Source organism: Chelonia mydas, chromosome 8, assembly GCF_015237465.2.
Source record: "Chelonia mydas isolate rCheMyd1 chromosome 8, rCheMyd1.pri.v2, whole genome shotgun sequence".
Classification (NCBI taxonomy): Eukaryota; Metazoa; Chordata; order Testudines; family Cheloniidae; genus Chelonia; species Chelonia mydas.
In genome coordinates, this window is record NC_057854.1 from 14,426,172 (window position 1) to 14,570,350 (window position 144,179).

At 42.5% G+C, this 144,179-nt stretch overlaps 2 protein-coding genes across 12 annotated transcripts in view; both read right to left on the reverse strand.

The window, feature by feature from the left end:
• The window catches only part of MEIKIN (meiotic kinetochore factor), a 23,406-nt gene extending 19,133 nt beyond the window's left edge, over nucleotides 1-4,273 (reverse strand). For 4 of the 7 annotated variants that reach the window (XM_043521289.1, XM_043521287.1, XM_037907890.2 and 1 more), the window contains exons 1-4: nucleotides 4,126-4,273; nucleotides 3,734-3,918; nucleotides 931-1,018; nucleotides 558-636 (exon numbers count right to left, since the gene is read on the reverse strand). In XM_043521289.1, coding sequence (XP_043377224.1) covers nucleotides 558-636; nucleotides 931-1,018; nucleotides 3,734-3,890 — 324 coding nt within the window. In that variant the 5' untranslated portion in view covers nucleotides 3,891-3,918; nucleotides 4,126-4,273. The remainder of the gene's footprint in view (nucleotides 1-557; nucleotides 637-930; nucleotides 1,019-3,733; nucleotides 3,919-4,125) is intronic. The other 3 variants (XM_043521290.1, XM_043521288.1, XM_043521286.1) reach the window with 1 other exon arrangement.
• Nucleotides 4,274-8,870: 4,597 nt separating this feature from the next.
• ACSL6 (acyl-CoA synthetase long chain family member 6) lies at nucleotides 8,871-121,073 on the reverse strand. 5 transcript variants are annotated; one of them, XM_027825818.3, is made up of 22 exons: nucleotides 121,023-121,073; nucleotides 64,706-64,926; nucleotides 58,658-58,772; nucleotides 55,312-55,376; nucleotides 54,416-54,517; nucleotides 54,180-54,279; nucleotides 52,337-52,515; nucleotides 51,922-51,954; nucleotides 46,944-46,995; nucleotides 39,955-40,028; nucleotides 35,641-35,718; nucleotides 32,567-32,701; nucleotides 31,255-31,389; nucleotides 29,033-29,128; nucleotides 28,323-28,395; nucleotides 26,450-26,538; nucleotides 24,293-24,409; nucleotides 22,612-22,755; nucleotides 21,403-21,504; nucleotides 20,352-20,423; nucleotides 13,463-16,845; nucleotides 8,871-10,758 (listed from the first exon to the last, which is right to left on the reverse strand). In XM_027825818.3, the coding sequence occupies exons 1-21, from the start codon at nucleotides 121,069-121,071 to the stop codon at nucleotides 16,705-16,707; spliced, it is 2,172 nt and encodes a 723-aa protein (XP_027681619.3). In that variant the 5' UTR covers nucleotides 121,072-121,073; the 3' UTR covers nucleotides 8,871-10,758; nucleotides 13,463-16,704. The 5 variants fall into 5 exon arrangements, with proteins under 5 accessions (XP_027681619.3, XP_043408942.1, XP_027681606.2 ...); XM_043553007.1 differs by lacking the exon at nucleotides 35,641-35,718 and adding an exon at nucleotides 35,506-35,583 and having other exon boundaries at nucleotides 121,023-121,071; XM_027825805.3 differs by lacking the exons at nucleotides 35,641-35,718; nucleotides 121,023-121,073 and adding exons at nucleotides 35,506-35,583; nucleotides 96,626-97,086.
• Between the last annotated feature and the right edge of the window lie 23,106 nt (nucleotides 121,074-144,179).

Genomic DNA, 144,179 nt, shown 5'->3' on the forward strand with positions numbered 1-144,179 from the left:
ATACAAATTTTACAGTAACATTTGAGGATAATCATTTTACAGTCAGAAGTGATGGGACTTAGTTTATAGGATGTGTTTGAGCTAAAAAGGATTTTGTAGAAAAAGTGGGTTTTTTGCTGTAATGACATTATCTAGTTATCATGTAGTACTTCTGATTTGTTAACGCCTTTATGAAGTGCTTTGAGATAAGTATTATTCCAGTTTTGCAGATGGAAAAACTGAGGCAGAATCCTGACATGACTTGACCAAGATCAGATAGCAGCTAGTAATAGTATTTCTTCATGTTTCCCAGTTATATACCAGTTTTTGTTCTGGCAACCCACAGTGCAAAAAAAAAAGCTATAAAGCCAAGTTCAGCCCTAAACAAATGCATGTGACTGCCAATGACTTTGCTGTGAGTAATGCTTTTGTAGAGAAGGGAGAATTAAGCCTACAGCAGACAGGGACTCCATCCCTCCCACCGCTCTCCCCGCCCCAAATCTTACCTTCCACCAAATAGTACCAACCAATAAAAATTAAGATTTAGTAAAGGGTAGTGGAGTAGAAAATGTTCATACCCTCAACAGCATAGTGCTTTTTTCCCTGATGTCTTCATTTTCTTCCATACCTGTAATTTTCTCATCATTTAATTGATCACTATGTTTGGAAAAAGAACACAGAAAACGAAGTTTGCACTTGCATTACACATGCTAAAATTTAGCTCATTCTACAATTTTTAAATTTAAAAGTTAAATTGGAACTCATTCTATGCAAGTCCTTTAAAAAACAGCCTTTTAGATGGTGGTCAAATAGTTCAATAGATAACTGCTATCAGAATTTGGTAGGCATCTCTCCAACATTTATCAGACAGTTATGAATTTAGCACAAGCAGCTCTGAAGTTAAGTATTGTAACTGATAGTGGTATTTTTTGAATGTGTGTTACCGCAGACCTCTGATCAGATGAATTGTTTGTTTTGGTCACTTCAGAGTTTTCTTTGATTTTTGGTAAGGCTTTCCGATTGGGATTTCCGTTCACACCTACAGAAAAGTGAATATTTAAATTTAGAACTAAGACTACCATTAGCAAAACTATAAAATTAATCTATAATGGGCAGGGTCATAGAAGACAAATGACAAGTTAAAAATCTTAGAGACAGTCATCGATCTTTAATATGTTTGCAGTATTGGGGTAAAACTCTGAACGAGGATCCTACCTTGCTATTTCTTCCCAGGTGCTTTTTTGCTCACATACTAATATAATGAGACAAATCACACCATCTGACTTAAAGAAATACAGCAGGCTGTTCAGAGTATGACAAGTCTCACTGGGTGTGACCCTTTCACAGGAAAACAATCAAAATTTTTGGAAGGGACATTTTCTGTGGGGTTTGCAAAAGTTTTGAGTCCAACTAGATTTTAATAACTAACCCATTATAAACTCTGAATTTATAAATCAGAAGTCTTTTAAGTCTTTTTAACAGGGATTGGTTACCAATGATAATGTTACATACATCCCTGATACTGAAAACTTAGAAAAATCAACACCACGCTTCATTGCTTGCATCCCAAACATTGCAGTACAATTTGACATAAGTCAATTTTATCACCAAGTTAGCTTTACATTGTGGATTTTGGGGATATAGGGATTTTTGGGGGGGATGAGACTATTACAAAAAGCTAACAGCCAACATAAATCCTGAAAAATTAGACATTATAATTTTAGCATTAATAAGGTATGTTATTTTCAGACACATGTAAGGACATTCCTTAATGAATTCATCATTTTAAAGAGGGGTCTGAAGCTTCACCTCCATGCACATTTCTTCCAATTCACAAGGGAGAAAACAGAACTGAGACCAACCACTACATAGCACTCTGCAGCAGCCCCTGGCTGGGACTCCCTGGGTTTTGGGATTGGATAGGATTCAGAGCGAAGAATCATCCCCTACTAAGCCCTTTCCCTCTGGATTTGTGTAGATGTTTACAGTTTATAAGCATATTAACTCTCTATGGGTCCTCTCCATGATTGCTATCAGCACCTATTCCATTGTACAAGGTGGCTCAGCCAACGGAAACAGCTCCTGCAAATAAGAGTGGGAAACAGCAGAACAGGGTCAAGGCAGAAACCAATCACAGGGTTTTAAAAGCTGCCTTTTAAAGAGAGTGTCTCCTTCTCAAATGAGTGAAACTTGATAATTCTTTTGTGGGAAATGAAACAGCTGATCTTGATAAATCATGATCTGTCCCCATATAAGCAACTCACACAAAGACCTCCAGTTTAAGTTCTATCTGTAGTCAGTGTCTGTGTACACAGATTTTTAAAGTCCCTAGACCCTTCCTGCCAAGTATCAAAAGAGCCTCTCTTTTCTGAGGATTAGTATGAACTGTTTTTGAAGTGCCTCTCCTTGGTGATTAAGGGTTTTGTCATGTGTTTCAAGAAGGGTCACATCTTGGGTGGCATAGGGAAACAAATTATGTCCCTCCATGGGAAATATCTATGAATAGTAAACAACTATTTAAATCAGTCTAGAAGAGCTATTGATTAAAGGAGAGAGCAAATCAAGACCGCTGGGTTCTATTCCCAGGTCCACCTCCACCTTGTGACCAAGTCACTGCATCCCCAGTTTCCCCATCTGCAAAGTTTTATTAACTATGCTTTCCTACCTGTCAGATAACCCTCCCACAAACACACACTTGAAATGCACTGCCTCTTGCTGCTTGGAATACTCAAAACTCACAAAGACACCCTTTCTTCTCTACAGCCTACTGACCCTTGATGTTACATACATCAGAAGCACATGACCAGCAAGCTGTTTTTCCTTTTTAAATCCCAAGTAAAATCAACTTGCTTACATCAAACAGCAATTTAACAACATTTGGACTGTCTTAGGGACGATAAGGATGAGCCATTTTTATTCAACGTATAACTGACTTTTTGTTTGTTTTTTTTTTAAGCATAGTACTTCAGTGTGCATCTATATTTTGACAGGACTTGAGCCTACATTTTCCCTTTTCTTATTAGGTTAGAGTCATAATATGAAGGTTACATGACAAACAAGATGCAGCGGTGGCCAAGGAATGTACACAGCTGATATGTAGGCCACTCCTTGCACCTCTCAAACTATCCGAGCCTAAAACTGTTGGACCCAATATGGAAGCAAGACCCAGAATGGAGTGGTGAGAAATATGCCTTGAAATCCCACCTGTCAAGCAGGAGGGAAAATCGGTTATTGGCATTTAATGTTATCGAATGGAATGCACCCTGAAGAACAAGAAATCCATTATAGGATATAAAGGGGGACGTCAGGGTTCCAAGACTTGAAAAGTATTCACTGTCTTGGTTTAGCCATCCTTTATTCTGGAAATAAATTGTTTATATTTAAACAAAAACTCTAAAACGTACATAAAGTCAAATTGGATCTAGAGAGAGGCACATCGCCCTAATTAATGTGGGAAGGGTGAAAGGTAGCAGGTAATACCTCCTCCACAAGTCACACTGTAACACCACCACAAAGGGGCCTCACTGTGGCTCTAGTTAGGATACATACAGCCCCTCCCCCCCACTCTGCACTACCGGGATCTGGCATGTAAACATCTCTTAATAAGCTTATCCCTCAGCATCTTGATAAGCCCACCCAACCTCAAGCTATATTTTTGCCTATCACACATTGTAGTGGCAGTTAAACTTCTAATGTGCCCATGAATGTTAAAGGAAACTCAGAGGAGGTGACAAGACTGAGTAACAGTTACTACTTTGGGCATGGGACTGGAAGAGGCGGCAGCAGGGCTGGAGGGTGCTGGCTTTTCTGCTGCCTTGGGGACCTGATAGCGCCACCCCAGGTAGGGGGGAGGAGCAGTACGCATTCTTCGGTCTCTGTCGGGCATAGGTACGCAGTTTGAACCACTCCATCTTCTTTTCTTTCTCCTCCCAGCAGTGCCTGCAAGCGAGTATGGGGCAGGAGGGAAGAGAATCAGAACAGTCAGGAGGAGCTTTATGTCATCTCCAAAACCTGCCCCAGGGGCAGGGGAACCCCCCTCCTCCTCCCCAAGCCATCCCCCTTACCCACCCCAGGGGCACTCCCCTTCCCTCCCCCCAGGCCATCCCCCTAGCCCACTTCAGGGACAGGGGCATCCCCCTGACTCACCACAGGAGAGACAGCCCCCTCCCCTCAGGCCATAGTCTACTCAGGCTTCCCTTCCCCAGGGGCAGGAGACGGGGTACCGCACACCTCCCACCCAGCAACCACCCTCCCCCCGAGAGCGCTCCCACACGCAGGACAAAACGCCCTCCGGCGGCAGCTGAAGAAAGCGGAGCTGGGAAGCTCCTTTATAAGCAACGGTCGCTGCCCAATAGGCCAACGCGGCCCCCTCAGTCCCGCCCACACTGCGCCCCGCCCCCTCCCCCAGCTACCAATCCGCCTCCCGGCAAGTCCCACAGCCCGCCGGCGGGCCGTGCTCCGCCCACTGGCCGCCTCGCGCAGCCCCCGCTGCCGAGCCGAGCGCTCCAGCAATCTCCTTCTAGGCCCCGCCCCCTCCAACGACCCGTCTGTCTGAGATCCATCCCCCCCTAACACCCCACCTCTCCTAGATCCACCGTCCACCCCTAACAAACCCTTAAATCCAGTCCTCCACCAACACACCTGTCCTAGATCCAGCCCCCGAACTCCCTAACAACCACCTCCCCTAGACCCCCCCACACCTAATGCCCTAAACCCCCTTCTGTCCTAGATCCAGCCCCCTAAAAACCCACCTCTTCTGAGAGCCCCCCCCACCTAATGCCTAAACCCCCTCCTGTCCTAGATCCGGCCCCCTAACAACCCACCTCTTCTGAGAGCCCCCCCCCACCTAATGCCCTAAACCCCCTCCTGTCCTAGATCCAGCCCCCTAAAAACCCACCTCTTCTGAGAGCCCCCCCCACCTAATGCCTAAACCCCCTCCTGTCCTAGATCCGGCCCCCTAACAACCCACCTCTTCTGAGAGCCCCCCCCCACCTAATGCCTAAACCCCCTCCTGTCCTAGATCCAGCTCCCTAACAACCCACCTCTTCTGAGAGCCCCCCCCCCACCTAATGCCTAAACCCCCTCCTGTCCTAGATCCGGCCCCCTAACAACCCACCTCTTCTGAGAGCCCCCCCCCCACCTAATGCCCTAAACCCCCTCCTGTCCTAGATCCGGCCCCCTAACAACCCACCTCTTCTGAGAGCCCCCCCCCACCTAATGCCTAAACCCCCTCCTGTCCTAGATCCAGCTCCCTAACAACCCACCTCTTCTGAGAGCCCCCCCCCCACCTAATGCCCTAAACCCCCTCCTGTCCTAGATCCAGCCCCCTAAAAACCCACCTCTTCTGAGAGCCCCCCCCCCACCTAATGCCTAAACCCCCTCCTGTCCTAGATCCGGCCCCCTAAAAACCCACCTCTTCTGAGAGCCCCCCCCACCTAATGCCCTAAACCCCCTCCTGTCCTAGATCCGGCCCCCTAACAACCCACCTCTTCTGAGAGCCCCCCCCCACCTAATGCCCTAAACCCTCTCCTGTCCTAGATCCGGCCCCCTAACAACCCACCTCTTCTGAGAGCCCCCCCCCACCTAATGCCTTAACAACCCACCTCCCCTAGATCCAGCCCTCACCCGACCCATTAAGAACTCCCTTAAATCCTACTCCCACCCAGCCCCCTAAAAACCTTCTCCCAAATCCAGCCTTCTAACAACTCCCCTTGCCTAGACCCAGCCCGCCCCTCACTCTTTACAACAGCCCCACTTCCACCGTCAGCCCCCCTGCCTCCTATTGATTTTCAGTAGTGGTGAGTAATTCTGGTACTGCATTAATTAAGTACCTATTGTAGTGTGATTGGGCAAGGAAAACCACTATCGCCAAATAATGGATCGTAATATTTAGCTGGAGGTACTCTGCAATACTTTGGAAACGTGGTATTGTTTTTGTTGTTTTGGTTTTGGGCAGAAGGTGGCACTGTTAACCGTGTGTGAGCTGTAGCTCACGAAAGCTTATGCTCAAATAAATTGGTTAGTCTCTAAGATGCCACAAGTCCTCCTTTTCTTTTTGCGGATACAGACTAACAGGCTGCTACTCTGAAACCTGTGTGTTCAGTGTCTTTTGAGCACTTTAGTGCAGTTGCATATTTGGCAGTTGAGCTGTGCCAATAAATTGAATGTATTTACTATGATATTTTCAGAATCAGCCAATCCCTTCTCGGGATACAGACTGTAATCCCAAACCATAGATTGGATTCATATTTGCAATGAAAGGCTATTCCCTGTCCCAATCAGTTCCGACTTCCCCCTGCCAACCTGCCCCCATTCCCTCCTTTGCCCAGAGATAGGCTGGGGGGGGGGGGGAGAAGCTATGCTGTGTGACCTAAAGGTCTGTTATGCCCCCAAAAGATCATAATTGTTTTTTCTTGTCTTCAAGAATATAAACAATTCTACTCTGAAATGTTGCTTTCTTATCACTCAGGATGCACTCTTTTGTGGTCATCGTTGCCTCAAATTCTCATTTGTTGAGTATAATTGGACAGTAGTAATAAAAATGGAATTAAATGTGTGCAGCAGCAGTGGCTTGAGAGAGGGCCTGCCAGCCCCAATTCCCCACTCTGCCCCTTCCTAAATGGCCCAACCCAGAAGAGGTGGCCTTTGTATCCAATTCATCATGTGAAGCAACAATTCATTCATGTTAGACATCCATTCAGGTTAGAGTTTTGCACTGCTTGTGAATGACAACAGAATCCCATAGGACTTTTTACTGCCATTGTATTTTGATGTTCAATATATTTACTTTTTAATGTAGTGATAGATGCATAGGTGTGTTTAATAGCTCTAACAATAGGGGTGGTGTTATGTTTCTGTTTTCTGCATACTGCCTCACTAAATGTAAGGGGTTTGATTGTTAGGGGCTCACTTGTTACTTGAGTTTTAACGAATGAAGTTATAATAATACCTAGGTCTTAGAAAGCTGTTTTCATCAGCAGATCTCAAAGCACTTTACAGAGGAGATCGGTATAATTATCCCTATTTTACAGATTAGGAAACTGAGGCACAGAAAGATGAAGTGACTTGCCCAAGGTCACCTAACAGGCCAGTAGCAGAGACAAGAATAGAAGCCAGTCCAGTGCTTTATCTGCTGGGCCATACTTCCCGATAGAAGTGTGAAACTGGTGTATACTGTACTGGTTTGTTGTAAACCTGGTGCAATGGGGTAGATAAAGAGTACCCTAGTTGTCTTCTGAAATCTAGTGCCATGTTGTGCCTATGTTAAAAAGTCTTGCCAGATGTTGTGCTTGTATTTTAAAAAGGGCAAACAGTATGACACAGATAAATATAGGCTGATTATCCTGACTTCAATCCTGGGCAAAATCTTGGAAAGATTAATAGGGGATGTAATCAGTAAAGAATGAAAGGATGGTAGCATAAGTAATGCCAAACTTCTTGGCTATGTTCCTTAATTAAAATAAATGTAATGTAGACTGAAAGTACATGTTGGCTTTCTGTGAGTGTAAAACGCAACACTGAGGAATCTGTAGTTGATTCAGATGTGTAATTTAAGATGAGAGAGAACATATGGATTGGATGACATATTCTGGCAAATTCCTTGTTTTTTCATGGAGACCTGTATGTTCTTGATTTGTTCATCGAAAACAAGGGATTATTGTTCTGACTCAGGAAAAATTGAACTAGCTTGTTTTTTTCTCTACAACAGGATCATTGACATCCGGCAGGGCTGGACCTAGGCTTCACTGGACCGGCTTCATCTGTTTGGGGCCCTATGTGAAGTACATATGATAGGGTGTCACCTCAAATCTGCTTGTGAGTCCTCACCTCCCCACAACCCCACATACACTTGTTTAAGAGGCTCCAAGGCCTCTTCTCCTGAGATAGACCTAGGCAGGGAAAGTTTCTATCTTAAGTTGTTCCTTCTGCTCCTTTCATCATTTTTCTTGCTCTCCTCTGAACTTCCTCCAGTCTGTCGGTATCTGTCAGGCAATTTGGAGAAATTAACACCCTTATGTAGATCAGTTGCACCAGAGCTGCTGAGGTGGTGACTAACTATACAGAGTATTGCTTTTAATTAGGCCACTGAAGAGTGTATTTACTGTAAGAGACCATAGCTGCACATCCTGCACTATGTGACTGAATGCACCGAATTATTTTAAAGGTGAATTGAAAGGCTCTTTGTTTGCCATGGTGTGAATGTGGCCCTTGGTTTCTGCATCTCTTTTGGATCACTAATAACAAAGTAGAGTTTGAGGTGTATGTGATGTCAGCCGCTGTAGCACAGCAAGCACAAAATTCTTGGGTCACATAGATGAAAGACACTAATTTTCAAATACTGTAATTTGCTTAAAAACATATTTAATTTAAATTAACACGTCCCTTTAATGTTTGGGCTTCTAGTTTTTTGTATCAGATGTCAGTTCACCCTTACTGCCATACCCTGCCCAGTGCTCAAGGGCCAGCAATGCATGCAAGTGCAAGCCAGGACCACAGCGTGCTCTTGCCCAGAGGAGCAAGAAAGCGTGTACATCCCCTTAGCCTGCACTGAGGAATCCTGCCTTGTCCAGCAGGGAGGGATCCTTTTGAAGAGAACAATCTGGACAGCATCTCAGTTCCACTTCACTGTTCTTGGTTCATAAATTCATATGCATATAGGCTTAGTCGTATAATTTCGCTGCTTGGAATTCTTATGAGCCAGTTGAGTGCTACTTGAATCCAAGTTTTTAATGGTACAGTACTTTTCTGATCAAAATGTGTTAGTCTAACAGAGCACTCTGATTATATTTAGCTAGATAAATTTCATTTTACTAACTTTTGTAACAATTTTTTTGAATTCTTTGAAGCTGTGATATTGAGACTGTACATGCACACAAAAATTGGAATGAGACTGAATAATTTGAAACTTTATTGTTTTAAGCACAAGTTCTGAAAAAATACTATGCATTCCCAGTAGTTAATTCTATTAAACAAGCTTACACATTTGGTTATTTTTTTGTTTGTTTTAAAACAACAGTGAGCTGAAACCATTACAGAAAGGCTGCTGTATGGCCATCTTCAGAGAAATTTGAAACAACCAGTTCATTAAAGATTGCTAACATTGATCTCAGGTTCCAATATTCCTTTGCTCACTGGTTTTTTTCCGTATGTTTAGTGTAGGCACACATTCTGAATGACTGTTTTCTGATCATGTGGACAGAGTGTTGGAATAAGATTTTATAAAAGATTTTATTGTAAATCAATGCACAAGAATATTTTATGAGCAATTTTGAGAAATGTGACAGTTTAGTTCTTTACAAAAGTTTACATAGATGCTTTTTATATTTTTGATATACATGCTAATATACCCAAACTGAAAAATCTTTTGCTACAGTTAAGATGCCTTTTTACACATATTTATAAGTAATAGATTTTAATCCCTTCATTTCAGTTGAAAATCGAATAAGCAACAGTTAGGAAAATGTCTGATTTATTTGTGTGTTTGTTGCAGTTACGTTTTTTTAAATGCATAACAAAATGGTATATTAAAGTGCAGGGTTTAAAGAGGCTCTGATGTCTCATGGAAAACATTCTATTTAGGAACAGTTCCACTTAGGTACAATTTTCTGGTGTTCTCCCCTCTCTGTTGAATGTTAAAGGCTTTGGCTTAAAGATAGGAATGAAATCCTGGCTTCACTGAAGTTAGTGTTAAAACTCCCATTGATTTCAGTGGGGCCAGAATTTCATCTGGGAGCTTATTCCTTAAAAATTAATCTCCTCTTGTTAATTCTTTATTTTAAAATACAATGATCTGTGTGACATCATAATTATAGCAACTAATTGTGATTCACAGACACTCGCTTGGCCTAAATTACTGCGGGTGTAATACATAATTTCATTGGAGTCAGTGGAGTTGTGCCCGTTTACGCCAGTAATAATTTTTTAATTAAGGAACATGGGCCTGATAGTGCTTTAGTACCTTCTCCAAAATGAATGCTGAGTGCCCTCAATTTCCAAACAGGAGCAAAGACAGCTTAACAGCTGACAATAGATACTCTACCTCTTGCAGAAATGGAACCCTAGGAAAAGAGGCACAGGAGAACTCCAAAAAGCAACAAAGATCCTGTTTTCATATATCCATTCCCTTATAACAACAGAACAAGAGAAATGCAGAATTTAGATAGAATTGCCCCTCAAAATGTTTTTTAAAGTTTTCTGTGAGACATCAACACATCTTTAAGTGGTCTGTTGTCATGCAAAAATAGTGTATTCTTTCTGAATTTACATTCATCTTATCATAGTTTATTTACATATAGATCACAAGTTTGTGCTTTTCACACATGGAAAAGAAATTAACTCAATTTGTTTCATTCTAGAAGAATTATTAAAGAAAAATTACTTTGTTATATGCAGCAAAATCATACCCAAGGCAGTAATGACACTGGACCTTACTGTTGCTGAGATAGTAGCAATTGCATAATGTACTGTAAAAGCATACTTTAGCAGCAAAGGAATTACCACTTCTTCTCTATAATGTACACTGTAGAATCAAGTATTTCATCCTGAACATTTATTTGCCCTTCAATACCGCATTACTTAATTACACATATTGCCCGTCCTGTAAGGTTAGGACTCAGTGCTGTGTGAGTTCTATCGTGTGTCTTCTTTGTTTCTTTGCATCCGATGAAGTGAGCTGTAGCTCACGAAAGCTTATGCTCAAATAAATGTTAGTCTCTAAGGTGCCACAAGTCCTCCTTTTCTTTTTGCGGATACAGACTAACACGGCTGCTACTCTGAAACCTTTGTTTCTTTGATGGTTTCTGGGGCAGGAGAGGTATGTTGGCTGTGCAATATACTGAGTGAAGAACATCAGATAGATATATATAACTATGCATTATTCTGTCAAGGGGATTGGGCTTGAAGGTATGTTTGAATCAGGTTTTCTCATATGAGCACAGGAGGCAACCTTTTTCAGTTGACATAGTATCAGGCCCAAGGAAACTCTTTTTTGACGATATAAAGGGGAAGAGCACATCGTATTATGAAGGAAAATGAATTGTAGAACTACCTCAACATACTAGTCTGCTCAAGGTAATGCCACCTTTGGGGGACCAGACGGACGGCACGCCACAGGGGCCCTATTCTGATCTCACCCTGATTTCACACCAGTGTAACTCCATTGACTTCAGTGGAGTTACTACTTTTTCTTCTCTCTGGTTTGTATCAGAATCAGCCCCTATACCAGGGGTCGGCAACCTATGGCACGCATGCCAAAGACAGCATGCGAGCCCATTTTTAATGGCACGCTGCTGCCTGCCGGGATTAAAAATCCGGCCCTGCCCTGCCCGCTCTTCTCCGCTCCCTGCCCCCTCCCGCGGGGGCAGAGGGCAAGGCGCAGAAGCTTGGTCCTGCCGGCTCCCCTGCCTCTTCCCGCAGTGTGCTGGGTCCCTGCCCTTCCTCCTCCTCCTCCTCCTCTCTGTCCCTACCAGCCAATCAGGTGATGGCCCTTGCGAGGGAGGAGCGGAGTCAGCCTGCTCGCTGCTCCTGGCGGAGGCAGAGAAGAAGCGGGGGCAGGGCCTTGGGGAAGCGGGCATATCCCCTCCAGCCCCCTGCCGTGAGCACCCCACGACCCCAGCCCACACCCCCAGCCCTCTGCCCTGACCCCCCCTCACACACACCCAGCCCTCTGCCCTGAGCCCTGCAGCCCCGCACACCCCAAGGCCCTGCCCTGAGACCTGTACCCCCTCACACACACCCAGCCCTCTGCTTGACTCCTTCACCCCCCCCCACAACCCCAGCCCTGACTCTGGCACCCCCACACATACCCAGGCCCCCCACACCTCATGCCCTGACACCTGCACCCCCCCTCACATGCCCCCAGCCCTCTGCCCTGACTCTTGCACCCCCCCACATACCCAGCCCCCCCACACCTCATGCACCCCCCACATCCCCACCCCTACCCTGAGCACCAAATGGGAGCTCTTGCACCTCCCCCCACACACATATTCCCACCTGCACCCCTCCCACCAAATGGGAGCTGCCCAGATAAGCACTCCACACCCAAACCTCCTGCCCCAACCCTGAGCCCCCTCCCTCATTCTAGCTCCTGGCCAGACCCTACACCCCAACCCCCAGCCTGCTCCTTCATCCCCAGCCCCGTGCTCAGTGCGCTCCCACCCTCAGCTCAGTGCAGAGAGAGAGGAAGAGAATGGCCAGAACTAGGGAGAAGGTAAGTAGGGCCGGGACCTCAGACCAGCAGCGGGTTGAGCGGGTCCGGCAGCCAGGACCCCGGCTGGCAGGAGCCGGCGGACGGAACCCCTGAGCGGCAGCGGGCTGAGCCGCTCAGCCCACTGCCGGTTTAGGGTTCTGGCTGCCGGCCCCTTGCCAGCCAGGGTCCTGGCCGCAGGCCCTGCTCAACCCACTGCCGGCCTAGGTGAATGGAACCCCAGACCAGCAGTGGGCTGAGCGGGCCGGCGGCGTAAGATCAACATTTTAATTTAATTTTTAAATGAAGCTTCTTAAACATTTTGAAAACCTTGTTTATTTTACAATACAACAATAGTTTAGTTATATAATATAGAGAGAGAGACCTTCTAAAAAACATTAAAATGTATTACTGGCATGTGAAACCTTAAATTAAAGTGAATAAATGAAGACTCAGCACACCACTTCTGAAAGGTTGCCGACCCCTGCCCTATACCTTCAAGTGATAAGATTAAAATACTTATTTTTAAGCCACCCAGAGTAGAAATGCTTTAGGAGAAGACCAGTACATACTATCATTTCTTTGATAGCACTTGAGTTTTGAAGGGGAATTCTCAAATAAGACAAAGATACATAACACACAGTGTAAATTATTACCCTGAGATACTATAAAGAGGTCGTAGGGGAACTCAAACCTAATGAACACTGGGATTTTCCTTGCAGTGGCTACAATAAATATTTTCACTTAAGGAAAAAACAAAGCATGCAAAAGGAAGACAGGTGTGCCAGATGTCTGAAGGAAAGCATATTAGTGCTTATGTTAAAGAACATATTTAGGCACATATTCATTTGAGGTTTTTATCCCTTCTAACGTTTCCGAGGTTAATGAGGCTAAGAATGATCTGCAGAGGAAGTTCTAATTACACAAGATAAAATGACTGGAGGGTGGGGGTGGCTTTATTTCATGTACCAAGGGTTTCCCCCAAGATTTAAAAATTTACACACTTTCAGGATATGGCTGTAGAAAAATGTTCATTTGAGCCAATTCTTTCCAAATTTTACATCACCTTGGTGTGGTCATGTACATATTTTCTTCCTACTCCCACCCCCTCTAGTATTAAAGTTAACAAGCATGTAAGCCATAAGTAAATTCAAATAAGGATCCTCAATATTTATACAAAATTAGAGATTAGTTGTCTGGACAGGTCAGGTGGACTGAATCACTTTAGAGGAAAAGGCAAGTAAATTAAATTCATGCTGTAGAGAAAGGTCAGAGGAAAATAGCTTCTTTTTTACACACCTGTTTATTTAAGGAACTAGTTACTGGTTCCTAAAGTAGATCATATTTGCTTAAAGGAGAAAAAAGGTATCGCACCTGATGCTTTGCACTGTGGATAGTCATTTATATCAGTGTAACATGAGTGTAAAACACTACCAGATTATAATGGTTGTGTTTTACACCAATTTTGTACTGATGGAAAGGACTATACAAGATGCAGGGCAATGAAGAATCAGGCCCATAGAATGCACATTTGATAAATCAGATAAACAAGTGCTGTACAAGTGAGATTATGTAACAGACGCAGTCGCCTGTGTAGTTTTAGCTGTTTGCTCTGAAATCTCTTTAATAGAACAGGCTCTGCATAAAACTAGCTCATTAGTTCAATTATTTCATTTCTTTTAAAGCATGCAATGGAATTTCAGAAGGAAGGTATATGACAGTTTAGATTAATAATTTAATTTAGGCTTTTTAGTATGAAAAGTAATGATGGACTTGTCTCAGACAGAAAAATAAGTTTGTATTTACTGCCCTAGCAAACCAGGTCATCTAGCAGCCCCATGCGAGTGTGTGGATTGGCGTAACTAATAGCAGTTATTAAAAAAAATAATTTAGGACCCTGTTCAGCTGGAAGAAGCCACCAAGGCTGTTGGCTCATGGAGTGTCCTCAGGTTCCTTGAATGGTGTAGGCCTGCAGCTTTTAACACCATGCAGTTTGAGCATGTAGTTCCAGAGTCTGCTCCTATTCCACTGGGGAGATATTGCCTTTCTAGCGGCTTCCCCTTTGCCACAGTGAAGGCTAAGGCTTTATCCAGACCAACGGCTTTATATGGTAATTTAGATCATGGAATTGTATTAGAGCTGTGCAAATGTCCAAAATATAGGGAAGGTCCTTCTTTGATAGATCTTGATTCAGTCAGTGACAAATTTTAAAGTGGTTGTAGCACAAAGATCAATCTTTCCCTAGCTCAATTTCCAAGACTCATCAGAAAGAAAAAGAAAGAAACCTGTGCCCCCTCCCACTAGGGTTACCACTTTTGAAATGCAAAAAAACCCAGTACCTTCCCCCCACTACCACCCACCAAGCCTGCTGCAACCCCAACCATAAGGTAACTCTGCAACCCTCCTCCCCTTCAAACAGCCACCTGTAATATCTAGAGAGAAAACTGGGGTGACCATACGTCCCGTTTTGGCCGGGACAGTCCCTTTTTTAAGCCCTGTCCTGACCGTCCTGACTTTTTTTTTTTTTTTTGCTCAAAAGTGGGCATTTGTCCCGTTTGTTCTTGCCAACTTGATCAGTTGGCAAGAGCAATCAGGACAAATGCCCACTTTTGCAGAAAAGCGGGTTGCGATGTGGAGGACCATGCGGGGGAGGCGAGTAGAGATGCCAGCCCCATGCAAGGGGGAGGGGGAAGGGAAGCATTCCAGCATGCAGGGATACAGGAGGGTTCCAGCAACCGGGCAACAACCTTGTGGAGGGGGCAGGGTTCAGGTGACCAGCAACAGCCTTGCATGGGGAGGGAAGGGGGGAGTGGCAGGGTTCCAGTGACCGGCATTGGCCTCGTTCCAGGAGGGGCGGCACCTCGAGTAAGCGGCTGGGGGTGTCCCATTTTCCCCTTGGGAAATATGGTCACCCTAAAGATAACACATGATACTATCACTCTCTTATGACTCAATCCCTCTCTCACACACATGCATGCTGCACTTGCCTGTTGGTGGGCAGACAGCTACTGTATTTTCAAACACCAATTTTGAGCGGTTATCGCTTAAACTGCAGAAGTGGGAACACCGCAGCATCTTTAACTGGACACCGACTTTTGACATTAGATATCCAAGTGTATTATGATAATAATGCAAATCCTTAGGCCCACATTAAAAAAAACAAGCTGGCAGACTAAAGTATTTTTCTGGTAAATCCATAAAAAAACTGGCCAGGCCGGTCAAATACCAGCCAGGTGGTAACCTTACCTCCCACCATGCCATCTCACCATGGTGGTGGGAAGGAAAACCGTCAAGGAAGCTTCCCCCTCAGCAACATGGGCACTCAGGAGTAACACTCCAGCAACACAAGGGAGGCCCTTTACCATTGCGCTACAGCAATGGGGATATGATGCCATCATTTCTAGCAAGTAAATTTGTTTTACTGAACACTGTTCACAATTATAGTTCATACATTGGGCCAGAGCTCCATTCCTCTGCCGGCAGCTGTGCCAGGGAGTTAATCTGGCCGGACTGCACAGCACTAGCACCATGTGAAGCAATAAATTAAGAATCAGGAGTGTATAGGATGGTGAGGGCTCATTTACACTAGTTCTCCTCCTCTTGTGAAGCTTTTTATTTTGTAGCTCCCACAGAAAGCTGACCCTTGTGAATAGATCAGTCTGCCACAGAGCCACCAATGCTTCCACATTCTTCCCAGCTTGCGCGTTTGTGAGCCCATGGGCATACTGTGCTGAGTCAGCATCTCAAGGAAGATCTATCTGCCACGCTATAAACTGAGTTCAGATGCATTGAAAAAAAGAAATACAGGGAATTGTATAACTTCCTAAAATATTTTTGCAATTACGAAGTGGTATTAATCTGGCTTTTTGCATTACGCCTAATATGCTGATGGGCATATTACATACAAATGAAATCAGGAAATTTATTCCTTGTTCTCTGTTAGTCAGGTCTTTGATGATTACATAAAGTCAATGGAATTTATGTCTTGCAGAGTATAAAAGCTGTCACTTAAAAAAAACACAAAACAAAACGACCAAAGATCTAACTTGAAGTTCTAGGTTAGGGAAAACAGATTTAGTTATGATTTTAATTATCAGCCTTTGAATGTTTGAGGTAGACCACATTATTGAATTATCCAGGATTTTAGTCATAATCTATAATGTTATATACAATCATATCAACAGATATATCACATACCTTTTTCCTGATGTGTAATCAATACTGTTTGGGGGCATTAATAATAATATAACCTTCCATGATATACTTTAAGTTGTGCTGGAATTTATGTATCTTTATATGGATATGTAGCGTAGTTTTCAGTAGTCTCCTATAGCGTACAGACTGTAAAAAGATAAGGTACTACAGCTGATGAAAAAGGAAATTTACTGTTATATCAGTGATGAGGTCTTGGAACAACAAAAGGTTCAGACATAAGGTCAGATGCTTATTCATTTCAACTGTGTCATTCTGGCTCTGTACTTTTGAGTATGTACTTTAATATTGCTACAAAGTACATTATTCAGAAGAATTTTCCTGCCGCTTCACATGGAGACACTTGAATAAAGCTCTTCTATTTGTTTTTTGAAGTAATCTCTTAGCTCTCGTCTCCTAGCCTTTAGCGTTGGTGTCAGCAAGCCATTTTGTACTGAGAATAGATCAGAGTGGATGTAAATGGCTTTGACCTGAAATAGAAAATAAATATATTTATGGCAAGACTAAACTAACATCATCCACTATTAATAATTAGTACTAATCAAAACTCCTGAAATCATAACGATTCTGCTTAGGTTATCAGCAAAAATGACTTTGCTGGGTCCATCTTCAATCCTACTAGTTGTCTGTCCATATCACAAAGCATCCACACACTCTTCTTGTTTAACAGAATTCTCAGGACGGATATAATATTTGTGTTGCAGGTTGGAATTAAGAAGCACTAACAGAGTGGCATGATGAAGTGTGAACACCACCTGTCCATTCTATGGCTGTATCTCACCACTTCTCAATCAGTCCTTCATGCTTTTATTAGCATCATCTTTTCCCTGCACCATAAACCTTTGTCCACATGCTCCCCGCAAAATATTGCCCCCGTCCCTAAAATAAATATGCATTCAGTCTGCTGTGCTCTTGTTCCACTGCGTGGTATGCAAAGGAGCGTATCCCCAAAAAACTCAGAGTGGCTCAAGCAGAGGGGAAATGTGGCTATATGTGATGTTGCCCCATCTACAATATTTCCACATAGCTGAAGAGTCACAGAAGACAGGAGGGTGTCACAGAGTCAGGAGAAGGAGAAATCATACTAAGGGGCATGATCTTTCTGAAGCATGGATTTAAATCTGCCCAAAGACACTAAACAGCACTGACTCAGCCTTGCAAAGCTGTCATGAAGCTTTACTAGCCAGCATAAAAGTCTTCTGATCCAAAGTTAACATGATAATGATCATGCAAAAAAAGAATGGTGTTTTAGTGACCAGTTACAGTGATAAAAATCACTCATCCCAGGTAAAGAGAATTTTACAAGGCTGCCCTTACTAATCCACGGCGTCTGAGCACAGCAGGAAGCTTGGTGGCACAAATGGGGATGGGTTGTGTTTCCGCTATATTTATGGTGGTGCTGGTGGTGGGAGACAGTAGAAAACTATTTTGTCTGGCTGGCCACAATCCACATGGTTCAGACAGGACTCCTTAGCCATCTTCTGCTTTTTTTGTCCGTCACCAATCCTCTTCACATTTGGACAGACTAGGAGTTGTAGGAAATGTGGTTTAAGAATGACCGTTTTATTCCATTAAATTCTGTGGCTCTCTTTTCCCTGTGTGCATTTTATTTCAGGGGCAAAATGTAGGGACCACAAATAATTTCTTTATATACTGTGGCCAAGTGACTTTTAAAAGGGACTAATGATTTTGAGTTCTGTAATTTTTGGGTGCTTAACTTGAGACGCACTAAGGGGGCATGATTTTGGAACACCCATCCTCTAAATTGTCTCCGAGTTGAGCACTCAAAAACTGCAGCACCTTTTGAAAGTCGTGACTTATATGTAGTTATATACAAAATGTTTACATAAAAGAACAACATAGTGGTACAGCAATTATTTTTAAAGTTCTTAAAATGGTAAACTTTGTGCATTAATGTTATAGCTAGTTAAAAGATTATGAAAGAGTCTGATTAAAATTACATGACCCCTCAAACTAACACTGTCCTGCCTAAATTCAAGAAAAGAGTTAGAGGAAAATTGGCCTGGGTGGCAAAGGGTTCTGCAGTATAGCATAAGATATAGTCCCACACCAAAGGGAAGAGTTTCTGGTAAATTCACATACCACTTGTGACTATCTTCTTTTAATAAAAAAAAAAAATCCCTATGACAGACATCCAGAATATATTGGCCTGGATCTACTAAAAATGTCCAAAGGATTTTTATATATCAGAAATTCAGGTCTTTTCTGCTCAGAAGTGCTTTTCTGCTCAGAAGGCTTACTGGAGAACTAGTGAAATGGTGACATTACAAGAACCAAGGTAGTGAAAGTGGAGCAATTGTGAGGGGAATGGATTTTTAATTAGACTTGTTTAAAAACTCTTGGATTTGCTTGTTTTAGTTAATGTCTATTTAAGCGGTCATTAGACCAGAGAGTGAGAATGACCCTATAGTCTAGTGGTTAGGGCACTCACCTGGGAGGTGTGAGACCGAAGGTCATGTCTAAGTATTTATACTCAGTGGAATAGCTTAAATAGGAGAGTCTGAGAAAGACCTGCCCTAGAACATCCCACTGCCCAATGACTGGAGTAATCTCCGAGACCCAAATTTAAATCCCTTCTCCACACTAGGCAGAGGGGTCAAACAGTGAGTAGTTTTGGGTTGATTGAAACTATATTTTTTGGCAAATAAACTACTCGTCTGAAAAATTTCACACAACTCCATCTATGGGAAAGGTGGACCTGGGCAGTGGGACATCTCTGTATGGTCCATACTGGTGAGATAATCCGGCCCAATGTTAGGTCATAACAATCACATACTGCTCTACACATGAGGCTCTACACAATAGACCCTTGTTTTCGAACTGCAATACATTCAGGTACTGTATTTCCATTTCATATGGTTTCTTTCTATATTTTTTAGCATTGCAGCAGAGTTTACCTCATAACCTCACAGTTTATTTAATGCATGTCAGTAGAACTGGTGTGTTAAGGGTATTCATAGTGTGAAGATTAGGGCAGGAACAACCCAGGTAATTACTAGACAGCCAATTTCATTTATTATGATCCATGCTCCATCTGGAATTTCTTTTATCAGTTATGGAACTGTCAGAAAAATGGAGACAAAGAGATTTAAGGTTTCAGGAGCTTCTGCAAACTCTTTAACACAGTAGATTTTCACTGGACTTCTCAAGCAAAAACACAAATAAATGAAGCTTACTAGTGATATTTAAATAATGTCTTAGATATTCACTTTTATATTAATATTTTAATAACAGATATGCAATAAAACATTAACTTTTAAAGAAACATTTGATGTTAGCCTTTTTATGTGTTTTGATCTATATTATTGCTACCATGAAATACTGCATCAGTTTCAGAATTTTCCTGCTTGAACGTTTGTAATTCTGTTGCAGAAAATATTTAGGCAAGCGTTAGAAAAGGATTAGTGCATGCACTGAAAATAAACAGAGCAGCTGTATTTTCTAGGTCAGTTACATGAATGGTACTGTAAACCTGATCCTACTTTGCAACATTGCTGTCAATGGGAGTAGGATCAGGCTCCTAAAAATACTGTTCTTGACCTCTGGTGATTATACCAGGGATTATATAGGGCCTGCTCTTGTATTCCCTATGCACCCATAACTCCCACTGAATCTACTCTGGCTCCTGCTGTGTGCAGAAAACAGGATCAGGGACTATAGTCCTTATTTAATCAAAAATGATAAAAATAATTTGTCAGTGGCATAGTGGTGCTTTCACAAAATTCCTGCATAGAACCATCAAAATAATAATGAGGCTTTTATTACTGTGGACCTTTGTGGCAATATTCATGCATTCTTAGGGGCTAAAGAGTTTAAGAAAGACACAAATGCAAGCTATAATTACTTACGGACACAACATAATCTGACATTTAGGCTTTATATGATGCATACTAACAACTGCCTATTCATCATAAAGGGTCGAGTTTTCTGACCATAGGGAATAATGTTATCATACCTGCTCAAAAGAATGAAGTCCACCCTCCTTCCCTAGCCGCACCATATCTTCCATTATTGCTTGTGTCAGCTCCTGGGTTAGAACACATAGTTTTCCATTACCCTTCAAGAGACATCTTTACATCCAATGATATTATTCAGCAGGAAAATAAAGTTTACTGATCAAAGCACAAATACACTGTTGATTCTGGCAGTTCATACATCAATTAGCAAATGTTGCTTTAAAAGAAATTCCTTTATAAATAGAAAACGTATGAATGCTTTATAAATAAGTAATGTGATAATATTTTTATACAGCAGAAAATGTAAGGCTAACGTTTTCAAACTTTGGTTGAGGATAGACATTTAAAGCGTTAATCCTTCAAACTCTTAAGTGCCCGAATAGTCCCATTGACTTCAGTGGTATTCATGTGCTTTTAAAGTTAAGTGTGTGTGTAAATGGATTGTGGCTTAAATCATCTATGTTTCATGACTCTAGTTGGTGCTCAGTACTTCTTAAAAACCATTCTGCTTATTAAGGTGCCTAAATAGGAATAAGTGCCTCACTTTAGCCACCAACATAGAATATTTTCACTTAAAAACTTTGCATCTTGCCATTATTTATAACAACTACTTTGAATTTTTTAGCTGAGTTAAACATTAATAGGAAAGAAGTTACCTTTCATACGAGTCTAAAAAGAGATTGCATAAAAAAGAACCGTATGATATGTATTCACAGAAACATTCAGAAGAATGGTCATAATGACACAGACAAATGATCCATCTAGTTCAGTATTCTGTCTATGACAGCAGGTGATGCTCAGTGCTTGAGGGGAAAAGAAGTGGAATATGCAGGTGTAAGATCACTGAAGACCTTGTCTTCTTACATATTTGGAAAGTGCCATTAGTAGTGCTACTAAATAAGAACGATGTTAAGGAGCTTAAGGGCTTGGTTTGCCTATTCTCTTTTATGTGAGCATACCTTTATTTCAGTGCTATCATTTCCTAGTGCTGCATCTTACAGATCACTGTTACTTAAACACACACACACATATGTATTTTTAAGGACACACCATGTTTTTACAGAGCTCTGCATATGTTCCCTCAAACCCTCTTTTCTTTGCCCAGCCTGGCATGACTTCAGAATCAGGTACAACAATTCCCACCAAGAAGGCCTGTATCAGAAAAAAAAAATGTATCAGCTGAGGAAAGAACCATATTTAAAATATAATATTCCAGGACATAAATAATCTTAGTTTGCCGGATTTAATCATTTCAATGCAGCAATGTATTTGGCTAAAATTTCATGATGAAGTATTTATGATGAACATTTCTTCTCCTCAGACAAAAGAGCCCTAAAGTGACAGTTAATATATTTGCCAGAAAAAATATAATACATTGGCTCAGATTCTGCAATTTGAGTTCTACTCTGCACTGAAGCTAACAAAGTTACTTTGCTTTTACGCTGGTATAAGTGAGAGCAGAACTTGGTCCATTTTGTTTATTACTATTCCATTCATGGATCTCTGACCATCCGGGGAAATCATATTGATGTCAAAGAGAAATATGTATTTGGCTCAAGGGCATGATCGGTGAGTAAAGGTTAGTTGTTACAGTGTCTGAAACTGTACCTGTTGGTATGTAAAAACACCAACCGTTGCATATGTAAACTGGATGCTTACACACGCAGCTATCTCCACTGTGTGCACAAAAGCAGGTTTTTCACACACAAAGCTTTAGTGAGTAGAATTTTGTGGGCAGAATTTCAGAAGCCACTTTTGAAAACATGCCCCTAACTATTCTGTTTTAATACAGAGAATAGTTCTGCCCACCTGCGTGAGCACTTGGCAGACAGATCTCTCACATGCAGGTACTACGCAGGACTTAAGTGATGAAGGGTCCTGCACTTGTGAATTAAAGTGCAGCTCTAGCATGTGCTCCGCTGTCCTCTATTTCTAAAAGTTGATGCCAGTAGTCTCAGCACCCCAGCAGCCTAACCTTTGTCAAGTTATTTGTAGGCCTCATGGCACAGGAGAGTTTTAAGGAGGGATTTGAAGGAGGAAAATGAGGTAGCTTTAGAGGCTAGATTGTCGCCCATTCCCCAAGCTGTGTATAGTCACTCGAGTGGTTGGGGGCCTAACTAGCTTTGAGCCCATTCCAGAGTTGGGGAGGAGGATGGTGAGGGATAGAAAGGTAACCTTTACTGACCCCTTGGTGCCAGGCGCAGAACCTGTCAAGCAGAGGGTCTGGCTCTAAAATTATTTTGAAGTGTTACATTTTACCTGTAAGCTGTCTCCATGCACATATATCTGGGCAATAGGCTCACTGCGGATGTAGATATTCTCAATCTTTTCAGGTGCAATATATTCTCCCTGAGCAAGTTTAAATATATGCTTTTTCCGATCAATAATTTTCAGTGTCCCACTCTGTTGGGAAAGAGAGATGATGGTTACCAAAATGGTTATTTGAATATACAGGCCCAGTAAACAATGTATTTTTTGCACTTGACTTTACATTTCATTAAAAAGCTAACAATAAAACTGGGAGGAGGTGCACAATCCCCTGTCTACCAACAAGAGTGGACTATCCAGGCAGAGCAAAGATCAGAGCAAGAGTGTCTGAACCCAGAAAACTGGCCCTACTATGGATTTATTGGTGGTGAACTGCCCAGCAGAAAAGGTTGAATTTAATCAGTCTTCCAGCCCTCACTTGGAAAAGAGATTTTCAGGATCAGGAGGACATTTTTGATAAATATAGTCTCTCAAACACAGGTTGTATTTTCAGCCCATCAGCCATGATGGAGTCTCTTTAAGGATGCGTCCAAACTTCCATTATAAACTCAATCGTCATCACACAGGGAAGGAAAGTGCTATTCTGGTAGTCAGAACTGTTTAAAAATACCAAAAAATACTTCATGACCACATTTGTCATTTTGTCCCAGGCCATCATGCTACCCAGAAATTTTGCTTTTTGTGACATTTCTGCCAAATGCCCATTTATACATTGAAACCAGCAAGTTTTTGATATACATTGTCTTTCTTCTGAAAGACAGAAGAAAATAAGAAATTTCATTGGGGCGGGGAAAAGAAAGTCTTTTCTCCCCTCACTTTTCAGTCTGAAAAAGTGCTCTGTGTGCCTGCATTTGTATGTGTAAAACAGGGTCCAGAATAATGGTGTTTAAAGAACTCAAAAGATAATGAAAATGCTTTGGTATTCAGAAGTTTCCCAGTTTTGTTTTGAGTTTGTCCTCCCACCTCTTGTTCTGGGTAGGATATTTTTTTCACCTGATAATTTTTAAAAATTATTCTTTAGTGCAGATGTTGCTGTTTAGACAGAGTCTTTATCAAATACTATTAGAATTTAAATATGAAAAAAAAATTGCAGAAAGCAGTAACTTTATTTTCAAAAGTGCTGAGAACCTGCCGTTCTCATGGACTTGAATGGTATTTGAGAGCATTCAGTACTTCTAAAAAAAAAAAAAAAAATCAAGCTGTTTGGTCTTTAAACAAGCGAGTTGATTTCTGAATGCCACTGTAGAGGTGGCTCGATTTCAGAAGCAGTTGAACTGACCTCTGTCAAGCAGAGGGTAGATTGTCATCTGTACCAAAGTGTCGTCTCTTCCAAAGATTAATTAAAGATGGAGTGATTGGCTTTGGATATTAAAATAGCCTCTGGGGAGAGGCAAATCTGCTTGATACCTTACATGAACTAATGAGATATCACAGAAACTTTTCTTTATGCTTTGCTTAAAACCTGGAATGCTGAGGCCTGAAGCTGACCTGTAACTGGGACCCAGGTGCATGGACTTGACTCTGAGGACGCACCAACTCCTGGTGATTGACATAGGGTTATTCCACAAAAAACAGTCAAACAAAGATTTGCTTGAAAATACAAGAGTACTACCTTAGAATTTACATAGGAATTACAATTTACACAAGAACTGAGAATCTGATCAGTACATACAGGTAACCATTTCCCAATGTCTCCAGTATGAAGCCAGCCTTCTTTATCCAGCACTTCAGCTGTCCTCTCGTCATCTTTTAGATAACCTTTGAAAACATTGGGTCCTTTCACACATATCTGCAAAAAAGACATGGTTGCTGACAAAGTCTCGAGCTTTTGTTATGGAATTGTGTGGATTCTTTCCCATATGAGTGCTCCAACAAAATTTCAAATTATGCTACCACCCACCCTATTTTTTTAACTAATGTAGGTGTAAAGCAGGAAAACAAACTGTGCAGAATTGCAGTCTATTTGTGTATGAAATTTTCTGGACTTTTCTTGTTTGTTTTTCTCAGCCCCAAAATTGTCTTTTGACAATATTTCATGAGAACAGAAAAACTGACTGCTAATGCATGTGATATCACAACCTTCCTCATATTTTTTACAAAGACAACAATTTTGCTCAAAAATGTGATCATTTTTACTAAAAATGAACTAGCTTTAGTGCTGATATTTTGCACTGAAAATTGGTCCATATTTTGCATTTACAGTGAAATAGGAAAACACTTAGATTTTGAACATTTTGAATGTTGTTGTGAACATTTTGCTCATCTCTAGTTAAAACCTAAATGCATTAGCAAGAATAAAGTGTCAAAGATTTCAGGGTAAGCTGTGAACATAATTAGGGAGTATAGAGTACTCTGTGGTGAATCATATCACTGCATGCTGTACATCCAGATGCTGGATGAAATCTTGGCCCCACTGAAGTCAATGGGAGTGTTACCATTCACTTCAGTGGGGATGGGATTTCACCCACCAAGTTTGTGAGCTAAACTGTACATATGGGGCATTGGGAACAGAACTCAGGACTTGTCCTAAAATATGAACTCTTTACCTCTGGAGCCTAAGGAGTCCTCATTACCTGAAGAGTCTTCATGAGCATTAAAAGTATTAACGGGTATATTCTTTGTGAGACTCCAGCTGCTAATTTAGGCCTCAGTCCTGCATTGGGATCCACTAGGACAACTGCATATGACTGCAAAGAGTCCTGCTACAAATCAGTGGGACTCTGCAAGGGTGCAAGGATCCATGCTACCAGATCCCCATTCTATGGTATTAAGCACTCGCCAGTAAATTGCAGTGTGCTGGGATTTTGTTGCTGAAGGAAAACTAGAAATGCAGAACTCTGGGATAATACGAAATTACACTATTTCTCTTTAACGTAGCCTGCGTGATATTATAGGTTATGAAATGGGCTGACAACCATTGACATTAAAGGGAAAATTTAAATATAATCTTCAGCTTTGATTTTATTCTGTGAATCAATGGCCTTTCATTGAATTTGAAAATATAAATGGAAAAAAGAAAAATAGTTATGTTAAAAAGTAAATAAATTAGTTCCAGTGCAGTATAAAAATAACTAAGCTTGATCCCACAAAGTCCTGCGTGCCTATTGCAAGCTGCTGAAAGCCGTCAGTGGGACAGGATAGCAGTCAGTATCTACCTGGACCAGAACCTAGGCCTTGATTCAACAAGCCATCCCTATTCAGCAAACTACATAAGCATATGCTTAACTTTAATGGGACTTAAACACATACTTAAAGTGAAGCTTGAGGTTAAATGCTTTGCAGAATTGGGACCTTAAACATGTAGAGCCAAGTCTTACAATCCTAATGCTGTTCTTACTCAGAGGAAAGTCCTATCGACTTCATTGTTTATTTCAATAAAAGTTTTCACTGTACTAGGGATGCATGAGGACTGGATGAGTTGATCCTTATAACCCTAGGCCCTAATCTTGTGAAGGGCTCCACTTAGGTGAACCCTTATGCCTCTATGGGATCCCATTGGAGTCAATGGGATTCTGTGTGAGTGTAAGGGTCTGCCTGTGTGAAACCCTCAGCCCCTTCAAAAGTAATTAGCTGTAGCACTTGCTGGAGGTTCTGTAATACCCTTGTATTTGTAATTAACATTATGATGCTCTACTGCTGCCTGACCTGTTCATCTGTTCTGCTTTTTTCCTTTCATTTCTCAACTGGAGTATAGAACACATCTATGACAAGGGGCACTTAAAAAGGATTCTCAGATACAAGTAGTAACAAATGGCTCACAGATTTTTTATGACAGCCTGCCTCAAAGAATTAACTACCGAGGAGCTGTATATAATGTTTGAGATGATACCTCTCCTTCTCCTTTCAAAGCAAAATAATTCATCTCTTCCACATCCATCAGTTTGATTAAATTGCAGGGCAGAGGAGCTCCTACGTGACCTGCAAATTAAAGTTATTTGTCATTTTTTTCTATAAATGGCACTCATTAGATTATTATTAGCACATCACCCATTTCTAGCTGAACTTCCTGAAGTTCAGTGTTCTTGAAGCATATGTGTCTGTGTGCAGAATCCTTTAACCTGTCTGGATAGGATTCCTATTTTTCAGTGTAAGAATACAGGACCCTTTTGCCTTACCATCTTCCTCTGACCAACAGGAAATTAAATCAACCCCTCTTTTAAAGACTTAACTCAGAGTAACTTGTTAATAACAGAGCCCAAAGTTCTGTTTTGTGCATCATCTAGAAAAGTCAAAGGCTTTGAGTTACAATGGCTTTAAATTCAACCTTTTTCCAATTTCTCCAAAGTAAACTATAACTGCTTAAGCTACTCTAAATTATGCTAGCTGTCAATGACCAAAATGGAATGGTAGACAAAGATCACAGGAGCACAAAGGTGTTCTGGCCCACCCCAAGGAATGGTCACTCTGAAGGGCAAGGTACACTGGTTCTCTGCCACCCAGGGTTTTGTCCACAATAGGGGACTCCTTCACAGATCTGCCCAGGTTTAAGTCTGCTTAGGACCAGCAGATTTAACAAAGTGAGGATCCAGTCCTTAATATATATTTGTGAATGTGTGTTCAGTAATTATGTGCTGGGTAGGGCACCAAAATGAAGACAGTGTGAGACAAACATAGTGAAAGTATAACTGGAAAAATTTATTATGTCAGTACATCTCATAACAGGTAATTGGCCTTTTCTGCTGTGTAGAAAAACAAGCTGATATACAGCAATCTGTACTGGAAATCATATTCTGTGCTCTACTCCAATCACAGAAAATTAGTGTTAAAAAAGGAGGTTTTTAGATTATTAATGGGACTAATAAACTATGTCCAGTTGTTGTGCAGGTATTCATTTGAATGAATTTGATTATACCTGTTCCAAAGCCATTCTATAAATATTAATAATTAATACTGCAGTACTCTTATTATTTAAGATTTGCTGAACACTGACAACATGCTGGGTGCTGATTGAAGTTTTCATCTGATTATATTAACCATCATAAGATCCCAAAGGTTTGAAAGTGTAATAGCCTAGAATCCTTAAACCAGACTAACCGTAAACCTCTAAGCATCCTCTTTTCCCCCCATTATCTGGCATTGGATCTGTGCTCAAAGCCTGATTTTGGTCACAAGTGAATATGAATTTGTTAGCCTAATCTTTGTTCCAGTGTTACATCTGACAAACACAATTCAATAGCACTAGTAGTCTCTGCCCAAGGCAGGCCCGAAGTGGAAAGGACAGGGGATTTTTGCAGATCAAGACCAAGGCATAGTTCTAGATCTCTCTAGGAAAACTTGCATAGCATCTGATCAAATTCTACCTTTCTTTGGCTAGTGCTATTAATAACTCACTTTCATAAATAATGAATTCACCCAAATTACTCAGCACAATGATAAAGTGTTGAATAGTATCCTATAGGTATTACAGCCCCCTAAAAGTGTTCCAAATACACTAACACAGGGGTTCTCAAACTGGGGGTCAGGACCCCTCAGAGGGTTGCAAGGTTATTACATGGGAGGTCACAAGTTGTCAGCCCCCACCCCAAACCCCGCTTTGCCTCCAGCATTTATAATGGTGTTAAATATATAAAAAAGTGTTTTTAATTTATAAGGGGGGGGTCACACTCAGAGGCTTGCTATGTGTAAGGGGTCATCTGTACAAAAGTCTGAGAACCCCTGCACTAACAGTTCTGTCCTTTCTTTGGAGAGACTATCATTTTTACCTGAAGTCCAGTCACCTGGAGTGGTAAAGGTACATCCTGCTGTGCACTCTGTTTGACCGTAACCTTCATAAATCTGACAAAGAGATATATAGCTTTGAGTCTGTTGACAGATTAATACTTACATATGATTTGAACATTGTTCAGTTTCCTTCTTGTTGCACAATGCTGTGAATTTGAACCACAATGCAGTATGTTGATTAGAGAGACAAGCTGGGTGAGGTAATATTTAGATATTACCTCCTCTCCCACCTGTCACTCTAATATCCTGGGAGCGACGTGGCTACAACTACACTATATACAGTGTACTGACTGACAAGGAAAGTTGCTCTGGTCTTCATTGTTAGGAATTATTCTGAATGAACATCACTGTAAGAATCTGAAAATAGTGGGAAGAGAGGACAGTTGTACTGATAGCAGTTGCTTGAACAAAGTAGTATGTACCTCTGTGAGAGAAACCAGATTCTTTGCACTAATATGAAATACATTTTTGAAGACGGTCTTTTTGGAAACTTTTTTCTGGCAAGCTTCAGGCATCTGAGAAGGGTAGGGCTTGTTTGCCACTTCCTTCTAAAGGCCACTAGCTTTGCCAACCACCTGAGCAGAATTCTAGTAGCATGCAAGCTATGTGTCCCTACGTTTCCCTTGATTTCTTAACAGCTAGAAGAGCTAGTATAACAGCGCGTCTGAATAACTGTATAGGTGAAGTGTACCTGACATCCAAGTGCTGCCCGAAGGAACCCCAGAACAGTTGGAGAAGCAGGGGCAGCTCCCGTTATAATCATCCTAACACACCCACCAAGGCTTGCCTGTTAGATAATAAGAGAAAATAAAACTCTTAGCATCCCATATGAGCATACACCTTCAGTCAAATATTGAAAGAAAAAGCACTAGCTGCATATAACTGAAGTACCCCAAAAGAAACAACCCTTCTGACACAGAAAATTATAATCACCACCATAGTGCCTAGGAGCCACATCATGGACCAGGAACCCATTGTACTAAACATTGTACAAACAGAACAAAAAGTCCATGTGCTTTGGCTCGTTGCTGTTCATATAAAGAATGGGGATTCCATAGTTTTCTTCAAGATTATTACAAACAGTCTTAGATTCCAGTCCTGCAATTGACTCTGCAAGGGCAGACCTTTCTGCCCAAATAGAGCCCCTTCGAAGTCAACACTGCCTAGCACAGATGCAAGGGTGTGCCTGCATAGAATCATAGAAATGTAGGGCTGGAAGGGACCTCAAGAAGTCATCTAGTCCATCCTTCTGTGCTGAGGCAGGCATGAATCCATCTGGCTCTATATGACTTCATGGTTAGGACCAAAAAAAAAAAACAAAACCCCACCCTAATGTACTGCCTCCATTCTTTTCTTACTCATTTTCATCCCATTGTTTTGGTAATTCCTCCCTGAACAACCCCAGACAATTCTGCCTGCTTTTTAATGTTGATGTCCTTCAAGTATGTGTAGTGTAGATGATATCACATCAACCCCTTTGTCACTTTTCAGCTATGCTGTAAGTCAAAAAAAGGAAGACAAAGAATTTCTTGTAATTTTTAGACTTTGAGGTTAGAAGGTCACAGTCACAGATCCCGAATCAATGCAGAGCCTGATTTGCCTTACATCTGTGAAGGACAAATGCCTCATCTGCATCATTTGAACTCTTATCTTTGCAGACTGTGGGTGAGCAGTTCACAAATGAAAGGAGCGATCAGTTTCGCTGGCTAAACATAAAGTGACATGTCACGGGATAAGTCATCCAATTAAGAAAATTAATTGGATCCGAGCTTGTTGGAGTAATACAGCATAGCAGTGATTTAGCTGACCTAGGAATGCTTTACTGTGGGACCCTGTGGCAAATAGCAGGACTGTTCAGATTGCACCCAACAGGCCCTCAGATATTCTGTTTTCCTTTCCCTCTTGTTCAATTGCATGTTAAATGCACAGGCTTTCCTTTGTGGCCTTGTATCCTTTTTCTTAGGGGAAAAAATGGTTTGGGATATGTACTGACTAAGGCCCTAATCCAAAAGCTACTGAAATCAATGGGAACCTTTCAGTGGACTTTGGAACAGGCCTAAATGTCTTCAGCAAAAATACTCCCCCCCACCTTTTCTCTTTTTATCTTCCCCTCCACCTTTCTTTAATTTCAGCTTGGCTGGTGAGGAGCCAGAGGAGTATTGCCACAAATACATATAGTACTTGCTGCTGGAGTTCAGTGGAAAAAAAACACAATTCTATCTCATTAATAGACCGAATTCACAGGAGCAAGACCCTGTAAACCTGAGAGAGGCTGGATGATTAAGGAGGCAGGAAGCCCCAAAGAAAATAAGTTTGTTAACCTCATTTTTGTGCCATTCCTTCTTTCATGCCCAGTATTTTATTCATTGTTTTATAGCGGCCCACCTAGGACATTTAGATATATGAAGTATGTATTGAATTTCAATATAAAGCTAAACTTCTGGGTGAAATTCTCTGCTGCCTTAATTTCTGTGGAGCAGAGGCCCTTATGCGGATACCTAAAAATACATAAAAATGTGCTCAGATTCCTGAGATTTTACATGAAAAAGCGAAGTGTTCTGCTGCCTCTTCACCATCTTGGATTTCATGTTATGCACCCCTTAAGGCCATAAAACAGCGCTTAAGCAATACTTCAGTGATGCCTACAGTTGTGCTGACCCTCAGCACAGGGATGGATTGCACCCAAGTACCCAAAGTGAATAGCAAAAATAAGCAGATTAAACAAATGCCTCTATTAAAAGAGAAATACAAATGGTGCTCTCTCCTCTCTAGGTCCCTTTTTTTCAATTCCACTGTTTCTAAATCAGCCAAGCTGACTTCACTGATTTTAAACTACTAGCAGAAAACTGCAATTTTTCATTCCATCTATTTTCTTGAGCAACAGCTATACAGTCACTTTTCCCAAGTTCTTACCTGGATTTTATTAAAAAATAGTTTATCCCATAAACTGTCATTTCTAATGATTCCACTTTGGACTTCAGCGTTTTTACGTTCTGCAGCAAATTCCAGAAGCCAACGTTTCAATGGAGTATCTGCTTGGCTAAAGATCTAAGAGAATGCAAGATGGCATGAAAGATTACACAGCTAAGAAAGAAAACAGGGTGTATTAATATCCTTATAATAACAGTCACAGAATCAGATTTACCACTGGGCAAAGCAGACACCACTCTACTGATGTCAATGGAGTTACGGTTATGCCAGCAGTATAATTAAGACTACTACGCTGCAGTTGTAGGTGTACAAATTATGTTTTGTTGCAATCTATTCTGAAATATACTTACTTTTCCCTTAGACAAAAGAGGGGAGAAATCAAGAGAATAGAGGTGTTGACTACATTTATATGATCAGTGTTTCTTTATGATTTCTATTATATGCACCATTAGGTGAAACTATGATAAAGTTCTAGGGTTGAGCAACTTGAATGAGAATATTTGGCACCTAGCACAAATATTGTTATTTGTTGAGGTGATGATGGCCATCTTTATGTTTTATCAGAGAGCAACCAGAACCGGATCTCCGTATCAGTACCCCCTCGTATCCATCTCGATAATGAGGAACCAGAACTGCAGATCCAAAAAGACCTGAACTTGCAGAAAGCTTAAATCAGTAGTTTGTGCCTTTAGATCCATCTCTTACTTTTAGGATAAAAACTCTACACATATTGAACATGGCTACAAAATATGCTATCCTCTTAAATACCTTCCATGGAGTTCTCAGATGACCGTCTCTTAGTATGAAGGATTTTTAGCCACAAAGCCAGCCTTGAGCATGCAATATTTAAGCCCTTTTAAGGCTGCTCATTATATCTCTCCTGTCACGGCCAGCAGTGAGTGAGGACCAAGCTCCAGCACAGGCTCAAAAGTAGAGAAAGCATTAGCACATCCAAGTTTGATTCGTGCTACTCTGGGGCTCAGATCCTGTACCAGTGAAATCACTGGGAATGTCACCATTGACTGTAGTGGGAGCAGGAACAGGACCTACATGCACAGAATTTCACTTTAAAACACAATGGGCCAGGTCCTCAACTGGTATAAGCTGACATAACTCCATTGACTTCAGAAAGGCTATGAAGATTTACACCAGCTAGGATCTGGTCTAATGTATTTGCAGTGAGGCAAAAAATGTACGAGAGTTAGGGGAAAAGGCCAAACCTAAGGGAAGTCTCTAAGTTAACTACTAGACAGTTATTGACTTTATTACTACAAACAGAATAAATGAAACTTACCTTATCATACATTCTATTTAATAATCGAGGTACAACAGGGAAAACGGTTGGACGCAATGCTTTCATATCATCCGATAAGAGACGGATATCTCCTTGAAAGAATCCAATTCGTCCCCCATGGCAATATATGATAGACTGTGATGGGCGGGGGGAGAAACGGAATACTTATTTCCTTGCATTTAATCACTGTGGCAAAGCACCCCATCCCTGTTTTAAAGTCGCATTCCTGAAATTTTATTTACAATTGTGGCTAATGGTTTTTTTAAAAAACAACTAAACCACATAGTAAATTGGGTAGAAACACACTGATTTTGTATGGACCTTGATCATAGATTCTTTACTTAGCATTCCTGTTTAGAAAACAAAATTTAGCACAATTTGTGGGAGAAAAAGGAATCAAAGCTGAAAGGTGCGATTTTCAAAAGCACCTGAATAACCTAGGAACCCAAAGTCCCACTGAACTCAATGGGGCTTGAGCTTTTAAGCCACTTTTGAAATTCCCACCCTAAGTTCCCAATTTCTGCTTTTTTATTTTTACCATATGACTCATTATGCAACTTTTCTGACTCCACAATTAAATCTCTTTACTACGTTGTCATGTAATCAGATTGCACAGTTCTCTTACATGATCACTCCAGGACCACTGCATCAGACTGGGGACAAACTGTCTTTCAGTGGAGCATACTTCACAGACAGCTCTTTGTATGGCTGTGGGGTTCTACTGGATTCTGGCAAGATTGAGGTAAATGTTAGGTTGACCAGCCTGTGATTCCATGTTCTGTTGGACACTATTTTCTTTAGACTCACCTTTGATTCTGGGGACTAGGAAAACATTTAGTCTTTCATGTATAATTCCTCATGAAATCTCTGTGCTAGCCCTTTTGTGGTTAACAGAGGTTCCTTCATGTCTTTTTATGTCTTCTGAGACTATCTTCATGCAGCTGTTAGAATATCCTATAACCCAATATGCATTTCCTTTGAGGAGAGGATGTACCTATTGTTAACCCAATGGCAAATGGGAGATCCAAGTGTGATTCCCAGCACATGGGCATGCATTCCACTGTTGCGGAGGCTGAGAGCACTGTGAAGGTATCTACTCAGCCCTGGGACGCAAGCATTAAGTCAGTTCTGAGTCTTCTGGCCTACAAAAGATTCCTTGTCTGGGTGCAGTGTGGAGCCAAGAGGGCCTCAGGGGGGAAAAAGGGAGTTTCAGGTAGTGAGAAAAGAGGTAAAAATAATAAGAGCTCCCAGTCTGTGTCACATACCATATACAGAATTATTTGCACACTCTTATTTTGGTGAAAAGAAGCATTCCTTTGTAAAAAACCTTAGAGCATATTTAAAATGAAATTACTGGCTAGCAATCAAGGATATTCTGAGTCAAGTGTAGAGAGTTAATTCTTAACTCCCCCTGTACATTTTAGGCTTTGAAAAAAACGCAGTATCTAATATCAGAGCCCTGCAGTATTTAGGTATCAGTGAGTGACCAGTTTTATTTATCTCTGAAATTGCTGGATTTTTGTTGGCATGGAGGGGAAATTTTCAGGACACAAAGGACAGTAAGGAATAGGCACTCAACTCCCATTGGAAGTCATTGGGAGTTGACCACCTAAACTCTCTTATGCGCCTGTGAAAATCCTCCCCCATCTTAAATCTTACATTTCCAAAGCCATGAGGGAATAGCCATATAACTCCTACTGAGTTAATGGGATTTATGCAGCTATGCCACATTTAAGAGCTCTGCATAAGCTTGTCTCTCATCAAGAGAAGTTGGTTCAATCAAAGGTATTACCTCACCCACCTTCTCTCTCTAATATCCTGAGACCAGCACGGCTACAACAACATGGCTAATACTTACTCTCCAGGTACTGACTATAAAACCATAGGAATTTAATCAATAGAAGCTTGTGGGTTTAAGAAATATCACCCTGTCATATCCACATACTGTACTTCACATGTGCAGCAGGTTCCTGGCTAAATAATCAAAGATCCATATGGAAAAAATAATCACTGTATATGCACAGGGAGCACTTAAAAAAAGTAAGTAGTCGAGATATGGAGGTTTAAAGAGTAATCCCAGGAGCCTGCAGGTTTCTTAACATGGCAAACAGTAATTTAAGTCTGGTCTAGCTGTTATTAGAGTTAGGCCCAAAGCAGAACTCCAAATCTAAAATCCCACCCAAAAAAACAAAAAAAACCCAAAAAACTTTGGGAAAGCTTGGGTTCAGATTCTGATCCAAAAAACATGGCGTTAGTCCAAATCTGACCACAGAATCTGAGCCCCCACTACATTTTGGGAAATTTGAGTCAGAACTGAATCCAGATCCAAACGTCACAGTTCTGGCCAATCTCTAGTTCATGGATTTTCAGACCGGCAGCTATCATCTGCCTTATTTGGAAAGAAAGTGAAGTCACTTATATGGGCTGGCATGAGTCAGTACTTCTACTTGTCATTATTTCCAAGAGACGATGGCTTCCACTTATTGTGCATTATACACTGATCTGCCAGGAAGACTGCATGTGTCACCACTGTGGGGTTTTTTCCTGCTTTTCAGTTTCTGCAAATCTGATTTATTGACACCATCAGAAAGGAGTGGAGTTGATAAAGAATACGTGCAATATTATTTTAACCACCATGATTGCTGGTTCTATAATACTTTGAAAAGCTGCCCTCCCAAAATAATAGATATCTTTTGCCTCCAAAACATAATTATTTCTGCACGTGCCATTTTCTAATCTCAGTTACACTCCAGAGACTCTATTAGAGTTGCCCCAGATTTACCTGTGCAAATGAGATCAGAATCTGCACCCATGACACTTTTGGAGTACAATCTGTTTGAGCTCTCCAGTATATTGTGGAGTATTTGCCATGTTTACAATTTTATTTCGTTATTCTTTAGTGTGGAAACAGAGGACTTCCACTGACCCCATGACCTTACCTGTACCATTTCCTCAAATATGTGTGCTAAAGGCAAATAGGAAATGTATATATCCTCACAAGAAGGAGCCCACTGACTCTGGAAGAAAACACAAGGAGCCCCACAAGGCCTAGTTAGTTCAGACAGGTTTCTTACCTGTATAACTCTTTCAAACATGTGAGCCAGAGGCAGGAAGGAGATGAGCACATCGTCCTGTCTCGGAAAGATCACTTTCTGCAGGTGAAGGGCATGGGAGACAGAAAGGAAAGAAACACTGACAGGAAGACAACAAGAGAGTCATAAAATAATAAAAAGAAAAAGGCACCAGAGGAGCAAAAGGGTAAAGATTATCGAGAGAGAGAGAGCAGCATACGAAGCGAAGCGTTAGGCCACATCATCAATGAAGCTAAGTTAGCAGGAGTAGTAAAGAGTGCAAGGATGTACATAGAGAGCAATGGAGAACTCTCCCCACTGCAAGAGTGTATTTATCAAGCTCATACTGCAGACAGTTGCTGACACCGAGGAACATATTTTCCTACATAGGCTTTTAAAGTGAGGTGATCAAATAAAGATTTGCACACTCAAATTGGCATTTGCCTCAAAATGGGTGTCTGGCATTTCAAGTGCCCAGATTCAGAATTTAACTATTACGGCACAGTGCTCAGCTGCACGGAGTACACATTCACACTTCCCCTCAGGCTCAGTGCAGCTGAGGTAGGGAAGAGCTCTGTCAATACTGGGACTGCCAGGGGCCAAAATGGCCCCCAAGGTAAGTTTGAATGGTGTCCCAGGGCTGCTCTGCTGGTTGGGGATTGGTGGAATACATTGTGTTCTATCTCTAACTTTCTTTTGCTTCTGGAATACCTTTTTCTTCATCCATCCGACCCTTACATGCCCCTGAACCAAGGGTTAGCAGGAGGATTGCATAAAGCTGGCCACCCCAGCTTTACACTAGGCCAGCATTCCTCCATCTTGGTGGGATCTTCAAGATGTCCCATTAGGGTAGCGTTAAAGTTGTTTTGTGCCACTCTGCCAGTGTGGAGTGAGCTTAACACAGCTGACAGTCTGGCTCCTAGCCATGATGTCTAGGTTTGAAGATTTGGGCTTATTAAGCAGAAAATTTATATCAAAAGTTTAATCCTGTACAGAGATGGGTTCTTTCCCCCTAATTACAACCCTGATCCTGCAACTGGATTCAAACAGACGGCCCCTTTAGCCCATGTGCATCCCCCCTGAAGTTAGTGGAGCTCTGCAGAGGCACAAGGGCCACTTGTGCAGATCCAAGTGCAGATTCAGGCCGTTAGATTGAAAGATGCCAGATTTTCTGCAGAGGTTAATTATTGATTTTAGTCAGAATAATATGTTGGATTACTGAGCTGCAAAAATTAATTCTTTTTGGTTAGTGTTTCTTCCAATTTTAAGCATCTACGTTATCGGTGCCCCAGAGACAGATGTGGGGGAAGAAAGAGGCTGAATAAATTATAAAAAGAAAAAAAACTGTTTGGTTTGCTAAGATTTCGTATTGTGTCTTATTGGACTGGAATTTAACAAAGGCCCTTAGCCTCACATATTCCATACAACAGAAGGAAAGCTAAAAAACAAAAAAGAAACTTCTCTACATAAAACAGTTCCCCAAGGTGTAGGGATAGCCATATTACAGCGATTACAGAAACTGATGGCTTGATTATCCATTACGCTGCACCTTGTACACAGGGCAAAGGGGGTTTAAAACCTTGCTCAATCACCGTGGTATCATTTCACATCCACTTTGCACTCCCATTACTCTGCTGTATCTGTCAACCCAAGGTGCAAAATAATGGCGTGTAATAGAAGCGCCTTAGTTGCTTTCCCATGGAAAGGAATATTGAGATTGACTCTCTTTGGGGCAGGTTTTCCTGTCACCGCCTGAGGTCAGGTGTAATAAGAATTTAGTGTTTTCAGGGTCTTTTTTTCACCTGTTCTTTTATATGGCAGCCTGAATATTCTCTTGTGTACAGGAAACTAAGGTACTGAGATCTGCTAGTCTACCCGCAAGTGTCTCTTCAAACTGGTCTCCTTATCTAAAAGTATAGCTGCGAAAAACCAGTCTCATCACTGAAGAAAAAAAGTCATATTTTTCCAGTTTTGCTAAAAAGGAAATATTTTGTGCCTTTGATGCAATATTTTTCAAAAAATGAAAATCTTTGTTTTTTCTCCCCAAAACCAACAATGACAGTATTTTATTTTATATTTGGCAAATATGGTCAGGCTTGTTCCAGGGTAAACACTTGGCTGCTGTGGAAGTGCCTTTCCTTGGCATTTGACAAACACTTTTTAGAAAAAAAAAAGAAAAAAAGTCAGTTCATTTTTAAAACGCAGCCAATGGGAGCTGCGGGGGGCAGTGCCTGCACGCGAAGGCAGCACTCACCGCACAGAGCCGTGCCTAACCCTAGGAGCCAAGGAACATGTCACCGCTTCCATGGAGCCCCCGAAACTAAGCATTGCCTGGAACCTGCACCCCCTCCTGCATTCCAACCCCCTGCTCCAGCCTGGAGCTCCCTCCCACACGCTGAACCCCTCGGCTCAACCTCCAGCCCCGAACCCCACCCTGCACCCCAAACTCCTCATCCCTGGCCCTACCCCAGAGCCCGCACCCAATCCCCTGTCCCAGCCTGCACCCCTAAGCTCCCTCCTGCACACACTCTCTCTCCTGGAGCCTGCACACCGCATCCCCTCCCCTGCCCCAGCCCTAAGCCCCCTCCCACACCCAAACTCCCTCCCGGAGCCACACCCCCTCCCACACAACTGCCCCAGTCCTGAGTGCCCTCCCATACCCAAACTCCCTCCAGAAGCCCATACCCCCTCCCGCACCTTGAACTCCTGGTTTCTGGCCCCACCGCAGAACCTGCACCCCCAGCCCAGAGCCAGTACCTCCTCCCACACCCCAACCTCCTACCTCAGCCTGGAGCCCCTTCCCACACTTCAAACTCCTTGGCTCCATCCCCCACAGCCCAGAGCCCCCTCCTGCACCCCAAACCCCTCCTCCCTGGCCACACCCCTGAGCCCGCACCCAATCCCCTGACCCAGTCCGGAGCCCCCTCCCATACTCTGAACCCCCCATTTCTAGCCCCCCCCGGAGCCCTCACCCTCCCCTGCACAGCAAACCCCTGCCCCAGCCTGGTAAAAATGAGCGAGAGAGTGAGGGTGCGGGACAGCGAACGACAGGGCGGGGATGGAGTAAGTGGGGGTGGGGCCTCAGAGAATGGCCAAGGTAGGGGCAGAGCAAGGGTGTTCAGTTTTGTGCAGTTAGAAAGTTAGCAACCCTATTAATTGCAGTCTTAGGTCTTGAACCAATACCCTTTGAAATCAATGGAAAAAATCCTATTTCCTGCAATGGACATTGGATCAGGCTTTTGGGGCTTGATTCTGCAAAATTCAGAATAGCCTCAAACTCCCTTGAACTTGAGGGTGCTCAGTATCTTGCAGGGTCAAGCTCTTAGTTCTTACTACTGTCAACGGTCCCATTGACACTTTATGGTGATCATTAATGATGCCCCAATCCTGCAGATACTTAAACAAGTTCAGTGGGATTACTCTCATCACATGCATGAGTATTTGCAGGATTGGGACTTACACCAGGGAACCTTTACAGATTCAAGCCAGGAAACAGGTGGGTGTGTTATCAGTACCTTGTTTCTTTAACTGTAATAGTTCAGCCAATGGTCCTTTTACAGTGTACCAGTAGATTCTTTCCACCACTTAAGTATTAGCAGTCTATTAACATGATTGATTTGTGCTTCAGCAGTGCTGTTTCCCATACAGGAAGTATGGTCTCCAAATGCATGTTTTAAATGTACTGCACCATATAAAAACTGGCCAGTTTTCTATTTTTTAAAAATTATGTTACACAGTGTCACATATATCATACTCAAAATACAGGATGTAACAAGTTGTGTTTTAATATAAATAAAACGATTTTTGTAATATTTAAAATATGTTGCATAGGTTATCATATACGTTATATACATTGTGTGCAGAACGATGGCTAGCAAACAAATAATGAACATGTGGGATATTAATTTTCTCTAGGGGTTGGTTTATTGTATGGGCATCCCTGGGAAGCTTGTCATCATTTTTTAAGTTCTAAGCACCAGTCACAATTTTACTGGGTTCTTTGGCCTTGACCAGGGGCCCAGTACTGCAAGATCAACTCATTGACTTAATGAGAGTTGAGGGTGCTCCCTAAAAGCAGTCAGCATCTCGCAGGAGCAGGCCCCAAATGCATGTGCTGTAGCTGAGGGGGAAAATCTACTGTCATTCACCATTAAGGGCTTAACCTTGCTCCTATTTCAATGACTTGGGCCCCAAGAGTGAGATTTCACTTATCTCCTTGAACATATTTCCACATCTTCGATAGATCTGAAATAACCCAAAAATTCAAACTGAAAAAGTCAAAGGATGCGGTAACACTCTCTAGATCAAGGTATTCACCTCTGTCACTTTCAGAAAGCCTGACAAATCAGCAATCATATTCCTGTGAGTCAGCATAGCACCTTTGGGGTTCCCTGAAAAGAAAAAAAAAAGAAAAAAGAAACAGCATTAATAAAAGACCCTGTAGTAAATTTTCAAAGGCTTCTAAGACCTGGAGATGTTAAAATTCTTTTCAGTGTCCCTTCCTGAATCCTAAAATAGCAATTTTCACAAATGAGTTTTTTCTATGCAATAAAATATACAAAGAAGCTTGAACTGTTTCAATATAAACACACAGAAGACCAATAGCATGATTTTATTGCCCATTCTCTGGGCCAGATACTGTGAATCAGCCATTGAATCAGAGGATTTAAGAATGATATGCAACTTTTATAAAGTATTACTGTAAAATGAGCATAGCATGTTTTAACTGAAGGTTTTCTTCTCTGTTTGCAGCTGCTCAAGATACCATTTGACACAGAGACCAGTCACCGAGATTTTGGCTAAGAATGAGCTCTTTACTTGAAGGTTTCTTTGGCAGTTCACTGACATTAGCACCACTGTCTTTTCTATTCTGAGTTTTGGCTTCTTCATGGCCACTTGAATAACGTTTCTGATGTTCACACCTCTCAATACACCAAAGTGTGGAGATTACTGGGTAACACACAGCGCCACAGGGCCACTGATAAAACTGCAGCACTTCTTACCCCTAGGCAAATAGAACACAGTCAGCACAGAACATTAAATACTTCTGAGCATGTAAATAATAGAAAACACCTAGCATCGATCCATTCTCAGGACCATGGTCAGGAGGAGTAAAGGGACTCCCAACCTTGAAGTGCTAGTGACTAGGACTTGACATATCTTCCTTTGCCTCAGCACCAACCCTCTTCACCACTCTTAAAAGGGACTAGTCACAGAGTAAGTTGCTACTCAGTGTGAGTACAATTGTCAGAAGTGGGCCCTATTTCCCCTCCATAAATGGTAAGTAGATTAGTTTTAAAATCAGACTGAGCCACTGTATTGTACTTCCTGGGACGGGCTGGGTGGAACTGGCCCTCAAAGAAGCCTTCATTCTTTAACGAAAAGTAGATGGAGCTGTTTGTCATATAACAGGTGCCTGATGAATCAAACCATGCCCTGTTGAATCCCACTGAAGTAAATGGGCCTGCCCAAACTACACGTCCAGGCAGAATTTGCTCCCTGGATAAATGAATCATGCCCCTGGCATTTAGAAGGGGTCTCAGTGGCTTGGAGGTTAATGTATCAGGCTATCTTTTAGGGACTGGGCTTCAATTCCTCTTCAGTTCACAAACTTTGCAGGTACCATGCCACTCCCTCTGTGGATACTTCTTCAGATCACAAAGACCCTGCACAGGTCAGCACTATCAGCAGTTACTGCCCAGGAACAGCAGGGGTGTTGAGCTCAGTTAGAGCCTCATGGGCAAGACTGCACAATGCGTGTTCTCTTCGTTCTCCCTTCATTGCATGAACACCAAATTCACCCAACATTCAGACGAATTAAGTGAACCCTGAACACAAACATTTGCCACCGAACATATTTATTGGAATGAACTGGACATTTATAAAATGTAGAGTATTTTAGAACATGTCTTTAAACAGTGTTCCAAGCACTTTAATCCCATCTTTAAAACCAAAAAATTTTTACCAAAAAATTGGCAAAGTTACTATATTACGGAGAAAGAGTTCTAAAATGTTGTACTATTTTGGTGTAACGTACATGCATGCCATTCTGTTTCATAACCCATAGTCAGGGAGAGAGCTAACCGTTCTGCCACCAGCAAGTTTCAGTGCTACACGCAGACTGTCAGATGCTTGCTTGATAAGGCAGGTTTTCTTATAAAGTACGAATATATTCATGGGTGGGGGAAAAGGGCAGCCTGACAGGCATGGGAATCCAGACAGAAAGAGAATTCTGTGAGCCAAGCTAAAAAGTAGATGTGCATAGGAGACCAAGAAATTGCTCGTCTTACATTGTGTGTCTTGCCAAAAAAAATTCTCTCAAATCAGCCTGTACAATTCAGAGGGTAGCTGTACTTCCACAGAGTTGACTTCAGGAGAAACTTGTGAATGCACCAGTCCACTCATCCATTTCTCGTTCAGACCAGCAAGAGAAACCTGCCCCCATGAATTTTTCTTCAAAACAATTATTAGATACTCTTCCTTAGTTTGATTACCTCGCTGAAATGCATCCTAGATTATATACCCCCAACTATATCAATTAAGTATTTTTCTTTCAGTACCCAGCGAGAAATCTTCAGACATCCTGGGAAATGAGATGGATTCTTAGTTTCTTTCAAAACTTGAATTCACTTATTCGGTCCGTGAAGATTTTCATTGCATATTCAGATAATCCAGAACATCTGCTCGGTTTGCTTAAACCATCATCATCACCATTGCAAATAGGAAATTCGGAAAATATATCCCTTCCTTCCTCCCCCTTTTTCTATGTGAATAACAGCTGGATTCAGTGTCCCAGAGTATTTGTGACACTAAACATATCAGAGAAGAGCACCAGTTTTCATAACCTTAATCACCAGAAGCCTGGGACTATTTGACAGAATGTCCAGGCAAACAGAGTTCACTTTGCTACAAGTCCTTTCCCAGAACCCATCCTGGATGGAACAACAGCATATTAGTGATATAGCTTTTCCCCGCTTTATTTTTAAATCATTCATAGATTCATAGATATTTAGGTCAGAAGGGACCATTATGATCATCTAGTCTGACCTCCTGCACAACGCAGGCCACAGAATTTCACCCACCCACTCCTGTAACAAACCCCTAACCTATGTCTGTGCTATTGAAGTCCTCAAATCATGGTTTAAAGACTTCAAGGAGCAGAGAATCCTCCAGCAAGTGACCCGTGCCCCAGAGGAAGGCGAAAAACCTCCAGGGCCTCTTCCAATCTGCCCTGGAGGAAAATTCCTTCCCGACCCCAAATATGGCGATCAGCTAAACTCTGAGCATATGGGCAAGATTCATCAGCCAGATACTACAGAAAATTCTTTCCTGGGTAACTCAGATCCCACCCCATCTAATATCCCATCACAGGCCATTGGGCCTATTTACCATGAATATTTAATTACCAAAACCATGTTATCCCATCATACCATCTCCTCCATAAACTTACCGAGTTTAATCTTAAAGCCAGATAGATCTTTTGCCCCCACTGCTTCCCTTGGAAGGCTGTTCCAAAACTTCACTCCTCTGATGGTTAGAAACCTTCGTCTAATTTCTAGTCTAAATTTCCTGGTGGCCAGTTTATATCCATTTGTTCTTGTGTCCACATTGGTACTGAGCTTAAATAATTCCTCTCCCTCTCTGGTATTTATCCCTCTGATATATTTATAGGGAGCAATCATATCTCCCCTCAACCTCCTTTTAGTTAGACTAAACAAGCCAAGCTCCTTGAGTCTCCTTTCATAAGACAAGTTTTCCATTCCTCGGATCATCCTAGTAGCCCTTCTCTGTACCTGTTCCAGTTTGAATTCATCCTTCTTAAACATGGGAGACCAGAACTGCACACAGTATTCCAGGTGAGGTCTCACCAGTGCCTTGTATAACGGTACTAAAACCTCCTTATCCCTCCTGGAAATACCTCTCCTCATGCATCCCAAGACTGCATTAGCTTTTTTCACGACCATATCACATTGGCGGCTCATAGTCATCCTATGATCAACCAATACTCATCATTAAAGTATCCTCTACTTGAATTTGCTTCACAGAGATGACAGCACAAAATATCCTCAAGATAGCACAGCACATGGACACAGATGCACGACTGAGGAGTATCAACAATGGTAAGTGATTCCAGGCAGTTAATCAATAACCAGAATATGACAGTCTTCAGGTGTCACTTCAGTGAGGAGCTTGTCTGCCACTTCTCATATGACACTTCTCATCCAGTGTCATTTCTGAGCCTGTAAATGGCGGCTTATTAGGGTGCCCAGATGTCCTGATTTTATAGGGACAGTCCCGATTTCTGGGACTTTTTCTTATATAGGCTCCTATTACCCCCCACCCCCTCTCCCGATTTTTCACACTTGCTGTCTGGTCACCCTACTGCTTATACCAAGTTAGGATCCATGAGTTACTGGTGAATTCTGCTGAACCATGGAAAGCCTTCATCAACATCCAATTGGCTCTGCTGGAGATAGGTTTCCTTGGAAGATTAGTCACTGGTCTGTACTTGAAAAACTGTTTTTTCAGAGCAGTCAGTATACAGAGTTGCATAAAAATGTTTCATGTACATTTCCACTCTTAGCAACAACCATTGCCTCATGCGCAGTTAGGAGTTGTGTTGACAAATCAGGAAAAAAAAAAAAAATGAAGGTGAGTCCAAATATCTCAGAGTCAACCTCTCTCTTCCTTCTGTGAAGGCATTTTGTATGTCTGATCCTATGAATCATATACAAAAATTAAAATCCACTCCTGAGTTTACTAATAAACATCCTCTCTGAGCATGGAGGATCCTACAGTTCTTCCTTCAGTTGCTGTCCCAACTCCTAGAGGATGTCTTTAGTGTCTGGAAAAGGAGTTCTGGACACAGCTCTGTGCACAGAATGTGAGTGCAGAACCTGAGTTGCCCAGGGGCTCGCGGCTGAGAAGTGAAGTGATTTCATCCCCCATGCATTGGCTGAGCAGACTGCGTCCACAACATTCTCAGCCCAGAACACAGCAAAGGCTCTGTGATTGCTGTGTTCTGATTGCCTACCATCGTAGTGTGTCATTTTACCACTAGTCTGTCAGGCTAGCCTCTGGGACTCATATATGTACGGTGGATGCCATTAAACTAAAAGCAAATACCTGACAGTTATAGTGGCTTTGCCGTGGTTTGTCCAATATTTAGAATGTACACCACCGTGAGGCATTTATTCTGTACCATGGTCACTCTTTACTTTATAAAGGACACTCATTATAAAGTTCTTAATGGAACAAAAAAACCTCCCTTCATTCATTGGTTTGCATTCTCTGCAACGCAGAACACTTCAGGTATAACTTCCCACAGTAAAACATATATGATGCAGAGGAAAAAATGCTTTTAATAGACTTGCAGCATTAAATACTGTATTTGGAATTGATAAACACACTTACCTATTCTGCAATACACATTCTCCCCAGTAGATGGCAGGTCACAGCCTAGACTCTTGTGCTGCCTACATTCTGTGCTTATCAAGCAATAGACATTTCTGTTCTTGGAAGGTAGCTCAGAACAAGGCCGTTCAGTTTCAGTTGTTGACTCTTGCTTGGCTATCACAAAGGAAGCCATTTTGAGGACACTAGTGGGTAGTACAGAGTGATAGACAACCCCAAGAACAGACAGTTAAAGAAGTATGGGCTGGATGATGGATAGAAAGCTGGCTAGATCATCAGGCTCAATGGATAGTGATCAATGGCTCCATGTCTAGTTGGCAGCCGGTATCAAGTGGAGTGCCCCGAGGGTCAATCTTGGGGCCAGTTTGTTCAATATCTTCATTAATGATCTGGAGGATGGTGTGGATTGCACCCTCAGCAAGTTTGCAGATGACACTAAACTGGGAGGAGTGGTAGATACGCTGGAGGGTAGGGATAGGATACAGAGGCACCTAGACAAATTAGAAGATTGGGCCAAAAGAAATCTGATGAGGTTCAACAAGGACGAGGGCAGAGTCCTGCACTTAGGACGGAAGAATCCCATGCACTGCTACAGACTAGGGACCGAGTGGCTAGGCAGCAGTTCTGCAGAAAAGGACCTAGCGGTTTCAGTGGACGAGAAGCTGGATATGAGTCAACAGTGTGCCCTTGTTGCCAAGAAGGCTAATGGCATTTTGGGCTGTATAAGTCGGGGCATTGCCAGCCGATTGAGGGACGTGATCGTTCCCCTCTATTCGGCATTGGTGAGGCCTCATCTGGAGTACTGTGTCCAGTTTTGGGCCCCACACAACAAGAAGGATGTGGAAAAATTGGAAAGAGTCCAGCGGAGGGCAACAAAAATGATTAGGGGGCTGGAGCACATGACTTATGAGGAGAGGCTGAGGAAACTGGGATTGTTTAGTCTGCAGAAGAAAAGAACGAGGGGGGATTTGATAGCTGCTTTCAACTACCTGAAAGGGGATTTCAAAGAGGATGGATCTAGGCTGTTCTCAATGGTAGCAGATGACAGAACAAGGAGTAATGGTCTCAAGTTGCAGTGGGGGGAGGTTTAGGTTGGATATTAGGAAAAACGTTTTCGCTAGGAGGGTGGTGAAGCACTGGAATGGGTTACCGAGGGAGGTGGTAGAATCTCCTTCCTTAGAGTTTTTAAGGTCGGGCTTGACAAAGCCCTGGCTGGGATGGTTTAGTTGAGGATTGGTCCTGCTTTGAGCAGGGGGTTGGACTAGATGAGCTCCTGAGGTCCCTTCCAACCCTAATATTCTATGATTCTATGACAGATGTGGACAAAAGAGTGGTATTTTAATCAGTATTTCAGGACTAAAGTGCATTTCTGGAATGTGTTCCTAATCCACAGATAACTGCTGCATGCTGCAATATGAATTCGGATTGGTGCTTGAAGAACTCTTGGAAGAGGATTAGCTCTAGGTTTCTATTTTTGCCTTTCTATTTTGAAGTGTTATGCTTTTATGTCATGGTGGATACTGGGAATAAGTATCAGTTATGCTCTTTTATTTTTACATCTGCAGAGAGAAATTTTTAAAAAAATCCAACAGATACACACAGAGTACATTTTCATACACTTGGAAAATCATATTGCCAAAATATATTATTTAAGGAGTTACAAAAAATAATTTTTCTGCATTTTTATACCAGTGTAGTCTAAGTTTTTTATTTGATTATAACTTTATATATATTTGGATGTAACACACACACACACACTTAATAGACATAAAACAAATACCATTGTTCTATAGATGCCAGAGCGAGATTGTGTTTATACATGGTGAGCTGTATTCAGAGTGAGTTTGGTAGTCTAATGTCATGTATTTCGATTAAAATGTCTGTTCTGTTACCTGTAGTGCCACTAGTAAAACAGACAATTGACAGATCTTCTGGTCGAGGAGGCTAGAAATACACAAAGAAAAAGGAAAATTTTATAGAGTCACAGGTCAGCATCATCATTAGCCTTTGTGCTCACTTCTTTATTGAGCCAATAATATCTCAACCCTGTCCTTTCGATTTTTTCCTGGATTTTTCAAAAACACATAATGTAATTCTTCCTCTGGTACGTTTATCCATTTGGTCTAGTTTCCTTCTTTTCCCCTAGGTTTAAGTGCGTTAAAGGAGTGTGCTTTAGTGTGACGAGTCCATCATGCAAGATTCTTGCCTACTTATAATATGCTATATTCCCTAATGAAAGAAAACCGCAGTCCTCAAGCTTCTGCATGACAGCTGTTTGAACTCCTTGTTAAAAATAATATTTAAGCATTTGGCCCCTTTGGGGATTAGGACATCATTTGCTAACAGATCCTGATTTTCTTCATCTGTATTTGTTATTCATGAGTGTCTCACAGTTGGGATGAATAATATATAGAGGATGAGTTTGAAAACAGCTATTTTCTATTTGTTATTCATGTCATGTGTTGGGTTCTCTAAGTCACATAGCATTTTTTCTGGTCCCTAACTGGATGATAAACTTTTTATTAAGAACAACAACAAATATTGTTCTAATTTCTGGCTGAATGCTCATTCATTCTAAAAATTAGGGACATTTTTGGAAGGTACCAGCATTTGCACAAATAGCCACAAGCACCAAATACATGCAAGTAACAAATAATAAGACTGTAGGAAATTAAACTCAGCATTTTTACCTGTAAAGTATTTGGAAGTCAGGTTTCTGTCTACCATGCATCCAGCCTTAATCTGACAATGTAGTTAATATGTTTAAATGTTTGGGGGCCTTAGTTTTTGGAAGCCCAGTTTGAGACATGTTGGGCCTAACTTTCACTGCTGAGTGCTGCTATCTGCAATTGAAGTCAATAAGATCGGTGAGTGCTCAGCAGCTATGAAGATCAAGCCCTGTGTGTGTCAAGTTGGGCCACCAAAAAGTAACACACCCAGAATTACAGGCCTCTTTTGCATAATTGGCCGTGAGTGCACCCAGCAGTACCACAGTCATTCTTAGTAAAACCATACCTAATTCAACAGCTTTCAAAATGCTCTTGACTGGTGCTGCCGTGGTGCGTTTTTCAGTTACAGAAACCCCAAGAAGTCTCCAAAGGTGGCGGTAGTGGAGGGATCCACTCATACGCATCGGGTAAACTTTGCTAATTACCATTTAAATATTATACTTAATATTAGAATTGAATCTGGCTACACATAGCTGGCTCTGCAGGGATGACGCACGTCATCTTCCACTTGATCAGAAGATAACTCATGACTGTGCTGTGGCCACCCATTGTGATTTGTCTTTTCTGGTTATTGTTTTGTTTCCTAAGGAACATTTACTGTGAGTTGACGTGCTGTGGAGTGTAAAATTAGACATAATGTAACCAAGACCATGAAGGTGACTTGTGTCGGCACACGAATCCTATTCTTCTGTAATTCTGCAACTGCTGTTTTAGGGTCCAGTCTTACAGAGTAGGAAGTTCAATAGGGTAGACCTCTAAAACAAATGTACATGTGTAAGTGTTTGCAGGACCTGTCCCATTTTTACTCTGTGAGAACACCCCTCGCTGTAGTACAAACAAAGCCCTTTGATTCCTAGTATGGCTAATGACAGTATGCTGAGCACTTTAAATGGTAGTGTCAGGGAAATAGGGGGTTTCAGTGCAGTCAGGACATGTTTTCCTTGTGGGGAGATTGTCTTGGAAACAAGGACAGGAGGTGAATAAAAGGGAGTTCTGCTACTAGAGATTACATCAGAGTACTAGCTCTTAGTCTGATTTGTAGGACTGAGTGCTTAGAAATCATACAAGAACAAAATAAAGTAGGAAGAGAAACAGGAAGATAAAAGGATTCGGGGATACAACTAATAAAGGGCTGTGGGTTTTGACCACTAGACTCTGCTGTAAAGGGCCACTCTCATAAAAGAATGAAAGTTATCCTTTATCCTCAAATACATCACAAGTCTCCACTGAAATAGAGAGAGGAAGCAATTCTCAGATAACAGTAACTTGTCTTTTATTATCGCAAGATTTAGAGATGTCCATATGCAAACCACAAAGGCTGAGTTAATGACTTCAGGGCTGAGTTAATGACTTCTGAGTTAATGACCACTAGGAGTTTTGCCTGAGTAAGGATTGAAGGTATGGACCCTTAATGTCCACCACAGTTTTTTTTTTAACTCCACAGAACTAATACCAGCCCCATCTGTAATTCTGTTCTTTGCTTTAGAATGTAGTAAATGAACATGACAGATTGACCAATCCAAGTCCAGCTCTAAAAAGCTGGAAGAATGAAAGGGGCAGTGCTAACAGGAAACCATTGGATTGCATTGTGCACACCTCATAAATAGTCTCTTCTCTAGTGAAAGGTGCTTAGGGCCCAATCCAAACCCAGTGAAGTCAACAGTAGAGCCACTTGAAATTTTTTCCCTCACAAAAGGTTTTTCCAAAGAGAAAATGCTTTTTAAAAATGAACCTAGAATATTCATTTCCAGCCACAAACTTAGCCTGAGGCAGTCACCCAGCCCCAATGCTAAACTTATTCCAAACTAGCCAACTGGGATGCACCCTACCTAATCAAAGCTAACAAGCCAGCCTCAGACCCAAAGGTAGATTTTTCTGGCCAACACATCTGAACCCTATCATAGCCAGAACTGGCCAGCTAAACCAACACCAAATGTCTCAACCTCAGCACCTATAACCATCAAAAGCCAGGATGGCCCAAAGGCACAAACTGTAAAAACAGAATGTCAACCAGTCTCAAGCCTAACTCTGGTCAGAAGCCATTAGCACACACCATCACTAGCCCTGCCTAGGAAAAGCAAGAAGGCCCAACCATAATATTCAACCATACTACTAGCCCCAAACAAGCTTTGATCAAGGTAGCTCACTAAAGATAGCAACATAGCCGTGGTAGCAAGGGCAGGAGCACTGGATAGCAAGCTGAGTACATCACAAGAGACTGTCCTTGGATAGTTAGACTGTGCTGCCTAACTTTAGCCCAGGGCCCCCTGGCAGCCCCAGCCCTAGCCTGGGCCTCCCCGCAGGCCTTTACTATTATCATAGCCTGCCCTCCCATTCCCATCACGCCCAGTCCTACTCAGAGCCCTGTTGCCGCCCTACTCCTAATTGTCGTCTGGGTCCACATGCTGGTTCTGACTAGAACCCTCATCTGTGCCCACATATCCAGCCCAGGCCAGCGTTTGAACCTCATTTGTGTAAAATCAGGCTCCAAAAATCTTGAGATTGGGTTAAAAATCCTGGGATTATAATTTTAAAAAGAGTGTGGTTTTTATTTGCGGCTGGGGTTTAAACCGTTAGGATTCACTCAGGACATGTTTTCAAGCTTTTCTCTCAATCAGGCTAAAATTTACTTCCCCCCCAAAAAGGAAAATGGAGATTCTTATGAAATAACATGACTCCAGGATCTGAGGCTTTATTAAAGTCACCACATATGAGATTTGCAATAAAAAGCCATCTCTCCCCTAACATTAACCCACATTTAATTCCTAATGCTAGCTCACCCCTTTATGTTTACCATAACCCATGACTCCCTACTAGCCCCAACCTTATGTCTGGAGCTATTTGGTGGCCAAAAGTGAGATAGAAGATTGAGGTGGGTCAGTGTCCTGAGGTTCATGGCGTAGGATCACACTGCAGGTGAAGGTTACGAGTTCATGCCAGTTGACAGGCATCAGTTAGGTTAGGATAGAGGGCAGGCTGGAGAGCTTTGTCTAGTGTTATTGTTGGGATAATAAAGGGGTCAGCAACCTTCAGCATGCGGCCCATCAGTAATCCACTGGCAGGCTGCCAGATATTTTGTTTACGTTGACTGTCCACAGGCACGGCCCCCTACAGCTCCCAGTGGCCGCAGTTCGCCATTCCCGGCCAACAAGAGCTGCAGGAAGCTGCAGGCCACAGGGACGTGCTGGCCACCACTTCCTGCAGCTCCCATTGGCTGGGAACGGCGAACTGCAGCCACTGGAAGTTGCGGGGGGCCATGCCTGCGGACGGTCAACGCAAACAAAATGTCTCACGGCCTGCCAGCGGATTACTTTGATGGACCACGTGCTGAAGGTTGCTGACCCCTGGGATAGTAGGTGGGTCCATATTCTGATTAGGGTTTGAGTTAGGATTCAGGCTTGTTAGCAGGCTGGGGCAAGAGTTAAGGATGGGACCAGTTAGCAGATGTGAACAAGGATTAGGATTGGGGACGGATGGAGCTCTCAAACTAGGGTTAGGGATTGGGTTTGTATGTGGACCCAGATGAACCTATAGGAATCTAGTCTGAGATGTTTCCTGTTTTTTTCTGACTGGCAATCGAGATGTCTTAACTGGAGCCATTAATTATTATTATGTTGTTTTTATACTGTCTTATTGTTGACTTGTAGCTCATTTGCCTTTCATAAATGACACTATTAAATTCATGTAGTCTGAAATCTATTCTAAAGTCAGGAATTTTGTTTAGCAGTTTTTTGAAGATGGTTCGTTTAATTTGTCCTACTTATTCTCACGCCTAGCATTCACAAAGCTCTTTAAAGAACACTGTAGAGTCTCATCCTCTATTATTGCTTCCTTGGGTTTATGTCCTGAAGTTCTAATTAAGGATTCAGGGGATATAATTTATGAAGCAAATAACATACATTTCAGCAAATGAGATCCACTACTCAGACCATTAGTAGAAGATAATGGAGCATCTTTAGGATCCTTCATTGTCAGTCACCTCCTACTGAGAAATATACCAGACACTACATTTAATGAACACGCAAACACAGTGCAGGGTTGGTGTGCCCACTCTGGCAAATTATTCTCTCTTTCATTTGTGAAATTTGTTTAAAGTAACTACACGCGATTAAAGGTTGGAGAAAAGAATGATTGGACTCACCACAGGGACACGCCGACTCTCACGGCCACAAGCCTGAAAGAATATTAACAAAATCATTTCCATTCTAACATATGCAGATTAATGTGCTTGTTAATAAACTGCAAATGACCGAGGAAGCTGGAGACAGAAAGAGAGAAAGAAGAGCAGGAAAATCCTGCCCTGACATCTCTACAGGATCCGGTTTAGAACAAAGTTTAGTTGCAGTAAAACCTCTGAGAAAAATATATAAAACAGAAGAATCCAGCATAAAAGAGAAAAAGTAGCTGATCAATGTGCCTACTAATAATAATGTAACTTTATCCATGAGAAGCAGCTTCTTGCTTTAACTGAACATCCATCTCCTGGATTTCATCAAATAATATCTGAGCTGATTATTTTTGAGTCTAACATTAAACAAGAGGGATAGGAACTTCACCTCTATTTCCTGCATGGATTGGACCTGAACACCACATCTTTGCCCTCTTTCCTTTAGGTCCTTCTCAAAAGGGTCCATCAGAATAATAGACTTTAAGCTTGGCATTTCTCTTTTCTCCACGTGATCCAGGAGGATTCTGGCTTTTTCTGGTTTGTCACAGATTACTGTGGAAATATCAGCTAAAAAACAAAAACAAAATAATTTTTTTTTACTTAAATTTAACACTAGCTGCATCTTCACAGTAATTCTGCTAATCAGTCTTTGACAGTCATCTTATATTTATACCGTGAGAGCTTGGAATATAATATATATTTTCTCTTAGGAAACAAGTACATTTTAGTATTTAACCCTAGTCACCATAAATCAACACTGAACAGAGCACACGACTGTATCTGAAATTGAATGAGTGGTAAGGCAAATATTTGTTTGTAGCACAAAGTGCATCAAACCGACAGCTACAATTATTTTAGGATTCAATTAAAAATATTAAAAAACTGAACCCCCCCACCCCCCCAAAAAAAACCCCAACCCTGAATGGTATGAAGTGGTTGTTAGAAACTCAAAGCCAAAATGATAAAAGGAATAGATAGTAGCACTGAGATAATTCTTCTCACTGGAATGATCTTGTCAGTGTCTGGTTGCTGTTATGAGCCTGAGCTATCCTGCAGCCACAGAAATAACAGCCAAGCTCTCCTTGAGCCAAGTTGAAACGCACACTGGGCCAAACCCTGGTCCCACTGAAGTCAATAAAAAAAGCTCTCGCTGTCCTCAATTGGAATTGGCCATCTGTGCAACATGTAAGATGCAGTGGAAAGAAAGGGCATAAAAAGAGAAAGGACATTTAAAAAAAAGAAAGAAATACATCCTCAACTTGTGTCCGTGATTAATTGTAAATTGACAGTTTGCATCCACAGAGGATCTGGCCCATTCTTTAAAAATATACATCAACCGAGTGTCCAGGAGTCTTGAGGAAAGTGATTATAGAACAAGAACCTTCCTTCTGAGAAAGCAGTGCGTATTCAGGATTCTCATTTTCATATGGGTTATAAAGTTAGATGCCACTAAAAATCTGCCCTGCTTTTGCATTATTACGGCTCAGACCAGTCCCTGCAAAACAATTGTACAGCCTTGTGCTCAGTTTTTGGGCACAAGACAAAGTCTTTAGATTTTGCTCTTACGGTCCTGAGCCCTGATCTTGCAAAGTTTGAAGAAGGGGCTTAACTTTAAGCTTGTGAGTTGTCCCACTGGCTCCGATGCTTAAAGTTAAGCATGTGCTTAAGTGCTTTGCAGGATTCGGACACTACAACTTTAAAATTCTATTTGTAGGGAGAGAGAGTCTCATTTTTTGGGGAAGTCTATTACATAATAGAATTTACCCTGCCAGGCAGAAATCCCAGTAAGACAGGTGCAAAGTTAAGGCTCAAGACCCATAATGTTCAAAATAAAATACATGCATAAAGTGAGGTTACTAAATGATACATTAATTGTTAGCACTTGTCACTGGAACAAAATAAGTAGTAATGGGCTAATGTTGTTACAGAGAAAATGTATAAGGGAAAACTTATAAACACTACACTCAGTTCAGCAATAGAACAAGCTGCAAGACGATGAATATACAAATATACAAAATTTATCCATTAGGGATAATTTCAGAATAATAAAGCTGATCCTGCCATGATACATAGAGATATACTATATAACCCAGCTCAGGTTACTTCCAGCCAAAACAATGCACTGAGACAAAGCATCTGCCTTTAGGAAACCAGAAGAGAAATCAGTCATTCTGCATAACAAAAATGATTTTCTGAAAACCTCAATGATATTTATGCATGTCTGTTTTTACCTGTGTTGATAATGTAACGAATGGCTCCATGGCCTAATGTGTCATACAGGGGGACCACCACCATAGAATAGGTATAACAACCCAGCTCAGAAATGATCCACTGGAAGGAGATGTTACAAAGAGAAAAGGGGTAAGGGATGAGGAGTGATTAAAACACTTAATGAGATTAAAATTTAAAGTGAGATCAAAACTCAAGAATATTGTTAATACTGCATGAGGTTACAGCAACATCTCACCTCTGGACGATTTTGTGCAAAGATCCCAATAAACTGACTTGTTGATTGTTTACATCCCTGTTGGAGTAACCCTGATCCTAAAGCTTCTGCTCTTTCAAAGACCTAAAAGTGGGAGAAAAATGGATAAGAGAGAGGAATGTAAGCAGCAGACACAAATGAAACCTAATCTACAGTGGTGGGCTCTAATATTAGTTTGTTGGATAACACATAAAACAGACTCTGGTCTCCTGTAACCATTAAGGAACTCATGATACTTTTGGAATTCACCCTAGATCCCTGGCTAAATTCCAACTTGAGCAATTAAATTCTGCGTACTTAAAACTCCCCCATCACGTGAAATTGTTTTGATGCTCTTTATTTCTGGTCTTAGAGCTAATCAGTAGTTTATTTATTTCAGTGTGCATAATACTTTGAGTGCTATTACACGGCTGCCCCACCCAGAAGTGGCTGCATAACAGTGGTGAGTGAGGCAAAGTAATCACATTTGATCAAATCTGTACACCTTACACACGAGTATGCCCACTGAACTCAGTGGAACTACTTCCATGAGTGAAGCCATCAGGATACAACCCAGGGTTTGTAATTCTCCAAAGCTTTGGCTTGCGAAAGATGCTCTGTAAATCAATACTACTACTAGTCAACACTAAGCTCCCAATCCTGTTAAGTGCTGAGACAGCTCAATGGAAGTGAAGAGTGCTTATAGCAGCTGCCAGAAGATGTGCAGCATCTGGGAGGATCCTGACTCAAATGAAAACAAGCAGGTAGTTGAAAGTGGTAAAATAATACATGATCCCCCCCCTCTCCAGGATAGCACTAGAGGTTTCTTTTAAAAACAGCTACGTTTAAACAGAAAGGATAAGAATTCTTGGTGAAAGAAAGATTCATGATAACCTCACCTCTTTATACGACAACCATTGGTAAGGCTGCTTGGGCTTTCTGAATCCTACGCAGGGGCCATTCTCTAAGCAAAATAAACAGATTACAAAATTATGGGGGTCTTAGAGCCAAGTGCTAATGAATTCTAGGACCCTGAGCACCTTAACAGTAGGAGGTTGCTCTAAAAGTTACACCCATTGTTATTATCAAGGTCAATCCATGTTTCTCTGACGCAGAGTTCACACAGAGTGCTGCCAGATTAAAAAGGAAGACAGCCCTGTATAATGGTGCACTGGGTTATGGACCATTTTGAGCCTTCATTCAAAATTGCAGAGGTGGTGGTGACACTGAACAGGCCCAGTGCCCTGTTAAACCAGCTTTTCCTTAAGACAGTGTGAACATCATTATCTGACAATGGCTTTCATCCTAAATGTCACCTCCCACAGGTCTGACTGCCCTTTCATTGAAGCTCTAGGAAATCAAAATTATTCCTAATAAAAATGCACTTCTCTGCGGGAGGAGTGGAGAACATAAGTGTCTCACCGTGGAAAAGGGGACAGCAATACTTGGAATGTTAAACTGCCTTTCTTCCCATACCTCACCACACATAACCCACCTGTCCACTGAGGTACTTACCTGTGCCTCATCACCGAAGAACAAACTGCATCATACACACCAGTTATTCTGTTGAGGGTTCTGGTGGCATTAAAACACCAACCATTTGAGAACAAAGCTCATGTGTTTTGTGCAAGTCCAAAAAGGATCACAGCAAGGGCCCTATTAAATCGGTGGCCAGGAGCCTAGATACTCAGATTTCAGAGTAACAGCCGTGTTAGTCTGTATTCGCAAAAAGAAAAGGAGTACTTGTGGCACCTTAGAGACTAACCAATTTATTTGAGCATAAGCTTTCGTGAGCTACAGCTCACTTCATCGGATGATCTTCTGCAGTTTCCACAGTATGCATCCGATGAAGTGAGCTGTAGCTCACGAAAGCTTATGCTCAAATAAATTGGTTAGTCTCTAAGGTGCCACAAGTACTCCTTTTCTTTTTGCGATACTCAGATTGTGAGCTTTTTGGGGCAGGTCTTTTTGTTCTGTTTGCACAGTACCTAGCACAAAGGGTCCTGGTCCATAACTAGGGGTCCTAGGGGCTATGGAAATACAAGTAATAATAAATAATGACACACTTCAGGGTACCAGACAGGAAATGCTCAGAAAGCTTCAAATACATGTTAAATATGGAGGGTTTTACTGCATTTAATGTAGAACCGATACAGTATTCCAGGTGTAATTTAATTTTATGCTGAATGTAATTAAATTTACTCTGCCTGTACATTTAATTTTCAATGTACCGCAAAATTTTGTATTGAAAACCCATAACTGCTTTGTAAAAGCTGTCAAGGCTGAGAGGTCTGGCAGCTGGGAAAGACATAGTGGGAGCTTTTGGCATCTGGGAAGGTGTAGGAGGCAATTGAGGACTGTGGGACTCATTTACCGGGTGTTCCTGCTAAATGATCAGTTACCAATGTTGCCATTTAAACTGTCATCATTAGGTTTCAAAGTTAACATCTCACAGAGATGAGGGCAAGATCACACACCTCTCAAAGCTATTGTTTCAGGCTGTCTGCAGACTCAGGTAGGCATCGCTATGCTGGTTTATAGTTGGTTCAAGTTTGGAAGGTTCCCCCCCCCATAACCATGAAAGCTAGAAACCTTTTTTCTTGACATTAGTGCTTAGATTCCAAGGCCCAATTCTGCAACATGAGACAGACTCTGAGGCAAATTCCACTGTGCAGATCACAGGGCTCTGACTAGAACCTGTACTTGCATGCATTCCTTTCACTTAGTCCATACATTACATCCTCTTCGCCTCCCTCTCTTTCGCCCCTGTTCCTGTTCCTCTTCTCCTCAGCTTATCAGTTCAAACATTATTCATGTAGTTACATTTTTAAGATTTTTCACCTTAAACTTCAGGTGCAGTAATAAAGAACAAAAAGGTGTCAAGACCAGTTTATTTATATAAAGATGGGGAAACAGAATTTAAGAAGTCAGGCTGCGTTAGGACTCTGGCATTAGAATTCTGAAATTCACAGCTTCCAGTTCAAGAGCTCTCTGACTCAAAAAACCCATCTTATCAGGACCTGTGTTTGTAAAGTCCTCATTAATAAAAGGTCAAAACCTTTTCAGGTACTTTCCTCCTCCCCACTCCTTTTGTGCTCTTGCAAGGCTCTGATAGGAAAAGCTGATACTTAGAAGGGTGACAAAGGCATCCTTTAAGAGTCATAATCTTGGAGCTACTCAGGATCCTGGCTCCGTGTGCCCTATCCACTGGAGCAGTCGTGCCATTCCAAAATCACAGTTCAAATAAAGGAATGCAGACAAAAAATGCTTAATAATTCTATCCATCTAAACCACCCGTTGGCAGGGTTTGTGTCAACTGTAATTTTTAATAGCACTAACATGATGCTTTCTTGAGGACATTTCAAGCTACAGAATTAGTGTCAACCTAGGCCAGAGAGAGATTTATTGCTTGCTCCCTTTAGTTTAATTACTGCAAGATAAATATATCATTTCTGCTTTCTGTTCCCTGTAGCCACTGTTTTATCCCTAGACAATTAAAACAGCACTTTTTATAGTTAAGTGTGTCAGATGTAGGTCAACTGAGGAAGATCAGTAGTGGAAGGGGTGTAGTTCATTTGCTAAGCTATGCAGATGGAACCTTGCAAAATTTCTGCCATTTACCCAAGCAGGGTCAGATGCAAGCCCTCTGCATGTGGAACTCCACAATCATTGCCAGGGGAGTTGCAGGTGCTCAGCAGCTCTGGAAGCCAAACTACTTATTCAGGTGCTTAAATCTGAATGTAGGCACCCAAGATTAAAAATGATGGCCAGAGGATAACATCTTCTAAAGTGCCAAAGGGATTGAAGTGTTTATGAAAGCCAATGGGATTTAGGGGCCTCGGCCATTTTGCCACTTTTGAGTTTCACCTACACGCCCCACTTCAGTAAAAATACCATGGCTTCCATGCTTGCTGTAGCCTGTGAAGCTCTTCCATGGCTGTATGCTGGTTTCTGCAGTTAAGAAGCTGATTGTGGCCTGAATTTGCTTCACTTCTTCACTCAAAACTCCTACAGGCCCACATTTTTTTGGACCAGTTGTTTCCCTAGCCAGCAAGGCCCAATCTTGGTCAACAGCAGACCTCTTATTGACTTCACTGGGAGTGGGATTAAGCCCCAATCTGTACAGCTGTTTTCTCCAAGGACATCAGACCCAATTCTACGCTCTGACCAGCGCTGAGATAGCAGCATCGAAGCCCAGTGGGGTTTTAGTCAATACCATGATATTTCCATATCCTCATCACTTACCAGATATGTTAAATCCCCTTCTAAATACTTCATACATTGTCCTTACATCATCATAGTAGTTAGATAATAATTCTCGGCTGTCACCTAGCATGGACCGCCGAGCTCCTTCCCAGCCCTATGAAAACCAAAAACAACAACATATAATGATCGGATCAGAACCTTTGGAAAGAGAGAGACTAAAAAAACCAAACAAACCCAGCACAACCATCTTTGGAACCTGGTCCCATAGTGCGGTACTTAGGCCATGACAGCCTGAGTATAAATTGCAGGATCAGGCAAGCTGGCATCATAAACCTAGAGGCAGAGAGAATTTAATCATGAACCTGCCTTAAGCTTATATTATAACCTGCATGATGGATTAGCCTCCAGATTACAAGTGCTCTAATATTTTTTGTGGGAAAACATATTGAATTATATTCCGGTGTTAGCCTTGACATAAATATTTGCTTTTGTCTAAAACTGTATAAAAGTCAGACCGGCGGGTTTGTTATGATTTTCCTTAACCCACCAAAAAAATCCCCACTGTTCTGTTTCTGTAAAAATAAAAAAGCCAAGCCAAGCCATAAAGGGCTTTATAAAATGAAACACAAAACACAGCCTATGTGATTCACTTTGTAAGCACATTTATTCTTCACTCATAAATGCAGTTCTTTAAGTAAAAACCAAGGAAAACAACAACTGAGCCCCAAGCCTACTGACTAGTTAGGCTACTGGGTTTTTGTGTTTGCCCAGAGGTACTAATGCACTTGCACCAGCTTCACTACCGATTTTGCTCTCTAGCCATGCCCCAAGGATTTAGCCCATTCCTTCCCTCCAAGGCTCTAGATCTGATGTGGGGGACCGGCAATTTTTTTTCCAATGTGCGCGCAGGTCCGCGGACCACCACTTTGAGTAGCACTGCTCTAGATGATTGTATAGCTTTCTTACTCTCTCCTAGTACATGGAACAAGAATCTTTACATGCTCACCATTTAGAGCAGCTGTTGGTTTTATTCACAGATTGAAATTAGAGACTAATGTTTCTAGTCTCAAAAATCATTTAAATAGTTCTTACATTCATGGAAATATTTTAGGCTGATATAGAAGGAACAGACTAGACAACAAAGCCCCTCAAATTGCACTGAATCTCCCTTACACCTCCCATCCTTCACAGAGAAATCTCCTGGTTTTTCATGATAGGGAGCAAATTTCCATTTCATGTCTCTCTTTGCTTTAAACAGAGTTTGATTAAAACTGATTTGACATTTTTTAGTTTTATTTTTTTTTCATCCTCTCTTTGGTGGGTTTCAGCCTAGCTTTGCTCTCCTATAAGGATGCTACTTTTAAAAATGAAGAATTGAAGGCTTTCAGGACATAATTTATTTAAAAAAAATAATTCAGTAACATAAATGTTGTGCATTTATATTCCGTCCATCATTCAGAAGGATTTCAGAATGCTTTTTTATGAACTTTACACCAGAATTCACCACGGACATGCAGCTATTTCTATTCAGCAGCGGCTATATTCCGTCCCAGAATACAGAAACATTAATTCTTGTATAATGATCCAAAACATCTTATCCATTTATAAATGGAGAGGCAATGCGGGTAGGCAAAATGTAATTAATTAATCAGTCTAAAATTTGGTCTGCTCCCTGGAGTTATCATACCATACTCTTGCAAAAGTTGCCATGAGGTTTTTTTTAAAAAATGGTCTGATTCAATTGAACATCTTGGCCTTATTGAATTCAATGATAGTTTTGTGATTAGCTTCAGTACGGCTAGGATTTCGCCCTTTACCTAGAAGACTTCATTGGCACAGCATAGCACAGCACAGTGCCTGCTAATGCAATGGGTTGAGCACTGGTTCTAGGCTGACCAGATACCAAGTGTGAAAAATTGAGACGGGGTGGGGGTTAATAGGTGACTATATAAGAAAAAGCCCCAAATATCAGGACTGTCCCTATAAAATCAGGGCATCTGATCACCCTAACTGGCTCAGTACTGACTCAGAAAGAAAAATGACAGCTGCTGAATGAGCAACATCCTTACAGAAGACTGCTTTTACTTTGGGAGTTTCCTATCCAAGTACATTAGTCTTAACTTGCACCATCTGGCTGTAGGTACAGTCATATCTTTAAAACCAGCTAGTCTGTATTTTTGGAAACATTGCACCAGTTCTGCATTAATGTATAGATATAACCAATCCACAGGAGCAACTCACAGATCTCTGGTTTGACACAGTGCTCTAAACATCAGCAGTAAAAATTCAGACTACTAGTCAGACTACTGGGACATACATTTGTTTACAGGGCAATACTGTAAGATGTTTACTTTTTGAATAATTCATAGATTCATATACTTGAAGATCAGAAGGGACCATTATGATGATCTAGTCTCACTCCCACATAGCACAGACCAAACAACCTCACCCAATGATATCTGCATCACGCCCATAGCTCATGTGTGAGCTATAGGCTATCATTAAGATAAGACAGGATCTCTTTCTAAAAGTCTCCAAGTGATGAAGAATCCACCACACTCCTGAGTACATTGGTTTAGTAGTTAATTACTCTCACTGGTAAAATTTTGTGCTATATTTCCAGTCTGAATTATTTTAAGTTCAGCTTCCAGCCATTGGATAGCGTTGAATTCAAGACCAACTCCCACAAGGAGCATTGCTATAGCTAGTGAACACACAAAGTACAAAATAGTAACTCTGACAGAATCAATAAAGCCAGACCAAAGTTTTGAGAGGTTCTAGTTTCCTATTCTACACTAATAACTATTCTAGCGTCAATGAAGCTTGCAGAAGACAAAACATCTTTTTATTCTTGTACTTGATCTTGGACTTCAAAACAGCATTGACGATAGCTGTGCAACAGAAAATAATCCAGTCTTTCTGGACTAGGTATCTTTAAAAAAAAAAAAACGTAATAGAACTAAGTAACTGATTTTAGTGCTGATCAAAACAGCCTAATTATTAAAATTTCCCGCAAAAAACAATTTTGTTTGTTTTTGGGAAATTTCCCTCATCAAATTTCAGTTTTTTCAATTAACAACCAGAAGTCAAATATTTTTTAGTTTACAGTAAAAATGTTCAGTTAGCAAAACCCAACTTTTCTTTATACAAAAACAAAGTCCCCTTCCCCCCTCCATTTTTACTAATTTTTTTCCATGAAAACTTTTCTTTTGGGCAAAAGCTGTTTTTCATTAAAAAAAAAAAAAGTTTTGACCAATTCAAATAAATGAATATAAAGGCCTTGATCCTGCAAACACTTACAGATGTGCTTAGCTTTACTACCATGAGCAGTGCCGCTGAAGTCAGTGGGACTACTCATGATAGTAACATTAAATACATGTGTAGGTGGTTGCAGGACCAGGGTCATAGTTTGGACCTATCTGTCAAATTCAGTCCTGGCATAAGAGCGCATAGCTCCTACTGACTCCAAATGGAGGTGCACCTATTACCCCTAAACTGAATTTGATCCCAAAAGTTCAAAGAAATAGTCCCATTCAAATTCCACCCTCATGCAAGAAAAGGTACCTCAGCATGCTATCACTGGCCACCTCTGCTTTTGTTTGCTTGGTGGTTTTAACTAGTGTAGTAAAAATTAATAGCCCTAGTAGAATCATTACCTTCCTATGACACCACTCAGAGGAGTTTAAAGTCCCAGAAGAATTTGTGCAATGAATGTTAGATAACGACTATGTTACATGAATTCTAAAGCCAGAAGGGACCACCAGAGCATCTAGTCTGACCTCCTGTGTGAAAACTGCTTTCAGAACAACGTTGGGACAACTCCCACAAAATGCATGACACTGCACGATTCTCTTGGAGGTAGTTTATGTTTCCCAAAGACTTTTGAAGAAGGATTGCTATAAATCTGTAGATGGCATAGAGAAAAATATTTCTGGAAGCTCATTTTACAACTAATGAAAAAAAAACAAACCAAAAAGGACACCTGCTTGTAGCCAAGAATTCAGAGCTGGAGAGCCGGAGGGATACTGATAATATTGTAAAAAGTGGAGGTTAATGCAAGTTCATCACAGTAGCTCTGCTCTGCAGCGGGAAAGGTGAAGAAACATAGTGGCACTGAAATTTGCCATTCAAAGATAGAAGTGATCTCTCCTCTATAAGTGCAATATTGCACCCTTTTAAAAAGGGAACATTAAATTTCACCAAGGGGCAAATGCGGACCCCAGACTTGGTGGGCACCGAGGTCAGTAGATGCAGCAGGGTCAGGAGCAAGTTTTGGGGAGCCCAGGCAGATAGTGTTCATCCACCAGTGTACTGTGGACTCTAGCTTCCTGGCCTGGGAGTTGCCTGCATAGCCGTACATGCAGGGACAGGTGGTTAGAGAACAATGTGGGAATAGTGAATTTGCTACTATGTGGATCTATTTCATTCCCTCTTTCGGAGAGGCACTGACAAAGATACAGGGCAGCTTGTGGGTTTGGGCTGCACTGGAATCAGTGGAAGTTTTGCCATTGGCTACAATGAGATCAGGAGCTAGGCCTTAGTATGGCTCATGCTTCTGTTACTCTCGGGAAGTTTACTGGCCTTCCTGATTGACAAATAAATACCATCTCAGGTCCACAAACAGGCCAAGCTCTTGGGAAGATAAGGCGGGTTTCCCATTAAATAATTCACTTCGGAGTATGTTCAGCAAAAGTTTTGGACTCTGGATTTTTTTTTTTTTTGTCCTTCCCTGTTGCCTTTTGGTCTTTCTACTTGTCTTGTGCCGTTGCCTAACGATAGCCTTTGAGAGAGAAAAGATGGTGCTGCATCAGTGATTCAGCTTCCACATGATTCAGATTCCTATTAAAGCCCTCAAGGACTCAGGTGACGCAAATCAGCTCAACACACAGTGTCTTCAATGAGATCGTGCCTCTCATCTGGCAATTACTAGTGTGGATAACCCTGGATTAATCCTTACAGCATCCAGTTTCTCTCTCTTTCAAATCAGTGAGTACATATAAAATAAAAATACAGGGTAGCAGATAGTTTAGATAGGGAATCTCATGGGAATATTATTAGTTTGCCACGTCAATTTCATAACAACTAAAACCTTCTTTTTGCAAAGTACTTTCCAAATGCTAATTATTCGCACAACACCTCAGTAAGTTAGGCAGGTTTTATTCACTACATGGTACAAGGGTTTAAACTGAAGCAGAGAGCCCAAGGTCATACAGTGAGACAGAAACATGGCTGGGGAGAGAACCCCAGAGTCCTTGTTCTACTCATAAGAAAATACTTCCATGGGAAATGTAAACTTTTGCCTATTTTTTTTAAATAAGTAAGGACAGTGAAGTTCTCTTAAAGGGGAACCTGCTAGAAGGACAAACCTGTCATTAACCTTTAGATTCATACTATATGTCTCAATTTTGAATACGAGTTCAACTTGAGATGTTTTTCTTGGACGTTTTTGCGCTTTAACAGGGGGCAGTTTCTTTAGACCTCAAGGCTCCTTAAAAGCATCACGATGAATAAATAGCCTCAGGTTTGAATTAAAGCATAATTTTTTGCGGTATCACTGAACGCACAGCAGCCACCATTACAGAGTTAGCATTGCACATGGTGGTATGCGAGATTATAATTACCATCTTTGGGAACAGTAAATCTTGGTTTTTAGTGGCTTGTATGCAATTTTTCAGTGCTTCATGGTCAAGCCAGGCTAAAACTGGAGGAATTAAGTAGGGATTAAATTCGTGGCTTGAATGTTAGTTTTCCAGGAGTTTAAAAGGAAGGAACAAAGTGGGTCAAATTAATCTGTGGTGTAACAGACTGTGAACTATTGTCCAGGATGGAACAGTATAGCACCCACAACAAATAGCTAGGGCCTGATTCTCAACAGCCTTGCAGCCACGTACCACCTATGCAAAGTGGGCGTAAAACAGTATGCTTCTGATTTAGTAGCACTCTACAACCACTCTGCATGGGTGTGAATTACTGTACAAGGGACCCGCCCGTGGAGACTCAGCCCATGGAATCTAGCCAGCCTAGCCTCTGCATTCATAGGGTTTACTTTTTTTATTCGTTGAAGGGTATAAATAATGCTAGCCTTACCGCAACTTCTTCTGTCTGCATCAAGAGGTCACATGGGGGCTTCAAAGCCTTTGGCCGGCTAGCAAACCAGTATGTGATCATAGCTGCAAAGGCACCAATGCCAACTAAGGTGGTAGCTGGCAAGCTGTGGAAAAACTGGCTGAAGCTGTCAAACTCGGGCAGCCGCAGGGTCCTCAAGATTTCCTGTGCTTGCATCTTTTCAAAGATTGAAAGGGCCAATTCTGCAGGATCCAAAGGAAAAAAATGAGTTAATGCCACAGGATTAACAGACATAGTAGACATAGGCCAAAACATTTGCCATACTTCTCAGGGAACAAAGGCAAGGAAAGGCAGTTCTCTCTTTACCTTTTAGAAACATACTGCTATGCTGACCCAGAAACAGCTGTCCACAAAAAAGAAAAAAGCAAAAAAGGTGCAGCTACAAAAGAATGGCACAGAGCAAAAAGCGTAATTAGCATCACAGCAAGAGGAACCGTGTATATTTAGACTGTTCTGTGTCTGAAACATGTAACGAAAGCCCCCTGGCTCTGCTTGAAACCAGGCCCTTACAAACAAAGGCAGAGAGACTGAGGCATGGAAGGCAGCTGACTGCTAGAAGAGATGCCTTTAACCTGCATGGATTTTTTCCATTTCAAATATTCTTAGCACTGGTGATAATCACATGATAACTTAAAGTGGCAGCGTACCCTCGGCAAAAGGATGCGTCACTTCCGTCAGCGAGAGGATCCTTGACTATTCCACACTTCACAGTCATTACAGAGACGCAGAGTTTTGAAAATGACTAAGAATTTAGCAGCAGCTATTTAAAGCTCCAGCTTTTTCTTTTACTCTGTGAGCCAACATCTTTCAGGAAGCCTGTAATTTTTCTCCCACCTCTAACTCAAGGTACTGACTTCTGTGAGCCCCTGATACTGTGCTGTCGTAGTACCTCTTAAGTAAAATAGAAATAAAATTAGCAATCTCTCCATTTCTTCTTTCCCAGCCTGTAGGAGAAAAAGCCTGATTAGTTTGTGTGTTGGTTTTCGTATGTATCTGAAGAACAAATTGAAAGGAAGCCAAGTCAAAGCGATGAGTTTTGCATTTAGTTTTGATGTGGTGCATTCTAATCTCTTGTAGGAGAGAGTTCCAGAGTCTAGGTCCAGTTCCTGTGAAAGTTCTTCTTCCTGTGCTCTTGAGCTTTCCCCTGATTGGTCAACAGTTTCATTGTTTGGGTGGAAGACAGCTCCTTCATGGGAGGTCCTGGCTGCAGTGGCAGAGGTGATTTCTCAGGTAGCTAGGGCCAATCTAACAGTGAGCTGTGAATATCAAGAGACAGATTGAACTGGACTCTGCATGCTTTGGGGAACAAGTGCAAGGAGCAGAGCACCAAAGTTATGTGTTTATGCATCCCATGCTGCTCAGACAATGGCCTATTGTGCTTTGTACCACCGGGAGCTTTTTCGGCCTCTTTGGATTCATTTTTGATGTGTAATGAGGTGCAATGATCAAGCCTGAAGGTCAGGAATGTGAACGTAAGAACAGTCATACTGGGTCAGACCAAAGGTCCATCAAGCCCAGTATCCTGTCTTCAGACAGAGGCTGGTGCCAGATGCTTCTGAGGGAATGAACAGAACAGGGCAATTTATCGAGTGATCCATCCCCTGTTGTCCAGTCTCAGCTTCTGGTAGTCAGAGGTTTAGGGAAACCCAGAGCATGAAGTTGCATCCCTGACCATCCTGGCTAATAGCCATTGATAGACCTACCCTCCAAGAACTTGTCAAATTCTTTTTTGAACCCAGTTATAGTTTTGGCCTTCACAACATCCCCTGTGAATGAGTTCCAGAGGTTGACGATGCATTGTTTGAAGAAGAACTTCCTTTTGTTCGTTTTAAACCTGCTGCCTATTAATTTCATTGGTGACTCCTGGTTCTTGTGTTATGTGAAGGGATAAATAACACCTCTCTGTTCTCTTTCTCCACACCATTCAGGATTTTATAGACCTCTATCATATCCCCCCCCCACCCCCCCCATCTCTTTTCTAAGCTGAATAGTCCCAGTCTTTTTAACCTCTCCTCCTATAGAAGCTGTTCCATACCCTTAATCATTTTTTGTTGGCCTTCTCACTACTTTTTCCAATTCTAATAATCTTTTCTGAGATGGGGCGGCAAGAACTGCATACAGTATTTAAGGTGTGGGCATACCACGAATTTATATAGTGGCATTATCTATCCCTTTCCTAATTGTTCCTCACATCGTTCACTTTTCTGACTGCCGTTGCACACTGAGCAGATGTTGCCAGAGAACTATCCACGATGACTCCAAGATCTTTCTCAAGTATGGCTCATCATGGCCTGATCTGTGTCCGATAAGATGGGGTACAATCTTCAGGTCACTGGCAGGCAAAAGTGCATGTTCTATGCCCCCTCGGCCATTTGGGCATTAATCAGTCCTCAGGAGCCTAAAAGGATACCTTTCAGAGTAGCAGCCGTGTTAGTCTGTATTCACAAAAAGAAAAGGAGTACTTGTGGCACCTTAGAGACTAACCAATTTATTTGAGCATAAGCTTTCGTGAGCTACAGGATACCATGGCTGCATGCTGAATGAACAATGTGAAGGCAGAAGCCCTTGATAGTGGGGATGCTATAGAGGAGGCAATTTTTTTCAAAATCCTTCCTTATTCCTACCAGCATCGCCTTATATGAGTTCAGGTTTCTCCAGCTGCAGATTTCAGCAAGGCTTTGTGAAGAGTGGGAAATAGTGCCGGCTACATGGTTTTTTGAGCTCAGTTCATTTAAAGTATTATCGCAGGTTGGTGCAAACTTCCCCTGTTACATTTTCCTAGTATTTGTATTTTAATATTGTGCATTAATTTAATCCCTTTGGTCCCAAAGGATTTTATAGACTAATATGCCTAGTGAGCACATTGTCCACCATTAAAATGCAGTGGCTGCTGAAGCAAAACACAGCAGCAGCACCCAGTCCTTCAGAACTGGTGTACCTCATCCCGCTGAAACTGCAGGGGGAATTTTGGTAAGTAGAATGAATTCACTCAAGTTGGAGTTTTGGCCAGGACAAAGGATCGAGCCACGAGAACTTTAATGTCTGCAAGATACTATGATCTAGTGTCTGATTTATCAGTGTCCCATGGCCACTCTACACCCACCATGCTGTCAAAGTGGCTGCAAAACAGCCGCACAACACCTCTCCCCCTGAAATATCTCACCAGCGTAGGCAACCCTGGTGCAGGAGGAGTTCCAGGGTGGACAGAGCCATGGCCAGGGCATTTCTGTAGCTTGGCTATTCCTTGGCAGTTGCAAAGCCCATGATGCTAAGGCAACGGGGGTGCAACCCTCAACTACTCTCTGACAGGGGAAGTGAAAGGGTCAGATGCCTCCCCTTGGTCCCACATCTCTGCACCAGTAGGAGGTGGAATCGGGTTCTTAGAGCTTACATCTCATCTGAAAGACGGCACTTCCAGCAACGCATCTATGGTGCTTAACATCCTTCTGATCCGGCTGCTGACAATTATCCATTCCATTCCCATGTATTTGCATGTGTTGTTGTGACTAGGCCTGTGTGTGTTGCCATCTCTAGTGTATGATACTTTACTTAATTAGTCCATTTAAATCTATCTAATTAGTTATTTTTTGCATATGTAAAAGTGCCACATATGTGCTAAGTCTGAGGTTTACTTGTTTCCTGCTGGGTGGTGGCGGGGGATGGGGAGGGTAGCGAACTGTTGAGTATTTGATCTTTATCAGGCCTTTCTTTAACTTATTGCTGGATCTTTACAGCCAAGCCCTCCCACTGTGTCCCTGACCATATTATATGTCAACTTCGGGCTCCTATGAGCGTACTGTTTGCAAATGGCAACAGATCAGCCTGCTTGTATGTAAATTTCAAATGGCTAACTACCGCCTGGGGCCTGATCCTGCAGCTGTTACACATGTGAGCAGTGCCAGTGAAGTCAGTGGGATTATTCCTGTGAATAGAGGCTGCAGAAGCAAGGAGGAGGCTGTCAGAGTGCTGATTCTATGCTACTGGAGGATCTGCTATGCAAGAGGGATCCTCAGCTGGCCACAAGGCCACCTTTAAGTCCACGGTCTTCTTGAGAGTCACAGAAGAACGGGGTTAAGGAGAAGAACCTTAAGAAAGAGCCGTAGACATGTAAATGGTTAGATCATGATAATATACCAGTAGATGGCACTCAAAAATATGCAGCATTTGTGCACTGCAACTGGCTCCTAGGGCTCAGCTCTTAACAGTGGGAGACACATCAAATACAGATGCTTTATGCTGCGTAATTGATCACAGTGTTATAGGTTTCAGCGGCACAGGGAACGTGCTGCTGTGTGGACTGGCCAGTACAATTCTAGCAAAGAAGACTGGATCTGACTTCCCTCACTTACTCCAGTTAACTGATTTCGATAAAGTTACTCCTCATTTAGGATGATTTAGAACCACTGAGAAGATAATCAGGCCAGAAGGGCATCATTTCATCACTGTGCTAGGATCCCTTGCCTCAAAGGGGTTATAGGGCAGGCCTACGTCCCCCTGAGAAACACGCCCAGTACAGGGAAGCCCAATGGCCACGTGCTATGCTCCCACAGCTATCTCTGCTCTACTTCTGCAGCACTCCCAGCTGCAAGGGGGCACTCAGGGGAGGAGCAGAAGTGGGCCAATGAAAGCAGAGGGTGCGAGACATATGGCTGGGGCAGTCTCACAACTTGGCAGTTCTGAACCCCAGTAGGCTCCACAAGGGTCAGTGAAGCAGGGGCCTCGACTTCGGGAAGCTCTGAGGACTCCCCTAGTCTGCGCCAAAGGCCGCGCCATCTGTGTAGTCCCTGAACAGGAGAGGCCCAAGATACCTCCATTGTGTCCTATGCTGGCACCAGTGCAGGCATCTCCCTGCTGCAGAGTGATTAGGATCCTTCCACTGCAGAGGAAGAAGAACCTCCTCGAGAGCAAATGCTCCCTCACTGGCCCAGTCCTGAACCGGGCTAGCCGACATAACTATGCAATTCTCTGTTACCAGAAGGGCTGAATATTTTCCCTGGAGTACAGATGGGGAGGGGAGACCAGAAAGAACGAGAGGAAAAAATCCTTTTCGGTGTAGATCCTCAGCTACTGAAAGGGACACTGTTGAGGTTGTTAGGCATTAACCTACCTTGGCAATTGCCCCATGTTGTAGGTCTGGCCTCTAAAGACTCTAGCAATGGAGTTTTTTTTAAACGGATATATTTCTTCAGCACTAAAAATCAAAGGAAAGAGAGGGGAAAAAGAAACCCTCAACTTATCTGCTTCCTTCTGTAAAGAGATCAGTGCACATATAGGGAGCCAAAAGAGTTGAAAAGTCATGTGACATGTCACAGTAATAGGAAGGGACACCATGCAGCCCCCAGATCACTCCCTTTCGAATTCAGGAATGGTTTTGTCTTTGGTGATATAAGGAGGAGGCTTGCCCTGGCATATTATCGCTGTCCTCAGTGGATCAGTGCAGTGGGGCTCATTCAGACACAAAACAGAGACAAGTCATTGAATTGGGATCTTTCTGAACACAAATTCTGTCAGAGGTGTCAAGTGGTACGCGGAGTGACAGCCTTGGGTATAGAGACTATGAAGGCAGGTAGGGTAGGTAGTGAATGGGGAAGAGCTGCTGCATGGCTGCTACTGCTGTCTCAAGGCTGGAATAGCCCCCACGACTGCTGCTCCCACTCCATTCCACTCCTCAGGAATGTATTTTGGGGAACCCCAGACGTATTGGCTCTGGCCTCAGCTCCTCAAAATCCCTAGGTACAGGGAACCCACAAGGAGCTGTGCCTTATGTGATACAGGGGGTGTCCTGCTTCCTGTCCTGTACAGTTGAAGCACCCTACCAATTCAGCTCAGGTCAGGAGTCTCAGGACCCTATCTGCCAGCAGCTGGAGGGATAGATCTTCAGTGGGTGTAAGTCAATGCATTTCCATTGCCTTCAATGGCGTGATGTCTACTTATACCAGCTGAGGATCCCGCCCTGTTTGACGAATCTCCTTGCTTTTTTCTTTTATGTACAAAACTGTGATCATCGGTATAAAGGACATATCCCCCATCCCATAATCAATGGCTTGCTTGTCTCCAGAAATCTGGGCCTGATTCCTCTCCCCCAGGGTGACAACCACAAGTAATTCCATAAAAGTTAATGGAGCTGCACTGGTGTGAGAGAGATTTGTTTGTGTGTTGAATATACAAGAAGTCACAGCCTGTGTTTTAAATAACTGCCTCATGTTGACTGAGGTAAGCAAGCTCACAAGGGAACCCCCCTTAGCTTTGAAACTATGAGGGGAAAATACCCCGGGCCCAGGTAAATTAGAATCATAGAATATCAGGGTAGGAAGGGACCTCAGGAGCTCATCTAGTCCAACCCCCGGCTCAAAGCAGGACCAATCCCCAACTAAATCATCCCAGCCAGGCCTTTGTCAAGCCTTAAAAACCTCAAAGGAAGGAGATTCTACCATCTCCCTATGTAATGCATTCCAGTGTTTCACCACCCTCCTAGTGAAATAGTTTTTCCTAATATCCAACCTAAACCTCCCCCACTGCAACTTGAGACCATTATTCCTTGTTCTGTCATCTGCTACCACTGAGAACAGTCTAGAGCCATCCTCTTTGGAACCCCCTTTCAGGTAGCTGAAAGCAGCTATCAAATCCCCCCTCATTCTTCTCTTCCGCAGACTAAACAATCCCAGTTCCCTCAGCCTCTCCTCGTAAGTCATGTGTTCCAGTCCCCTAATCATTTTTGTTGCCCTCCGCTGGACTCTTTCCAATTTTTCCACATCCTTCTTGTAGTGTGGGGCCCAAAACTGGACACAGTACTCCAGATGAGGCCTCACCAGTGTCGAATAGAGGGGAACGATCACGTCCCTCGATCTGCTGGCAATGCCCCTACTTATACAGCCCAAAATGCTGTTAGCCTTCTTGGCAACAAGGGCACACTGTTGACTTATATCCAGCTTCTCGTCCACTGAAACCCCTAGGTCCTTTTCTGCAGAACTGCTGCCTAGCCACTCGGTCCCTAGTATGTAGCAGTGCATGGGATTCTTCCGTCCTAAGTGCAGGACTCTGCTCTCGTCCTTGTTGAACCTCATCAGATTTCTTTTGGCCCAATCCTCTAATTTGTCTAGGTCCCTCTGTATCCTATCCCTACCCTCCAGTGTATCTACCTCTCATCCCAGTTTAGTGTCATCTGCAAACTTGCTGAGGGTGCAATCCACACCATCCTCCAGATCATTAATGAAGATATTGAACAAACCGGCCCCAGGACTGACCCTCGGGACACTCTGCTTGATACTGACTGCCAACTAGACATGGAGCCATTGATCACTACCCGTTGAGCCTGATGATCTAGCCAGCTTTCTATCCACCTAGTTAGTTGGGAGGGAGATGGTTAATGGTGTCCCTTTAAATTGCCAGAGCACAATTTAAGGCTGCACCAGCAGTTGGGCTTTGAGAGACAAATCTTTTACGGTAAAGGAAGCTGAGCATCCTTTTGTCTCATCCCCTCTGTCCCCTGTTCAGTCTCTGTAGCCGCTGGCTGATTATTGGAAAAGATTCTGTTCCCATGGGGAGCCCCCAAGTATTTAACAAACAATGTATGCACTAAAATTAATAGAAAACTATAAGGTGTTTCTTCCTGGGAGTCATTGCACGTGATGTATTTAAGGTCAGGCTAATTGTCTCTCAAGTTTTCTGTCACTTCATGCTGAATATGCTCTAGAAAACATATTTAGCTGCTTTTAGTAAGTAATTTTTAATAGTACGTGTGCTGAAAGCTACACACATAATAAATAGCTAGACCCTGTCCCAAAGAAAGAGCTTGCAGCCTTAGTGTACAGTGAGAGGAAACAAACCAAGCAGGGTGAGGGTAGGGAAGACAGGATGATAAATTATATTCAGTGAAATAAACAGTCTTGTCAGCCCAAAGCCCAGCCATTGTCTAGTGTTTTATAGGCATCAGAGCAGAGCTGACTTGGAGGAGGACAATGGAGTGAGTGTACAGATTTTTAGGGAGAGCGCCTCCCATGGATAAGGGGTTTGTCAATAATCCCTGCATGTGTTTAATAAAAATCTTCCTTCATGAAAAATACTAAAACCAAGTTAGTTTCAGGTCCCAGATTGGGGCCTTTAGGTTCTACTACAATAATTAAACATTCACCCTGTGTTTCCGTTTGGAAATATCTTCCTATCTAGGAATGTATCCCTGGTCTCTAGGCACCTTTACAGAGTTCTGATTATTTAACACAGTGTCTAATTACATTATTCTGGCAATTTAGATCCATGTTACAAAACCGCAGGACGTGCTGGATCAGAGTTAACAAAGTGGCACAATAGCCTGCGGTTACATCCTAAAGTGTTGATTGTCCCTTTATCTCAAGCAGAATTTCTTCAACACCATATTGGCCATGATTTTAAAATCAATGTGTAAATCAGCAGGTTTTCACTAACCGACCACAAACAGAGGGAAGCTAATTGCTAAGCAATTCTTAAGGCGGAGAGAGAGCCTTGCACATCTAGGTTACTTCAATTTTCTGATATTTACAGAAGAGCAGTCAGTCTTAATAAGGTTATTTGGCCAAGTTTGCAAATTGGTGCCAGAGTAACTAAGAAGGGAATCTGACTTGCTTTCTGATTAAACTGTCTGTGGTCCCTGTAATGTGGAAACAACCCTCCCAATAAGTTGGTGAGCAATGCTGGAACCACCTATGCAAGCAAGCACTGGACAACAAACTAGAAAAGGCGTTAAAGGGGTGGGGAAATGGAGCAGAGCTTTGCAACCCACGTGGTGGGGGAGGTCAAGCTTTCTCAGCTGCAGCCGTTGCTTTTAATGTTTGCCAGGCAGAATGTGCTTGTACCTAACATCAGGAACCATTCCTTGAGGGACATCTAAAAGGAGAAAATTAATGATCAGGTTGAACTTCAGCATTCGGATCACCACCGAGAGCAGGGTGTACTGGGGCACTAGACCTTGTTTTGGGTATTTTAGGGTAGATTCCCAACAATAAGGGCAAGTCTTGACTTGAAGTGAAGGGTGAAGCCTCCCCTAGCACAGGCCAGATGCCTGTATATTAAGGGATGGGCAGTAGTCCTGGCGTGCTGTACAGAACAGAGAGAGCTTGACTACCTCTTCAGCCATGTCTCGGGAGAGTGGATTATTATTGCACACATGATTGCTTTGTAGCCTAGGAACACAGTTTAAGGCCAGAAGGGACCATCAGATCATCCAGTTTGACCTACATATCACAGGCCATTAAATTTCGTGAACAGCCCCCTGTTGAGTCCAATGACTTCAGCTGAACAAAAGCCAACTACATCCTTAGGAGATTGAACTGCTGCCCTGGCTCTTTGCTACATGTTAGCATGGTGTAATGTGTGTCAAACATCTAGATTTTGTAAGTTGTTGATTGGTTTTAGAAAACTCAAAGCTGTGTCTTTTTCCTTCCAAGAGAGTATGGTGTTTTCATTTAAAATTGGCAGGGGAAAGGTATTTGGCTGGGGTGGAATTTGACCTGTATGGAGCTATTTATTCTTGCATATAGTACATTCCCATTATATAATAACAATGTTAGGAGGTCCATGAAATTGCAAATACAGTAAGCAGAATGTTGTTAGTAGCGTCCGCTGATGAATGATACATTATAAAATCTACAGTAATAGGCAAAGTTTCCCCATGACTCCTAGGGGAAATTATTTTCAATTGGGCTCATTCTATCTGTTACAGTAAATACTCCACGGAAAATCCAAATATTAAAATCAATTTAATGTATTAGGTACATGTACAATTCTTGATTACTGGTGGTTATTCAAGATGCCATGACCCATAACCCCAGTGTCCTGCTAAATTCCCACTTGGGCAATTACTTTCTGCCAACCTGCAAGTTTCCTCTGTAGTTTCATATAGCTAAAATAAGTGCCAAGGTACTTCAGAAAAAAGGTATTTTACATATATTACATTCAAAAAGTAGGTTTGAGAGGAGGACAGACAGTCCCCCTTCACTTTGTGACTGAAACACCTGCATCATGCTAATGAGCGCTTTTAAACAGCTCCTGTATTCCTTCCTCCTCAGAAAGGACTATATTTCAGGGGCAAGTTTAGTGATTCCTGTGTTTGTGAAGTTTGTAAAGATTTTCAAATCCTTTGTGATGAAAGGAGTTATAACTATGTTATTATTATTAATAACTCAGTCTAAAACACATTGCAAAGCATTGTGGAGGATTCCATATTGATGGAAATAACACAAACAAATGGGAAATTAGACCTGCACACTGTGCGTTCCAATACATTAATCAACTCAGCGATCCGAACAAATCAGTGGCAGGATTGCTGGAATCTTTGCATACACTAACTTGCAGATGCAGTAAGTAAAATTTTAGGGAGAGTGTTGCATAATATTTTCCTGGTTATACTTACATGTTTTCATGGTTTAAAAACCATGATTTGAATGGTTTCAGAGTAGCAGCCGAGATTTTAGGTGTGTAATCTGAAATGACATTTCATTCCCATCCTCACTAATGAGGATAAAGAACTTCTCAGTTTCTCATATTCAGAATCTATAGTTTCTAGAGTAACTCAGTCAGTGACCCCTATTTCTGATTACATATGATTTTAGTATTATTGTGCTGCAGATCTTATCTGGCTTGGCTCTTGCAACAGTTAATCTTGCATCTAAAAGTGGCTTGGCAATGACCCTGTCCTTAACTATGTTTGGGTAAGCGGCCTTGCTTTTGGAACATAGCCCACACTTACAATGTCAAAATAACTCAGACAGCAGCAGCATCTGGACATGTGGGAAAGGCACTGGTTGCTCTGGGCTGACCACAGCGTGAAGAATTTTGTAATGGCCTGACTCTCTCTCTCTCTCACACACACACCCACACAGAGAGAGAGAGAGTGTGTGTGTGAGAGAGAGAGAGATCTATCCTTTGTGGAAGATCTTCCACTTTTGCTCATACAACCAGGACAATCTCGAATCTCTTTTGTGTCCTTGTGAAAGGCACCATGCTCTCTCAACAAGATCAAACTGATGCTGTTCGAATCACTTCTCTGTGATTCCATTTTGTCCCCTTCCATTACCTGCAATTGGTGCACTTTCATGGAACAAATTCCTGTCACATAAACCACTGACAATAAGTTCCCTCTAGGCTGCGCGGCCATGCAGCTGCCTATTAAGCCCCGCGCAGGGGTTCAGGGCTGCAGCGGGGAGAGGCGTCGCTCCCCGCTGGCCCCGGCGCAGACCTGTCCCGCACTTGCCATATGTTGGGGGACAGGAGCCCCTCCCTTGGCCCAGCTCAATTCCGCTGGAACTGCCGCCGAGGAGAGGCGCCTCTCCCCCAGCCCCGAGCTGCTACAGTGAGAGAGGGGGCTAGGGGGGTGGGGGATGGAGTCCTTTCTCCATGCCGCAGCCCTGGGACAGTCTGCACCCCCGCACCCCTCATCCCTGACCCCACCCCAGAGCCTGCCCCACCCCGCACCCCAACCCTCTGCCCCAGCCCTGAGCTTCCTCCCACACTCCGAACCCCTCAGCCCCACCCCCACCGCATGAATTATGTGCGCCAATATGAGGGTTATGTGTCACACGTACCTCCATATTGGTGCACATAACAAAATTCATTCCACACATGGACATAAAAAATTAGAGGGATCACTGCCTATCATAAATGAAAGTTTTCTGGTGTGCCTACTGCAATAAATACCTCACTGGCATTCAGAAGTGCTGGTGAACGCTGTCTACCTTGCCTTCCCTATTCAGGTATGCAACTCTACTGATATGAAAACTTTGATGTTACAATTTATTCTATATTGAAGTTGAAGCTTCAAAGTTTTCACTTGATTTCTAAACTATTCTTATGCGGGAGAGATAAGGCAGGAGAAAGGAAGTAAGAAGAGAAGAGAAGGGAAATGGACCAAAGAAAAGAGAAAAGGCTAGTTAACTATCAGGAGGGAATGAATATAGATCAGATGTCCTGAGGTGGCCAGAACTGAGCATAATGTCTCAAGTCTCTGGAGCATGTGCTGGTTTAGGGTGAAGATGCCTTCTGCAGTAGCGTACATTTACTCTCCAGCTATAGATGTATCGGTGGCTTGAATTACCTGCCAGGCTCTGGTAATAACTAATACTCACTTTGATTATTCTAAAATTCCAAATGTTCCGTACTTGAACTCAGTACATGAAAAGCTGTTGAATAGGCCAGGGAGATCATCTCTTTTATAGTTCTTATAAGGGGCGATAATCCATTCGTGTAACTGAAAATATTCACTCTTTTCACTTGTAGTAAGAACACCTTTGCTTAATCCTCAACCATTCTATGCAGCTAACTGTAGAAAAGATGCCCTATTACCATCTTTAATAGATCAATTATGGCTAAAAAATTCCAATAAGCATATCTTAAAGCAGCACCACATGAAAGCAAAACTATATCAATGAGCCAACAGTATTCTGACAATCACTCAAATATGCTTCACATTTTTTAATCTCTAATTCAGTGGTTCCCAAACTTGTTCCGCCTCTTGTGCAGGGAAAGCCCGTGGTGGGCCGGGCCGGTTCGTTTACCTGCCGCATCTGCGGGTTCAGCCGATCACGGCTCCCAGTGGCTGCGGTTCGCCTGGAGCGGCCAACCGGAGCAGCCTGCGCCGCTTCCAGTAGCTCCCATTGGCCTGGAGCAGCGAACTGCGGCCACTGGGAGCCACAATCGGCCGAACCTGCGGACGCGGCAGGTAAGCGAACCGGCCCGGCCCGCCACGGGCTTTCCCTGCACAAGTGGCGGAAGAAGTTTGGGAACCACTGCTCTAATTTATCGTTCTCCCTTCCAGTGTCACAAATACAGTCTATAAAAAGGTAAATCCCAGAGTTTTCTGGACCTGGATTTGCACTCTGAGGAGGACAATAGCTTAGTACTCAACAGTGCCATCAGTTGGTGGATCACTATAAAGCTTAATTTAAAATAAACTACTACAAGTATGCCCATTTGAGGCGGGTTTTTTAATAGTTTATACTGTGCTGGAAATATAAAATTATACTGCAGCTGGATTGCATTATGCTAGACCACACTGATCTCAAACACCCAGAATCTCCCCTTGGTTGCTGTAGGTAGCTGGCAACCCATACGCTCCTCTAGTTTACACTGTGGTTCTGGACCATCAAATATTGCTCCCCCGACTCCACAGCGGGAGGCTACAAAGATAGTGTAAAGCTATTTCCAGTCTTGTATTGAGCATAGCTTGGCCAGACCAGAGGATCTGCCTTCTAGTTTAAATACATCATTAATCAAAATGTACACCATAACTGCACTATTAGTTTATGTTTAATATCAGGTATGTCACTCAAGTAGACTGACTGATCTTACACTGGTCTAAACTGTAACTCCAGTGAAGTCAATGGAGTTAATGGGTATAACCCCAGTGTGAGAGCAGAATCAGTCCCATGGTATGTCTATGATGCAATTTAAATTTTAATGAATGTCCAATTTGGTTACCTGATGACAATATTCCTATAATTATTTCATATTTTTAATCCCTGTTCTGGAGGCCAGAAGTCCCAATGAGTTCAGGAAACTAAAATTTACATGTCTAGCATCCAAGTAAAACTTATCATCATTATATCCATATCCAAGCACAAAAGAGTATCTGAAATCACACGCCTAGTTTACTGAGGTGCACTAAAGGCTGTTAGTTATAGCTATGAGCTAGCAAAAATAAGCAAGCTCTTATTTGGATTAACGCTGTCAAGTGATAAAAAAAATTGTGATTAATCACACAAGTAAAAAAATTAATCGCGATTAATTGTGCTGTTAAACTATAATAGAATACAATTTTAATATTTTTGATGTTTTCTACACTTTTCAAATATATTTATTTCAATTACAATATGGAATACAAAGTGTACAGTGCTCACTTTTATATTTAATTTTGATTACAAATATTTGCACTGTAAAAAACAAATGAAATAGTATTTTTCAGTTCACCTAATACAAGTACTGTAGTGCAATCTCTTTATCATGAAATTAGAACTTACAAATGTAGAATTATGTAAAAAACAAATCCTGCATTCAAAAATAAAACAACTTAAAAGTCCACTCAGTCCTACTTCTTGTTCAGCCAATTGCTCAAACCAATATGTTTACATTTGCAGGAGATAAAAGGTGCTTGCTTCTTGTTTACAATGTCACCTGAAAGTGAGAACAGGCGTTCACATGGCACTGTTGTAGCTGGTGTTGCAAGATATTTACATGCCAGATGCTCTAAAGATTCATATGTCCTTTCATGCTTCAGTCACCAATCCAGGAGACGTGCGCCCATGCTGATGACAGGTTCTTCTCAATAACAATCCAAACCACTGTGGACCAACGCATGTTCACTTTCATCATCTGAGTCAGATGTCAAAAGCAGAAGAAAAGGAGTACTTGTGGCACCTTAGAGACTAACCAATTTATTTGAGCATAAGCTTTCGTGAGCTACAGCTCACTTCATCAGATGCATTCAGTGGAAAATACAGTGGGGAGATATATATACATAGAGAACATGAAACAATGGGTGTTACCATACCCACTGTAACAAGAGTGATCAGGTAAGGTGAGCTGTTACCAGCAGGAGAGCAGGGGAGAAAAAACCTTTTGTAGTGATAATCAAGGTGGGCCATTTCCAGCAGTTGACAAGAACATCTGAGGAACAGCGGGGGCAGCGGGGAATAAACATGGCAAAATAGTTTTACTTTATGTAATGACACATCCACTCCCAGTCTTTATTCAAGCCTAAGTTAATTGTATCCGGTTTGCAAATTAATTCCAATTCAGCAGTCTCTCGTTGGAGTCTGTTTTTGAAGTTTTTTTGTCGAAGAATTGCCACTTTTAGGTCTGTAATCGAGTGACCAGAGAGACTGAAGTGTTCTCCAACTGGTTTTTGAATGTTATAATTCTTGACGTCTGATTTGTGTCCATTTATTCTTTTACGTAGAGACTGTCCAGTTTGGCCAATGTACATGGACACTAAACTATTTAAACTACTACATGCCACGGGGGGCCACAAGAGTGGTTCCCTTAACCCACCCAGCAATATTGTTAATCTATCCAACTGAACTCTTAGCCCAGCAGAAGAATCTGTCCTATCTCGAGGCCTCTCCTTCTGCCCCTCCACCCCCACGAACATGATACAGTTCTGTGGTGACCTAGAATCCTATTTTCGACATCTGTGACTCAAGGAATATTTCCAACACACCTCTGAACAACATACTAACCCACAGAGACCTTCCTACCAACACTACAAAAAGAAGGATTCTGACTCCTCCTGAAGGTCGAAACAGACTGGACTTCTACATAGAGTGCTTCCATCGACGTGCACAGGCTGAAATTGTGGAAAAGCAGCATCACTTGTCCCTTAACCTCAGCCGTGCAGAACACAATGCCATCCACAGCCTCAGAAACAACTCTGACATCATAATCAAAAAGGCTGACAAAGGAGGTTCTGTCGTCATCATGAATAGGTCGGAATATGAACAAGAGGCTACTCGGCAGCTCTCCAACACCACTTTCTACAAGCCATTACCCTCTGATCCCACTGAGGGTTACCAAAAGAAACTACACCATTTGCTCAAGAATCTCCCTGAAAAAGCAGAAGAACAAATCCACACAGACACACCTCTAGAACCCCAAACAGGGGTATTCTATCTGTTACCCAAGATCCATAAACCGGGAAATCCTGGATGCTCCATCATCTCAAGCATTGGCACCCTGACAGCAGGATTCTCTGGCTATGTAGACTCCCTCCTTAGGCCCTATGCCACCAGCACTCCCAGCTATCTTCGAGACACCACTGACTTCCTAAGGAAACTACAATCCATCGGTGATCTTCCTGAAAACACCATCCTAGCCACTATGGATGTAGAAGCCCTCTACACCAACATTCCACACAAAGATGGACTACAAGCCATCAGGAACAGTATCCCCGATAATGTCACGGCAAACCTGGCGGCTGAACTTTGTGACTTTGTCCTCACCCATAACTATTTCACATTTAGGGACAATGTATACCTTCAAATCAGCGGCACTGCTATGGGTACCCGCATGGCCCCACAGTATGCCAACATTTTTATGGCTGACTTAGAACAACGCTTCCTCAGCTCTTGTCCCCTAATGCCCCTGCTCTACTTGCGCTACATTGATGACATCTTCATCATCTGGACCCATGGAAAAGAAGCTCTTGAGGAATTCCACCATGATTTCGACAATTTCTATCCCACCATCAACCTCAGCCTGGACCAGTCCACACAAGAGATCCACTTCCTGGACACTATGATGCTAATAAGCGATGGTCACATAAACAACACCCTATACCGGAAACCTACTGACCGCTATTCCTACCTACATGCCCCCAGCTTTCATCCAGACCACACCACATGATCCATTGTCTACAGCCAAGCTCTACGATACAACCGCATTTGCTCCAACCCCTCAGACAGAGACAAACACCTACGAGATCTCTATCAAGCATTCTTACAACTACAATACCCACCTGCTGAAGTGAAGAAACAGATTGACAGAGCCAGAAGAGTACCCAGAAGTCACCTACTACAGGACAGGCCCAACAAAGAAAATAATAGAATGCCACTAGCCATCACCTTCAGCCCCCAACTAAAACCTCTTCAACGCATCATCAAGGATCTACAACCTATCCTGAAGGACAACCCATCACTCTCACAGATCTTGGGAGACAGGCCAGTCCTTGCTAACAGACAGCCCCCAACCTGAAGCAAATACTCACCAGCAACCACACAACAAAAACACTAATCCAGGAACCTATCTTTGCAACAAAGCCCGTTGCAAACTATGTCCACATATCCATTCAGGGGACACCATCATAGGGCCTAATCACATCAGCCACACTACCAGAGGCTCATTCACCTGCACATCTACCAATGTGATATATGCCATCATGTGCCAGCAATGCCCCTCTGCCATGTACATTGGTCAAACTGGACAGTCTCTACGTAAAAGAATAAATGGACACAAATCAGACGTCAAGAATTATAACTTTCATAAACCAGTCGGAGAACACTTCAATCTCTTTGGTCACTCGATTACAGACCTAAAAGTGGCAATTCTTTGACAAAAAAACTTCAAAAGCAGACTCCAACGAGAGACTGCTGAATTGGAATTAATTTGCAAACTGGATACAATTAACTTAGGCTTGAATAAAGACTGGGAGTGGATGTGTTATTACATAAAGTAAAACTATTTCGCCATGTTTATTTCAACCCCCCCCCCCCCCGCTCCCCCCACATACACACACACACTGTTCCTCAGATGTGCTTGTCAACTGCTGGAAATGGCCCACCTTGATTATCACTACAAAAGGTTTTTTCCCCCCTTGCTCTCCTGCTGGTAATAGCTCACCTTACCTGATCATTCTTGTTACAGTGTGTATGGTAACACCCATTGTTTCATGTTCTCGGTGTATATAAATCTCCCCACTGTATTTTCCACTGCATGCATCCAATGAAGTGAGCTGTAGCTCACGAAAGCTTATGCTCAGATAAATTGGTTAGTCTCTAAGGTGCCACAAGTACTCCTTTTCTTTTTGCGGATACAGACTAACATTGCTGCTACTCTAAAAGCAGAAGGTTGATTTTCTTTTCTGGTGGTTCGGGTTCTGTAGTTTCTGCATTGGAGTGTTGTTCTTTTAAGACTCCTGAAAGTATGCTCCACGCCTCTCAGATTTTAGAAGGCACTTCAGAGTCTTTAACCTTGACAAGTGCTGTAGCTATCTTTAGAAATCACACATTGGTACCTTCTTTGCATTTTGTCAAATCTGCAGTGAAATTGTTCTTAAATCAAACACGTGCTGGGTCATTATCTGAGACTGCCATAACATAAAATATATGGCAGAATGCGGGTAAAACAGAGCCGGAGACACACAATTCTCCCCCAAGGAGTTCCGTCACAAATTTAATTAACACATTTTTTTAACAAGCCTCATCAGCATAGAAGCATGTCCCCTGGAATGGCGGCCGAAACATGAAGGGACATATGAATGTTTAGCATATCTGGCATGTAAATACCTTGCAATGCCTGTTCTCACTTTCAGGTGACATTGTAAATAAAAAGCGGGCAACATTATCTCCTGTAAATGTAAACACACTTGTTTGTCTTAGTGAAGAAGTAGGACTGAGCTGACTTATGGGCTCTAAAGTTTTACATTGTTTTGTTTTGAGTGCAGTTATGTAACAAACAAAGAAACAAACAAAAAATCTACATTTGTAAGTTGTACTTTCACAATAAAGAGATTGCACTACGGTACCTGTATGAGGGGAATTGAAAAATAGTATTTCTTTTGTTTATCATTTTTACAGTGTAAATATTTGTAATCAAAAATAATATAAAGCGAGCACTATACACGTTGTATTCTGTGTTGTAATTGAAATCAATATTTGAAAATGTAGAGAAACATCCAAAAATATTTAATACATTTCAATTGGTATTCTATTGTTAGTGCAATTAAAACTGCAATTAATCATGATTAATTGTTTTAATTGCAATTAATTTTTTTGAGTTAATCGTGTGTGTTAACTGCGATTAATCAATTAATTTGGATAGAATGACTCTTAGGCTACACTCTTTAAAAATTGCCAACACTTGCCCAGATTCTCTAGCACTACAGTCTCCTCAACCATAATAAGGCGAACTCCCCATGCTATACAGTATTTGCTACAGAAGCAACATACTCCTTCTCCATAAAGGGTGACCTTGACAACAGTACTGTTTTCTCATTCGTAGTTGAATTGACAGAGACGAGGAAACAAAGCTTATTGGACCCAAAACATCTTAGTCTAAAGGGTGAGATGCAGAGATACGTCATTCAATGAAAAATTATTCTACAGTGTAAGCTTTTTGAGCCTTTAAAGCTGCATCTTAACACCGCTTTGCTAAATATTGATTGCTCCAACCTCATAAGCCCACAAAATATTATTTGGGCTGGTAGTTACATTGTTGCATCTCTACTGACCTCAGCAAAATCGCACCAGCGTACCAATGAGCAGAATGTGCGGTGATAATTTCAGCTCGCCCTCCCTGCCCTGCCCTGCCCCGCCCCAAGCCCAAATGGAAGAAAAGTCTTCCTGCATGTATATTTCTTTACACTTAAATTGGTGCAATTAGTCTAATTAATACCTATCGCAATGCTGGAAGATCTTATTTTAGACCTGAGTACTTTAGACTGTATCTTTTTCCTTCAGGACAAATATTTAAAATCAAATATATTGTGTATCATTGAAAGAAAAGGAGTACTTGTGGCACCTTAGAGACTAACAAATTTATTTGAGCATAAGCTTTCATGAGCTATATAGCTCACTTCATCAGATGCATTGGTTTTATTGGTTTCAGAGTAGCAGCCGTGTTAGTCTGTATCCGCAAAGTACTCGTTTTCTTTTTGTATATCATTGAAATTCAAATGATTTCCATTAGACTGTTTAACATTTGACAGTCAACAGGAAGATGTCTAGTTATCTGGTTATTGTTTTTAACACCCTGGCCCCGGTATTTGGGGTTTCCCTATACTAAATGTGAACAACAAGCACAATCCTGTATTTAGCACAAGAATTCCATATCTTCTCCTAGGGATTAACACAGGTTTTTCTGGTCAAAAAAGTTTATGTATTGCAAAAAAAAAAGAAAAGGCTTTTTCTTTACTATCTTACACTAACAGTTTACTAGATTTCTTGCCTCCAATGAGGTTTCTAGGGTTTTTTTTTTTTTTTTTTTTTTTTTTTTTGCGCAAAGCAGCATCTAAGGCATTCAAGTGCAGACTTTCCCTAGTTTGAGTATCTGATAAGGGGGGCTTCCTCTGCCCAAGCACTGAATCAAAGTTTAGTTACTTACTGGGTCCATGTGGGGATTCTAAGATTCTCATGCGAACACACCCTTTGATTCAGGACTGTCCATTCCTTTTCTTCTCTTACAGGAGCAGCAGCTAAGAGTGCAGCACTGCAATGACAGGCAACCTCCTCCAAGATGGGAAAGTCATTCCAAACCAGCTGCCAGGATTCAAAAGCACAGTGCAAGCTCCACCCTCTCTGAGAGACCAACTGGATCAGCTCCTTCATACTTCCAGTTCGCTCTGGATGCAGGAGTCTTGAGACCCCTCTCAAAACCACTGCTCCCTTGTGACACGGCACTGCGCTAATCCCTCATGATCTGATTCAAAGCCCAATGAAATCAATTTAAAGACTTCACTGTGATTTGCAGCAGATCCTGAATCTTTAGGCAGGCGGGCGGAGTGTTATTTACCTAGCCACACACACACCTGCCCCCCATATACGGGACATAACCATGGAAATGTGTGTTATCAACTTTGTTGTAGTTGAATTGTTATTTAAATGACCCTTTAAAGGAAGGCTTGCAAATTACTCAGTATAAATAACAGTAGATATTCTAGTGTGTACGATACTGTGGACAAAATCATTACATGGGTGTCACATGATGAGAAAACAAATGGGAGAAAGTTGCTTTTAGAGTGTGACTAAGATAAATCTCTTGCAATATTTGACTTACTAATATTTCCCAAGGGACCCAGCAGGCTAGTCATTTGGTATTAAAGCCTCACTGCTCTCAGGAACAGCAATTAATAGAGACCACACTGGGGAAATAATCGTGTCAGATACCACTGGGTCATTTTTCCAAATCTTAAAATGGATAATTCTGAAAGCATTTCTATAAAGACAGAGTGTATTTCCACTGCTGCACTACTGTATAAAAATTATGTTAAAAAGTATTCATTATATATTTGAAGACTTATTATCATTGCTTAGAATTGATATTAATTTCTCTGAGACTCATAACACCAGAAAGAGTTACTGTGAAACAATACTGACAGTAAACATTTGTAAATTCTGTCTGTAGCCAGCACAATATAATTATACATGCCTGATGAAAGCACTCAATGGGAAAGCAATTCTAGTAACAACTAGTGTCATTAAATGCTGTTTAGCTACTGTTGATTTACAATAACTCAGATGAAGGAACCTGGACCTTAGGAGACTACAGCCTATGAATTCATAATAATTGCTGTAATTAAAAATTAGAGATAGTCCAAAATAGAATTTTGACTGTGAATCTCTCTAACAAATTTCAGGTGGGGGGAACTAAATGTCAATCAGTTCAGAAGCTGCGGCTGTGGATTTAGTTTGGTTCAGATCCCAACTAGAAGACTTTTGCAATTCAGGTCTGGATGCAGCTCAAGTCTCACCAGGCCAGTCACTCATAAGTTTTTAGCCCTAACTGGCAAAAATTCTGAGAATAGCTGATCGCCTGGCATGCCCATCGCTTTCAGCCAATAACTTGTGAGATTTCAGAGATATCAAAGCTGGAACTGAACCCTAGCTCTGATTTGGCCTCAAATGCAATATCTGAAACCTAGAGTAATCAGAATCTGAAGATGTTTTCTTTGGCTCCCCTCTAATTAAAATTAATATGAAATAAATGGCAGGGGGGCATCAGAGCATTCAAAATGCCACATTTGTATTTGCAGCTAATTGAAAACTGAAGCAAACCTCATCCTCTGTTTCGATTTATGTAAAATCCTAGCAGTTAAGGAAATGACACTATGACACTTTCCAGTAGGCACAGAACCATTTGTAATGCTATTAATACGGAGGAGGAAATCTATGGCAACAGTTCGATGTCGACTGTAATACGCAGTAGCAAAACTCCTCGGAAACTGAAGATACTGAAAAGGATTACTTGCAACAAGACAGAAGGTAACAAAACCAGCAAGTACTGTGAAGGGTAAGAAAAGTAGCATGTCTTAACTGACATTGGAGCAGGTTTCAGAGTAGCAGCCGTGTTAGTCTGTATCCGCAAAAGGAACAGGAGTACTTGTGGCACCTGAGAGACTAACAAATTTATTAGAGCATAAGCTTTCATGGGTTACAGCTCACTTCATCGGATGCATAGAATGGAACATATAGTAAGAAGATTATATATATATATATATATATATACACACACACATATACAAACATACAGAGAAGGTGGAAGTTTCCATACAAACTGTAAGAGGCAAATTAATTAAGATGAGCTAGTAAGATTTCAGAGTAGCAGCCATGTTAGTCTGTCATTTCCCATTAGGATAGGTGCCCTAATCACCAGGCTATAAAGTAATTCTTACACTTGCGCTTTCTTTCTCTGGCCCAATGACTCAAAGTACTTATCCAGAGTTGAACAACTGCAACAGGAGAGACTGGGGGAGCTGTCACATGAGACTATCCCATAGCCCACTGGTCAGAGCACTCTCGTGGGAGGACCCTGTTCAAATCCTTCCTCTGAACCTCGGAGAGGGGCTCCCGACTGTGGATCGCAAGCACCTCCCTGCAGCCTGGAGGTAGGCACCTAACTCTGAGGTGCAAGGCTTAGGACACACCTCTTTTGTTAGCATCTCTCATTGGCTAGGTTAGGTGGCTCCCTACCTAGCCTGCTGGCTTTTGCAGATCCCATTCTTAGGACTATCTTTCCCCATGCATCCCCTAGAAACTTAACTCAATCTTTGTGGATCCAATTGCTGTTCCAGTGATTTTCTAGGAGCCTAAAAGTTAAGTGTCCCTTTGTAGGATCTGGGCCCTAAATCCTTTTACACTTGCATGTGAACATAAATGTCAATGGAATTTAGGCACCTGATTCCTCAAGGCTCCTTTGAAAATCCCAGCATTGCTCTATTTGCTAAGACACCAACAAGCAATGTAGCCACTAAGGGATGGATGCGTTATTTAGTTTCCTGCTTATTGCCAGTTATCAACTGGCATACAATTCTCTATGTAGTATAGGGTGACCAGATGTCCCAATTTTATAGGGACAGTCCCAATTTTGGGTTTTTTTTCTCTCACATAGGCACCTATTTCCCTCCACCTCCTGTCCTGATTTTTAACACTTGCTATCTGGTCAGCCTAATGTAGTCATTTAGTGTATGCAAATCTATTACATTTTGCCCACTGCTGGTGAATAAGGAGAAGCAGAATTAATTTCTGCTGTAGGAAGAGGGTGATTAAAGTGTGGTATGGGAAAAAAAAAGTTCCCTTTTGCATGCATGCTCAGCTAGAGCCCACGTACATATCCATATTGTTATCTGATTCACCTTCACTTTAGGTATCGTATTTAGGCAACTAGTAAATTGTACCTTGACTGATTATTGGCTTGTCCCTCTGGGACACTCTGTACCTCAAAGTAGCACCCTGGAACCCCCACATTCACCACTGTGATAAGATTCGGATATGTTTTGTACAACGTACACCTTGTGAGGTATCATTTTGTAAGTCGAACCAATTTAATTGGTTAGTCTCTAAGGTGCCACAAGTCCTCCTTTTCTTTTTGCGAATACAGACTAACACGGCTGTTACTCTGAAACCTGCTTTCGGAGTGTTACTGAAATATATTGTGAGGTTGGGAATGCCCACTGCCAGCCTTTCAGTTACAACAAAGGAGTAGCCATTGCCAGCCAGATGGTCGTTAATGGCTCATCAGGACACAATCCACTGTCCTAGAGGCTTCTTTGAGAAGGCAGTCCACCCCCATGGCATATGTAACACACATCACAGCAATGATCTTCCTAGCAGCTGGAAAAAAGTAAAAAGTGGGAGAGTGACATCACTTGGGCTGTCCCCCTTCCCCCCTTGTACCCATCTCAACACCTGGAAGAAAAGGGACTTTGAACTGGGGAAGAGTGGTCCCAGGGTGGAAGGGTGTCCAGTCTGTATTGAGGAACTTGTAATCTGCTTGTACCCTGTGTTAGGGTGAGTTACTGCTTGATTCAAATCTTGCTTAGTCTGTTAAAGTTAGAATTTAGATTTTATTTCACAGGTAACCAACTTTGATCTGTATACCTGCTACTTATAATCAGTCTTTCTGTAGTTAATAAATATTTTATATTTTACCTAAAACATTGTGTTTTGGTGGAAGTGCATGGAGAATCTTAGCTCAGATAACAAAGGCTGGTGCATGTCCACTTTTCTTTGAAGTGGCGAACTGACACTGGTCAGGTTTCTGGCCGGTACAAGACGGTACATTTATGGGGTGCAAGGCTGGGGGGAATTGGCTGGAGCCTCTCTATTGATGGTTCTTGAGTGGGTGGGAGATTATTCATGTAACTCAGCTGGGAATGTCCCTACCTGTGGATGGCTGTGTAAGTGCAGTGCCTGTCAGAGGCTTAGAGTTTAACTCTCACAGTGTGAGAGGCAGCCCAGACTGGTGGGACTGGAGGGCTCAGTGGTCCACAGTCCAGGCTGCACCCCAGGGACCCCGTCACACCATGCAATTGCTTCCTGCTTTTCTAGACTCAGCCATACTTTTTAATATTCTTTTGGGAATTATGACAGGTTTCAGAGTAGCAGCCGTGTTAGTGCCACAAGTCCTCCTTTTCTTTTTGCGGATACAGACTAACAAATTTATTTGAGCATAAGCTTTCGTGAGCTCACGTCATCGATGAAGTGAGCTGTAGCTCACGAAAGCTTATGCTCAAATAAATTTGTTAGTCTCTAAGGTGCCACAAGTCCTCCTTTTCTTTTTGGGAATTATGTTCATTACTCAGCTTCAGAGGATAACAATGAGGCCCCATTCCTGCAAAGAATTCAAGCATGCTTAATTTTATGCACTGTGAGTAGTCTCACTGACTGCAATGCGAGCGTTCACAGTACATAAAGTTAAGCGCATGCATAACCCTTTGCAAGATCAGAGTCTAATATAATTCTTATAGGACATAAAGCGCTGCTTGAGTCTGGAGCTGGGATATTTCTAAGAGACAGTAAAGAGGGATAAAAATGAAAATAAAACTCAGAATGGAAGTTGCTTGTTTTGATTACTATACAGTAAGCGAAGATTTAAACAACATAAGAAGCTGCACATGTGATCGAGGGAGCATTTAGAACCACATGGTCTTGCAGAATCACACAGAACGCGGGGGGAATACAGTCATAGTGACCAAGAATGGAGATGGACATAGCAGCTGGAATGGCTTTGAAATATCAAAACGCAGCAAGCAAGGAATATAGAAGGCTCCTATGAATGAGAAGCAGGGCATAAATCCAGGTAAATTTTTTATTTTTAATTATCAGTACTCAAAAGAAAACAACCCACCCCTTTCCCTTTAGGAATTAAACCAGCTGAATCTGTTAAGCTGTCTACAGGCCTAGAGGACGGTTAAAGAACTAGCTTTCAACAAGTACATAAGCCTCTTTAGCATGAATCTCTTTTGTGCCTGCAGAGCTGGATCTCAATTCAGTGAGCCTTGAACTGAATGTCTGGAACTCAGGAAGTAAAACCAGAACTCTGGTGCAGCAGGCAGTGACTGTTCCCTTCCACTGCCACGGTTCTCAGCATCCTGCACTGCATCCTTAGCATTGTTCTCCAGTGGTGATCTAGGAGGACCTAACTTCAGTGCAAAAGGGGTTAAATCCAGTTCAAACCTCTTTGAGCAGGAGATCTGCTAAAGAGGAATAAGGCAAGTAGTGTTCATATTGAGTAAGCCTTCAATATTTTCTCATGACCTTTAGTTACCTTCTGGAGGGAGGAGGAAAACAGATCATGTGATTAGTTCCACCAGGCCACATTTATCCCTAGTATCAATAAATTTGGTCCACTGATGTAAATGGGCCTATTTGAATGAGAGAAGCAAGCAGGATTTGGCCCCAAATGGAGGGAAAACTTTCTTGTAGTTTAGATAAGCTATTACCAGCAGAAGAGTGGGGTGAGGGGAAGAGAAAACCTGGATTTGTGCTGGAAATGGCCCACCTTGATTATCATACACATTGTAAGGAGAGTGATCACTTTAGATAAGCTATTACCAGCAGGAGAGTGGGGTGGGGGGAGAAAACCTTTTGAAGTGATAAACACCCATTTTTTCATGGTCTGTACGTATAAAAACATCCTCACTGCATTTTCCACTTCTATGCATCCGATGAAGTGAGCTGTAGCTCACGAAAGCTTATGCTCAAATAAATTGGTTAGTCTCTAAGGTGCCACAAGTACTCCTTTTCTTTTTGTGAATACAGACTAACACGGCTGCTACTCTGAAACCTGTCTTGTAGTGAAGAGGAATGTAAGAGAAATGAATCAGGAAGATTATATGGATGTATTTTCATCTTGTACAAAATTATTGACAGATACTATTTCTGTACATGGCCGTTCTTCACAGAGAAGATAAGGGTCACAATACTGATCAGTGCTCTTTGGAGATATTTGTATTTCAAGGAAGCATTAATCAATTTAATTTATGCAGCACTCAATTTTCCCAGCCCCAGGAGCCAAAACACTTGTGCCTTGATATTCAGAGTCCCTGACCACCACAAATCCTATTACAGTTAATAGAGGCTAGAGGTGCTCCGCATCTTCGGGAAAAAATTAGGCCATTAGTGCACAGTACAACAGTTGGAAACAATTATAAGCCACACTAAAATTGCCACCCTGTTAACTCAGACGGCTTGTTAACTCGTCACCAGCTGTGCTGTTCACTTCCTAAACATTTTGCTAAGAAGGTGAGACAATGTCAAAGGAAATACAGAGATCCACATCTTTGGTTTATAAGCACCCCATAAGGAATGGGACTGGCCTCCACCCAGCTGCACTGAGAGAAGCATATATAAAACTGAAAGATTTTTGCAATATATAAACAAATAATGGATCTGAATGTCCTAGAAGTCCCAATTATACTGAAAAAGAGCATGAAGACCTCACTATATCCACCTTACAGGGATGTTTTCCAATCATATCTAAAAACCAAATACAATAGATCAATTATTTGCCATGTTAAATGATTAAAAACATTCAATGGCTGTATAGAAATCTTACTGTTTTGACCCTTGTACCATTTCAGGGAGAACCCTAGTACCCCAATTTATATCAGCTAAGGATCTGTATCTTCACTTACCTCAGAGCAATGCCAATCTACACCAGCAGAGGATCTGGCTCATTACGTTTTATATATATTCAATTATTCATTTCAAAAACCATGATGAACGCAATCTCTTTTTCTCCCCCTCTCCCTGAACGCAATCAATAAATGGCCTATAGACGTACACTAATCTAAAAATACCTGTCTCACAACCAAGTACAGCAGATGCACAGAGGAGTTGGTCTTGTCTTAGAAGGAAAACATGATTTTGGATGCTTAATTGAACTCTTGAAGACCTGCCTTTGACCTGGATAAGGAAGGTGAAGTAGGTATATATAACTTTACTTGTGGGAGAAACTCTACTGGTCAGTGCTGTGGTGTGTCACAAATGCATCACGGAGCCCGGTCTCTCTGAAGGAGGGGTCAGTGATCGTCTCATCTAACTGCAGACAAGCCCATTAAACACTTGTTACCGTGGGTATCCGTGTGAATGAGGTTGTACCGCACATCACAGGTTTATTGACGGGGCCTAAAAAGTCTCAACCCTGATTTTTTGCGGTCCTGCACCTTGTTTGCTCCCTTACACCTGTGCAAAGTGGGTGTAAAATTTCCCACTTTGTACAGGTGTAAGGCAGCAGAAAAATCAGGCCCTTAGTCCAGCACAGGGAGAACTCTCTCAGATCTATATTCGGTAGAGTTCATACCCCTGTGTTTTAACCAGATCCGTTACATTGTTATATATGCAACACACACATATATATCTCACCTGCAGATAGGTGATAGGCAGTGACACTGGCAGACCTCTCTAGTATTAATCCCAGTCTAGATTGCAGACAATCCTTCCATACCAAATGTCAGTTTTGTTCACCATACAGAAATTAGGCTAAGTCTCTCAATGCCCTCACCTCCTCTTGACTTCAAAGTTAATAAAATGTGATGACTCGTAAATGCTAGAAACCTCTAACTGATCTCAGATAGCTTTTCTATGCACAAGAATGTCATCATATTTTTAAAGCATATAGTTTTATTTTCTTGCACACACAACCGATAATAAATAGACCATTAGTTACAGCAACAGTTGTTACATTAGAGACTAGCATTCTTGCTGGACTAGAAAATCAGTGAGTAACCAGCTTTTCTGTTCAGTTCATACAGAAGCTTTTCAAAGAAGGGCCTGCATATCTAAGCAGTCATTTATCCAGCCCTGCTGAGATAGTCAGGCTCTGTCAGACTTGACAGCATCCTCTATCATTTCAAATCTCCAAAAAACACATAGAATTTGCTGAGTTCTCAGAAAACAACATTCTTTTCATAAGCACATTTTATCTTCCCCTTCACTTTTTTAAAACTTTCCAATTTATGTACTAAAAAGATGCATTCTCCCTATATATTAAATGGTACAACCTCCAACAGAAAATAAACCCAATATTTAGCTACATTTGCAGCATGTTGTTCTTCCTTACATTGCTCATAAGTAAGGCTATATTATCCTCTTCTTCATTGCTGTCATTCTAAACTTATTGTAGATCTTTGAAATTAAAATAGATAATCAGGTTTAGCATTTAAAGAAATCTCTTCATATGTCTTCAAAGAAGGGTTGTCAAATGGCATAATATTAATTGGTTGCCCAGATGCACACTATTCAAGGCCTAATGACATTCCACACTCCCTGCATCCTTTCATTAAGGGTTTGTCTACACTACCCGCCGGATCAGCAGGCAGCGATTGATCCAGCGGGGGTCGATTTATTGTGTCTAGACGTGATAAATCGACTGCTGAGCACTCTTCTGTCAACTCTGAACGAGGAGCACAACAAGAGTCAACGGGAGAGCATCAGCTGTCGACTTACCGCAGTAAATAGATCTAAGCACACCTCTACCCCAATATAACGCGGTCCTCGGGAGCCAAAAAATCTTACCACGTTATAGGTGAAACCACGTTATATCGAACTTGCTTTTGCCCCCTCCAGAGACCCCCGTCCCCAATCACCCCCAGGACCCCACCCAACCCCCCTGCTCCCTGTCCCCTGACTGCCCCGACCCCTATCCACACCCCCACCCTGACAGGCACTCACTGGCAGCGGCGGGAAGCCGAGCAACGTGGCCGCAGCCCACTCCACTCCGCCAGCTCCCAGCCGCGGCACTCTGCTTCCCGCCGCTGGTGACTGCAGGGAGGTTGGGGAAAGGATGCCCCCCACACTCACCTGTGGCGGGAAGCAGAGCAAGGCGGCCCTAGCCCACTCCACTTTCCTTGCCCCAGCCCCAGCTATGTCGCTGGGGGTGGGGTGTTGGGGAAAGGTCCCGCACTCACCGGCAGTGGGAAGCAGAGCACCGCAGCTGGAAGCTGGTGGAGTGGAGTGGGCTGGGGCCGGGCTGCTCCACTTCCTCCACTGCCGGTGAGTGGGAGGGATCCCTTCCCCCAATCCCCCTCCCCCGAGCAACACGGCTGGGGCCAGGTGAGGGAAGCGGAGCAGGCTGCTCCAGGCCCCCGGCTAATCCCCCGGTGCCACTCTGGGCCTGTGGGTCCCTCAAAAGTGCCCCCCCCAGCTCCTGTCTCCCAGACCCTGCAATGGGGGGGAGGAAGCCCTGCCCCTGACACCCTCCGAGACCCTCTGCCCCTTATCCAACCCCTCGGCTCCGGCCCATCACCCTTAACACGCCGCTCAGAGCACAGCCCCGCCCCCCCAGAGCACTGCTTTACCGCGTTATATCCAAATTCATGTTATATCGGGGTAGAGGTGTATGTCGACTTCAGCTACGCTATTCACATAGCTGAAATTGTGTACCTTAGATCGACCCTGCGTGGTACTGTAGACCATTACTACTCAAAGTGGTGGTCCGCAGACCAGTGCCGGTCCACAAGCCATCAGCTGCCGGTCTGTGTGCCCATTGGAAAAAAAAATTGCCGGTCCCCAACATCAGATAGCTTGAGAAGCACTGGTGTAGACAAGCCCTAAGAATAGGAACCAATCTACCTTTCCATTTCTGCATGATGCTCCTGTAGACCAATAGGAATATTTCAGTTGTGATAATTTTATACTGAACAACTCCTCATCATGGGATAATTACTGATGAAGCCAGGTAAGAACAGAAACTTGAAGCATTCAGAAAAAGGACTATGTAATTCGACAGAAGCGGATCATTGTGAACTGTAGCCAGCCATGGTGGCATGTCTGCTGGCCTCTTCTGCCCTGGAGACAAGGATTTATGTTTTAGTTTTCCTTCTAATGATGTTTGCTATAAGACTGCCAAAGTTCTAAGCCACAAATTTTACTAGTGATCTTTTACCACTTTCACTAGAGATAAAATGACTTTCAAACCCCTGTATGCAAATATAGTGGAACAGATAAGTAATGAACTGCAGCCGACATTTAGCGTGGGGGAGGGGGGTATATTTTTTAAATGTTTGCTTAGCGAAGTGCCAATGTGTTCACTTAATCAAGCCAAGTATCTGTATACAACCAGACTACAGAGTGACAAGCATTAAACAAACAAGAATGTGTGTGTGTGCGCATGTATATACACACCTTAGGTCTGTGTTTAGGGTGCCCGGAAGTCCCGATTCTATAGGGACAGTCCCATTATTTGGGGCTTTGTCTTAGATAGGCACCTATTACCCCCCACATCCTGTCCTGATTTTTCACACTTGCTGTCTGGTCACCCTATCTGTGGTGAACCGACAGCATTTTAATTTGCAAACTAAATCCTGCGGTTTGTTTTGGAAAGGTTAGAAGGGAATCAAACCCCACAAGTCCACTTGGGCATTCAAGTTCAGCATATTTAAATCTCCAAAGCGACAGGAGATATTCATATCAAACACAGCCAATAAGAGTTTGGGATTTCATCTCCAATGTGCCTGTGACCATCTTCCTCTGCTTGTGAGTCTTTGGTCAACACAGACTGGTTGTTAGCACAGCTGGTAAGCCAGTGAACCTTCCTCCCCTTATCTGGCCTCCTGTGCTCCATCATCCCCTTAGCGGTGCCAGTTACTTGAAATATCTGTGGGGCATGAGGGGGATAAGAAGGGAGGATATCCTGGGACTTCTTGGGGGAGGGATAGGTCTAGGAGCGTACACACACACACACACAGTTTCCCATAGGCAAGAAGCGGTTTTTGAAGCTCATGTCTCATAAAATGCTATTTAAATAGTTAGCCCAGTCTCTGGTACTATCAAAAAAACCTCAGGCTTAAGGCCAAGTAAGAACTATGGTTCAAAACAGAACACAAGATGCTCCAGAAATTTAGGTCCAAAACTTGAGATCCTTGCTTAATTTATTTACACCACCATTACCCAGGAAAACTCCAATTGATTTCTATGTGGCTGAATAAAATCAGAGCAGTGAGGACCTCAGGATTTGGCCCATAGAAAATAAAGTTCTATCATCATGGGCTTGGTTCCCTCTCAAAGTGACACAATTAACATTATGAAGTTTGCACTGATCCGATACCCTGGGCAAGCAGAAGCAAACCCTACCTACATCAGGAGGCTTCTATCATCTCAGCCTGACAAACACGGCTCAGAAAAGCTGTTCCAGAAGAATTTGGCAGAGCCTACTTTCGCCGTGGAACCGACAGCTTCTCTATATCTAGTCCCAATGCCACTCATTCAAAAGCCTTGCTGGGCTGCTCTATATATGCAATCTAGAGCTCTAGCAATGGCCTGAACCATTTTATGCAGAAGGATTTTAGAATCACAACTTGCCAATTCTTACATGAAGAGCAAATGCCTTACACTTAATAAAATTCTCATTGTTTTTGCAGCTGAACGTCTCACCCCTTTGCATAGCCATATTCACATTGTCAGCCACCTGTGGAGTTACTGCCTTCGAGAACTGGAGCCCTCATCACAGCAAATACTAGATCCCTTCCCCCCTTTATGGTTCGTAGAAGACAGCTGAAAAAACAGGAAACACTTCACAAGCCACAAACAATTTTCATCCCTATAAAGCTACTGTATAAAGGTTTAAAGAGGGTTCCTCCCTCCCACCCCCAATTAAAAATTAACAGAAATTATTCTTTTTCACAGGGAAAAAAAGGTCTTGACTTACATTATATATAAGCTTCCATTCAATATTCTGCGGTCCCTCTTCTTGCTCAGCTTGTTCCCTGCCTTTCCTCAAGAAGGATATGCCTAGAAGGTTGTAAAATGTATACCCCTACCTTTCCGGAGCCGCTTAGAGAGCCTACTGCTTGTCAGATTTCACAGCTGGTAACTAGCTAAAGCTTTCCTCTTTTTATAAGAGACCTACCACCAATGCAAGAGTCCTTGCTCTGTTCTGCAGTGGGACAGAAATTACAACACTTGTGTACTGAAGTAATCAACAGATTCTGCAACTAAGTCCCACCTCTATGCAAGTCCAACATAAACAGACTTTTGGTGCTGGGGTGAACTGGTTAGGCTCTTAGAACATATATTTTGCCTTTGATCCAATTAGCTCATTGTTGAGAATAAATATGGCAAGATCTTGTTGCAGAAATACTTGTTAGGGAACTGCTGCTAACTCCAGCATGTCCCACCCCCTCCCCATCTGCAAACTGTGGCAAGTAGTTAAGCTTGGCTAATGTCAGCTTAGTCTGCATTAGAGACATCACCACTATTCAGAAAGTAACCCTTGATGTACCAAATATTTTAGTTCATGAAGGCAGGTTGTTTTATTTCAGTATAGTTTTCAGTGACATATAAAACCATGCTTAAGTCTACACAACATGCAACATTGATTGCAGATTCTGACGCAAATGTATGTGAAATAGATTTTGAAAGCTCTGTAACTCCTAGCCATATGAAATGAGGACAAAGGTTTTTGGTTGTAAATCTGTAACAACAACTACAGATTTCAGAGTAACAGCCGTGTTAGTCTGTATTCGTAAAAAGAAAAGGAGTACTTGTGGCACCTTAGAGACTAATAGTCTCTAAGGTGCCACAAGTACTCCTTTTCTTTTAACAACTACAGAGTTTTTAGAAGACAGATGGGAGGGTCCTCTTTTGCTAAGTAATGACCAGAAAATGAAGACAAACTGAAGCTTCTGACACTAAGTAAATCAGTGGAGTTTTTGTATGTTGAAAAAATTGTTGTACTTTGAATAGAATGAACACAAACTAACAACTTATTCCAAAAACATCTTAATAAAATGCTTCAAGAACAAACCTACTTACGCAGACTATTGCCAACACAGTTATGATGTTCAAAGAGCTGCAGATAATCATTGTTGTAGCCAGCGTGGCTTTTTGTCACGGGTACGCTAGTCACCAATAAAATCTCTACAAAAGCTTTTGCAATTCATTAATGTTACTTCTCTGAAGAATTCTACAGTGAGATTCTCTATTTATGGAGGCAGAGTGGTAGACACATAATGGTAAAAAATATATGCAAAAATTTGAGTCAATGGTCACTAGACTCAAATATAGATTCTGTGCAGAGCCTTGGCAACAATGATGTAAGTAGAACATTCTCTTTTCAAGGAACTTTGGGCCAGATCCTTTGCTGGTGATTTAAATGAGGCCATGTCAATTTACATAAGCTAAGGATCTGGCCCCTTATTTCTAACTGGCTATAAAATGGCAGATGCTCTTAAAGTTAGTTTAAAAATATATTTATCAGATGTCCTCAAGGTCAAACCCAACTCTAGGAAAGCATACTCCAACAGTATGAGACAGTTACTCTTTCCTAATTGAGATGTTGGCCTGCACAGCAGAATCTTCTCCTCAAAGGAGAGGTACAAATATACTAAATTTGTTAGTCTCTAAGGTGCCACAAGTCCTCCATTTCTTTTTGTGGATACAGACTAACACGGCTGCTACTCTGAAACCTTGTCATTTTAAAACTTGTGTCTGTTGAAAAAGAAATGTTCTTTCCAATAATACATGGTCGCCATCTTTTTCAGCAGGGCTTTATGGGTGTATATGAGGTACCTCATGAAGAGAGCCCTCTCATTTACTGTCTGGGCAGCTCACCTGCAGCTTGCAGTACTTGGTATTGCCTAAACAGAGCATGAAAGTGCTGTAGCATTTATTATTAGACGTCCCATGCCACTTTGTGGGGAAGTGGTCTGCCCTTCAGAACGGTAGAAGTGCCTAGTGGTCAGCCCACCCCTTCACATGGCATGGCCCTTTAAGCATCTGAGAGGTCTGATTATATACACAAGGACTTGGGAGAGAGGAAGTGATCCCAGCAGTAAACAGAGTCCAGGAGGAAATCCCATTACTATTTCTTAATGGGCCTGAGGCCAGGAGCCCGGCAGACTGGGAGGAGGAAGGTTTTCCTCTCCCCAACCAGCTGAGGATGAGCTGGGAGAAGGGAATCAGCACAAAGGCTGCCTCCTCCCTCTCCTGGCAGCGTAGCTACCAGTAGGAGAAAGTTGTCTACTCTCTGAGCCTAGAGAATAAGTGGGGACAGCTGAGGGAGAAACTGGCTAAGGCCCTACAGCAGAGTAACTCACAACCCAGCTACAGGAGAAGAGCTGGGGATTCCTTCTTTAAAGAGAGGGATAATAAGTGCTTGAATTATCCAGCTCCAGGAAGAGGGCTGGTGCTCCTGCCACAGAGAGAGACAGTGCCTGAAAGGTAGTCCTGAGAGTACTGGGAACAGGACTCTGATTATAGGCTTCAGGGGAAACCCAAAAACCAGAGAAGCTTTTGTTTATTTGGGACTTTTGTTATGGACTATTTTGCATGAGGTTTAATAATAAACCAATCCCAAGTAGGGTATTTTTGAATCAGGAGGGCCTTGAGTGGAGTTATTGGGTTCCAGAGAGGGGAAACTGAGGCAGAGTGAAGCTATACCAGCAAATCCTTCCAGTATAGATGTAGCTTATACCAGCAAAAAGTGCTTTTGCCAGAATAGCTTATACTTTTATCTGAGCAAAATAAGCTATATCAGCAAAATCACTTTAATGCCCATATGGCTGAATCTACACTAGGGCTTTTACCACTCTAAGACTGTTGTGTCCCCAATCCCCCCCAAAAACGCTAACCAACATTGCTACACCAGCAAAAGCTTCTAGTGCAGACCTGACCTTAACAAGCAAGACAGACAAAGAGTGGGAGAAAAGAATTATCACTCTCATTTCACAAACCAAGATACAGAAAGGGCAAGTCATTTGGCCAAGGTCACATTGGAAGTCTCTAGCAAAACCAGGAATGTAACTCTGACCTCTTGAATCCTCACCCTCTGCCTTAATCATAACACCAGTCCTTCTTCACCAAAATATGACACTGCCCAAACACCAAGTGACTAAACAAAACAGATATTCTGTTCCACATACTTGATGGTAGATACACTGCAAGAACTGACTTTTGGTGAAACAGCATTAGAAGAAATGCAACATGGTGCCAGGGAAGAAAATTGGGGTTCCTACTGTTAAGGCAGATGGAGAATGATTGCACTGCAGAGATGACATAACCAGTATGCAATTTGAATAGTTCCCGTGCCACTCCCTGCCAGACAATTTGCGGAGTAGACTAACACTTATTGTAGCTTTAGAGGTAGCCAAGTTCCTTTCTTGGATCAGTGATCTCGAGGGAACCGCACTAGCCCCTCACTCTCTGTTACAGTAGCTGTAGACTTGCCAACACTCTAAATCCAGAAAGAGGTTTACATACAGATGCTGAAAAATATGTAGTCAATGGGAGTTGCAGATGCTAAGGCCCAGGTTTTTAAAGGCATTTAGGCATTGTGGTGCTCAACACTGCAACATCTAAATGATTTAGGAGCCTAAATCTCATTTTCAGAAGGGATATAGGCACTTAGGAGTCTAAATCCCATTGACTGCTCCTAAATACCTTTACAATTCTGGTCCTAACTTCTACTTTAGTACAAATATGATGAATACTTACTGAGGCCTAAGCATGTTAAATGAGCTAGAATTTATCTTAATACAGTCCACAAATACAAAGAATGTAACCTCTACATTTTGTGCTGACTATTCCTCATTAAGGGCCTGATCCAAAGCCCAGAGGTCAATGGAAAGCCTCCAAATATCTTCATTGGGCTTTGGCTCAGGCCATAATTCTCCAGACAGAAAACAGTTATATCAATAAGTGAAAATATTTTTTAAATGTCTCCAACCAAACAAAACTTTTTGACAGAAGTACATAAATATACCAACTGGATGCCTCTTATGTATGTCCTACCTTATTATGCCATAACAAATAGTATGCAGAACACCAAGTTTGCTCTGAAATTTAAATTATTTCACTCAAACCTATAGGGACGAGTATCTTGTCCCAACAATAAAGTGATACTAGACTCCAGGGGACTGATTTTAAGCTTGTCGTAGTCAGCAGAAAGACACCTAGTGACTTCAGTGTGCACTGGATTGGGTCCTTGGCGTCATTTCATTCTTCCCCTATTTTACAATCCCATATTAATCTAAACATCAGGATTAGCACTTGTAGGTTGTCTACAGCCAAACTCTACGATACAACTGCATTTGCTCCAACCCCTCTGACAGAGACAAACACCTACAAGATCTCTATCAAGCATTCTTAAAACTACAGTACTCACCTGCTGAAGTGAAAAAACAGATTGACAGAGCCAGAAGAGTACCCAGAAGTCACCTACTACAGGACAGGCCCAACAAAGAAAATAACAGAACGCCACTAGCCGTCACCTTCAGCCCCCAAGTAAAACCTCTCCAGCGCATCATCAAAGATCTACAACCTATCCTGAAAGACGATCCCTCACTCTCACAGATCTTGGGAGACAGACCAGTCCTCGCTTACAGACAGGCCCCCAACCTGAAGCAAATACTCACCAGCAACCACACACCACACAACAAAAACACTAACCCAGGAACCTATCCTTGCAACAAAGCCCGATGCCAACTCTGTCCACATATCTATTCAAATGACACCATCATAGGACCTAATCACATCAGCCACACCATCAGGGGCTTATTCACCTGCACATCTACCAGTGTGATATATGCCATCATGTGCCAGCAATGCCCCTCTGCCATGTACATTGGCCAAACCAGACAGTCTCTATGCAAAAGAATAAATGGACACAAATATGACATCGGGAATCATAACATTCAAAAACCAGTAGGAGAACACTTCAACCTCTCTGGTCACTCAGTAACAGACTTGAAGGTGGCAATTTTGCAACAGAAAAGCTTCAAAATCAGACTCCAGTGAGAAACTGCTGAACTGGAATGAATTTGCAAACTAGATACCATTAACTTGGGCTTGAATAGAGACTGGGAGTGGCTGGGTCATTACACAAACGGAATCTATTTCCCCATGTTAAGTATCCTTACACCTTCTCGTCAGTTGTCTGAAATGGGCCATCTTGATTATCACTACAAAATTTTTTTTTCTCCTGTTGATAATAGCTCATCTTAATTAATTAGCCTCTTAGAGTTGGTTTGGCAACTTCCACCTTTTCATGTTCTCTGTATATATATATATCTTCTTACTATATGTTCCATTCAATGCATCTGATGAAGTGGGCTGTAGCCCAGGAAAACTTATGCTCAAATAAATGTGTTAGTCTCTAAGGTGCCACAAGTACTCCTGTTCTTTCTGAGGATACAGACTAACACAGCGGCTACTCTGAAACTTAATAAATGGATACTAATGAGAGACCTGCAGATTATCATTCCCCCCACCCCCCACCCCTGATTTCCTTATTCTACAAATACATGAGAGAATGAGACACTAAAACTGCAAGGATGTTCTCTCAGGCCAGTAGATGATGACCACCTAATAGCACCACCTAACTCGTATAGCACCTTTTATCAACAGATCTTCAAAATGCTTTACAAAGGAGGTAAGGTGAATGAGGTAATAGCTTTTATTGGACCAACTTCTTTCACCAGAAGAAGTTGGTCCAATAAAAGATATTACCTCCCCCATTTGTCTCTCTCATGTTTTAATTGATATTTCAAAATAATCAGGAAAACTTTTCTATTCACATTAGGTTTGGTAAATTCTCCCCATGACCTATATGTGAGCAGACACACATGTACACTTTTAGTTTCTACAAAACTTCATTTTGCAGCTTATATGTTTCTTCCATTATTTCTTTGTTCAGAAGAGTCCCTATAACTAGGCTACATCTTTTCCTGTTGCAAAAGGCAGCCTCTAAAATCTACTCTCTAGATGTTTTTTATGGTCTCTAAAGTGTTCTGCTTGCTCAGATTTCTTCCTGGCAAAGTAAGTAAAGTTTTCAAAGTGTTAAAAGTACAGAGCTAAGTGCTCAGACAGTTTATTCTTCAGTCTCAATGGCTGAGAACTTTGCCTTTTCAATCGTGTTTGAGCAAATAAAGTGAATAGAGAATATGCAAATAGCCTTTCCTAAAGGAAACACAAGACTGAATTGTTGCTGGCAGCTCACAGTATCACACCACCCTCACCAGCCTGTCAACTGAAAGGATTTTTTTTTTAAACATCATCATCATGATTCAGATAGCTAGCTGTAAAGTCCAGTCAGAATAAGGCTGTTCTCAATACACAACAAAAAATCCTTTCAGGCAAAATAAAATGATGGCTCAAGCGTTACACTAAAGTGCAGTTGGAAGGTTATTTTTGTTCAGACTGGATGTGGTGGCTTTGATTTTTTTTTTTTTTTTTTTAATACTGCAAGACTATTCCAGGTCATTCCCAATCTGCTGTCTTGTCAGAGCAAACTAGGAAGGCCAATTACAAAACTCCAACCGTTTACTAAAGGGACAAAATGTTCCAAGTAGCTGACAAGCTGCATTGCTGCTGTCTTCTAACAGAAAAGGAAAGCCAGTTCATACTGAAAGCCCTTATGGAAAAGTCAGGGATAAAACCAACAGGTAAAAATTAAATAGGATTCATGGATATTACTCTAAAACTCCCCCAATAATATAATAGAGAATGAGATCATTTGGACAGAATTTGTGAGCCAATCTACAGAATTCAACAGACACAATCCAAACTACAATTCTAAAGGTTGGTCTAAATATTCTATAAAGTGTTGATAATTCCAAGCTGTACAGTTCTAAAGGCTGGTCTAAATATTCTACAAAGTGTTGATAATTATCAGCTGAGTACTGTTGGACTTTTCCATAATTATTGACTAGGGAAGTTCACCTAAAAGTTATCTCCTCGGTGTAGCATGGAATCATGTTTTGTATAGTAACACTTAGCTCCCAATATATTTCAGATGTCTAAAATTTGGGAGAGGTGTGTTAGCGTTTTTGTTTTCTTTACTAATTTAAGATGGGATTTTTAAAAGTGTCAGTGATTTAAGAGCACAAACCCCATCGACTTTCAATGAGATTTTCACTCCAAAGGGCTGGTCTTCACCATTAACTTGCACTGAAATGACTAAATCAGTTATTATTTGATTATTTCAGTGCAAGTCTGTGTGTGGACACTTATTTCAGATTCAGATTAGCTGAAATTGTTAAGCAATTGATTTATTCTACATCAAAATAAGATACTTTTATTCTGAAACAAGTGTCCCCACACAGACTTGCACCAAAAAAACAAAAGGGGTGAATTAAAATTGATTTCGTTGTTTCAGTACCAGTTTGTATGTACATCTGCCCTTAGGTACTTTTGGAAAATCCCACCCAAGGAGGACAAATTGAGGCAATGAATACTCTCATTCAAACTTTGCTGATGCAGTCTGTCAGGAGGAGTTAAGGAAACCAGTCCTAACTTAGAAAGTCTGCCCTCTAGCCGCAAAATAAGTTATTTTAATTCTGAGTTTCTTGCTCAATACATTGTATATAGCATCAGACACAAGTATTGAAAGTAACTGGAAGATATTAAAAATCTAGAACAAGGAGGCAGTCTGGGTACTGGCTTGTCTATTTAATTATTGGATTACAGCTGGATTTTGCTATTTTGGGGGTTAGCCTAATTTATGGGTATTTTCTTCTACTGCATAATTTTGTAGGGGATTTTAAGTAATTGCTGGCAGCATAGAACAAATGGCTTTTTGTTTCAGAAGTCAAAATAAACATGGCTCTACTCTTGCCCACGTGGAGTCATTTGCAAGACTAGGCCTAAATCAACAATTAAACAATGACCAAAATAATAATAAATGAATAGCAATATATTTAGCCAGAACTGGAGGAAGAAATAAAATGTATATTTAGTGTAATTGTAAATTCTCAAAGCAAACCCAAATGGCAACTAGTCCATCATTCAGAAAACAACTCAAGTGTCAAGAATCTCAGAGGGCACCAGTAAAAACCTAAATGAAATAACACAGTAGACTAAAAATATTACTCCAAAGGGGACACTCTTTTACTATTCGCAAAAAGAAAAGGAGTACTTGTGGCACCTTAGAGACTAACCAATTTATTTGAGCATGAGCTTTCGTGAGCTACTGTAGCTCACGAAAGCTCATGCTCAAATAAATTGGTTAGTCTCTAAGGTGCCACAAGTACTCCTTTTCTTTTTGCGAATACAGACTAACACGGCTGTTACTCTGAAATCTTTTACTATTCTAACTCACGCCATTGCCTTGAGACATTTGCAATAGTTTGGTACTGTGGGGTAGAGTGCACTGAGTGGACAGCTGCCATACCCAGTCCTAGTTTGAGAGTAGCAGCCGTGTTAGTCTGTATTGGCAAAAAGAAAAGGAGTACTTGTGGCACCTTAGAGACTAACCAATTTATTTGAGCATAAGCTTTCGTGAGCTACAGCTCATAGTTTGGAAATCTTGCCTTTGGTCAGAAAGTCTTTTCAGCATTTCTAGTGTGTGTGTGAGCTGAGTGGTTATTTCTTGAAGGAAAAGGCCATTAGCATTGCCAGAGACTCCCCAAGGGATTCTTACCAGCCAGCACACAGCAGAGCAGCCCTGAGGCTACTGTAAGTTGCAATGAGGACCTGTGTGGTCCTCACTTGCCTCCGGGATTGGTGTGGGAGGGAAAGGCGGTGTATCACCACCTTGATCTCTCTTCCTTGGTCAGTTGCTAGGGCCCTACCATAGTCACAGTCCATTTTGGTCAATTTCACAATCGTAGGATTTAAAAAATCATAAATTTCATGATTTCCGCTATTTAAATCTGAAATGTCATGGGGTTGTATTTGTAGGGGTCCTGACCCAGAAAGGAGTTGTCTGGGGGGGGGGGGGGCGGGGGGGAATCGAGTTACTGCTGCTGCCGGCGGCGGCACTGCCTTCAGAGCTGGGCAGCTGCAGAGCGGCAGCAGTTGGCCAGGAGCCCAGCTCTGAAGGCAGCAACACAGACGTTAGGGTGGCATGGTATGGTTTTGTCACCCTTACTTCTGTGCTGCTGGTGGGGCACTGCCTTCAGAGCTGGGCACCTGGCCGACAGCCACTGCTCTCCAGCTGCCAGCTCTGAAGACAGTTCAGAAGTAAGGGTGGCCATTGGCACCAACTCCGTGGCTGCTCCGGGACTGAAGTAAAAAAAATGTGGGTGCTTAGCACCCACCAGCAGCCCCCCTTGCAATGCATCTCCCACCCCCCAGGACCTCCTGCCCACTGGTGGGCCCCATCGATCAGCACCTCCCCCTCCCTGCCAGCACTTACCGCCTGCCGCGGATCAGCTGTTTCGCGGCATCAGGAGGCGCGGGGGGGGGAGGGGGAGGGGCGAGGGCGCAGCACACTTGGGGAGAAGGTGGAACTGGGTGGTAAAGAGACAGGGTGGGGGCAAGAAGAGGCAGGGAAGAGGTGGGGCGGGGACAGGGCGGTGCTGGGAAGAAGCAGGGCGGGGTGGGGTATTGGGGGGATGGGGTGGAGTGGGGGCAGAGCCGGGGGGGGAGTACTCCCCAGCAGATTAGAAACTCGGAACCTATGAGGGTGGCGACATCCTTTAAATAATATTGTGATACCTCCTGCAACTCTCTTTTGGATCAGGACCCCCAATTTGAGAAATACTCGTCTCCCCCATGAATTATGCATAGTATAAGGTAAAAACATACAAAAGACCAGATTTCACAGGGGGGAAGACCAGATTTCACGGTCCGTGACATGTTTTTCATGGCTGTGAATTTGGTAGGGCCCTATCAATTGTCAAGCACAGCTTGCCTGGACCCAACGGTCTGTCCCATAAAGTGAAGACAGTCTGATGATTGCTGATGGACTAGCAGCCCTAAAGACTGAACTCCATGATTTATGAAAGCACAGTCCCGTACACAATAGTGTCCAGACAATGTAGCACAAACCCGTTCTGAAAAGATCATTCATATGGATGAGAAGGTTGTTCAGACTCCAGGACCATGTCAGTTCTTGGTCTCTCTGCTCAAACTACCACCAAGAGCACCAAAGGCAGTTGTGATAGTGGTTGTCGTGGGTGCCTCACCACTAGGAACTGGACTAAAATTGTCACCTCATTTCACATTGGCCACTGTATAAAGCTCTCAAATGGGAACCCAAAAGTCAAGGGTTCTGTCTGCAATTGTCAGTCCTCACAGAACTGTTGCTTTTTTTTTCTCTGCTTCTTCCACAAATGACTTGAGTCCATTGTTCCTCATAGGAACTAATCAGTAGACTTAAGAGACCAGGAAAAATCACTGAGTAAAATTTTGTTCCCAGTGAAGTTAATGGGCAAAACTCCCATGGACTTCTGTGGACCAGAATTTCACCCAGTTACTTCATTGTATTACCACATTACTTATGAAATATAATATTTTTGGACATGGACTCTGTGTCACAATTCAGACATGACATTTCTGAAATATTATGTCTATCCCACCAGAACCAGACAGGTGACCAAATGGAAATCCTGAGAACCTCAATTTTCCTTGCAATGCAATCAGTCACATCCAGTCCTAGAACCTTAAAATCACCTCTCCCTGACCGGGGATTTCCCTTGCTGTGTGGTGAATCCCTTTGAATACCAATTCTTGCAGAAATGATACTTCCATCCTGTAGGAGAGGAGGAATTTTTAAGTTGATATGCAAAGGAAAATTGGGCTTATTTCCTCTTTCCTTCTTTTTGATTAAACAACAACAATTAATAACACGAAAGATTTAAAAATATTTTGCTTGTTTTTTTCTACTGTAGACATTTCAGGACTATCTGGCCACATTTTTAAAGGTATTTAGTAGGGCTGTCGATTAATTGCAGTTAACTCATGCGATTAACTCAAAAAAATCAATCAATTAAAAAAATTAATTGCAACAGCAGGTTTAATCGCATTGTTAAACTACAGACTACCAATTGTAATGTATTAAATATTTTGCATGTTTTTCTACATTTTCAAATATATTGATTTCAGTTACAACACAGAATACAAAGTGTGCAGTGCTCACTTTATATTATTTTATTACAAATATTTGCACTGTAAAAATGATAAACAAAATAAATAGTATTTTTCAATTTACCTCAGATAAGTACCATAGTGCAATCTCTTCATTGTTAAAGCACAACTTACAAATTTCAATTTTTTTTGTTACATAACTGCACTCAAAAACAAAACAATGTAAAATGTAGAGCCTACAAGTCCACTCAGTCCTCCTTCTTGTTCAGCCAATTGCTAAGAGAAACAAGTTTGTTTACATTTACAGGAGATAATGCTATCCCCTTCTTATTTATAATGTCACCTGAAAGTGAGAACAGGCGTTCGCATAGCACTTTTGTAGCCAGCATTGCAAGGTATTTATGTGCCAGATGTGTTAAACATTTATATGCCCCTTCATGCTTTGGACACCATTCCAGAGGACATGCTTCCATGCTGATGATGTGCGCTAAAAAAATAATGTGTTAATTCAATTTGTGACTAAACTCCTTGGGGAAGAATTGTATGTCCCCTGTTCTGTGTTTTACTCACATTCTGCCATACATTTCATGTTATAGCCGTCTCGGATGGTGACCCAGCACGTTGTTCATTTTAAGAACATTGTCACTGCAGATTTGACAAAAGGCAAAGAAGGTACCAATGTGAGATTTCTAAAGATAGCACAGCACTCGACCCAAGATTTAAAAATCTGAAGTGCCTTCCAAAATCTGAGAGGGACAGGGTGAGGAGCATGCTTTCAGAAATCTTAAAAGAGCAACACCCCAATGTGGTAATTACAGAATCCGAACCACTAAAAATGAAAATCAACCTTCTGCTGGTGGCATCTGAAAATTAATGAATTCATGAAAATTAACATGCGTCGGTCAGCACTGCTTTGGATTGTTATCAAGCATCATCATCAGCATGGACACATGTCCTCTGGAATGGTGGTTGAAGCATGAAGGGACATATGAATCTTTAGCGCATCTGGCATGTAAATATCTTGCACTGCTGACTACAACAGTGGCATGCAAATGCCTGTTCTAACTTTCAGGTGACATTGTAAACAAAAAGCGGGCAGCATTATCTCCTGCAAAGGAAAACAAACCTGTTTGTCTGAGCGATTGGCTGAACAAGAAGTAGGACTGAGTGGACTTGCTGGATCATATTAAAGAAGTTCTGTATTAAAATCACAAATGAGTTTGATTCCCCATAGTTTAAATTCCAGGGTATTACTAATTAAGAGGGAGCTCTCTTGGTTTTTGGACTCAAAGCGATACTTTGTAACAACAGAAACAGCACCCAGAGACTCCCCACCCTTTTGTTGTATTTATCTCGCTTTGTTAACAATTGTGATTAAAATAAAGATAGAGGATGTATGTGGAGCCCAGTTCTTAGTGATTTCAGCGGGTGGTGGAGAACCTCCCTACTGCTGCTGCCTCCTTTACAGTGTCTTTCACCAGCACACTGTCCCCTCACGGGACCGAAGACTCAACCCCCTAGACCAGTCTATCGGTGCATTCAGCCCTAGTAGTCACTAAGAAGAGACAAGGACTCTTAACTGAATCTAATCAGCTCTATCTTTACACTCTGGAGGGGAAGGGTCAAATAGCACCTTGGAGCCTTAAAACAGAGCCCTCTAATATCCCACCCCCCTGACCTTCACTTAGATTTACTTTACTACCCCTCAGTTAGGTGACCCTTCAGTTAGGACCTAGGAAGTACAGTTTAGTCATGCAGTAAGGGTAACTACATTTCCTTACCCCGGCATCCACGACTTAAGAGAATTTTAGCCCAAAACAACCAAACTTGATCACCTTGCTAAAGCAGATATGCCAATTGATCACTGTAGGCAGATTAGGTGTGTTTATGCAAATACTGTCTGCTTATGCGGTCTTTTTCCGCAGGTCAATAGACGGCTGGAGAGAATTCATTCAGATCAATGGCTTACATACAGAGACGGTTAAATAATCTAGAGCAAGTGAGGCATACAGTGATATTAACCCTTTTTTCTGCTTTCCAAATTTTCCATGAAGAACCATCTAATTAACCCAAAAGCAATCCTTACTCCAAGTTACCCAATAATTTCTATACATATCGGACTATAGATGGTCCATGAGCAACCTAGGTTTATTACATTTTTATTCATTAGGAGTCAATTTTTCTAAAGCGCTTAAGTGCTTTAGGAGGCTAATCCAGAAATAACTAGAACCGATAGCAAGAAGCTCAATCCACACAAATTAAAATTCAAAATTAGACACATTTTTTTTTTAACAGTGATGGTGATTCGGCATTGGAACAAACTACCAAGTATTGGGTTCTCTTTCTCTTGGTATCTTCAGATCTAGACTGGAAGCCTTTCTGGAGGGTATGATTTCATCAAACATATGTTATTGGCAGGGCCGCCCAGGGAGGGGGGCAAGTGGGGCAATTTGCCCCAGACCCCGGGTCCTGCTGGGGCCCCCACAAGCATTTTCAGGGGTCCCCACGGGAGTCTTCGGCAGCACTTCGGCTGCGGGGGGTCCTTCAGTGCCGCCGAACACACCCGGAGTGAAGGACCCGCCACCGCTTCTTCCGCTCTTGGTCTTCGGCGGCAATTCGGTGGCGGGGGTCCTTCCACTCCATGTCTTCGGCGAAGTGCCCCGAAGACCTGGAGTGGAAGGACCCCCACCGCCGAAGACCCCAGGCCCCCTGAATCCTCTGGGAGGCCCTGTTATTGGACTTAATCCAGGGGTGACTGGGTGAAATTTAATTGCCTGTGAGACACAGAAGATCAGACTAGATGACCTATTGTCCCTTGTGGCCTTAAAAACTATGACCCCATTTGACCTCCACACATCACCTGTAACAGGGAAAATATCTAAGAGAATGTTTATGTGTGTTTTAAGTTTCCCAACTAAATGAGGTTTTTCTGATGAATTGTTTGATGTAGCCATTTCTCGTAAAGATGTTGTAAATTGCTTGCTCACACATCAACGTCTGAAATGTGGTTTTACTGTGAATGATGACTATATAAAAAATGGAGCAACTTTACCCAAGACCTCTGCCCCTATCCGGTATCCATTCTACAGTTATCTTTGCTACCTGAAGTAAAACAAGTGCAATTGTCATCAGTAGCAGGTTTATAGTGGTGCCATGGCACCGGGCCCACACTCAAAAGGGGCCCCAGCCAAGCCCACTCCACTTGCGCTGCACTGCTTCTTCCGCTCTTGGTCTTCGGCGGCAATTCGGTGGCGGGGGTCCTTCCACTCCATGTCTTCGGCGAAGTGCCCTGAAGACCTGGAGTGGAAGGACCCCCACCGCCGAAGACCCCAGGCTCCCTGAATCCTCTGAGAGGCCCTGGTTATTGGACTTAATCCAGGGGTGACTGGGTGAAATTTAATTGCCTGTGAGACACAGAAGATCAGACTAGATGACCTATTGTCCCTTGTGGCCTTAAAAACTATGACCCCATTTGACCTCCACACATCACCTGTAACAGAGAAAATATCTAAGAGAATGTTTATGTGTGTTTTAAGTTTCCCAACTAAATGAGGTTTTTCTGATGAATTGTTTGATGTAGCCATTTCTCGTGAAGATGTTGTAAATTGCTTGCTCACACATCAACGTCTGAAATGTGGTTTTACTGTGAATGATAACTATATAAAAAATGGAGCAACTTTACCCAAGACCTCTGCCCCTATCCGGTATCCATTCTACAGTTATCTTTGCTACCTGAAGTAAAACAAGTGCAATTGTCATCAGTAGCGGGTTTATAGTGGTGCCATGGCACCGGGCCCACACTCAAAAGGGGCCCCAGCCAAGCCTGCTCCACTTGCACTGCACCCTGAGTCACTGGCTCCTCTCCATCCCCTCTCCGCCCCCACCACTCACTCCTCTCTACAGGGCTTCTCTCTGCCCCCTGGCTCCACTCACCGGCTCCTGCTCACTCCTCTTGACTAGTGGCCAGCCACCTGCCTGTCAGTGCCAGGGTGCAGAGGAGCTGTGCTGGATGGAACGTATATTCCTGTTATTGTGTTTTTCTGTAACTTAAGGTTTTTGCCTAGAAGGATTCTTTATGTTTTGAATCTGATTACCCTGTAAGGTATTTACCATCCTGATTTTACAGAGGTGATTCTTTTACCTTTTCTTTAATTAAAATTCTTCTTTTAGGAACCTAATTGATTTTTCATTGTTCCTAAGATCCAAGGGTTTGGGTGTGTGTTCACCTGTACAAATTGGTGAAGATTCTTATCAAGCCTTCCCCAGGAAAGTGGGTGTAGGGCTTGGTGAGATATTTTGGGGGAAGACGTCTCCAAGTGGGCTCTTTCCCTGTTCTTTGTTTAAACGCCTGGTGGTGGCAGCATACAGTTCAAGGACAAGGCAAAGTTTGCATTTTGGTAAAGTTTTTAACCTAAGCTGGTAAGAATAAGTTTAGGGGGTCTTTCAGGCAGGTTCCCACGTCTGTACCTAGAGTTCAGAGTGGGGAAGGAACCTTGACATGGTGGCAGAGCGGTGGGATCATTTTGAACCGGAGATCATTTTGAATCAGAGATTATTTTGAACCAGAAGCACAGAAGGATTTTAAAAGGTTTTGTAAAAGGTGATTGCAGCTGTAGATTCTGTCTCTCTGCCTGGGAGACAGAGGAGCAGGCATAACAAAAGGATTTTTCTGTAGGCTGAGAACAGCTATCAGAGAAAAAGGTATCAGGTTACAGCACAGCAAAATTTTACAAGCCAGTTTTTTTTGTTTGTTTTGTTTTCTTTCTAACTCTTGGGTGTAAAGCTAGTTAAAAACAGAGAGCTTAGGATGACAGACTGCACTGTTCAACAGAAGCTGGAATTAGCCAGATTTGAAGCTGAGGAAAAACAAAAGGTACATGAAAGATGGGTAGAACTCAGACAGATGGAAATGGAGGCAAAAGAAAAAGAAATGGCAGCCAAAGAAAAGGAAAGGGAGGCTGCCCAAAGGAGAGGAATGGAAGCAAAAGAAAAAGAAATGGAGGCTGCCCACAGGAGAGAAATGGAGGCAAAGGAAAAAGAGAAGAAGCATGCACTGGAGATGGAGAAGGCAAAGGCTCAGCAGAATATACCAAATAACCCTAACAATCCTTCCCCAACAATCCACAAATGGGAGCAACTATGTCCACAGTATGATGAATCCAGTGATATTGCTGAATATTTTCTCACCTTTGAGAGACTGTGCACACTCCATCAAATTCCTGAAGCTCACAAGATGACCACGTTGGTCGCAAAATTGACTGGAAGAGCTCTGGACATATTCAATAAGATGCCTATTGAGGAGGCTTCTGACTATAATAAATTCAAGAATTTGGTTTTAAAACAATTTCAAGTTACACCTGAAACTTACAGAGTAAAATTTAGAGCCCTTAAGAGAGGACCTGGACTAAGCAATGTGGCTTATGTAAACTAGATGACAGATCTGTTTGATAAATGGCTCAACGGACGGGCTGTAACTAACTTTGGAGGAATGCGGGATTTGATGATACAGGAGCAATTCCTGAATATGTCCAAGGAGGATATAAAACAGTGTGAGAGGGTGGGGGCAGTGCTGGGCAGTGGGGGAATTTTGTATGTTTGGGGATACTAGGCAGTGAGGGGGTCTGCTGGGCCAGTGGGGGGTCTGTGTGGAGTGCTGTGTAGCTGTGGTGGTGGGGCTGTGGGGAAGGGCACTGGGTAGTGGGTAGTAGTGGAGATCTGTGTGTGTTGGGGTGCTAGGGAGTGGATTGTTTTGTGTGGGCTGTTGGGCAGTTGTGGGGGTATGAGGGGCGCACTGGTCAGGGTGGTGGAGTGCAGGGCACTGTGCATTTGTGGTGAGAGGTCTGGAGGGGCGCTGGGCATAGCAGGTCTCAGGGGCACTGGTATAGGATGTCAGGGGGTGTTGGACGGGGAGGCTGTGTGGCATGGCATGGGCCCACCCCTGAGGGAAGGGGCATGCTGGCAGCACAGAGCCGGGTGGGCCAGTGCGTGTCTGGCAATTGCTGGTTTGTAAACATTGCCCTTGCCCTAGGCTGGGTGAAGTGGAGCTGCCCCCGCCGTACCATGCCCTATTGCCTCTGGCCGGCCCCTCGCTCCGGGGACTGACCTCCCCCACGCCATGCTCCAATGCCTCATGGGGGCCCACAAATAAGTTTGGTGTTGGGCCCACAAAAGGTTAATCCGGTCCTGATTGTCATTACTGTTTGTCCTGCAGTGCCAAGAGAGGACTTGTGGCATAAGCCCCGCACCTGATAGGAGAGAATATTGGAGTACAGGCAAATAGCATTAAGGGTTTTGTTTTGTATTTCTCTAAATCATAATCTTAAGTTTTTTTTAAACATTCGCCCCTCCCCCCCAAAGAAGGAGAGAACAGCAAAAAGAACAAAGAGAACAAAAAAGTAAAGGAGTGGGACGGAGTTAATCAAAGGTTTCTAAAAAGTTACACCAAATCTTTTCAAATTTGTTTGAGGTCCCTCTTCTGGGAAATGTTACTTGTTCTCTGAGTACATTTTCAAAACCTGAAGAAGAGCTCTGAGTTAGCTCGAAAACTTGTCTCTCTCTCACCCACAGAAGTTGGTCCCACAAACATATTACCTCACCCACCCTGTCTCACCTGTTCTCTAGGTCAGCCAAGCTGAGCCCAGCTTCTATCTCCTATTCCATCTAAGCAATATGAGTTGTTTGGCTACAAGCTCTGCTCTAGAGGACCAAGCTTTCCGTGAGTTGGAGAGTTTCCCAAATGATGGGATAGATCCCAAAACACAGTTCTGGGAAGTAGTTTTTAAGGAGGTATCCATTATCATTTTAATCCTGCTGCCTACTTCAAGCCAAAAGGATTGTATCTTGGGACAGTCCCAAAACAGGTGAGCCAGTGTGGCTCCATATTTCCAGCAGCGGTCTGTTTTGTAGGATGATAGGGAGCCAAGAGCCTGGAAGTCCAGGAAGTCCTGATTCCCGAGCTCACGGCTCCTCAGTGGCCCAGGCTTACAGACTCCAGCTCCTCAGCATCCCACCACGCAGGCTTGCCTGGAGCCAGGGAAAGCATGGTGTCCCAGAACAAGGCTCCATTCCCTTTCATGGAGAATTTTGAAATTGGGGGCGGGAGGAGGATGGGGCGGGGGCTGTTTATGCTGAATCAGAACACCACCAAGTTGTGAAATATCAGAATCCTCTGCCAGACAGAATTACCATTCTCCACCTGGCTCCAGAAACTGCAGGAAGTTTCATGCAGGGTGGTTGGGATGGGAGAAGTTTGCTAAGAGTAGAGCAAGTTATTAGTTCAGTGTGCGGGCGATGGCTCACGTGAGGCTTGTTCCAAAGTGAAGAGTGCCAGCAAAAAAGGTGGTATCACAGTTATGGGGCAAACTGTACCTCTTTTCCAGTGCTGGTGTCTCTGAAAGCATCCACCTCATGTTCAGGTTTCTTGTTCTTCCTTGTCTTGGGGTGGAATCTCATGCATGAGCAATTCTTCCCCTCTTACAACAGAAGCAGATACACTACCCTGTGTGCAGAAATCACCAATCACCCTGCAGGCTGTTGAGGATCCCAGGGGTAGATTCACAAATAGTTTAGGCACCTAACTGCCACTTCAATAGGCTATATCTTTGATTTAGACACCACTGGTATTCACAAAACCCCTGCTCAGCTGCTACCGAATGCTGTCGGTGCCTAACCTCACTTGGCACCTAAGTTTTTGCAGTGAGAGTTCCCTATGTGCCTAAGTTTTAGCCTCTGGGCTGCCTCACTTGAGCTCTCTGGATGCCTAAGCCACAGTGTGATTCACAAACTGATGGAAGATAGGTGTTTCTTTGCCTAACTCACCAGCAGGGCCTGATCCATTAGGGAAGCTCGGAGTATGCCTATCTCCACACAAAATACCCATACAGGGGAGGGCGATGACCTCCCTTGCAACTTTTAGCCCAAAGGTTAGAGTACTCACCTGGGATGTGGGGGATCCCCAGTTCAAGTGCCTGCTCTGCCTGAGAGGGAGAAAAGATTTGAACAGGGCTAAGGGATATTCTGATCCGGGGCTCCCTCAATCTCGCCTGTTGAAGGTGTTCCTCCATTAACTCTGTGGTTTGGACACTCACCTGTGAAATGGCAGAGATCTGTTCATATCCCCTACCATCCAGCAGAGGGGGGAACTTGAATGGAGGGTCTCCCAAAAGCCAGGTGAGTACCCTAGCAATGGGGCTAAAAGTGATAAGGGAGGTCCTGCCCCCACCCCATTGGATTGTTGCAAGAAATGCCTTAGATGCCTAACTCCAGGAGAGGATTACACAGCTGAGAATTCCAAACAGAGGCAGGCACCACCCTCCAAATTCCAGTCAAACTCCCTCACAGAGGCGCTGGGGCGGGACTTAGGACACTCCCCTCTTCTGGGCAGCTACCACTGGCTATTTTAGGTGGGGAGCTGACTTTTGTGAATCCCATTCTTCAGGCCTATCTCCCCTCAACTTCCCCTAGCTCAGGCTTTGTGAATCCCAGTGATATGCTAGGTGCCTAGAGTTAGGTGTTGTAATGCTGACGATGGCAATGCCCAAGTCCCTTTGTGAATCTAACCCCAGGAGACTGAGGGCCCAAGCTCCACAGCAGCCAACTAGGCAGACTGTTGAGGAACCATCCCCACTTCAAATTACAAGAGTTTTCTCTAAAAAGCAGCATAAGTTAAAAAAAATTGTCGACAGAAGTGATCATTCAAGGTATCATTTCATCACTTAGTCTGAACAACGTCAGGTGGCCACCAAGCTTCAATCCCGAAGGTATATCAGAAAATATTTCTTAATCAGGGGACTATGGTTTAAGGAGTCATTATGGCTCAACCCCACAAGCTACTCTATTCTGGCAAGCAGGGAGATTTCCAGACTGTGCTATGGCGCTTAATTGCAGCATTAACCTTCTGACTCCTTTGCAGATAAGAACTGAAAAATATTTTAGGACATCTTGTGGCTGGCCTTGGGAGAGAGGGACAAGCCACAGGAAGAATTCCCTCTATCTTGTGCCCCTGCACATGGGCTAGCCATAATCCCAGTCCTTGTGCTCAGTGACTCCCAAGGAGCAGAGAATATAACACTACAATGCTAAATTCTTCAAAGGGGGTAGGGACATCGACTTATCCCCATTCTGCAATGGCTCGCAAAGCTGGGCCAGTATGGAGGGCGTACATGTGCTACCATTTTTTAGCGGAAGTTGTGGCCCAATTATGGTGAATGATTGATCATCACCCCCAAGGTATTCTGGCAGGGTAGCCCCTCCCCCACCAACCAAAACACTTGTCCATGCTCTGGCTATTCTCACTGATTTATTTTCTTCCTACTGGTCTCCTCAAATCTCACAGTACCATTCAAAACACAAATGATAAAATTAGCATCTTGACCATGTCAATTCTTTATCCTTGCTTTCAAGGCCCTACATAACCCACCTGGGCCTACAAAACCAATCTTAATTCTTATGGGCCCCTTGCTCCCCTTCTCTCTATCCTTGATGCCAGGCTTGCAATCCCTTTGGTTTCCTTCTCCCACTCTCATCTTTGTGACTTCTTCTAGGCTGTCCACTGGCATGGAATGACCCAGTGCCACCACAAGCCCCTGGACACTAACCCACATTAAACAAAGGCTTTCACTACCCAAATATGACTTATGATTTTGATGTTACGGAAGAGTCAGCATTTCCTCAGAATGTCTGGATTTATGCATCTGTCTTTCTGACAGTGAACTCCTCCGAGTCAGGTACTGCCCTTAATTTTTGTCTTGTACAGCACTGAACACTTTCTTGCTGCCTAACTGTAAATGACATCAGCACAAGGGGCTGAAAAAAGCACAATATAGGCCTTGTCATCTTTCTGCTCCACCACACATACACCCAGTTACTATTATTCACTTAACTGTGATCGTCTTTTTTTTATTAAATGCATTCTGACTTAATTTTTCTTTTCTTAAGGAAAAATACACTAGAACTCAGAGTTCTCTACCTTAAACGAGCCTTTTAAACACAAAAGCAAATCAGAGATGCTGCCCTGCCTATGGGACAGGACTCTCAGGAGTTGATAGTTATGCCTGGGAGAAGCTCGGGAAGATCTTGTTGGCACTGGACAGGCATAGCAGTTTTTGTTAATCTCGTTGGTAGAGAGCCCCCTGTATTAAGATCTTGTCACAGAATCGACCAGCAGGGACACCTGCCCGGGTGTGGGGTCCAAACGGTCAGTTTATAGGGTAGGGTAAGGGCCCAGTACTCTGTGTGGCGAAATAGACAAGGGCTGGTTGGGTAAACATTGGTGACTACAAAAAGGTTTCTGGGCTTCCACCATTCTATGGTGGAATGGATGGATCGCCCCCGAGTGGGAACTAGCATGAAGTTTTAGCATCCAGCAAACGTCAGAATATGGTGAGCTTGAAAGAAACTGAATATAGCTATTACTGTGAACATATAAAATGGACTCCAACGAGGCCGTGAAGGACTACGCACATGAGTAAAGGCTTGCAAGATCAGGCCCTGAACTAGCCATTGCTCAACATATAAGCATTGGATACCAGATCCCCATGTGGTCACAAGCAGCACAGGTGTTTCTTCCTGTTAGTTTGATTTTATGTGCACACCTCTTTCTTTGATGGGCTATTTTAGAAAGGTGTGTGAGACATCATACTTTAAGGGGGGAAGTTATAGCAGTATAGGCTAAAGGGAAGGTAACTGAATGTCCTTAGCTGCTGAGTTATTAACTGAGACCATGTCTGAAACATGGAAACATCTGCAGGAATAACAAGGATAAACAGAGACCACTTAAAGTGGGAGGGGGGCAGAGCGTTTTTCAGAATCATATACCTTGTGTACAACAATCAGCAGAAGCCCTACTATAGCTGAATGTGGGAATAAGATGTTGACAGGATAGCCCTAACCACTGTCCCTGTTATTAAAGTGAAAACCTCTTCAGATGAGCACGTATTTTATTTTGGAGTAATATGGGAAATTGTCAAGTATCTATTTACAATACTTCTCTTACAGTGGGAGTACTATGGCTAGAATAGCCATTAAGACAATGGAAAGCTTGTACTAATTATAGGGAACCATTTGTTATACATTGCTTTTTTTTCTTGGATCACTTTCTCCAGTATTTTAAATAGCTTCAGTTTTGCTTCATTCGTACAATTGTTCTTAGAAGTTTAACATTATGGATTAAAAAGCCTACGTAGCTCAGCAGATTAGTCCTAACCAATTGTGGTGACAATTCTTATCAGATTGGAAGTCTTAAGTGAAATAAATTTGAGCATTTGCTTTGGGCTGCAATGGATGGTAATAGGCAGCATTTTACGTAAATCAGCACAGCTGCTAATCCTGCCTTTTTCTGAAAGTGGTGTCTTAGAGGGTGGATCCACGCTAGAAAAATGAGTATATGAATTACAGAACAGCAAGCAATGGTGCAGCTGCCCCAGTGCTAAGCCACTATGGTCAATGCAGTTCAGACATTTATACCTATTTTCCAACATACGTTTTCAACAAATGAGCTTACTAGTGATTACTATGAATCTCCACTTCTGCTTCTTCTCCGTAGTGGTATCAGCGAAGGGGCAACAAAGCTGCCTCATCCTTTCAAAGGCAATGTATTCATCTGAGGTCAAAATGTTGGATAAAAGTCAACCTCCACATGGTAAAGTAAAATAGGATGGGGATTACAGGGCATAGTGAGTTCAGGCAGCAGCCTTTTGCCTCTACGGACACAGGCTCAAATTGAACGGCTCACAAGTGAAATGCATTTGGACACGAGCCTGCACTGAGCAAAATAAATGCCCAAACCGGTGGAGCCCAACCCCCAGTTTCTGATTAGTACAGGAGATGATGCAGAGAACGGGGTAGAGACGCTTGCATAGCATGTGCTTTCACTGCACAGGCCAAATTCTGTTCTACGCCAGTGAATTCAGGAGTGTAACTCAAGGCAGTCTTTGGGCCTATGAAACAAGTGCAGCCCTAGCATGGCCTTATATATTTACCTGAAGTCACTGTGCCAAATTCTGCCTTCAGATACGCAAATGCAATTTCCACTGGGCCAAATTCAGCACTGGGCCAGTTTTTTCATTGACTTCAATGGGAACAGGTTAAGGGCCCTGGTATAAACAGACACAAGCTCACCAATTTAAATGGAAGTAGCCAGCATATATATGAGAGCAAAATTTAGGCTAGTGATATTAGGCACTCACTTGTTTCAGCATTAAAATATTCCCTTTCCTAAAATGAAACCACAGAAGCAGAGTAAGTATTAGCACTAACCACGACTGCAAGCTATGCTGTTTCTGGTGCCTTTTGCTCGAACATCTAACCCAACACTGCAGAGAGAGGCTACATTTAAAAACCATTCCCTTTTTGCATTTCTTCCTAATGGATGACTGTATTTGTCTAGAGAAAAGTATATTATTAGTCAGAAAAATAAAGCACAAATATTAGAAGTTACCTTTCCTTAGAAACACCTTCTTTCCCTCCCCCTTCCACCCCTCACATTTGGAGTACTCAATATTGAATCTATGCAGCAGATTACAACCATTTAAAACTGAGCCTTTAAGTACCAAAGAGAAGAACACCTATTACACGAATGCAGTAATTCTGATCTGACACTCTTTAAGTCATTGCTTGTTCAAACAAAGCAATATGGCATATATTCTCTCTACTCTCTAGATATATACCTATATAGATATGTACACACCCCCATTACACATACACACATAATAAGGAGAAAAAAGCCCTATCTGAACAAAATTATATCGGATGGACCTAGCTGAATAAGTCAGCGAGATCAGAGGAGAGGAATTATGTAATCTTTTCAATTGAGCACACAGCTATAATTACTTTATCAAGCTGCATTAATATTTCACTGCAGTTTTCAGATTATGTGTATGCAGCATCATATTAAGTATTCATCTATGGATTAAACCATCTCAGCTTTTAACTGCATGTTTCTCTCTGCCTCTTTTCTCTCTAAAGGTATCGGAAATAATCTTACTGTACTGCTGGGGGGGAAGGGTAGAGAGAAGATATGAACGTGCTGAGTAGCTGAAACAGAGTAAAGACAAATGCACAGAGGTTATTTCATAAAGGGCCTAATTTGTAAAGGTCCTGAGCTGTCATTTCTCTCTTGCTGGACCGGAACAGCATCCCCTCTGCTGATATAACATTCATGCAGCCTAATTCTGATTATAATAGAAAGGAGAGGATGAAAAATAATGCAGAACAGGGGGGAGGGAATAGTAATAAATGCCAAGAAAGGGATTGAAAAGGCAACATCAAGGAGGAATGGCGAGAGCTAGAGAAGCACTTACCCATAAACAGCCAGATGGAGCCACCAGACACTAGGAAGAAGGTGAGCATGGCTGCTGGATCTGGCTGCAGCATGGGCAGCCTGAAGAGACTGAGTGTGGGGGGGGGGGGGGGGGGGGGGGGAGGGAGGGGGGAGGACTGCAGCACATTCACTGCAGTGACTGAGGCAGTGGCACCAGCAGGGACTCGACCACTCCGCTTGCTCCAAGGCACAGCATGCTTGTCAATTACTCCCACAGCATAGGAGGATATTTTTAGCAATCCCCCTTCCTCTGGGACCTCTAGCTTCTTCTTAAAGGGGGCAATATATCCCACTTGGGTAGGGCTCACTAATGTGCACATGAGCGATTTCCCCCTCCCCCCCTGGAAACCTAGCAGCCCAGGCAGCAAGGGGGAATGGGAGGGGAAAGAGGGGATGGGAAGGGGAGAAACTTTATTTGGTGGTTTCTGATATCTTAACCCAAAGAAATTGCCCAAATATGGTGCCCTGCAGCAGCAATGCACCAGAATGCTTCCTAAAGGCCCCAGTTGTCAGAGCTGCTGAGCACTTAAACTCCACCTGGAGCCAATGGGAGCTGTAGGCACTCAGCGCCTCTGGAAATGTTCAGGTCTTCATATACGGCGAAGGACTATGCAAGAGAACAGAGAGCCAAGTTGATCTTCATGGTGTGTGGTGCACATTTGGACAAAGCATATTGGGGGTATAAGTTATTCCATCCTTTCCTGAACGTGCTGGTCTCAGAAAATTAATCTCTCAGCTGCTGGGTATGAGAAGGGCTTTGCAGAAAGAGCAGAGGCACAGACCATTCCAGGGCTGGCCAGTGGTGAAGTCACATGTGCTGTTCCTTTGCCAGTCAAAGTGTGGGAGTTGGTAGCAGTGACAATAAAATAAAATGTCTTGGTTAGACTGTGGGTTTCAACATTTGATGGAGATGCATTAGGGCAAACCTGTATAGCAGACAGGCTAAACTGCGATAAGCTGTGATTTGTACCAGTGCAGTTTATCCCTCCTGGAAACCAGGGTAAACTGCACTGGTGCACATCATGTCTTTTACAGCTTTGCCTGTCTACATTAGGGACCAGCACCAGTGCAGCTATGCCAGCTGTAACTGGTGCAGAATTCCCAATGTAGAGAAAGGCCCATGTTTTTCTTTACGGTAGAAGGAATGAGAGTGATGGGAGCTTTCCAGAAAGAGAAACGGATTCTCCTTAGGTAATTCTTGCACTTCTAAAATTGTGATAGTACAGCACTGTTATTGGGTTTTCAGAACTGGGGGATGGGGTGCTCAGATCAAGCTGGTTTGACCCATCAGCACAGTTACTCCACAGTGCTAGCATGCAAACTGCTCCCTGCTCTCCAGACTCAGTGCAGGGAGCAGGTACCCAGGCTGCTGGGGAAGCATCTCAGCCACCAGGAGATCTGGAGTAGAGCTGTGAGGGAACCGGATTTTTCATTTGGGGGGGGGGAGTTTCACAACTTTGAAATGCCTTTCATTCCAAAATGAAAAAATAAATTAGTAATTTCCTGTAAACATTTAAATTCTGTTAAAATCTTTGTTTGGGGTAGATTGAAACATTTCGTTTGATAAGATCAAAACGTTTTGTTCCAATTTTGACTTATACATTTTTTTATATTTTATTCTCTAAAATTAAAAAATGAAACCGACGTTCTGAATGGGAAAATCAAAACTCTTCTTCAATTTCTTTTTCTAACCAAATTTTTGTTGAATGATATATATCCACGAAATGGCACTACCTCTCCCTAGTTATCTCTGTAAAGGCTTTATCACCTTGACCCCGGGTTGGAAAATATTTTCTATGACAGGACATGGCTCAACACAAAGTGACTCAGCACTTCCCTACATTTCAAAGTCAATGCTGTCCCACACTTTCACACCCATCGAGATCTTACCACCTCACCTTCCGTTTCATTACAAAAAGATTAAAATCCTTCACATCTCTGAGTCAGTCAGATCCATCACTCATCTCTGGAACAAATGCAACCTACCTGCTAGTATCAAATATAACTACCTGGAAAGCTACTTCTATTTTCAAATTGTGCTCATCACCAGGATATCTAAACTGCTCCAACCTCCTATCAGTCTAAATGAGTGGACTCTGCACCTTCCCCCTTTAAACTACCCACTGAAATGAGTAACAGACCACATGATTTTCATGTTGTCTCCTGAAAAACTAACTTTCCACCCTGTTGACTGTAAAGAGAAAAAACCTCACCGGCTTGGTGTTCAGCCCCTCCCTCTGCCAGCTGGGTGTGCTGTCTCTATGGGATTCTCCCCTCTCGGTCTCCCAAGGAGCTACTTTGCTAGCCTCTCCCCTGCATGCCACTACAAGACCAGGGGGAATCTAAGCGGGGAACTGCTAAACTGTGCACATGGGGGACAGGCACTGTCTTCAATATGCTACTCCTTCCCTCAAATTCTCCTCCAGTCTGATCAATAACCAAATGCCAATCAGGGCAGACTGTGTCTGCACCAATCTCCTCTTTCACCCAACTTTCTAGCGATCTCCACCTATCACTTTTCTGTGCAGTTGATGTAAACTCTAATCCCTAACTTCTAATACTAGGCGACGTCTCATCAGTTGAGTCCTATAGGTGACTGGCAATATTACACAGCGTATTCCTTTATATTAAATTACCAGCACTGCTGGACCAAACATGAGGCACAAAATATATTAAAATAGCCTTCCATGTTATCGCTTAGTCTCACCAAATAATCTCCTTGATGGGAGCTGGGTGCCTCGCTCCATTAGGCACTTTTGAAAAATCTACCCATCACTAAATTAACCTGAGACCTACATGATATCCCATCTTTTGGAGGCGAATTGCTGAGTTCCCAAACTACAAGTTCCCATCACTGCTTACTCTAGTATGCAGTTAGCAGACTGCATAGCATAACTTAAATCATTCCCAACATTTTGAATCAGAAGTCCAGGGAAGTCATCCGATATGCAACATTTAAAACATGGGTAGATTTTGATAAGCCGTCAAGTCAGGAGAAAAAACAGTCCTTATCCAAGTGAACAATGATTAAAATGGGTTTAATGATTGTGGAAACCTCAGTTTAACAGAGGGCTACTAATTGCTAAGACTCACAGAGAGTTATGATCACGCAGCATTTGTATGCGGGTAGAACCTCAATTTTGCTAGTATGATGCAGATTATGGAGAAATCTCATTTACCTAATATTTTGTTTCAAAGACACATTTAAAAAAAGAGGAACTGCTGCTTTAGGCACAATTTGCTGTTTTATACTTTCTAAACTTGTCTGCGGTAAGTTTATGGGAAACTTGCTGAAATACACCCGAGAAAAGGTTTTCCCATAACATTCTGAGAACTTTATTAAAGTGACATTTGGAGAACTACAGTTGATTAAAATTAATGCATATTCAGTCGGCCGCTATGATGCAGAAAATGTACCTGAGGAGCTATAATTTACCTTCCATTGGGCACCTCAGTTCTCTTCCACTCTCAGATCAGCTGAGCTGTACATTTAAAATTCTTATCTTACACTGGCTGTGATGATTCACAGATTCTAAGGCCAGAAAAGACGACTGTGATAATCTAGTCTGAGACCCTGCATAACATAGGTCAGAGAACGTCCCCAAAATAATGTCTGTTTGAACTAGAGAATATCATGTAGAAAAACATCCAATCTTGATTTAAAAATGTGTAACGATGGAGAATACATCACTACCCTTGGTAAATTTTTCCCGTGGTTAATTAACCTCACTGTTAAAAATGTGTGCCTTACTTTCAGTCTGAATTTGTTTAACTTAAATTTCCAGTCACTGGATCTTGTTATACGTTTGCCTGCTGGACTGAAGAGCCCATTAGCAAATTTTTGTTCCCCATATAGGTATACAAACTGTGATCAAATCATCCCTAAACCATATCTAGTGAAGCTAAACAGATTGAGGTCCTTGAGTACATTGCTATAAGGCATGTTTTCCAATCCTTTAATTATTCTCATAGCTTTTCTCTGAACCCTCTCCAATTTATCAACATCCTTCTTGAATTGTGGACATCAGAACTGGACACAGTATTCCAGGAGTGGTAACACCAATGCTAAATACAGAGCTAATATAATCTCTCTACTCCTACTCAGAATTCCCCTGTTCATACATCCAAGAAGAGCATTAGTCCTTTCAGCCATGGCATCACATTGGGAACTCATGTTTTTAGCTGATTATCCACCATGACCCCCAAATCTTTTTCAGAGTCACTGCTTCCCAAGATAGAATCCCCCATCCTGTAAGTATGGCATACATTCTTTAGTCCTAGATGTATAACTTTACATCTAGGCATATTAAAAGGAACATTGTTTGCTTGTGCCCATCTTACCAAGAGAACCAAATAACTCTGTACCAGTGATCTGTCCTCTTCATTATTTACCACTTCCTCAATCTTTGTGTCATCTGCAAAATTTATCGGTGATGATTTGGTGTTTCCTTCCAGGACATTGTTAAAACATGAAATAGCATAAGGCCAAGAACTGATCCTTTTGGGACCCCACTAGAAACACACGTGCTCTGTGATAAATACTTTGTACTACCATGGCACTTTCTGTCTGATGATTTCAAAGTGCTTCACAAACAATAAAAAAATAAAGCCTTCCAAAATTACAGTAAGGTAGGTAAATAATATTTTCCTCAGATACAGATGGGGAAACCTGAGATTAAGTAACCTGTTCAAGATTCCTCAGGAACCCAATGGCAGAGTTGTGAAAAGGACCTAGATCTCCTGGTCTTTGGTCTTGGGATGCGAACACTAAACCACCCTTCCATTATTCACTGGACAGAAGAGTAGCAATGTTTGCAATTTCTTGCTTGACTTCTTGAGTGTCTCGGGTAGGATGGCAGGGAATTAGTAGAAGTGTCTTTTTTTAAACCAAAAAGAGAGGTCTAATGGGATCATCCCCCTACAGGGGGGAAGATTCCTTCTAATAGCCTACTTCATTCTTCCATTTCTCACCACTGCCCTTGCTCCTTCTTCTGGCCATATCTGAAATTCTATATAGGGGTAGCGTATGTAGGTGAGATTTACTGGATGGGTAAGTATACAGCAGACCAAACCAAGACTGAACTGTACTCACCATTGTGTCCTCCAGTACCAAGGACAGGGGTTCAAGAGAAAACAGTTGCTTCATGTAATATTTCCTCCTTCCCAAATATATTAGTTCATGGTGCAGGGGAATGAAAATGAACTTTCATATATTGTGCTTCAAGAAGGTAGTTCCTCTGTTTGTGGCAGTCAAGCAGCCACAGTCTGGTTCATCATCTCATTTTTCATCTAATATTATAGGATACAGTACAAGATGAGTCAGAGACGATCTTCACTGTTGTAGGTAAGAGAACCCTGGAAGACAGAACCCTTAATTAGTATAGAAATCCCGCAAAGAGATAAGAGAACCCAATAATGCAGAGAACACGATAGCACAGAGAATCCTGAGAGAAAGAACATTCTGTGTAGACTAGAGCTGTGCAAGCTATTCACATCAAACTTCAAATCCATTCAAAAGACAGGATTTAGCCCTCTGTTGCTGCATGAAATGTGTATGGTAAACTTTTCTTCCTCCCCCTGAAAACTTAGGGACGTCCAAATTGGAATTTTATAGCATGGTTTGGAGCAGCTGCTGCTGGTGGGAGAGAGGGCCAGCATTAGATTTTATTTTTTTAATAATTGCCCGGTACTGCTTTTTTGTTTATAAGTAATTTTTTAAAAAATTACTGAGCCAAATCTTTGCCCCTTTAAAGTCACTGGAAGTCTTGCCATTGACTTAGTTGGTACTAGAACGTGGCCCAGGGTGATGAGTGGAATTACTGTAGGTTACTTGGCAAGTATTAAAATAGTCCTTGTATTTGTCTCCTTTGAAGTATGCTGTTTGATAATTCCTTGCTATACATGCACTGAAAGTGCCTAGATTCTTTTATGCTACACCCTACACACTCAGAATGTGCATTCAGCATCCCTGTTGCATCTCTCATCACTTAATTCAGGAACAAAAATTCCAATTCCAGTCTGCGAGTCAGCATAAAAGAGGTCTTATGTGATGGGGTCAGGACTTTACTTTGAAATCTAAATTCCTTTGCCACATTCACAAATCTTCACTGGTGGAGGAGGAGCTAGGGTGGGAGAAGGGAAGTCTCTGGTGAAACTCAAAATCCTATTGCAGGCTAACAAACAGGCCTATATACTAACAGTGCCCACTAGTGAATTTTTGAAGATTTTTAAATATTTTGGAGCTATGAGGTGCCAAAGTCAGCCCTGTTGTAAGCAAGTGTAAAACTTGGCTTTAGCTGATGAAATTGCAACCACTAACACCAGAACGGAATTGGGCAGCTTGCATTTTTGAGATTGTTCCTTCCTACTTTGCTACTTTCTGCAGCTTCCATTGTCTTCCTCTTTTAGGGCTGTTGCAGTCCAGACTGTATATCTGGCAAGTTTCCCTGGAAAAGGAACCCACAGTTTAAGATGGAAAATACAAGTGTGTGATTTTAACCAGATAGTGCACAGCTCAACTCAGACCTGTGGTAGGAATAAAAGCAAAACAAATTAGACCCATCTTCATTTATCAGTAGTGAGCATATGCCTACCAAGTAAGGGTCCAGGTCTGCATGGTAATGAGCAGTTCAGCTCCCAATGATCAGCATGAAGGGTCAGGCCCTAAGAAATCACCCTTTGGCCTGGTCTACAGGTGCCGGGGGGGGGGGGGCGGTGATCTAAGTTACGCAACTTCAGGTATGTGAATAACCTCGCTGAAGTCGACGTACTTAGATCTACTTACCACGGTGTCTTCACTGCGGTAAGTTGACAGCTGATACTCTCCCAACGACTCCACCTGCGCCTCTCTCACTGGTGGAGTACTGAAGTCTACGGGAGAGTGCTTGGCGGTTGATTTATCACGTCTAGACTAGATGGGATAAATTGACCCCTGCTGGATCGATCGCTGCCCGTTGATCTAGTGGATAATGTAGACAAGCCTGAGTAATACAATTTGTAGGATGAAAAACATTACAATGTGCTAGCTAGTCCATGCTAAACCATGCTTTTATTACTGTTATCTTGTCCTCCTCTCCCCACACACTCCTTGTTTATTTCACCCACCTTGGCTGTCTTGTGTTATGAACCCCAAAACAAGTATAGACATCAGCGTGACTACTCCTAAGCTTCAAGTTACACATGTGCTTAACTGCTGGATTGTGGCCATTGAGCTTAAGATTTTGGGGGTAGGGGCTCTCTTACTATATGCCTGTTCAGTGCCTGGCCCAATGAGGCCCTAAGCTGGTTGGGTTTCTGGGTGCTACTGCAATAATGGCATTAGTAATTCCACTTTTAAGGCAAGAGAAATGCCAACAAGCCGGATGGGAATGCTCTAGGAGCACTTTTTGTTTTCATGTCTTTTCCAATCTCCATAGTCAACTCTTTCAACCTTGGCAACACTGGCAGGGTCAAGTGAGGACGGAGCTGAATAATGTCAGGCTTCCCTGCTGCTAGTGCTACTGCTAAACCATCCAGGACTCCAGATGGTTTTGGTTTGAAAGCAAGGCAAGAAAACGTTTGTGAGAGTTTTTACTGTATCTTCCTGAGACCAACTGAATCCTGGTCAAGCTCTCCTCAAATGGTACTACGACATAAGGAAATATGTAGCTGTATTAAAGCTGGGCTAAGCAAATCAAGACCACAGAGCAGAGTAGGACAGAACACCTGTTTAACAGAGTAACCTTTCATGCTTACACACTGCAATCATCGTAAGGCAAACAGGAGACAGTCAGTTTAATCTTTTATGGCTTAGAAAGCATATGTAAATTAAGATTTCAAAAGAGCCCTGTCTATATTTTGGGCCTGATTCTGATCGTGCTTCGTTGGTGTAAATTGGGAGTAACTATTGAAATGAGTGAAATTATACCAGTGTAAATCTTGGGTAAGTGAGAAGAGGATAATTTATACACAGAAAAATTATAACATGCTTTATGCTGCCTTTTAATTAGGCAAAAGTTCTGCTGGATAATATAGTGACACAGATAGACAATGCTACCAGAAGGGTTCTGGATGGGATATTCATAAGTGCCTTAGGAGCACAAGTCCTTATACCTAGCAAACAAGTAAATGGGAAAGTCAAAGACATTTAGGGACTTTTGAAAATTTCACTGTTTGCTAGCATCTCTGATAGTAACACCTCAGTTTTAAGAAGTTACTAACTCATGCATCCTAATTCACTTCAGAACGAGTTTTGGTAGGCATGAGGTATTTTTAATATATGTAGGTACCCAGGATGCCCATGTAAAGCAGGCCATATTTCATATGTGGGTGGCTAAATGTAAGAAACTGATTTACCACTGATAGTAACCTGTTCATGTGGACTTGTCTTTTTGTGAATTAAGATTGCTTGTACGTGGTGGTGATATTTATGTTAATAACACTGAGTAAAAGACACTGTGTCTTAACTAGAACCATCCTAGCATTATAAGTTTAAAGCTGATGCATAAAGTAATCCATTTAGCTTTACATTTTTGTACACCTCACTGATCTATAGGTTTATAGTACAGCCATTCTTGACAACTGCTAAGGTTTAATTGGGCAACACAGCTCTGGAAGCTCTACAAGAAATTAAAATAGTGTGCCTGGTGGGGAAAAACGCTATTCAGCAGGGTAGGTGAATGAAGACCAACAGGGAATTAATTGCCAGGGGAGTTTTCCCTTTCAGAGATATTTATAGCGTTAAGACAGAATATATTCTCAGCAGTTTTTGCTGGTGTGATGCAGACTCACCCAGAAGCACACTCTGGAAGGGCTTGGGAAAAGTGAACATTTTAGGATGGCTGAAGGTCAAAAAAACCACCCAAATCCATCCTCCCTTTTGAATTAGAGGGGAAAGATAGTCTTGTGGTTAAGGTACTACACAGGGATCCAGGAAATATAAATTCAGTTCCTGGCTTTGCCACAGACTTCCTGAGTAACCTTGGACAAATTACTTACTCTCTCTGTACCTCGATTCCCCATCTATAAAATAAGGACAATAATACTTCTGTTCTCCCATCATTTGTCTGTCTAATCTGTTTAGATTGAATGTTGTTTGGAATAAAGGCTGTGTCTTACTACTATCTGTTAATTAACTTTTTATTACTGTTATTTAATATCATTTTATTTTCCCTCTTATTTTGTTTTTCTCTTCTACCCAAGCACATGAATTCACTCTCTGCAGCTCCTGACATGGAATGACACTGAACAGTCATCAACATTCATATTAATCCTTTGCAAAGCTTTGGTATGGTGGAGAAGTTCAGTAGTCAGCTTGTGCCTTCTGGGTCTCGATAAATACATTCCAGTTTCAGTATACCTTGAAAGACTAGCACTGATCATCTTTAGAGTCTCTTTGATACCAGAGAAAGGTCATGATCATCCTTTAAGTACCTGATCCAATGCTCATTGAGATCAGTGGGAATCTTTCCATTTACTTCAACAGGCTCTGGGATCAGGCCCTAAATGAATGAATGCAGGCTAGAAACAGCCAAAAACATGCAGCATGAACACAATACTCTGGACTAATTCTACTACACCAAGGAGGGTTTCTAAGTTTATAATAGTCTCAAAATTTCACCTAACAAGGAACACGTAAACCATCTCTCTGACCAGGCATCCATAAGTCTACCTATCCATTTCTACTTCTCCTTCTTCCTATTTCTTTCCTCTGATTAATCCCTATGTACTTGAGTAACCACCAAACAGAACCCAAAATACGTAGGGACAACTGTGTGGTACACAGTCATCGTGTTTACTGTATTAAAGACATTCATTTTATAGGCTTGTATCCATGAGATTATATTCCCTTTCCAGATGTTTGCGGGAATATCATCTAGTCAGAATTCGTTTTTGGATCCATTTGTGACTATTTTCTTTTTCTAAAATTACATGTTGGGTATTTTTAAACCAAATGATTTGGTTATCGTTTCTTTTATGTGGCATTATTCTTAACCACCTCCTTTTCTGTGACAAGAAAATGAATGGAAGTACTTTTTTTTAGTGTGCTCACATGCACCTTACTTTCTTCTGGCTAGACTGAATTAAAATTCTATTTAAATGTGTGCCTGCCCATAACTGATGTAATGCAATGCACAAATACTGTCCAGGACTTAAAACATTGCTAGCTTTGCTAAAACGCCAGCTCAAAAAAAAAAAAGATATTATATGGAACCCTCTCTTTGGTTAAGCAGAATGCCCTTTTATTTGGATTTAATTTGATAACAAGATAAACACTGATGAGTATAGTTCTCTTAGATAATTAGAGTAAACTCCTGAAACATTTTATTTTATAAACTAGTATATCTTTTGAGGGTATAGTTCCCCCATGATGCATATGTGTTAACTTGCATCCATATTAAAAGAAGTTACTTATGTGTAAGAAAGATAATTATACCCTGTAGTATGTTCCTGGGTATGTCCATTTCACTTCCACTTTGTAAAATCTACAATAGAAGTGAGAACTAAGCGGCCCTGACCAATGACACAACTAATCAAGTCTTGGTCTCCCTTCTTCATCGGAGGGGCATGGATCAGCGTTCATGTTGCACTCCCCGTCAGTGCTCGGCCCAAGCGGACAAAATTCGGTGATGAATCCTGGTCACGTTCCACCTGCGGCACATTGTGCACATGCTAAGAAGCTCAGCAAAGGAGGAGGGGTACGGATAAAGCTGGGCTGGGGGACATGTTGATCTGTTAACTGCGTGGGACTGAATTATGAGTGTAAGAGTTCTTTATAGTGAATTTTAGTAATTTAGTGTAATTGTGGATCGTGTTATTTTAAATATTGGGGAAGGGGGGCAGAGGGAGCAGGCAGCTTTCCTAGTGTATATAGATTTTATAAATAAAAATAAACAATTACTACTCTCCAAGTGTATCTGCATGTCAAGATTCCATTATGTTGCAGCTCTGCCTGTCTATCAGTCAAGTAACGTCGTCAATAGTCATATGAATGCAGCGTAATGATGAGCTGGGAACGATCTATTAAATTTATGTTTTGTTTTATTCTTCACGCATGCTTTTTTCATTCTGGTTCTATAAACTTGAGTAAGGTGCCATCTGTTGTTAGAAGCTGGCATTGAGATAATGCATTTGGGGCTTGATCCAAAGCCCAGTGAAGGCAATAGGAGTCTACTGACTTTAAAGCGTTTTACTAGGCCCCTAGGGACTGCAAAATGAAAAGTTATGTCTCCAACTTGGTATTAATGTCTGTTACACACATAAACCCATTATTCAGGAGAGAATATACTTAGTTCCCTGAAGTGGAACTCTTTTGAACAGGAACACATATATGTGGTCATCTCAGGGACATGTAATGGGCTACTGAAGCCTCTCGAACAGCATGGGTCCAGTCTGTGTTGCTCATTAGGCTTAACACATTCTGAATGGCTGCAAACTGATGATTCGTGCTGGTCTTGCCAAAAGATAGGAACTATAGTCATGTGGTTTTTGATTATAGCCGTATTAAGAAGCACTGCTCTCAAGCATGGGACTCCGTCTGATCTGGAGCAACAGTGGGTAGTGTCTCAGCTACAGAATCATACGTCTATTAGTTTGTCTACTAATTGGGAGGAAATCACCGAGACCTAAGCACAGTAGCAGTTAGTATGGCAACTGAGTTTGTAGTTTGTTGGGAAAAATATTCCAAATTAAAAATAAATTAAGAACAGATATCAAGGCCTATATATAAGTTGATGGGCTCTTTAGAAATAGCGTAGGAAAATCAAATTAAAATCAATGTGTTCCATATATAAAGAATGCAAATATTTTTTTAAAAAATTGGAAACATACAAAGCAAAATCATTTCTAAATAGTAGAAATTATATCTGGAGGCAGCTATTAAACCTCTGATGGAGTTAGATGTATCTTGAGATCACAAGTAGTTTGATCTTCATTCCCAGACACTACAGGGATAGTCTATTAAAACAGTATTCATATGCATTTTTAACTGAATCCACATCTTTATAAAGGTTATATTTATGTGTTTTTATGGCAATTAACTTAATGGACATAAACGGGCACCAATATAACAGAACTGAATCTTTAGAACATATACAGGGAGAGCATGCATGAAAAACTGTCAACATACCTTTAATGAGGTGATACACAGCTTACTCATTATTAGGCTTTTAGGAATTAAAATTCAGGTTTTGGTTCTTCCTTTACTCTTTTGGTATTCCTACTGTATTATACCCTTTAGTCAGAGATTAAGTATAGGCCTGAAACAGGTTGTGTTTCAATACCAAACCTAGATCCAGATATGAACTTCACTGGCCCTATAGTTTTATAAGAAGCAAAACCAAAATCCTGGATCATAACAAGCTCAGAACATTGAGGTGGTCAAAATCCAAATTCAGATCTCAGTTTGGTGGCTCAGGCCCAACTACAGTGAAAATACTGTTCTCTGTCACTGAGATAGACAAGACAGGTGAAGTAATACCTTTTACTGGACCAACCAAAGCTTGTCCTCAGGTCGCTATTCTCTGTCACTAGCATCTATACATATAACCAGCCCCATCTGGGCTACCAGAAGGATTTGAACCCAGAACTGGCTGCACTAAAATCTTGCTTGCTTGAGGTACAGGATAAAAAGTCCCTTAACTGGCAGTTTTCTCAGACTCATTAACCTCATTTGGAACAGACGCTAAAGGGGTTATCTATTTAACAAACCAAAAATGTTAGTATGTGAAACAGATATTAGTTACACTCTGTTAATGAAGTTAGGAGGATTTCTGCTTAGGTAGCTTCTTCAGATATTAAACCAGAAGGAAATTAAATGGTGTCATTCAATCATTGTGACCATAACAAAGATAAATAAAGATGCCAATGCCAAAGTATAACCAACCATTAAATTGCTGTAATCTGATAGGGAATGCACTTTATAGACATGTGAGCCACTAATCTGAGATCAAAAATAGAAAATGTAGGGCCTCCAAAAATAATGTTTTGTGCTTCCAGGATCAATTTTTTCAAAACCTAGCTTTTTGTTTGTTGCCTGCAAATTTATGTGTGCAAATGCCCACAATTATTTGTGAGTGCCATTTAAGTTACATGGAGCCAAACTTGCAGAGCCATTTACTAAACAGGTGCTTCAATGTGAGGGTATCCAACCAATTTTCAGAGGCATAAGGCTGTCACAAATTAGGCACCCAAAAATTGAACCATACAAGATTAGTGATCACTGCTGAAAACAATGGCCTCAGATATTTAAAATACCAGCATTGCATTCAAAAATCAGATATTGTACATCTAAATAGCAATTAATCATTGCAGTAGAGTTGTGGATGCTGAAAAGGAGGCCAATATAAATTATTCTGCTGATTCTAAAACAGATAGGTAGAACTACTGCACAGAACTGTACACATTCATGCTGACCTCACTGATGATGCTTACCCTGAAAGGAGGCTAGCTTCTACTTGAGTGTGGTGAGTAAAGGGAGGAAATTGATATTGGGACAAAATCAGTAGAAAAGAAATATGACATGTATTTTCACGCTTCTATGAGGGTTTTATAACCACTGGAAAAATCAAGAACGCATTTAAACTACGACATTGAAACAGTCTTCCCTCAGTGTGTGGGAACTTTCGGATGTATTCCTCTCTTCACATTGCTTTAGATGAGTCACTTTAGGTGTTAGGGAACTTGTAGACTTCGATAATCAGACACATTGTCAGCACTCAAACAGCAGGAATTTTCTTCAGCAACTACAATAAAATGTATTTAATGCATCTTGAAATATAATATTGTTCATTTTAACAACAGGGAGAGAACATGTATATAAGCATTGGTAGGGGGAAAATGAGGAGTGTTGATAACTAGATAGGGGATGGCTTCCTTTCATCCTAAATAATGAATATTTTAGATGCTCTTTGCTGACAGCTGCATCAGCTGCTTGTTATCCAGCCACTGCATCTCAAGACCCCAAAACTAAGGAAGGAGCCTTCCCCTCCCTCTTCCTCCACAAGAGAAGAGCAGTTTGAGCAAGGACAAGGACCACAAAGGGGTGGGAGAGGCCACACTACCTCTAACACTGTCAGTCACTGGTAACTCAGGCACCATTTGCTGGCTATTGAAAACGTTACATATATGCTCTCACACTGAACCCACTTTGGTGCGTAGGGTGGAGGGGAGCGAACACTGTGTCAGCAACGATGGTACAGACTGGCAGGGGACACCTGGCCAGTGGGGAGTATCTCTAGCATGATTTGTACATTTGTTTGGCTCATGTTACCATTTTTGAAAGTCTTGTTTTTAGTTATGGCTCAGTACTCAGAAGACTGAGCATTTTATACATGCAAATTATTATTTTAGTAATTATTATTCACAGCTGGCCACAAGAGAAGACCTAGCATGCAGCTGACCTAAGTGGTCTCTATTCTAAAAGCTGAAACGTAAAACCCAGCTAAAGCTTCTTCGTTGTTAAATAGCCTATTAAAATGTGGACAGCATCACAAAGACACAGAGAGCTCTAGAGACCTGAACATAGCTTTGTTCCTTAATCATGGGTAGGGAAGGTATTGGTCTGTCTTTAGACCAATTTCTGGCTTTCTAATTAGTAATTAATAATAATACGTAGCTGTGTATGCCTCAAACACTTTACAAAGGGGGATAAGCATTCTTATCATCCCCTTTATGGATGAAAGCCTAAGTGACATCCTCAAGGTCACACCAAAAAACAACAGAAGAAATGGGAATAAGAACCAGAGCTTCTGCCTCACCCTCCAGTGTCCTATCGGGTTCTCACAACAAAATTTGTGGTGGCCTCAGGTGCGGCCACCAACTCTTGCTCTGACAATTTTTCTTAAAATACTTAATACACTTTATTTGTTTTTCCTAAATATGCACATGTACATGTCCAACTCATTGCAATTTATTTATGTAGGGTGTTTTTGCAGACTCAATACTAAAAATAACGTACAGTTATCTCTATTCTTTACTGGACCTAAACAGAATAGAAACAAATAAGGTGCTCTGCATATTCTTGTCTTTGGTGATTGGTTTATTTTGCTTTTTTCCTTGCTGTTTTGTTGTTGTTCTTGTTGTTTTTAAAGACTTGTTGTTAGTAAGTCTGTTTCTGTGAAAAGTGACATTTGTATGTTTGTTAATATCACATTTCAGGGCAGCAGACTAGCTAGCTAGCTGGGAGACAGAGAAAAGTGATAATAGCAAACATTCAAATATCATTTTTCACAACAGACTTACTCAGCCCTGGCAAGCCGGGGGACAAATTAAGCCCAGGATGGGGAGGTGGGTAGGGAGGCAGCGGCGGCCAGGGTGATGGGGGACTGAGGGAGGCAGGAGGTGCTGGGGGTGTGTGTGTGAATGAGGGCTGGGGGAAGCAGCGGGGCCCAGAAGCAATGGGGGGATGAGGGGCTGGGGGAGGCAGCGAGGGCCAGGGGCAATGGGGATGGTGTGGTGTGGTGAGCCCAAGGCTGGCAAGCACCCGCTGTCATGTGGCTGGGGGCCAGGCCTTGGTGCCTGCCACCACATGGCCGGGGAACAGTGCGTGTGGCTGAAACCCGGGGTTGGAGGATGCAGCCTGGGCCAGGGGTCATGGGGGAGGTTGGTGAGCCCAGGGCTGGGGCCCACCAGTGCTGTGCGGCTGGAGGCTGGATCCCGTGGCCCCACAGCCAGAGCCTGAAACCCTGCAGCTGGGGGACTGAGCCCTCCACCGCATGGCCAGAGCCCGGGGCCAGAGGAGACAGTGGGGCTGGAGCCCGAAGCTCCATAGTCAGGGGATGGAGACTGCTGCAAGCCACCCCAGGGTTGAAGCTGGAAGCCTGAGCCCCACCGCCCGGGAAGGTGGGGAACTCACACCAGCTGCCTGCTCCTCCAGCATTCGTGGGCAGGGCCCAACCCCTGCTGGCAACCCCAGGGGGAAGGGCTGCTGCTTTGCCGTCCCCCCACCCCCCAATCATCACCCGCACCCCCCAATAACTTCCTAGGAGGCTGAAACGGCAGAAAAAGCCCCTGGTGGCCGCATGTGGCCACGGTGGCTGCATTTGAGAAACATAAAACAGAGTATTGCTTAGTAAGCTGCTCTGATTGCTTAATAATTTTGTGTTTGTCTTAGTTATTTTAAATCCCTTTTTGAATTACATATTTATGTTTGCCGGAAGTCACCTGATGCTATCTAATGGGAGGAGATGTCCTTGACATGCTGGCCAGGACAATGATGTACTGGTTCCTTCATTATACATGACTCTCGTATCAGGGTAACTGATGGATTTGTTTCAAGAACGGAAATGTACCACGCTAACTTACTAACATGGAGGAGGCATGTAAATGTAAAGAACAGAGGTCAACATTTTTCTACCTGGGAGCTTTAAGACAAGCTCCAAAATCCATATTTAATTACCAAATAATGTTAGGTTCCAAAATATCAAAGTTCGTTAGGTGACCAAATGTGGATTGAAGACCTTACCATTAGGGACCCAGATAGGAAATTTTTGGCCCAAATCCCCACAGCGATAAGAAACCTCCCTTTTGATTTCTGTCAAAGACACTGAGCCTGGTCTGTTTTGCTTTTGCAAGTCATACCCTCTACACTGTACTGTAGCTGGCTTTCAGCCTCAGGGATCAGTGAACACGCAAACAGCTGAACACTGGACTGAGGCTGGCTATCTTAGATTAATCTTTCCACAGAATAGCAAAGGAGTAGAGAGAAAAAAATCATTGCAGCTGGTTCAAGGGATTTGAACCCAGGTGAAAGACAAATGGTCCCTTTTCTTCCAAAAATAACATGGGCGATTCCAGGAGCTGCAATTACAACTAAAATCTGACTGACACCTTGAGAACTTCGAAGAGACTCGACTCCAATTCTTTTGTAGATTCCACAGTGTTTGGCACTCAAAGTGCTTTGGTGGTTAATTCATTTCCCTGCAGCTAGATTCCTCCATGTAGCTTTATTTAGAGCTCTTTAACCTTCTGACTCACCAACATTTGTACCACCTGACGGTAAGACATTATTGTCAGAAACAAGCCTTCTGCCGGAGAGCACCTCATTACTGCAACTATAGAAATCGCCTGAGTGCTGCCCATTTACAGGGCCTGCAGCAACTAGTAAGACTATTGTTACATTTTAGAACATAAAATGTGATTGAAGTGTCCCATGTTGTAAAGTGGGAGAAGGGGAGGGCGGAGAGAAGTGGGTCATTCATGTTATCATCAAGCAGGATCTTGTTTTTTCAGTTTTTACTCCTGTGTGCTACATGCCCTTCCATCTTTCACCAATTGTGAAGCAAAATTGTAGTGCAAAGTGCCTGTTCACATGAATTTACACAAGTTGCACATTTTCAATTCTGCTCAGAGTCTACGCAGTTGCTAGAAGCAAAACTATTTCCCCGAATGCCTAGAAAAGCCTGACAGAACAAATTGTGGTCTAGCCCACTGATCTGCTAGTTCAGAGAAGGAAAGGGAGGTTAATCAGAGGGCGGGAGACTGACATGACAAGAAATTTCAGGAGTTTCAAATAGGACGATGGTGTGGCCTAAGGAATACATTTCCTGGTCTGGCCAGGGACTGAATACTGGTATGGATGACACCACCCCAAATAAGTAGCTGATCAGTAAGTTCTAAGTGACTGAAGATGATTTTGCTAGTGTAACTCAGTATTTCTACAAGTTAGGTGCATGCTGTATTACACTGTAGTAATTTCTGCTTTCTTATACAGTGAAAAAGGAGAGATATTAACAGCAAAAGGGAATTTCACTTTGGATTAGACAGTCAATGTATGAGAGACAACATAATGCTGAGAGTAAGAGAGGATAGGATGGGAGAATTCCCACAGTGCACATCAACCCAGGGAGCTGGGGATCTACTGAAGACTCCATTCAGTGTAAATTAGTTATTTTGTTTTCTGCTAGCTTTCTAATGTAACTTGGCCTTCCAAGGAGGGCAGCTGAGACTGGAAGCCAGAGGTAGTAGGGGGAAAGGGAAGAACAGATACATTGGACACAGAGCTGGAGGGAGCACTAGGACTGGTTGATCAAGGAGAGTGGGAACAAGGATTTGGGGCATGAGCAGAGGCAGATTAAGCTTTTGTGGCTCCCTGGCCCAGAGGAAGTGAGGGCTCCTCAGCACCCCTTCCGCACTCCTGCTGGGGAAATGGGGTCAGGGTACGGGGGCTTACCCTGCTCTGCCCGGCACTCCTGCCGGGGAGTGTGGTCTGGGGGTTCCCCCACTCTCCTTCCGAAGTGCTGGGCGGGCAGAGCGGGGCAAACCCCTGCACCCCGACCCCAGTCCCTGCCAGGAGTGCAGAGTGAGCAGAGCTGGGCAAGTCCCTGTGCCCTGACCCCCAGTAGGAGCACAGGGTGAGCAGGCAGAGCGGGTTGGGGTGCAGGGGCACCCATTTTTCTGGGGTCTCCCAATTGGCCAGGGCCCCTGGTCAAGGGACTCATTGACCCAGTGACTAATCTGCCACTGGGCATGAGAAGTCAGTCTGATTGGGCAAGGAGACTGGAACTGGGTGTGGGGTGAAAGGGAGAAACTGGGGGTATGTCTACACGACAATATTAGGTCGATTTTATAAAAGTCGATCTTTAGTAACCTCTTTTATACAGTCGATCGTGTGTGTCCCCACTAAGTGCATTAGGTCGGTGGAGTGCATCCTCAATACTGTGGCTAGCATTGACTCACGGAATGGTGCACTGTGGGTAGCTATCCCACAGTCCCCGCTGTGAATTCTGCGCGAAGCTCCCAATGCCTGATGGGGCAAAAACGTTATCACGGGTGGTTTTGGGTACATGTTGTCAGTCTCCTCCCTCCCTCCTTGAAAGCAATGGCAAACAATCATTTCATGCCTTTTTTCCTGGGTTATCCATTCAGACACCATAGCATGGCAAGCATGGAGCCTGCTCAGCTGCACACTGCTGTTGTGAGCATTGTAAACACCTTGTGCATTATCCTGCAGTATGTGCACAGCCTAGCTAGGAGGACGATTTTGATGAGGACATGAACACAGACGTTCCTGAAAGCACGGGCTGTGGCAATTGGGACATCATGGCGGCAGTGGGGCTGGTTGATGCAGTGGAATGCCGATTCTGGGCCTGGCAAACAAGCACAGACTGGTGGGACCGCATAGTGTTGCGGGTATGGGATGATTCCCAGTGGCTGCGAAACTTTCGCATGCATAAGGCCACTTTCCTGGAACTTTGTGAGTTGCTTTCCCCCTCCCTGAAGTGCAAGAATACCAAGATGAGACCTGCCCTGACAGTTGAGAAGCGAGTAGCAATAGCCCTGTGGAAGCTTGCAACGCCTGACTGCTACTGGTCAGTCTGTAATAAATTCGGCAAATCTACCGTGGGGGCTGCTGTGATCCACGTAGCCAGGGCAATAAATACCCTTCTGCTAAGAAGGGTAGTGACTCTGGGAAATGTGCAGGTCATAGTGGATGGCTTTTCCGCGATGGGGTTCCCTAACTGTGGTGGGACAATAGACACAATGCATATCCCTATCTTGGCACCGGCCCACCTTGCCAAAGAGTACATAAACCACAAGGGGTACTTCTCAATGGTGTTGCAAGCACTGATGCATCACAAGGGCCATTTCACTGACATTAACGTGGGATGGTCGGGAAAGGTGCACGACACTCGCATCTTTCGGAATTCTGGGCTGGTCGGAAAGCTGCAAGAAGGACCTTTCTTCCCAAACCATAAAATTACCGTTGGGGATGTTGAAATGCCAATGGTTATCCTTGGGGACCCAGCCTACCCCTTGCTCCATGGCTCATGAAGCCATACACAGGCAGTCTGGACAGCAGTAAGGAGCAGTTCAACCATAGGCTGAGCAAGTGCAGAATGGTGGTAGAATGTGCCTTTGGACATTTAAAGGAGCGCGGGCACAGTTTGCTGAGTAGGTTAGACCACGGCGAAAGCAATATTCCCATTGTTATTGCTGCTTGCTGTGTGTTCCATAATATCTGTGAGAGTAAGGGGGAGACATTTATGGCAGGGTGGGAGGTTGAGGCAGATCATCTGGTGGCCAATTTTGAACAGCCAGACACCAGGGCAATTAGAAAAGCACACCAAGGCACACTGCACATCAGAGAGGCTTTGAAAAACAGTTTCATGACTGACCAGGCTATGATGTAACAGTTGTGCATGTTTGTCTTTGACACAAACCTGCCCCCTTTGGTGAATGTACTTCCCTGTAAGCCAATCCCCCTCCCTCCTTCGACCGCAACTGGGACAGGAAATAAAGTCCCTATTGCTCTGAATCCATTCATTATTTAGTTATTAAAAAAAACTTGAGATCACTGGCAACGCTGATTAGTAAAAGGAAGCCCGGGTGTACAAAGGGTTTGATAAGAGGGTGGGAGGGGGGAGGAAGGAAGGACAAGGCCACATTGCTTGTTGTAGCCACACTACAAATCAAAGCTGTTTGAATAACAACCTTCTGTTGCTTAGGCCACCCCCTGGAGTGGATTGACTGCGTGCCCGGAGCCTCCCCTCGCCCCCACACATTCTTGGGCGTCTGGGTGAGGAGGATATGGAACTTGGCCAGGAGGGCAGGTGGTTACACAATGGATACAGCTGGGGTCTGTACTCTAGTTGCCTTTCCTGCAGCTCCACCAGATGCCTCATCATGTCCATTTACTCCCCCATTAGCCTCAGCATCTCCTCCTGCGTGTTCTGATCATGCTCACTGTGTGCTTTCCTGGCCTCTCCCACTAAATGCCTCCATGTATTCAGCTGTGCGGGATGATTGCATGAGACTGAAAACATGTCATCGCGAGTGCGTTTTTTTGCCTTCTAATCTGCGATAACCTCAGGGACGGAGTTGATGCGGGGAGCAAAGCAGCATTTGCAGTTGCAGGAGGGAAAAGGGGAGAGTAGACTTTACAGAAGATCCTTTTGTTCTCAAAAATGTGAGACTCTTTCACAGTGAATCAAGCAATTGACAGCAGACAGCACATGTGCTTTAGGTACAAGGTCGCATTTTGCCTTTTATATTGAGCGCCTGCTGGTATGGTAACACATCACACACGGCTGGGCAACAGAATTTGGTTTCCAGGCAGCCATGGTAAGCCAAATGATATGTGGGGTTGGCTTCTTCCGTGTTCATAACATGTGGCGCCTTCTCCACCTTCAGCGTCCAGGAACAATAAGCCCTGGAAGGGTATTGGCTCCAGGGTGTGGAAAAGGTCCTGGCTGCTGGGGAGAACGGATTCTCCGCTTGCCTGCTACGCATTCTCCTCCTGCTTCTCCTCCTCTTCCTCATCCACAAAATCCTCATCTATGTAGCATGAAGCTGCCAGTCTTGCAGGTGTCCACAGAGAGTGTTAGAGTACTGGTAGGGTCCACCCCTAGAATGCCATGCAGTTGATCATAGAAGCGGCATGTATGGGGCTTTGACCCAGAGCGACCATTTGCCTCCTTTGTCTTTTAGTAGGCTTGCCTGAGCTCCTTAATTTTCACGCAGCACTGTTGTGTGTCCCTGTTGTAGCCTCTATCCACCATGTCCTGTGCGATTTTCGTATATATATCAGCATTTCTTCTGCTGGATCGGAGTTCTGCCTGCACAGATTCTTCTTCCCATACTGCAGTCAGATCCAGTGTTTCCCATTCGCTCCATGCTGGAGCTCATTTGCGATTCTGGGGGACTGCATGGTCACCTGTTCTGCTGAGCTCACCACACTGACCAAACAGGAAATGAAATTCAAAATTTCCTGGTGCTTTTCCTGTGTACCTGGCTAGTGCATCGGAGTTGAAAGTGCTGTCCAGAGCAGTCACATTGGAGCACTCTGGGACAGCTCCCAGAGGCCAATACCATTGAATTGCACACCCCTGCATCTACACTACCCCATATTAGACCCAGGAAGGTAGATTTTAGCGCTACTCCCCTCGTTGGAGAGGAGTACAGCGATAGATTTTAAGGGCCCTTTAGGTCGGTGGAATGGGGTTGGTTGTGTAGATGCATTCATTATAAAATCAACCTAACATGGCTAAATTCAACTTAACCTCATAGTGTAGACCAGGTCTGGGACTCAGAGCAGCTCAAAGGGGAGGCTAGGACTGGCTGGGCAATGAGACAGGTATTGGAATGAGAAGCCTGAAGAGTAGAGACAGAGACTGGCTAGCCAAGAAGAATGGGACAGGGATGAGCTTGAGGCTGGGGGAAAACAGGCAGAAGGGTCTGTGACTACTAGAGAACACTCCCCTCCAGATCCTGGAATGGAACCTCAAATTTCTGAGTCTCGCCATTCCTCTGCTAGCAGCAAATATCTGTGAAACCCACTGTCAAAGTGTGTGTCTCATCCCCCTCTCATGCTGATCTAGAGTGGATGACAACCTATAAATAACTCTGTTCACTCATGTGGCAGAAGTCTACATGATGATCTAAAAGTTCCAGTCCCACCAATGAACGATGTCAATATGATGCCATGATGGCATTCATTTTTTGAGTTTGCTTTTCTTTAAAACCTATGAAATTATACACACAAAAACTATGTTAAAAGATTAAGACTGCAAAGTCAAGCACTCAAAACTTAGGAAATGCCAGAATTAAGACACAGCTATGATTCATCCCAAGAGCAGGACCATCCTGTGTACTGAATGAGGCATCAGTAATGTGCAAAAAATTAGCATGTGATCATGTAATTAAACACTGCATCATAATGTGTACGCATAAGGGGGCCAAATTAAGGCAACCTTTTGAATGCTTGACTTTGCAACCTTAATAATGTTCTTTTAACATAGCGCTTTTGTATGTAATTATTAAATATAATATAGTCAGTGGGCTTCAGTTACAGTATTTGCTATCCAGACAACAAAAAAACAGCATGTAAACAGACCCATAAACAGAATATAGGCTACCATCAGGTTCACTTCTCTAATTTAATAGGATGGTTTTAGTTACAGAATGTAACACAGAATACGGCACAATGTTCAACAGTTACTCTGTTACTAGGACAAAATCAGCACCTGTAGCTTTATAGGAGTAACTTTCTGCTCCCGGGGTTAGAAAGTTCAGTACATGTGACATGTAGTTATGTGAAAACACAGATAGGCATCTGCCTACAGAAATGCAGAAGCAACCAACTTTTCCTTAATTTTGGCTCATGACATGACGATAATCATAGAATCATAGACTTTAAGGTCTGAAGGGACCATTATGATCG

Coding starts and splice junctions, on each gene's coding strand:
- ACSL6 (XM_027825818.3), bottom strand. CDS start 121,071: ATGCTCACCTTCTTCCTAGTGTCTGGTGGCTCCATCTGGCTGTTTATG. Junction 52,516..54,179: donor TCGTTACATTATCAACACAG/GTAAAAACAGAC, acceptor TTTGTTTTTTAG/CTGATATTTCCACAGTAATC. Junction 35,719..39,954: donor GCTTTCTGAAAGTGACAGAG/GTGAATACCTTG, acceptor CTTCACCTGCAG/AAAGTGATCTTTCCGAGACA.